The following is a 144,179-nucleotide window of genomic DNA, read 5'->3' as shown; positions in this document are numbered from 1 at the left end:
AGTAACCCTTTTTCCTTGCTCCTACTGACTCTTACCTTGTGTCCAACTCTCAGGACAGGATGAGGGGGAATGGACCCCTCTGGGCCCCTCTCTCCCTTAACAATCAGGACAAAAAACTTTTCTTTTTTGTCTCAGCTGACCTATGCAATGAATTTCTCTATTCATTTTTGATCAATAATACATATTATTATTTCTAGCTAATGACCAACAGGGCTACATGGGACAAGACTTTGAAAAATTGAGAGGGATATTTCCATATAACCCCTTGCAGCTGGAATCAGCTTCTCCCGCCCACTATTTCTGATCCTAAATTAGCTGTGGAGTCTTGCCATGATTTCAGTCCTCTTTCTCTTTCTGTACACGCATTGCCTGATGTATAAGGAATATGAGCAGCACTTATTGTATAAGGGAGTGAAAGATAAGCAAACACACTTCATACCATGTAAGAGCGGGAAATAACTAAGGTGGACAAACTGTTCTGTGAAAATCAGCCTGAACCTTTGCCCCAAACTGAAATGCAGAGTTTTGGAGATTGGCCAAAATCTGGTTAATCTTTCTCCCTCTCTGTCTTTTAGTGGTATTTATGATTTCTCAGCACTTCCTGGTTTCATCTGGGTCCAAAAACAGGAGACTGAAATATCATTGAAGAGGCTATTCACAGTGTTTCCAGCTGGCTAGGACCATGGAACGAATGATCTCTCACAATCTAGAAGGATTTTTGCCCAATTTCTATCCTGACGAGATTCCAAACTGTTATAAAATTATCGTAATTATCTTGAAACTTTGAAAATATGCCCATCGACAAAATAACTGACATTCTTCACCTGAGGAACCTGTGTACAGAGAATTCATTAAGTTTTTCTTTTGCCTCTTTGTGCAGAAGATGTAATTTTTTCTTGATCTTGGAAGGCTTTTCACAGAAGAAATAGACTGTACATAAGCTACCTGTGTTCCCTTTGGGATGTTTTTGATGCATTTCAAGTTTTCATGGACACTAAGATGCAAACCTAGACAGCTTCTGTCTTTATTCAGGCATTGAAACTCATTCTCAACCCCATGGTTAATATAAGAGTGGATCAATTGAATGTTTTATCTTTTATGATGAGGGTCTGTCACTCAAGACTACCACCTTAACCCTGGATCTTACAGGCTGTCTTAGTCAGCTAATGACATTTGAGTTACCTCAGGCAGCTCTAGGGGAGAACCCTGGAAATCACCCAGAACTACTGTATGATTTCTCAGCTTTAGTACTCACTGTAGGCCCACTGAACATCCTCTTCATTTTCTGAATATAGTGAGTCAGGGAAGGCTTCTTGTCATCTACATAAAGTTTTTGCTCTTCTACCTTTTGAGCTCTCAGCTCATGTTGTATACACAAGACTGATAACTTTGATCCAGAGGAGAGGGTATCACTATCCAGAGGTGGAAGTGCTATACCAGACCTCAACGAATTAGAGGACTGGGCAATCACCAACCATATGAAGTTCAACAAGGGAAATTGTTGGATTTTGCACCTGGGATGGGACAACCCTGGATGTACATACAGACTGGGGAATGAGATGCTGGAAAGGGACCTGGGGGTCCTGGTTGATGGCAAGTTGAATATGAGTCAGCAGTGCCCTGGCAGCCAGGAGGGCCAACCCTGTCCTGGGGGGCATCAGGCAAAGCATCACCAGCTGGTTGAGGGAGGGGATTGTCCTGCTCTGCTCTGCACTGGGGCGGCCTCACTTTGAGTGTTGTGTGCAGTTTTGGGCACCACAATACAAGAAAGATATTAAGCTGTTAGAGAGTGTCCAAAGGAGGGCAACAAAGATGGTCAAGGGCCTTGAGGGGAAGCCGTATGAGGAGCAGCTGAGGGCTCTTGGTCTCTTCACCCTGGAGGAGACTGAGGGGAGACCTCATTGCAGTCCACAGCTTCCTTGTGAGGGGAAGAGGAGGGGCAGGCACTGATCTCTTCTCTGTGGTGACCAGGGACAGCACCTGAGGGAATGGCCTAAGTTGTGTCAGGGGAGGTTTAGGTTGGATATTAGAAAAAGGTTCTTCCTCCAGAGGGTGGTTGGGCACTGGAACAGTCTCCCCAGGGAAGTGGTCACAACATCAAACCTGAGAGAGTTCAAGAAAAGTTTGGATAATGCTCTCAGGCACATGGTATGACTCTTGAGGATGGTTCTGTGCAGGGCCAGGAGTTCGACTCAATGATCCTTGTGGGTCCCTTCCAACTCGGCATATTCTCTGATCCTGTGAGTCTGTGAAAGGCTCATAAACATGTTTTAAATATTGTGCTGTAGATGCATGGAAAGTAAAAATAATTTAATTTTTGTTTGTCCATACCTGTCACTCACAAATGCTTGATCAGCAGGTTGATCTGAACGTTGGACATCTTGGTTAAACCAGACTGGCTGATACCAAAGAGCTGTCATTGTGAGGAAATACTGGGTTTTCTCAAGAAAAAAATGTCAGGATTAGGAGGCAATCACTGCCTTTCTGCAAATATTAGAAAGAATATATGGAGATCTGTTCACCATTGCACAGTTTGATTTAGACTGGACATTTTTACAGATCAATCTGAGATGCTGTGACAGACTGTGAAGAGCAAAACCTGTAGCTGGAGAGGTTAGTCTTTCTCTCTGTCTTGTCTTACCCTTTGTTGACAATGTGGCTAATTATTGTTCCTGTAGGACAGTTTTCTTATTTTGGCTAAAACGATTTTTGACAAGTTTGTGAAGAACAAACTGAAGATGTCTCTCTTCTCCTTAGGCCTTATTCAGTTCTCTGGGGGACAGGGTAATATCTGTTTGTTTGGGAGATGATCTTGAGAGTACACAGAGCTTTTCCTGCTGACTTGGACCACATGATGTGGTTGACTTGCTTCTAGGCACTGATCAATACCTTTATTCTTCTGTCTCAGAGATCACAGGAGGCTGTGCTATTCTGGCTCCTATCCAGCAAGCCCTGTCCTTGGGGACTTTCTGTCTCGTCTTGTCACCCTTTTGGTTCAGTGTGTCCAAAGAGTTGTTAGGTAAGAGAGTCAGGGTCAAGGATAACTTTACGGGTTATTTTCGGTTCTCAGTCTTGGTTTCATTAACTCTAGTCAGGGCTGATAGAAATTGCACTTTTAGGCAGCCACCAAGTTTGAGGGAGTGCCAGGCATTGGTGACAAGCATTTGACTATGTTTGTGTAGAAGTAAAACCAGGCAAAATGTATGTTGTTATGGCTGATGAAAGGTTCCAGAAAGAATCACAAATATTTTAAAGATTCACAGAGGATATATCCTTTTTTGTGATTCAGTGGAGCAGGAGGTAGGAGTCTGATCTGAGCTGCTGCCAGGCGCTCTCGAAGCGTGAGAGTGCAATGCTTTCGGATAAACTCCCCACCCAAGAAATGAAGGCTATTCCTCTTGCTTGTCAAATTATCTGCTGTTGTCATCACTGCACAATCACCATGTTTAGCTGTGGGCCCAGAGTTAAGCATGGATGTAGAACAGCTGTTCTGCCCCAAATAGCTCAGTGGTCTGAGAAAAATAAAACAACATGCCTGACAAACATAAGGGAACAACATTTGTCTATCCTGTGGTGGAGAAAAACTTGTTCTAAACTTAGATGTTTTGTTTAGGGTATCAAAAAGAGATTACAGGGTAATTTATCTTGTTTTTATAGCTCCCCACGTGATCCCTATTTCCTACCTGTTTGAATGAGGTTTCCTATTGGGTCACGTTTCAGCCACTGCACCCACATAAGACATTCAGGCAAATGCTCCTGTGGGTTTAACAGGAGCAGCCACCAGTCTGGAATTCAGGAGGAGAAACCCAAGCCACCAGTACTGTTACCCCTTGATTCCAACCCAAATGAGTCCAAACCTGCCCTGAGAAACAAAACAGAGCAAATCTTGGCCTTCCCAGTTGAGAGACGAAGTGGGAGGGAAAAAGGGATGTGAAGATGCTGACTTTCCCTATCCCTCATTGGGGAACTAGGTGAGATTTAATTGTCTTGTTGAGCTTTCCACATGTTTAGTGGGTAGCAAACTTTCCTGCAGGTGAAAGATTAGTTCAAGTTGTCTCAAAAATACCAAAGGAATGCAAACGATACCCAGCTTATAAATTTCAGTGACATTACCAGGCCCAAAAGATTATGATGGAGCAGCTAAAGGTATTGTTTCTGCCTATACCACTGGCCTGCTGCCTGCCACCAGCATTTCACTTCCCTCTGCTGTAGCTTTCCCTTGTCAAAGTAAGATCTAATACTGACCTGTTCCTAGGCAGGTCTGTTCAAGGTTCACAGAGTTTTCTGGAGAAGGGGATGCAGCTAAAGGAGCTGCTGTAAAAATTTTGACCATTAGCATTCACTTTGATGTGTCAAAAGTAACCATTTTTCTGTAAGGTGCTGGAAGTTTCATTATGTGGAGAGTTTAGACTAACATTAAATACAGGAGGTTTTAGAAATCATTCACCCTGAAGACAGGCAAAACTGACATATTCACAGCAGAACTGAAAAACATGTTTTATCTGTGTTGTCCTTTGTAATTATGCTGCTGAATAACAGGAGTATTATCACACCAGGGTTAGTGCCAGAGGATTACCCAAAGTTTTTCAAATGGGATGGTAAAGTGGTGCAAACAGGTGCACAGACAAAGAGCAAAAGGAGAGGGGAAAAGTGAGAGAAAGAAAGCTGAGGCCTTCTAGTTTCAACCACATAGCAAAATTAATGGTTTCTCTAAGTGAATAACATAGCTAGATTACTACTGAGCATGTAAAATTAGAGGAATGGGTCATATTCTTCATTTCACTCTTGTTTTAATTTAAGCAAAGGGGACCACTTTAATTGTGCTTTGCCTCAAAAAAAAAAAAAATCTTTTAATTGGAATAATTTTGAAGCAGAGAAAATTACTCATAAGAAGAATATGGTCTCTGAAATTTGCTTCCCAATAGCTCCCTTTGCAAACTGGATCCTACAAACCAGATTTCTTTTTGAATGTTCTACATTGTGTATCCAGAAAGAGATTTCTAAATGAAGTTAAAATATCTTTACAAGCAAAACAGTCAACATAAGCACATGCTTGTTGTTATTCTGGTTTTGGTGTTTCCTTTTTAATCTATCTTTGTGTGTTAATTTATTTGTGTACATCAGAGCCACATAGACATTTCCTAATCCCTTCAACTCAGAAAATAATTATATACTTTTGCACAGTTCCTTTGCAAGATTAAACTAAGAGAAGGTTGTTGGTGCTACTTTTGAGTATGAAATGCTATCAAGAGATGCATTTCAATATTTACTGTTAATTACCACAAACAGAGCTGTTAAGGGTTGAGGATTTGGTTATGGACATCTAGGATATTTTGGAGAGGGAGAGAAGGGAACATTTAGGTCTTCCTCATGGGAAACTCTCTCTCAAATGATAGCTTTGGCAATATTTTGTGGTGGAAGGAAGCGGTACTTCAGGGATTTGGGTCACTGGGGAAAGTGTCCCATCCCACAAATTTCTGTGTCACCTCCATTTGTTGGCTGTCACTGAGAACAGAGGCATAGTTTAGCTTACTGATTGCCTGGCATTTGAGGTAAGCCTCCAGGTAACTATAGGCTTGTTACAACCACTTTAGTACCCACAATGCCATGAAGTTGCAGAAGCTCTGTATGAGTGACTAGGACAGGTCTGGGATGGCATATTGGTGTTCCCCCTGACTAATGCTCCTCAGTGGGACCACTATGATTCTAAGCAAGACCTTAAAGGCATCTATGGCTTTGTTTTGTAATTAGGATGTGGCGGCCCCTGAAAAGAGATCTCCTTAGAATACGTCCTACAAAGAATTGTCATTATAAAAATATGTAACTGCTGGTCCCTGAATCACGTGGTGTGGGCAAATCACGGGCTTCACGGCTATGCAAATAAACAGCAGCCTTGCGATGCCCCATCCCCTCTTTTCCTGTCGGCTCTGTTCTTGTGCATCTCTAAAGGGCATTGAAATTGCAAGTCAGTCCTCTCTGCGGGCTCAGTGCCCCGCTGGCTCACAAGAAAAGGGACAGCAGGGAGTTTAGGGGCAACAGAGTACACATGTATGTGCTCACTCCACATGCATGCCCTGCCTGTCATCCCAGCAAGACCAATCACCCTTCTGATTGTCATTTTGATCCTACTTCTTCATCTGACATGCTTTGAGTCCTCCAGCCAGGACTGTGAAGGACTGACACTTTCCTGTCTCAAAAAGAGCCCTGAGATAACACACAGTAGACTTTGTGGTGAATCAGGTTTGATTTCTATCTGAATTTAAAGTCACGGTGTTGACTTGATGACAGTAACTAAACATTGTTATTTTATTTTGTCTGTCAAAACATAGCCAAAAGGGGACATCTGAGATCATGTCTAGTTCAGAGGAAGTCAGAAATCAGAAATTCATTCCCTTTGAGTAACTTTTTCATTTCTGTTTATACATGTGAAAATAGCACTTTTCATGTTTTGGAACAACTTTACTGAAACAAAATGCTTTGGTATTATCAAAATGATTTTTTTTTTTTTTACTATTTTTAGTAAAAAAATCAGTAAACACAGTTTTGTTTGACAGGGTTTGTACTGCCTAACGAGGAAGCATTTAATTTGAAAGTGCAGCATAAGTCTAGTTACATGGTCCTCAGGACAGTTTTCAGTAGACAAAAGTTTCGTGTTCCTGGAGGTCAAGCTCTGCATGAGAATTCGTATCTCCTGTGTGATAATGCAGTAGCCAGGATCAGCTGAGGTGTCCAAGATAAGACATTCCTCCATTAAATAAGGCTGACAGCAGAGCTCAGCAAGCAAAGTATTTCTGCCTTACTGGTTTGCCCGAAGTCTGATGCTTGGATATGGATATAGTGATGTTCTTTTGCAGTTCTCCCATTTAGCCCTGTTCCCTAGGAAGGGATACCTGATGAAGCTGACTGAATTGTTTGAACTTGTCTGCTTGGCTAGAAGAGAAGCAGCCAGATGAATGTTTCTTACTGGAATAAAGCCTGAAACCTAATCTCAGCTGTACTATTAATAGCAGAGGATCTGCATGGAGGTGAGTAGAATGCAGATGCAGGTCTCCTGCTTGGACAGCACCTCCTTCCTTTGACCTCTTGTGGGACATCATGTCTTTCAAGCATATTTCACTGAGAAGGACGACAGCAAAATGGAGTTTGTTGTGAGCCTGAGATGATAATTACTAGTGTTTTCTGCAATATCTTTAAAACCCACTATTTTATCTCATTTTGTGTAAGCCAGATTGCTAGGGGACACAAATCAGTGATTCTCCACGGATGACTCCAGTTTTCCATTAGTAATGGGTCTGGCCACAGAACTTGCTTAGATTTTGGATTAGTGTGTCCTTTGCACTGATCAAACTAAGTCAGGAGAGTAAAGACTGTAGAGATTTCCAGAGGCAACCCACTCCCAGCTGTTAAACACTGAAGTTATAATTGAGGTTCAGACACATTGGTCACAAAATTACCCATTTAGAGCATGAAGAATTTCTCCTAAATAAATAAAGATGGCTTGGACAAGTGGGCTGAGATGTGCCACTTACACAGCAAGTAAAATCTTCAGGTAGATTGTGCTTTATAAAAGCACGGTACACCAGGAATAAGTATGGAATATAGAGCACAGCACTTGTCACATTAGTAATAAGTATGGAATATAGAGCACAGCACTTGTCACATTAGTAAGCAAAACTGAGTCTGGAAGTAGTGTGAGACCCCAGGAAAATACAGCTAATGGAGAAATGGATCCTTGCAAAAGAGAAACAGTGGTTTATTTTCCAGGTGCAAGGGAGTAAAGTGGATGAGAAAAGTGCTGGCTGTCACATTGACTTACCTGTGTGGCACAAAAAGGAAGGCGTTCCAGCCACTGGGAAGTGCGATGGAGGCATTGTCATGGAGCGCTGCTTGGGCATCGTGAGGTGTGTCAGCCTTGCTGACAGAGGGATGGTTCTGGTTATCATTTCTGTGGTCTGCTTGGAACCACAGCTTGCTCTTTGATCTCTGTGTGCAGGAAATAATCTACAAACCCACAGGGGTTTGGTTTTCGAGCCTCAGAGTGAAGCAAAAATTTCACTCTTCCATAGGAGGAAGATTACAAAGGAGACAGGCTGACTTTAGCTTTGTTTTGTTGGGTTCTTTTGTTTGTTTGTTGAGTTGGGTTTTTTTAATAACTACTCCTCATTTGAAAATTTTTTTCTAGAGCCATTTTAAAGAATTCTAATATTTCTTGCCAATGTGTTTATTTTAAAAGGAATGAAATCTAGAAAAAGTGATATTCTCATGGTCATCTTTAGCTTTACAGCTGGTTGAAGCAGAGGTCTCTGCTCAAGCCTTAGGAGGATGAGCCAGAAGATTGATTTTCTCACGTGCACATGATCAGCTGTGATGGTTCCTAAAGTGGGCCAGCAAGAAAGCCAGAGAGGGACTTTTTACAAGGGCATGTCATGATAAGACAAGGGCAAATGGCTCTAAACTGAAAGAGGATAGGTTTAGATTAGATATTATGAAAAAATTCTTTACTGTGAGGGTAGTGAGACACTGGAACAGGTTGTCCAGAAAAGTTGTGGATTCCTGTAAGTATTTGAGACCGAGTTGGATTGGGCTTCAAGCAACCTCGTCTAGTGGAAGGTGTCCCTGCCCATGGCAGGGGCCTTGCAACTAGATGATCTTTAAGATCCAACACAAACCATTCCATGATTCTGTGGTGTTGGACCACGGGCACGAGGCACTAGCAATTTGGCCAGTGTCTCAGCGTGGGACTGTGATACCTGGTGCTGATTGCACAGGTAATGTGTGTGCCTGGCTCTGCCTAGGGCTGTGCCAGGCTGTGCCGCAGGGTCCTCAACAGCTGTAATTGGTGTTTACTCATCCAAGAGAGGCTAAGATCGGGGATAACACCAAGTCTGTGGGACTGTACATTTTGAGAGAGAAAAGGTGCTCCTAGGAAAAGGGTACTGTACATTCATTTTTCTGAAAATACACCCAGGAATTCAACATATCTGTGAAGGCACCCAAAAGAGAGGAATTTTGTACAAGACTATGGAGATTTCCAAAAGAGCTGGACAACCATAATTGTTCTTGGTCTGTATATTTCATTTACATAACTTCATTGAAATGTCCTAGGCTTTAAAAAAAAAACAAACAAAAAACAAAAAACTAACATATTATCTGCCACTATCATATATATTCAAATAAACAAACAAACTGCTATTGTACAGGAGGATGATAATGCCAGGAACTAACATCTTCCTTCTACTCCATTTATCTCAGTAATGCACTCTTAGTCTGGAGACTGTGATATTGAGTATTGTCAGGTTGGGTTTCCACTAATTAATGAAAAACAGGCTGCAAGCACAAAGGATTAATTTGGCCTATTCACTCTGATCACAAACATTTTGAGAATCTGTTTAGCTTTTTTTGAATGATGTGAAGTAAACCAAGGGAAAAAACATCTTGTTTCAGCTAGCTAGCCAGAAAAGAAACCCACATGGATTTACCTAATGGGGTCAAAGCTAAGAGAAACAGAGCATTGTTCCCAGGAGTTAGACAAGGCAGTTATCTTATGGAGAAGGCTTGTTCTGAGGCTCTATAAAATTTAGAGCTCCTAAATAATCCTGTGAATTTAAGAAGGGAGCTTTGCTCTGCCTTCAGAGGGAGTTTTGCACTATCATTATCAGGTGGATCTAACAACAACTCCTGTGCTTTCTGGCAGCCACAGGCCCTTTTACAAGGGTAAAACGGTTTTGCCATCAGGGTTTTGAAACATCCGAGTCAAGTTCTCAGCTGGTGAAATCACTGTACTTGGTCAGTGAAGAGCCTGGCAACCTATACTCAGGTCCTACTTGTGCAGTGTTGAGTGTCTTTGATTAAACTATAATCAGAAATTAGCAAGAACATAATTGGCACGTGTGTTACTGCAAAACACACGTAAAACAATTCTGCTAGGCGTAGGCTGTAAATATGTACCTAGGCTGGTGTGCTAGCAACGAGCTACTTGCTTGCTCCTAGGACTTAATTACATGTTACGCCGATCGATGAAAGGTTAAAACAGCTGAATCAATATTTTATTGCAGTTCTGAAAACTGTAGTTATAGCATATTAGACTACGAGTGGCTGACAAGTTTAAAAGCCTGTAACTGAATCAAAGTCTGAGTAACTGTTGTATGTGCAATTTAGAAACAGTTAATACATTCCAATTGAGAGGATTTGTTTCTAATTAATATAAAAGCTGTTTATTTAAATCCTAGGCAGGCAGTATTTAAATACACAACAAGTCACCTGGGAATTCCATCTAAACCACTTTGTGGAAAGCTGTTATGTTGTGCTGAAATAAATCCAGCATGAAGTAACTGTATTCTCTTCATTCAGAGTGTAGAGCTGTTCTCTGCATGCTGTTTTCTTTTTTTCTTCTTCTTCCTGAATATGCTAAAATATCCTTGGCCTTGTTCCTGATTAAGGAATGATGTAATTTGCAACGTTGCTGCCGTTTTCTCTGCTTTTATTGCCTGCATATCGTCGATCACCCATTAGCAGCACTTGTTTTGAAGAGGTATCATGTATGTACAAAATGAAAGTCCTGGCAAAGGGAACACACACTATCAATAAGATGGAGATGTGCATGAAGATATGTTGAGTGATAACCAACAACATTTTCAGAGTTAACAAATACTACTTTTTAGAACTCCTAGTAAACTTGAGATCGTGGCTTTGTTTTCTTGATGGGGCTTTTCAAATCGCCTTATTAAGATATTTTTAATATTTTTGTGAGGTTTGAAGGGGTTACAGGTAATGAGGATAGTAGCATCAAAAGGTCTTATAGCCCCATCAGCAGAACAGTTGCTGATTTCTTTCTTTTTAATTTTTTAAATTATTTTGTTTTTTTCTCCTTGCTTGAAAGAGTGGGGTGGAAAAGATAATGTTTTGATTAAAAAGACCAAAACAAACACTAAGTTAAGAGTATTTTTTGCATCACCAGGAGAGAAAGAGTATGAAAAAACTTCACAATTTCATGCTAGTCTGTCTCTCACCAGCAGTACATTCCCGTCACTAATTTTCACCAGACAGCTTCATTTTCTCCCCTCCACTTTTCCCCCCATTTCATCTAACTTTTCTATCCTCTATATATGTGCATTGTGCTGACAATGAGACCTGCAGCTTACTGCAGATCATATCAAAGAAAAAGGCAACAGCACCATGAAAGGTGGTGTTGGTAATTCTGCGCTTCACCTGCAGTTCCTACAGTAGGTTTGAATTTTAGCAGTTTCCTAATTGGTGGTGGAGGTGGGGAGCTGGATGGCTGGGCTAGATTTGGGCAGGTTTTGTTGAGTTGGGTCTGTGTAAGAGTCAGCAAAGATCAGTTCACTTACTGTCTCATTTTTATCCTGTCCATCATATGGTGAACAAGTTTGTCCCTTGCAAACTTGCAGAAGGCAATGACTTTATTCCATTTTCACCTGGCATAGTTGTAAAATCCACCTCAGATAACTTTCCCTGCTTCTTAGTTGTGTGTTAATGAGGTGTTTACTGAGTATTTCTTCCTCCACAGACCTCCAGTCCACTCAGCCGAGCTCAGACTCCAGCACTGCTTGCCCAGTGCCACCCACTCTTAGTCCAGGGATGCCTGCCTTGCAGGAAAGCGAGAGTGATGTAAACAGGGGTTTAGCCAGCAGGTCTTTCTATGGAATGCATCATATTCCTTTGAAAGTAATAAACAAACCAGCAGGTTAACTATGGAGCTCTATTTCTGCAGGGATTCCCTTCCACAGATGGTTTCCTTGGAGTGTTTTGTGGCACCTCTGCAAAGTACAGCTTTAAAATGTCTCAGGAGAGTAAAGTCTGGTATTTCTATCAGTAGGGAGGAATGACATCATATCAGGACTGGGGAGCAAGGAATGTTTGCCATGTAGACAGTTGTAATTTACAGGCAATAAATGAATAAATTTAGATAACAGAAGAACGAGGCCAACCCTCATCTGTCTTTTTTTTTCCCCCGCATAAGAGAAGTTGCACTGCCTCCTAACAAACTTGCTTCTGCACATCTCTGCCTTCTCCTGTCTGCTGTGCCTCTTGACTGCTGCCTCACGCTGTGTATTTTAGGATGCATGTGTCACTAAACATGTGAAAGTAACTTCCCATAAAAATGATAAATCCCACTGTAAACTGAGGGCCAATCTCTGCACGAAAAGCTTATGGATTTTGACTACTGAATGAAAGAAAAGCAAAACAAAAGTAGCTTTAAGGGTGCCTTGGCTCTAATCACAAGCTGGGTGGCTGATGGCATGAGGGTTATTGGGAAGTCAGATGCTGTCTATCTTCAGCAACAGGTCCTCTGTAAACCACAGGTGCATCATGTCGGGTTAGGCCATTTCAGGTTGGGCTGCATGCCTTCAGGTGCATCCAGAAGAAATCACTGTCAGTGATCAAATATTGATATATTGTCAAACCCACTGATGTTAATGTAATTTGAGTCATTTATGAGTCTTTACTTAGCAGAGACTTAGAACTACAGTAACTTAGAGCCTGAATTGTCTCTGTGCCTGAAGAGCAGGTGGCCAGTCAATGTTCAGGTGGGGATTATTGCTGCCGACAGTGTTAGAAAGCTTGCTTTGCACCTGCCTCCTCCTCATAACAAGCACACAGATAAAAAGAGTCCGATTCCCTGGCACTGCCAACCAAATCCTCCAATCTTTCAAAAACAAATACTCAACCGTGACTGTAAAATAAAATAGAAAATAAAAGTTACCACTACCTTCTATTGCCTGTTGATTGACCTGAGCACTCTCCAATAGCAAACATAAAAGATTAGATACCACTTTCCATACAGGTGTATGCAAACCATTTTTTGTCTTACCAGGAGACTGAATTGTTCAAAGTTCTGGAAAATGTCTGCGTGCAGTTTTACAAGTATACTTAGCAAAAGGAAGGCATTGACTTATGCTTTCAAAGGTGGTGATTTACAATGTCCTGTATAGTGTTTCCAAAATCAAGAGTTTTGTTTAAGCTTAGCATAATGTACTGAAAGGAGATTTCTGATGCAGTGTGTGTGTTTACAGTGCAAATACAGGGCCAGGATTTTTAGAAATTAATTACTCAAAATGCTCTTACAGAAGAAAGAGCCAGCCCTACAAGGGATGGGCCAGAAGGGTCTTCTCCTTCTTAGAGACTGATGTAAGCCAAGAGAAACTTCAAAAAGAGTAGGTTTCCTGTGGTGAAGTCAGTCTTGGAGGGGATGGGGGCATCTCTGAAGACACAATTTCTGCTTGGAGGAGATGGACAGCATCCTTGACTGTTATAATGGCTTTGAATCCCAAGTTCACTGATTGTCTTTACTAAAAAAAGCTATTATTTTCTTTCTTAAAGGAGAGAGATGGAGAGAGAAGGAATCTGAATTTCTGGCAAGAGAAAGAATCCCAAAACTTAGGAGCACTGCTGAAAACTGCTCATGAAAATTTTAAGATCAATTTTCAACAAGCAGTGGTAATTTCTTTCATTAAATACTGTTCTATATCCTTCATAAAAAAAGCCAAACAATGATTTCTGACTTGTTTCTTAAATATTTTTCTATTCCCCAAAATATGGGGTTCCTCAATTTCTCCTTCAGTGCTACTGAAAGCAGCCTTTTGCAAGAATTAGAGATTAAATTTTTGTCCCATAGTGGTGGGTTGCCATTGAACAGATATCACTTCTGGTGAATTGCAGGGACAGAGAAACTTTACTTGGACAAATAAGGCTTTCTAAACTGGCACTGAAGAATTAAGCAAAAATGATGGACTTACCTTCAGCCCTCAGCATCAAGGGGAAATGACATAATTTTTTAATAAGTGAGGATCCTGCAAGAAAAGGCCCGCCTTTGCAGTAGTTACCTCAGCATGGAGAAGATGTAAATTCATCCCTCTTATCTCTGCAAAAATAAGTTATTTCAGAATCCAACTGTCCTGGTCTGAAAGGATTTATTCATCCAACAGCTGAGACAAAAAAAAACCTAAGTTGACATTTCTGCCTGGCTTTTTAGCTCGTTGAGACTGTTAGTTGGCTGCTGCTGCTGGGATCTGTATCCTTGAGGCTACTTAAAATCAAAGATAAGATTTTCCTTTTCTTCGCCAGTGTGTTCACACAGTGTCCTAAGATACAGAGCAGCCACTGAGAAGATGCTGTGTTTTAGTTGCTGACATGTTTCAGGGCATGGCTTGCAATGGTCAGAGCACAGTGGGAAATGACTGAACTCGTGGTGAACACAAGGTTGTTAGGGCCACACTGCTTGATGAGGGTCTCCATGTGAACGTTCTCAAGGCCTGACAGACCATACATCTGGACAGATGTGGGGTGGGTCTGGGCCAGGTGTGAGCTCTGAAGAGCTGGAACTGGCTCTCCCATGTTTGCCTGGCTCTGTGCAGCTGCCATGCATCCATGTGGGGATAAGGTGAGTGGGCAACACACACCACCATCACAGCTAGTGTGGCAAACACTTTTACATACAATATAAACAAGAAAGTTGATCTGGTCCTATTTTTCAGATTTATTTCAGATGGCTCTACCTAAAATTGCATTTCCTCTCTTTCATGTAGTCACTTCCTATCTTACTTTGGGGAACAATATTCCTAATACTTTACTGGACATTAACCCCGAAAGGATTCACCTTTTTCCCACAATCACTTTGAAAATGTTTTTCTATGTTTATTCCTTTTGTAGAAAGTTTCTTGACTAATGATTTGGACTGGAAGATGATAATTTTTCTTTAAAGGCCTTCATACTTCTTCATCTCACTATTTTCCTTTCAGTGAGCTCTACAAATCACAACTGCCCACCCACCCTTAAAAGGAAAGGGTTAAGGTCTCTTCTGGAGTTCATTATAGGATCTGTATTCAGGAATGCCAAAACTTCAAAACTGAAATACATTTGCTATGTGATGACCAACTGTGAGCTTTAGCCCATACTGTTGTGGTGGTGTGTTTTACCTTGTACACAGCGTCTACACTGTAGGCCACTGTTAGCACCGGTCAGAAAAATGACTTTATTTTTTGTGATTATGATGCTTTAATTTCTAGTTTTCTAGGATTTTCTAGGTAGGAATAGATTGGCTCAAATCACAGAAGGCTTTTTCCACTCTTCAGGCTGTAATATTCAGGGTGTTCAGTCCCAGCCAGGGGGTTCAAACTGTAACTGAGTGCCGTACTTATCAGGCTGCATAGGATCTGTACTCATTTCTTGGACATGTCAGAGTCTGCATCACTAACCAGCTACTCACCAGAGCAGAGTGATGCTGACCTCCAAGTATGTTTGTGCATCTGCTCTTTGCCTATGGGAAGTGTGTGTTCAATTTTCCTTTCTGAGAATGCAGATCAGAGGTCTTCCTCTTCAGTTTCTTATGTTTCTGCTGAACATCCCAACCCTGTACTAGTCCAAAGTGTCTCTGCATCAGCAGGCAGAGGCTGGAGGCCTTACTGCACTGTGTCGCCCTGTGCTGCAGCAGAGGAGGAGATAAGCTGCTTAAGGGATTCGGCTACTGCAAACTTGCTTCCTCTCTGAGCAAATGCCAACTTGGGTTTTTCAAGCACATGCTGCATCCCTTGCTGCTCTGTTCCAAACTGCCTGCATTCAGCCTTTGTGGGGATGCCATGAACTAGACCCAAATGGTGGGTGACAACCACAAGTCTGAAAATAAAAATGCAATAATACATTACAGTACTGTATGCAGTATCTAGTACTATGTGTGTCATGGAGGATGATTGCAAAGCAATCCAAAAAGTTAGGATTGGTAATAAATTATAGTGTCTTTCCCTGTCTAACACCATACATCAAAAAACAACCAGAAAGCACAAAGGGGGAGGGACAGAGGAGTGTTTTCTACTCTGCATGCTTGGCTGAGTCTCAGGCAGGGTGAGAGAGATCATGGCTGCATCGTGAGGGAGTTCAGTGAAAAGACATCCTGTTGGCTCTGAACTTGCTAGTTCAAGGCTGTGCATGTGTTGACAGAATGCTGAGCCCAAGCAAATACTCCTGGCTGAGAGAAAAAGCCTGTGTGTGTGTGTCAGGCTGATAAAACTGCTGATCCTGCTGTAAGTGTGTCTCATGGCAGTGTGCTCCCCCACAGGGAGGTACAGCCCCTATGGGCACTGCACTCCTGTGGGCTCTGTCCCTATTTCCAACTGACAGGAAGGGGCAGTTCACTTCTTACAGAAGGGTGGCTGCAAAGCTTCCTTTCTCCCACCTGGTGGCCACTCAAACTGTCAGATCTGTTACAGCTGTGAAGGGGTTGTATCTGCCACATATACACCCGTATTTCTCGTGAGCATTGCTAATTCAAGAGATTCTGGAGGTGTTTATGGATGGCAGAACACCACAGAGCACTGTGAGGGGTCTCATGGTCATTGGACAAAATCTATGCTCTTCACAGTCCATTCAGAGACTCAGAACACCCTTTCTCTTAGACATATTTTAAAAGTCCCAAAGGATTGACCAGACACAGAATCTGAGAATCAGAGTTTAACTGGGTGTTTAGTCCCACATCCCTTGTCCTACAAATCTCAAGGCTTGGATGGCTGAATACTGCTGTGTAGCATCCAAAATCGGTTTCTTCTTGGTGCTATGAAAGGTGGTGTTGATATAGAAAGGAGTGTCTGTATAGTTGATCAATAAAAATATTATCAGGGTACTTGATTTTGAAGATGACAGAATAAACATTTCACCTAAACTCTGTGAACCTTGCACTACATCTAGATCAATGCAGTATTAGCACAGCCTACAGCCAGTCACTCTCTGTGTGCTGATGTCTCTCAGATCTGCCTGCCAGTCATGGAGCTAATTTCTACACATAGACTGTATATCATCCTTCTAACACATATGAATCTGCTTTTCTGACCATCACCAGAAGGCTCAGCTCACTTAATCTTGCTGCTGAAACAGCCTCTTTTTGGCCCAAGTAATGAGCACTAAGACTTGTTGAAGTCCAGCCCTTGTGTCCTGATAATGCCAAGTGCCACTATATGTTCAGCAAGAACCACAGCCACATTCAGCTGAAAGCTAGGAGTATCATCTCAGCCAGACCATCACTTCTGAAGTCTTCACTGGCTAAGGGAAAAGCTATTTTGTGGCTTCATGCTGGAGCATAAGGAGATGCACTGTTGTTATGGCTTTTATCGCGGTGCTGCACACAAGGTATTAGAAATGTACATGAGAACACATGACCATTGCAGGGAAAATACCTGTGCCTTTGCTGCCCTGAGGCGCAGTGTGGAAATAAAGTTCTTCTTGATGTGCTTAGCTGGAGGAATGGTTTCAAGGTATGTATGTTTCCTCAGCGTTTAAACCAGGTGATTCTAAAAATGTTCCCTTTGAAACCAAAGGGACTCGGCAGGGATTTTGTCTCGTGCATTTTGCTGAGAAATGGAAGCGTTTCCAGAGTGACTTTGCCTCTCAGTGCCAGAAGAATTCACATGCTTTTTAAGCACGGTTGCAAGCCCACGGATGAGAGGGCCCTGCGGAGCCAGCGGGGCGGGCCGGGCCGGGCCGGGCGCTGTCCGTGGTGCTGCCCCGGCAGCGGCGCGGGGGTGCCCGTGTGCGGGGGCGTGCGGGAGTGTGTGTCTGTGCACGCGTGTGTGGGGGCATGTAAGACTGTGAATGGGTGTATAGGTGCGTGCATGTGCGGTCGCGTGTGTGGTCATGTGCAAAGGTGCACTTTGGGCTGAAAGGGACCTTGAAGAGGATCTAGTTCCAGTCCCACTACCATGGGCAGTGACACCGGCTACTAGACCAGGTAGCTCAATGCCACGCCCAGCCTGGCCTTGAACACTGCCAGGGATGGAGCATCCACAACTTCTCCAGGCAACCAGTTTCACACCACGCTCACAGTAAAGAATTCTTTCACTGTGTGAGTGGTGAAGAGTCAGTGTGGGTGTGCACGTGTTTTTGCATATGTGCCCATATACATAGTATAAGTATCTGTGTGTGTATGTGTGCACATACATGTGTGGGTATTCATATTCATACATGTGTGGAAGTGCACATTTTTTTGAACGTGTGTGTGTGCACAGGTGTGTGTGTGTGGGGTGTGTGCTCGAATGTGAGTGAGCACAAGTGGATGCTTATGTGGGTGTGTGCAAAGGTGTGCATCTGTATGTGTGTGCATTCAGGTGTGTATATGTGCCTGCAGGTGCATGAGCACCCACAGAGGTATGTGAGGGGGGGTGCATATTCTGAGCTGTACTTGTTTATATAGACCTTAGAGCAGCCTTCCAGTACCTACAGAGGGGCCTGGAGAGAGACTTCTGATAGGACAAGGGGGAATGGCTCTAAACTGAAAGAGGATAGATTTAGATTAGATATTAAGAAGAAATTCTTTTTCTGATAAAATTTTAAAAATTTATCATGTTGATATCTTATAATTACACACAGTCAGACTGTCAGTGCAACTCTCACAAGCTCCTTACAGGCCTGCCATTTTCAAACCCCGCTTGGGATAGATAAATCAGTATGAACCAGGGGAAACTCTACGAGTTACCATTGCCTTCATATCCCTTTACTTCCTCTGTTAGAAATACCACACAGAGACTGTTTTAAAATAGATTGAAATATTTCAGAAATCTGTGAGTGATTCTGGTGATCGTATTTTCTCTGCTTGGTTCTGGTAGAGAGAAGAACATATGCCATTAGCTGTTGTAGTATTTCAGTCATATAACAGTAATGGGCTGGTTATTTAATAACTTGCTGAAAAAAACCCCACCCTTTTTGCTATATCTTGCCAAGCTTGAATAGTTCATGTGAATTTGGGCAGAGCTGGCACTTCTCTCAGCTGCAGCCCAGGTATGGGACTGAATATTTAATATTTCTGGGGTACCAGACAAACCAACAAGGTTGTTCAGCAAAAGCCGTCTTGCAGTTGATGAGATGTGTCCCATTGCTTCACCTCTGGGCAGCATTTCTTCTGCTGTCCGTCATCTAGAAAACCATTCTGCATCTATTCAAGAGGCACGGCCTGTTCACTCTGTCATGTTCTGATGATGGCAGGCACCTCTTGATGCTCATGCTCTCTTATAAATAGGTAACCTGTGAAGAATAACCTTTAGCCCAACAGGCTTTTCACTGACAGTAGAATATGCCTCCCATTGTAAGAATATACTAATGTGAGTGTGAAATTCCATCCCTCCTTGGCATGGTTGGGAGGGTTCTTCATGGAGAACTCATCATTCACAATGCTCATTTACAACTGAACCCAGGTAGCAGTGTTACCTAAATGCAATCACAGCTAAGCCACAGTGGAGAAGCCAAAAGCCTTTTTCTGCGTGTCTCTCCATGTGTTTTGATGGTGTCTTATGGGGCACCAAATCCTTTCCCAGGATCTTAGCAGAGGGAATGTGAGAGAGCCACTGGGGGCTATTTTGGCTCGCAGGATGCCCACAGCAGCTGCTCCAGCTCTGGCCAGCTCTGGAGCACCACAGAGGCAGCTGCTAGTGGGCTTTACACTCACTGAGGATCTGGGGATGTTGTTTCCATTGCCTCATGGTCTTGGTTTGAACCTTTCAGTGTCTGTACGCTGACCTTTGAGTACTTACCATCCTCTTACTGGAGTGAAAGGGACGAGTAGTTCTTGCCCCTTTGTTTCAGAGAGCAGGTCATTGTTGTCTCTGTTTTCTAACACAAAATAAATAAGGAAATCATTTCATCATTATTTGTTAGTTTGGCTGTTTTTTAATAGGGATACAGGGCAGCTGCACAGAGCTCTGAGAGTTTCCTTAGAAAACCCCAGGCCTTAAATACAGACGCAAAGTCTTGGAGAGGGCAGAGAATGACAATGTACTTTGCTCTCCGTGCTTGGCAAGACTGGCAAGTGGATATATAATGTGTTGCCTAATCACAAGGAAATCTGCCATATGATCAATTATTCTTTGATTTCATCACCTTACTAATATGTCATTTTGGATTTATGACACTGTCAAACAACATGTATGACCTATCTCAGTGAACAGCATCTGCTCAGCCCCATGCCTGTATGCAGTTTCTCAGAATTAAAGGTGCCAGAGGGAAGGTGGGAGTTTAACTTTGCTTCCTTCTTCAGCAGATTCATGTTTCTAGGCTGAAAATAAGTATAGGATGTAAGGGAAATTATACACAACTGAAAAATACGTTCTGATTTACAATTTAATTCAGTTGTGTTGTTTTTTTTTGGTTGGTTGTTGTTTTTGTTTGTTTGTTTGTTTTGGGTTTTTTTTTGGTTTTTTTGGGGGTTTTTTTGGGGGTTTTTTTGGGGGTTTTTTTTTGTTGTTGTTGTTAGGAAATAAAAAACAAAAGAACTAAAGAACTAAAAAAAAAAAAAAAAAGAAAATTCACAGCCCTTCTAGGACCCCTGAATACAGGAAAGGTATTAATTTAGTTATTTGTCTGGCCCATTGCCTGGAAACCTCACAATCTAATGTTTTCTTCTCCACCATCGCCAGAACGCAAAATCGGTGATTATCCTTACTTTACAGATGGAATCTGAAATACAAGCAGGCAAACTGAAGGGTCAAATTGTAGGCCAGGGCCCCATTTACTTGGCTTTTCCAGCTTGCCTTTCACTATAACACACCTCAGTTTATGCCGGCAGGACTCTTAGCTTCCCCCTTTTCCCCTTCCAGCTGCAACTTTTGTCAAAGGTTAGTAATCGGGGTATGAAAGGTAAATAACACTTTCTAGCAAAGGATCTCTGTCGAGATAAATGCCTCTCTATGAATCAGACTGACATCAGGAAAACAGCTGAAGACACATTCTGAAGCCTCAGCCCCACAGGATCGTTAGGAATATTACTGTCCCGACCTAATGAGCTACCACTGATCCTAAACAATGTCTAGGACAAAAGACTAGAGGGGGATTGGCTCCCCTCACCCTGCTGCCTGCAGACTTCTGACAACCCATTAAGGTTATAGCTATTCAGCCCTGTTCAGACAGCCCTTTTTTCCTTCTTTTTTTCCCCCTAACTACTCCCAGCTAATGAGCAGACAGCGTTACTTTTATTTTGTGCAGGGAATGTATGGCTAAATAGGCGTCTGTGCATGGCTCTGGAAATGGAATGAGGTGAAGAAAGCAGAGGAAGTGAGACTGCAGGTCTTTTAGAAATGTCCCCCTCACCTTCATCTGTCAGGCAGAGAGACCCTTGGCTCAGGAGGGATAGGTGAGGATTTGAGGCTGAGCCTGTTGGGCTAGCAGAGAGACAGCACCCCGACCCTGCTGCTTCCCTGATTTTGCAGAAATGGGCAGGGGAGGCAAAGCCAAGTCCCATCTTGGCATGTGCCTTTGGCTATAGACACTCCTTGGACGCTGCCTTTGCCGTGTGCCTCCATCTACTTTTACTATAAAAATTCGCGAATGCTCCAGTCTCTCTGTCTCTCTCTCCCTGTGCCTGCCCCCGCTTTCCCTCGTACTTTACTAAGTGATTGGAGTTGCCCTCTTCCTTTTGCTCCTTTCCACCTCCTTCAAGCTCCCTCTTCAGCGACAAGCAGCATCACTAATTGCTTTTTAGGGTCTCTTTTCTGCTCTCTGTTCAAAATTCATGGGGCATTCCCTGGCCTCATTATGCTCCTTTCTGAACCTTTTCAGCTTCTTTTACAAACTTAGCACTTTCTGTGCTTCTTTTAGCCTTTGCAAAAAAAAAAAAAAAAAAAAATTTGGATTTTTTTTTTTTTTCCAAGAAGGCCCCCTCTCTCTGCAACCCCCCTCCCTGCCAGAAAAGCACACGCACGGGCCCACCTCCCATTGAATGGCGGGCTTTGTGTACGGAATTTCCGGAACACAGCCCAGGGCTGGAGGCGCAGTATGAGTGGAGGGGCTTTGGGCGAGGAGCCTCCCTTAAGCCCACCCCATTACCACGGTCACTGTTTGCCCTGGGCTCTCTAAAAGGACTATTGTTGCCTGTTGCCAGGTATTCCCTAGCAACACTTAAGCCAAGCTGCCTTCTCTATTTATGGCAGAAACTTTTCAATGGTCTCCAAAACACGTGCTTGTCAACTTCACAGAATACCTTCAAACAGACTCAGAGGGGGGAAAATAATCCCAAGCGGTTGCTTTAGTTGAAATATGTGTGTTGGGGGTGTTTTTCGATTTCTTGTCATTTACCTTGGATCAGCAACCCAAACAATTGCAATTTGAAAAAAAAAAATATCCCTCCCTATCACCTTCTCCCAGCCCCAGTCCCCTGCACTGCTGAGCCTTTCCACTGGCAGGTGGGCTGGGGGGCATTTATTAGATGGATGAGCCTTTGCAACACTTGGAAACTTTTTGCACAAAAGATTGATTAATTATTTTAAGGCAGATCTTGATTTCTTTGTGTGTGCCACATTCTTCTTACAAGAACCGCCATTCTTCTTGTGTTGTCTGCCAGTAAATGACCTGTTACCGAGAGGGGTGTAGAGTTGGGAAGGGGGACAGTAACACACCTGTACTGCATAGACATAGCACCGCTAAGTTACACCAAACAGTTGAGGTAATCAAGTGTGGTGGATGGTGGGTTTCAATACACATGCACACACATATGTATTTATTCCAGGAAAGACATATTTCTATGCTTGCATTTCTGCAGTCAGTTTGTTAGCTATAGACAGTCAGCGGTCCATTAAAGTTCAAAGAGGGAATTAAGCTACAGCATCTCCAAAAAGTTGCAGACACATTTTGGTGACTGAGTGCAATGATGCAACAGAAAAACTCTTTACAGCAAGTTTCACTTGATTGAAATAATCTTTGTTCTTTGTGTGACATGTCATACAAAGGGTTCCAGCATAAACTGGTGTCTTTGCCTACTATCATCATATTACTTGCAGACTGTTACTGTTACAAAGCAGTAAAGTCATTGTCACTGTTCGGAAAATCTTACAGGGTAGCCGGAAAAAGTAAGGCCAGGATTTATAAACACAGTTGAATCAATGTGGTACTTAACTGAAAGTGAATTTCAAGGGACCATGAAAATCTCTGAACTGCCCACCCATGTATCCATGATAGCAGTGGATGCATTTCCACTGCATGGAGGACAACACACTGATGCAGTGTCAGCACCATGTCTAGAGTAATAATCTGAAGTTTTTTCCATCTGCAAATTGACACTGTTTTTCCTGAAATTTCCTTTAAAGGTTCAGTATATTAACATGATGTCCTGGCCTGGGGACTCGTTTCTTCGCTGTACTTTCCAAGCTGCTGTGGTGACCCCAAGAACTGAGCTTCACAGAACCATGCAGGGGGCCAGCCTGAGGCAGTTGCCTGTGGTGTGAGCACCATGGAACCCTTCACAGCTAAAATAAAGCCCCAGTAGTGAAATGTGACTGGTGCTTTCAGATAGCCTCAGGTCTGACCAACGAGGAAATACTTTGCTGCCCTTTGCTACTCTCTCCACAGTAGATGGCCAAGGTTAGAGTTGCCTCTCTCGTTTTGAGCAAGAAACTGAAAATATTGGATAGATGCTATTCATTCTGTATATGATTTTGGGTTGTGACTCTCTGATGAGCTCTGTCAGGGTTGTAGGAAAATCAGAGCATATGACAACATAGCAGTCCTCTTTTATGACCTGTAACTATGGAAGCTACTTGGTCGATGAGAGTGTGTTCTTACTCCAAAATGACATGCACATTCTATAATCATACATCTGTTCCTGAACATGTGTGCCAGTGTCTTCCCAGAGAATAAAATATGGCATACCCATATATCTGCCACTGGTCCTGGTGCTTCTGCATTCCTGTCTGCCATTGAATAGTTCCTGCTTTCAGCTCAGCCTTCAAAACTCAGTTTTGTTTCTCTTTCATAGAAGTACTGTAATTAGAAGATGTCAAATTTCCTCAGTTAACATATTCCCCTGCAGAGTTTGATGTTACAGTGAATGTAAATGGTTTCATGAAGTGTGAGATTAAGGCTGTTTAAATAATTGTTGTAATTGAAAATATGTGTATTATTATCTCAAGATGCTTTAGATTAAATTAATGAAGTTCACATCTGGAGGAGCAGACATTAACCCTTTATGTGATTCTAATCCCTTAACTAGGTAATCTGAAGCTCAGATTTCTGGTCCAACCTGTATAACACAACTGTTCTTAGGTTTGAAAAATATGTTGTCTTAGCCCTTGATATTTATTCTATTAATTTCTGAATTATAGTGCTTGGCTTAAAGCAAATACAGCAAAACCCAGCAGCTTGGCCTGTGGAAGGTCAGCCTCATAGTTCATATTACAACCAATAGAGTACACAAGATATAGTAGAGATTTCTGTCTTGTTCTGCCTTTAGTTAGCAACTATGTAGCAAAATATTTCAGAACGCCAAGATTATTATTCCTGGAACACAGACTGTTGTGCTTCTGCATGAGTAGAGGCAGTGCAGAAAAGAGGCATTCATATTCCTTTCTAAGTCTCTTCCAAGTTCTTAGCTATTTTAGCCCTATGACCCCATTTAACCTATCTTTAGCATATAAGGGTGCTCAAATAACTTTAAAAAAGGTATGGAGAAAAGGATTCTCTATAGAGGGACTGATCACTCAGTGCTTTCTATTTATTTAAAAGAGTTAACTTCTAGTTCCTGTCTTTGCAACTGGCTGACATGCATGCTAAATGTGATTCTGTAAGCTGGGCAAAAATTATGGTTTCCAAGTGAACAGAACGATACAACTCTGGGCAAGCTGTTCTTTTGTGTCTGGGCCTACCTAGAAGTAGATGTGATCATCCCTGCTTGCCTGTCTCAAATTACACAGTCTTGACTTTCAAAACAACCCATGAAAATGGTGTTTGCAACTGTCAGCCACTGTTTGCCAACAGCTAGCATGATTGTTTGTTACACCCATTTTGAATAAATGATCTACTAGCTGAGATATTCACTGTGTGTTAGTTTGGCAACTAGTCACTGATATGTATGTCAATGCTTGAAGTAATCCTGGGTGATTCTGGGGCTTATTTTTCACCTTCTGATGCAATTCATCTTCATCTTACTGACATGTGGAAAATTACCCACTTGTCCACATCCTTGAAGCTACAAAATTCACTTTCTCTTTCGTCAGAGGAGAGGCCTGGCTTAAGTCATTCTCAGATTCCAAAACACACTACTATATGCCTTGCAGACGCATGTAAAAGTCTCAAACTTCCCTAAATCTTGAATCCTAACACTTGAACTCTGGCCCTCCAGGAGTGCTGAGCCAGCACTGAAGACAGAGTCTTTCCTCCTGGAACACCTGGACTACAAAAAGTTGCCATGAGTGAAGCTGGAGTGGTTCATATTCCTCCTGTGTTGACATGCAAGCCATTCTTGGAACATAAGCTGTGCCTACCAGTTAAATTTACTGTGTATGCAAACTGATGGTGGCCTCAGTATGGCATGTCCATATAAACATACCTTCTGTCTCTTTCATACTGCCAAGTCACCCGGTTTCAATGAGAATGACTAATTTTCTCAGTATTTTCTTTAGTGTCCATCCTTACAGTTGTTGCACACGGAGCACAAATATAGGTAGACAAGCAGTACCTGGGAACTTTCAGTGTATGAAATGCCTTGGCATGAGAAATCAAAGGAAAGAAACCTGCTCTTTCCCTGCCAGTGAATGGTAATAATATCTGAGCCACACCTCAGTCAAACTTTTTCTGACTGTTGAAACGGTATAAGTTATTTCCCCGTCTCTCCTGTCTGTTCTCCTTTGTCTGAGTTGGAAAGAAAAATGCCAAAGTGCTTCAAAAGACCGGGTTACAGCATGTTTCTAGTCTGACTGGATCTAAGGTAGTATATTAAGAAACCTAATGGACAATTCATCTTCTCATCCATATTCCAGTTCAATTTGTAGCTGTACATGCTTCATGTCAAATGTGAAGCTGACTCACTCAGATAACTGGGATTATGACAAAATTCGTGGAAGAGCTTTTCAAAAACTGACTAGTAATTCTGAGTGTTGAGGGAGAGATACCTTGAAGGAGCTTGGTTTTTGGAAAACATTGAAAATGTCTTTCAAGAAAATTAAACTCCTGAAATGTTCCCTCTCGGATACCCAGACATCATGGTCTTCAGACTCAGCCATGCTCTCTGAAAATCTCGGTCCACTTCACCATTAGACAACAGTTCAAACTAAGATCACTAAACACAAGAGACAGAGAGATGGTGACCACTGTGAAATCAGGCTGAGCTCATCACAATTCCTAGGAGGCCGTTGGTTGTCTCACAGGAAGCACATCTGACATTTGTAGCAGCTGGTTCCAGTAGAAAAACAAAGGACATGGTTGTTGTGGAGACTCTCTGTCCCCCTCAGTGCCATTTTATACAGAGGTCGGTGGAGGTGTGATGCCCGTGGGGATCCTTGTCTTACTCCCATCCAAGTTACTATCCCTATGGATATGAAGGTGCAGAGGAAGTTCCACTTACACAGGAAGCAACTAAAGATGCTTTTGGATTAGCATTCATTTTTTGTTGACTTTTTCATCTTTTTCAGAATGACCTGTGGGCTCCCAGGTCTCTGTATAGACCTGCTCTGGTCCTGTTTTTATTGTGTGGAAAGTGCATACTTTTGCTGTTTCCTGACTTCCATGAAGTCAAAGAAGAGGAGTCACAAACAGACTTGGAGACACCATCCATCTGAGAGGACAGGAACTGATTTTCAGAGGCACAGGCAAGGCTGGGAGCTAGAGGCCATGGCATGCTGAGAGTGACAGGGCTCCTCACTGCTGCCTTTGCTTCACCCCCTGAGCCAGGAGAGTGATTGTTTCACACAGGCCAATGATGCCCCTGTAGCAGCAGGTTTTTGCCTCTCTGAGAGACAGTATCTTCCAGTTACCAAGGATCTCTGACTGTCCTGCTTAACCTCTGCTTTGGGGCTGATAACCACAGGCTAGCAGAGCACCATTGAAAAGTTGTTGACCCTGATCTAGTCCACTCCTTTGCCCTGAAGGCAGTGTCAGCTACACAACCATTCATAGATTAATAGACTTAAATGCACAGCAACACTATCATGGCTGTACAGTAGTGTGCTCACAGCTGATTTTATTTATTTATGTATGTATTTGAGGAAAAGATTAGTTTAAAACCTACAAAATAGTAGGACATCCACAGCACATAGTTGTGGGTTGGCTCTTGGCATAAGGATGAAAGCCTGTATGAAGAGAGGGGAGGATAAATGCTGCTTTGTTTGAATGTGTTTATAGCTGGATGTTTCTTATTCCTGTCTCCCATCAGTAGGAAACTGTGATGGCTCTGAGTCTTCAAGTTGCACATTATATATTTCCTATTTGTATATAGTATTAAAAATGTTTCTTTAAACAGGTGCTCTCTAACATGTTGAGCTCTGAAGCCAGAGCTGGGGGGAGGTTGCTGTCGCCTACAGTGGGATCAGAGAAAGGCTTTCTTCCCAAACAGCTTGGAGACATCTCAGGCTTCACTCTGGACATGGACTAAACTGCGACACAGCTGCTTAAGCCTGGATGCAGAGAATCACTTACACTTGTACTTAAACATGGAACCATAAAGACTTTCTACAATCGGGATCTCAGAGCATTACATACAGGACTAGAAGATATCATTCACCATGAGGACTCAGTGTTATTATGAAGGTTCAATATTATCACAGTGTTTAAAGCTTCCAAGCATTCAATAATAATAACAACAATATTATTATTATTATTAATAATAATAGTAGCAATAGCAAAAATAATAATAATACCTATATGATGTACAGGAGGGACATGCAATATGCCCTTCTAGTTCTCATCCCCTCATGTCTACAACAAAATGGAAAATGAAACTAGATGAATTATTTAACTGAATGTGATTGCAACCTGCTAATACCCAAAATCTTTTTGGTTATGACTGAATGATTTGGACTGCATCTAACAATTAATAATGGAAACAGGGACATACTTAGATTATTCTAAAATTATTTTTCATAAGATAACTTCTGAGAGACAGACTCCATCTGTAACTCTGTCCTTACTTTTCCTGTTTACACTTACTTGTATTGAAAACAAACTCATAAACAGAAACTAGATTTCCTAAGATGAGTCTCATCAGAACCAATGTTTAAAAAAAAAAATTATAAGGAGGTTTTTCTACAGACAGTTTTTAACTAGATACAGACCCAGTTGAAGTCTACTAATAAATCCTCATAACCCATTCCTGTATAGAGACTGAAATGAAGACAAAGCTTCCACTACAAAATCTGCTTAGATTTTCAGATTTCGTTTATGGCATGGGTTTCCAAAGATTAACTTTTCTCTTTCAAACAGCATTAATAGCATTAGGCCTCAATTAATCAGATTCAAAATTTGGAAACAAAGAAAGTATTTTGTCCCTATAATCACTGAGAGGCCATATACCGGGATCTTTTCTTACCGGCCTTTTTAATGATTATTTCAGTCCAGAATTTTTTTTTTTAAAGGAACCACTAAAATCTAGGCTTTGAATTTTGTAAATGAGCCTGCTGCCCAACGCACTTCTCAGCAAGATAAGGGCAGAATGGCATTTGCAGAAATGTTTAGCTATCTCTCTAACAATCCTGCTTGGTTGTGGGCCCCTTGGTAACAGCTTGGCAAATCTGCAAAAGGAATGCGACTATATAGTTTGTGTGTGGATTGTTGAGTCATTATAGCCTCCAAATTGCACAGCAGATCATTAATCATAGGCCAAGATAGGCAATCACTGCAGAAACCTGATGAAAAGGCTCCAGAATAATGCCTGCTAAATCATGTTTAACATGCAGACCTTGCCTGTGCAGATATGGAAAGGGGGAGGTAAGGAAAAAAATTATTCCCCTTTTAGGAAAGAAAACTTCTACTTATCTTTGATTTGCATTCAGCCCTCCCTCAATAGTCCTTAAGCCTGTTATTTAATTCATTTTGGTGCCAGGTCCCATCACAAAGCAAAAACCCTAACCAGGACCTATGCAGTCTATGACCTCCAAACCCCCTGTCTTTTCTTGTCAGTTCTATGTCATTTGTGCAGTTGAACTCCACCAATTTGAAATGCTGACCTCTTCCATAGACAACCTTATTCTCCTTGAGTGAAAGAAAGGGCCAAGGCCTACAAACCACTCAAGCGAGAGATGGCAAGAAAAGAGAAAAGTGGTTGACTCGTAAATCAATTTCCACAGCCCACCCAAAACCCACATGAACAATAACGATGGTATTTTTTAAAACTTGTGGTGTTGTGGTTTTCTTAATTGAGCTTATTCTCTTTAGGGAAAGTTTGCATGAAGTAAAATTGTTTGTTCAGGGTTGAAAATTAGACCAGATCCTGCTCATGACCCACTTCAAATCAGGATATATTTATATCAAACCTCCATTCCCACCTGTCATCCCTACAGAAAAGGAGCACAGCCTCACAAACAGGTCTTTGTCCATGCTGGAAGAGGTGACAATATCTAAAGAAAGGGAAACATTTGGGGCATGGATGTGAGCTCAGTCCATGCAATACCAGTATGCAGGAAAAGCGACGGTACCTGTCTTTGTACCACACAGCTTGCCCATGTGGAGGTAGGTGTGCAGCTTTGTCTTTGGGCCCTGCCAGCCCCACATGTGGGTCTGTGGCCTGTACGACATGCACAAGTATGGTCTGCATTAAGCCAAGCACAAGCATTGAGCAGTACAGACATGTAAGCGAGCATGCAGGCACACAAGCCAGCTAGAAACCTGCCACCACACAGTAAGATAAATTTTTAGAGACCTATATTCACTCCCTGGGGGTCTGATTCTGCTTGTGTTGCTCTCTTAGGAAGGTTTCCTACTCCTCAGGTGGTCTCTCTGGATTCAATAGCTGTGTCTTTGAAGAGCAGATGCAGAAATTGCCTGGAGCACATCATGCCCCAGGGCCCCATCCCCACTAGCAGCTTTATGTTTTTCAGAGGCCTCGATCTGGCTGTGCTATTCCTTACTGCAGAGTCACATCTCTTGGTTTAAGGCTGGGACATCCTTAAAGAGTATTACCCATCTTCCCAACAGGAAATAGTCCCTGTCCCCTGCCAGGCTTGTGTTTCTCAGCCCCATTCTCTCAGGACCATAATCCTAGGGCACATGGGATGACTAGTTAGTCTCTGTCAGCAGAGACAGGTCTGACTCTTAGGTTGAACATAACAAATAAATCTTTTAAGTTTTCTCATTGATTGGGTTGAATTTTAAATACACACAAAGGTTAGAGTCACAACATATTTATACAAGTCCACGGCAGAAAAAATCTCTGAGAGGAATTAAATACCATGTAACTGCCTTTGGCTCCTCACATATCTGAAGGTGGTATCAGCATGTGCTCCCCTTTTCTTATTTTTTTCCTTCAACTTCTGACATTGTTTCTTTCTGAACTACTCAAACCTTCCCTCCAGCCTCACTTTCCTGAAACAATATGATGGTACTTTGTGATCTGAAAATTCTTGGTACCTTATGAGCAAAATACAGTGTGATGTTATGAAAGTAGGCAAGTTATTCCATCAGAAAATAAGTACCCACAATGGCAGACTAACTCCTCCAAAGAGCCTGACCTATTGCATTGGATTTTCTCTAAATTGCTGTGAAAATGCTGATGGGATACAGTCAGTGAGAGGGGTTCCTCATCTGGGAGAGCAGATGCTCCAAAGGTATTTGCCTGTGGAGCCTGCTCAGCCAACGTGCCCCTGTCAGGTCTGTGCCTGCTTGCCCTGGGGCTTACTGGCTCCAAACCCTTGGGCAGAAGGAGATTTGGAGCTGTTTATCCCACTTGACCCTCCATCCAGATGACCTTCCATCATCTGGGGCCAGCTGATGCTAAGCAGTAAATTAAATTCAGAGGCATGCTGTCTCAGTTCTCAATGGTGTTTTAGTGTGAGCGCTGGAGTCCATAGAGCAGAGCTCATTACACGCTGCTACAGCAGCTGGAGCTGAGGGGAGTGTCAAGCTCATTACCTTTCATAATATGCCCACCGATGGAGCTAGGTGTGCTCTAGATGGATTTGTCAGAGGCCAGCACTTTTGTCTGGGGGTGAAGCACTGTGTTAATCTGACAGGCAAGACTCCACATTATGCAAAAGGAATAATTCAACAGGAAACAGATGCATGTGGATAAAAATTAGTCAATGTTTTTGCAACCTGCGCCTCCAAGTACAGCATCTGTAGTGGTAGAAAGAACATAGCCTCTTCTTTCTCATCTCTTTTCCTCAGTAAACCAAGGCTTATGGCAAGCAGTTTGCAAAGTTTGACTCCAGTTCAGTTAAATCCTTATGTGTTACTGAAGTTTTTGGCAGTAATTTTGTTGGTTTTCTTGTTTAGGTCTGTGTACATCGTTGTCAAGACCAACAATTCAGAGATGATTTTGCTCCTGACTGTGCAAAGTAATGCACCAAAACCTGTATTTGACTACTCATCTTAGTATTCTAGCAGACATTTCCATGCAAAGTTAACCTTCCAACACCATTTTCTTTGGAATGTATTGCAATGTGTTTCAATAATCAATGTGCACTCACCTAATTTATTGTATTGCGGAAAAAAATGTCACATGCCTGTAAGGGAAAGAAAATGGCAAAACTAGAGAAAAAAACTGGTGGTGCCCAGGCTTCCTGGCTAGATAAGGCATGTCTCAAATCCATCCATTAAAATATAGATCGTTGGGGAAAAAGAACCTCAGATGTATAATGATGAAGCCAGAACAGGGTCTGCAGAGAGTTCCTTGCTGGTTACTGTCCATACAGTATAGCGGTGGACAGCTGAACTGGCAAATTCAAGAACAGCCCATTTGTCATTGCAGACTCTCTTCCTGGGAATTTCATTTCTTAAGATCTTTAAGGATAAGAAGTGTTTCTGAAATTCTGAGCTCATTATCACTTATTATTTATGGCCATTGAGTTAGTGATAGTGTACAATGTCTCTGCTAGAGGATCAAGAACAGTTTACAGAGCTAGGAGGAGCGGGGCTCAAGGGAATGCACTGACATTGTACACCTTGTCCTTTCAGTGCCCCTTGATTCGCATTTCACACATCCCTTTTAGAAGAAGTAGGCTGCTGTATCATAGGTGAGAACCTTACACAGGCCCATCACTGAGGCACACAATTTTAATTTCCTGTTTTCTTAGAAAGGGAGATGGCAAGGATATCTGAGTGATCTCAATTATAGCAGTAGCAGCTAGCAGGCATGCATTTAACAGTGGTGTTAATAAGGCACATGCTCCTGGTTGTACTTCTCACAGAAGTAGTTGTTCAGTTCTTGTTTCTTTTCATGCTGTGGTGTCATCTGGCACAGCTAGATCCTTGTTTGGGTTATTTAATTGCTTCTTTGCCTGCCTTATGCAAACTACGTTTGTAGCTGGGTCTGACGTGGGCTTTTGGGCACTCGGACCCATGACTGCACTGCATTTAGTAAGCACTGTTCTCTCTGTAGGCAGTATTTCACATAGTCACCCAGTGACTTTATTCAGTTTGCTGGTCCCCAACGTTATTGTCACTCTGCATCATTTACCAATACAATTTTCACAAACAAAATTAGTCATTGCAATGTAGGTGTATGGAAGCTGTCCCATTCTGGAAGTATTCATTAAAATTCCCATAATAGTCTCCTTGTCAGGAGTCTTGCCTGCTGTCTGGGAAGTATTTCAACAAGTCTGTCCTACTGTTGTGTTAATTAAACATTGTTCTATTTATAAATGCTCCATTGGTCAGTAGCAGTTCACCACACAGAGAGAGAGGAGTACTGGTAACTAAAATGAAGTGCCAAGACAGGATTTGGCCATGCAGATAAGCCAAGGGACAACCCAGACTGAGGAGACTGCCCCTCGTGGACCTGTCATTGTCCTCATCACCTGCTCGTATGGCTGTAGTGATGTTCTGACATGAAACTTTGGAGCAGGGGAGGAAGGGAGATGGTTTGCTCACCACTTTCTCCAGCAGCTGTTTTATTTCTGTTTGCCTGTACATCATAATCTCTTGACAGTGATTGCCACAGGGTGTTGTAGAAAGTGAAAATGTATCTGGGTTCTGAAAGAGACCAGGTAGGTGAATGAAGGATAAAGCCATCATCCTCCTGTGCTTGTCTCACACTCCTGACAGTCTCCTCTACAAGCCGCTTGCATGAACATGTCTCTTCCAACATATGCATTAACACAAGGAGAGGGACCTGTGGGAGCCTCGTAGTGCTGCTGGCTGCTATGGGATAATCTCCTGGGTCTGACACTGCTTGGGTCTCAGGAGTATCTGCCCAGCATTGCTCTTTCTATATGCTTTCATTTTGCTCATCAGCAACCCTGCTCTGTGCTGATATTCTGCCCAGGAGTACATGGCACAGCTGTTTGGTAGGGATCTCTCTCCCTTTTGTGATTTCTGTGACTTTCTGCCACAGCATCTTGCACTGCATCCTGTGACACTGTAGGTCCATGCCATCCTCCTTTCTGCACAATATAGAGACAATTGCCAGCATTTTTACCTGTCTTCTACAGGCTTGCTGGCCTTGGAGGCAGGAGAAGTTGTCCACCATTCTCACCAGCAAGTCCCTAAGAGTCAGAAACCCAAATTTTCAGTGAAGACCACGGGGATTTAGATTCAGGTAGGTAGTATCTGCAATTAGGTGTTTCTGAAGATTTTGTCTGTGCTTTCTTCTTGGTTTGCTGGTCTCCTTCTAATCAACATTTGTTCTCCATATATTGAGGTAGTGAGAGATGTGTCTGCATGAAGATGTTTGTAAATGGGTGTTTACCCTGGAAACTGCTGCAACCCCAGATATAAGAAGCAGGAAGCCAAAGAGGTCAAGAAGAAGGAAGTAAAAAATTGAGAGCAGAAAGCAGTGCTGCCAGGCTCATCCGTAGACATACATCTGTCTAGAACCTTAACTGCTGCTAAATTACAACTTCAAATCATTCATTGAGCATGCAAAATCTGTGAGAACCACATGAAACTCTGGAGTTTATCTGAGGGACAACACAGTCAGGAAGAGATGGAAGAGATACAGTTGAGTTTTTTTTTTGATATGGCACTGTAAATGTCCTTGCTATCTCAGGGCTCATAGATGGGTAGGCCCATGTGATGTGCATTAGATCTAAATGTGGTTTTCTATAACAGTTAAAACAGGACGAAGCAAAGTGTGTCTCACTGCCTGTTTTTCAGACTTTTGGATCAACTGCTCCAAATGGAGTTTGTATGGCAGGGAAGTACATATATACAGATATTACTTAGAAACTTGAAGTAAAAATCTTGGGTCTTTAAAGAACATCCTTTATCTGAAAGTCTCAAAGGATGGTTATTAATTACCAGTCACCCTTTTCTTGTAGACCAACCGTCTGATATTATTATATTATTACATTTATTGTTTTACAGTTATTGCTGTCCCACAGTGACACAGTAGTGGATGTAGGCAGGACTGTAGGTTCTATGTCAACCCGGTTCTACCACCATTTGCTGCTGCATCCTCAGAGATGAAAAAGTGAAGATCTCTGATACAGAGAGACACTAAAGTATGGGCTTAAATGTGACTGACATTTAAGCAGGCAGACTGGTTTCCTGCCTTGCTCAGGGAAACCCTCCACCACCCTCTTGCAAGTCCTTGACAAAGCAGGGTGGGGAAACTCTCCATGCTATTGCCCAGGCTGTGTTTGTCCTGTATGTGATGCAGGACTTTGCTCTCTTGTGCTGTCAGTCGGGTGCCTTTCAGGAGCACCATGTTCACTTCTACAAGTGCACACATGAATTATTGTTTACTCAATAACAAATCAAACAAATTCCCTCTCCTACTCAAAACAAACCGCAATGATAAAAGAGGGCTGACTTCCACTGTTATCAGCACCGATTAATGTCTTCCCTTCACTTGATTGTCTTTATTTCACATACAGATAGCTTTTTTTCTTTTTTTCTTTTTTCTTTTTCATTTGGAAATGTCATCACCACTTCATTAGCAATGCGTTGTTACCTGAAAGTAAGAGCAAGCCTATCTTAGGCCATATGGCAGGGTTTTAATCTGCACTGTCACGGTATAATCCTGTCAAAATGGCTTCCCTTTTCAGTCAAAACTGCATTTCACACTTTACTAATATGGGGCTTTTCCTTTCCTGTTCCAGAGTAATATAGCCCTGCCAGTGCAGCAAGTGTAAATTAAAATAGCCCCAAGCTGTGACCAGCAGGAGGAGGGGAAAGTGAGCAAGAGAATGGTGTGACCAGTGGGGAGGGAGGAGGACCCCATCCCAAAACTGGAACCTGTGCTCTTTCTGTGATCTGCTTCTGTGAAATTGGACCAAATGAGTTTGGGCTCCATTTCAGAAGACAATCCCCACCCGTATCGCAGAGGTTGGGATTATGCCACTGGATCTGGTTATAGGGGTCTTTGTGAAGTTTACCTTCCCTTCCCCAGTGCTATTGGGAGTTTATAAAAGCAGAAAGCAAAAAAGCTACATGTTGCTGCAAAGTAGGAGTGATCAACAGAAAACTTTGCAGCTTGACTGCTGTAGTTGTTTACAGGGTCTAAGAGAAGATGTAAGCACATGACCTGGTGGGTGACATTTTCAAAGGAATTTTATGCCCAAGCAACTTCCAGGTAACATACAGATGTATACTCTGATGTCTTAGGATACATAACTGTCCCTTTCTGGGTAGCAGGTGAAGAACAAAAACTGGATTGAATCTTGTTTGAAGTGGGATAAAAGGAAACATGGATTGTATGTCCCCCAGAAAAACAAGGCAGACTATTAATATGCACTGGCTCTTCCCAGAGCACCTTGCACAAGAGAAGAGTCTGGATCAGAGACTCCCTCTGTTTTGCCAGTGTTCTCATGTTTTCCCAACACTGCATATCTCCAGGCATCTGAGAGGAACTACTTATGGTCTCAGTTTAGCAATTGTGGATCTCAGGCTAAAGTGGATTGAGTCAGGACCAAATCACAGCCAGCAATGAATCTAGATGGTTTCAGTCTATGATCAATGCCCTTAGTCTCCCTTCTCTGCACTTTTACCCATCTTTTCCCTCTGTAATTAGAATTAGGCAGCCAGATAGAGGGAGAAAAGGGATCTCTTGAAACTTCTCTCCTACTGGTTGCTTGTGTTTCCCCAGGACAGAAGTGTCAGAGCCAATGAAAGTCCCAGTGCCCAGTGGGGCTTTTCTTTTGCTTACATCCTTCTGAGGACACACTTGGCTCCAAAGCCACCAGAAACACATACGTTCTCTGAAGGAGGGCAGCAAGTATCTGGATGTTACCTGGATGTACTGTGCTGCTCCGGGTGTGCATGGCATGGAGGATTGGGGATCCCATCCCCAAGGTTAGAGTTTCTTCCCCATGGAATATGTAGGGATCACACAGCTCTAACCATAGGCAAAGTCTGAACCGTGTTGCAGTATCCCTTTAAAGATTTAATCCCCTAAACACCCCAGATGAGGTTTGGAGCTACTCCTTTTCTTCAGTCACTTCGTATTTTGCTGGAATTTTATTTTTTTCAACACACACATGAATACTACAATACACAACAGTATACTGTTGTATACTCTCCCCCACTGTTTACCACCCAGCAAAAGCCAGGCTATAGAAGCTGCACAGTGCTGATGCGGTCCTTATCAGATATTAACATATATATGTATTTGCAATTAGACAACAAAGGCAACAAGAGTAAAAGAAAAGAACTATTTAAGTGATGGTCTGAGGTTTTGCTTACAGTAAGAGAAGGACCAGAGCTCTGTTATTTAAATAACTGGTAAAAATCTGTGCTTCAGCTGGGAAAGTCAGTCTGAATGTTCACTCACAGAAATGAACATCAGTGCAGGAGAAGCTTTAAATATTTCAGTGTCTTTGTCCCATAGGTATTTAATAAGGGAAAAGGACTCAAGCATGTGGGGAGTTGGTCTGGCTAGTTAAAGGCGTACATTTGAAACACATTTTCCTAAAAAAATCCAAAGAGTAAGATAGCTCTGGTGCTATACAGGAGCACAGCTTCTCTGACATGAGGTGCTTTAGCACAGCTGCAGGTCAGCCACACTGGACATCTGCATGGCCACAGACATGGAAACTTTAAAAGTGAGACTTTGGAGGGAGAAGAAAGTGAAAAGAGGTAACAGCTCTGCTGTGCTGCTGTTTCACCAGGTAGCTCGTGTGCTTTGCAGGACTGATGCAGGAAAGGGTTGAGGATGCAGAGAAACAGTGTGAGTTTATGTATGTGATGGTCCTGAGAGAAAATATAATTCTGGAGCATGAAACAGAAGGATGAATATCAAGTGAGAACATCAAGCTGCAAGTCCTTTCCCCTTCTTTTTCCAGCTTTTGGATGAACTGCAAAGCCGAGGGGGACTGTTAACTGCCTGGGCCTGTCCATTTGTCTCTCTCTCTTTACTCCTCTGTCCCCAAACCCCCCTCCCTCTCCCTCCTGCAGCTCCGGAGGGTGGAGGTGCGATTCGCTATGCCCGTTTTTTATTTCCAGCACGCTTGACAGGCTGGGCGAGGAAGGCGTTAATGTTTTCTGACAGGCCCCCTCTAATTGTTGGAGCTTTTCTTCTCTGCCTTTTCTGTGAAATTCTGACTTAGGCGAGCAGCATAACAAAATGCTCTGGCATTGAAATGTGCGCTTGCACTACACTGGGCTCGGGGAAACAGCATTATTCATGAAGATTTTCAGCTGTTTTTGTCTTTTAACTAACCTTTGAGTTTGATCAGAGGCTAGCCGGGCTCCCTTTCTCAAAAGGCGGTCTTGGCAACCCGACAATGGAGCCAAACTGTTTTCCCTGTTAAAGAGATAACTATGCCGTTGAGTTGGTACATGGGGGAAATTAATCTTCAGGCGCGTACAAATGATAGCTTTACCTCGGTCTGCAATCGCCTGCATGGGATTATTAATAGGACGGGGTAAGGAGCAGAAGAAATTCAGACAGGGGCAGGGAACTAAAAAAAAAAAAAATAAAAAATCCCAATCCCAAACCCATCATCCCTTTTGATTGTATAAAGCCTGCGATTGATTCTTCACCACTTGCCTTTTGCAGCAGGAATTAGCCCCGCATTGTGCGGGCTGCCACGCTACGAGCGAGTCCGCTCGGGAGCAAGAAGTTGCTGCGCGCTGGGACGAACCGGGGTGGCGGCCGGGGGGGACGCTTCTCCCCGCTCCTCGCCTCTTGGAAAGGGGAGCGGGGAGACACAGAATCCCCCCCACACTTCAAGCCGGGCTAATCCCTGAATGCACTGAGTAACAGGCGCTGCATTATGGAGCAGCGCGCAGCGGCGAGCCAGGGCGTCCCATGTGTTTGTATGTCATCCCGCCCTGCCGCGCCCGCCTCGCCTTGGGCAGGTGCCCGCTGTCCTCGCGTGCGGGCCGGGCAGCGCGGAGCGGAGCGGGGCGGGCGCGGCGCGGAGCGGAGCGGGGCGGGCGGCAGCTGTGGAGGGCGCACGCCGCCCCTGAGCCCGGCGGGGCCCCCGCCGCGCCGCCGCCGCCGGGATAAAGGCTGAGGCATGACACGCGCGGGGACAGCGCTGCCCGCTGCCTGCCCGGCCCCGGCGGCCCCCCCTTGTGCCCCTGCGAGCCCGCACACAAAAGGCAGGACCTGCGCCGAGGGGAGGGGAGGGATGGGGGGAAAGAAAAAAGGAGGAAGGAATGGAGGGGGAGTGGGGGGGAATGAACAAACAAATAAACAAATTTAAAACAAAAAAAAAAGCAAAAGAGAGTTAAAAAAAGATTTTTAGAAGAGGGATAGAGCCACGGGCTCCCCAAAGGCTGCTGCTGGCGCCTCTCTCCCAGGGGACGGTGAGAAAGACGGGCTGAGGCACCGGGAGGCTCTCCGGGGTGAGCACATCCCTTTCCGGGGGCAGGGCCGGGGGCTCTTCCCTCTCCACTCTTACCTGCGCGGGAGGAGGGGGGAGAGGGCGCGAAAGCTCTGCGGGGCCGGCGCTGCTCCCGCGTGCGGAAAAAAAGTTTGGGCAGAGGAGGGGCCTGTGGGGAGTGGGCAGCGGCGCAGCAGGCATAGGGAGTGAGGGGATACCCCACGCCGGCTGCCCCCCGGCTCCGAGGGCGCGGATCTCGCACCAGAGGCGGGGGCAGCGCTGCCCATCGCCTGGCCCAGTGCGACCGCCGTGGGTGCCTCGCCGTGCTACCCCATCTCTGCCCGAGGGTCTTGATTTGGGAGAGCAGTGGCGGGTGCACACACTCATAAGAGAAGCATTTGTTAACGGGGCACCTTTCCAGCACTACGATAAATAAGTACATAGGTAGTACATGAAATAATAAATCCGTGGCCCAGCAACCTTCATCTGCACACACACCCCTCTCCGCTTCTCTTTCCCCACCCCCACCAAATCCTGAGTAGTTCTAAAACTTATACTGCACCCAAAGAAGTCCCTGATTTATGGAGTTTACTAATGCTAACTGAATACTGTCTGTCAGGCAGCGCTGAAAGGCTCTCCGCGCTAATACAAGAAAAGGCTTTGTGTTGCTAAGCGATTAGAGCAGATGTAATGAGATTTACCCCAATCCTGCTTTGCCCTTTCCCTATCTTCAGTAAAATTGTGTGTGTGTGTTTTCTTTCTTTCTTTCTTTCTTTCTTTCTGGAGGAGGCTGAGGGGAAAAGGGAGGGAGGAGGTGGTGAATTTCTGAGCCTGTCTTATACATTGTAGCGAACAACAGCGTAACTTTGCCTTTAGTTTAATGAGTCTGGATATTTACTATTCAGAAGTGAGCAAAAAAGAACACCTGTCTACACAAGGAAGAGAAATTTCGCCTTTGTAACAGAATGAAACATTATCCTAATGTTATATTCATAGCTATAAATTACTCGCTACACTTTCTTTGCATACCTTATCTGTACACTTGCAAAAGTGGGTAAATAAAAAGGGAGATGCTGTAAAGGGAGAGCGGATGGCGGCATATAACGGTTATTATTTTCATAACTAAACATTAGTTCCACGAGCGGTTAAAACAAAGAGTGTTTGTGCTAAAGTAATGAAGGATTTCGTGACCCCAGCGTGTCCCGTCCCCCCCCCCCGTCCCGTCCTTCCCGCCCCCCGCCCCCCGCGATTAAATCACGTATTGATCATTTCAGGGCATGAGGGGAGGAGGCGAAGGGGCAAATCTGGGTATACTTTTAAAGCAATGCAGGAAGGACTATGCATTGATATACACATGTATCAATGTCCATGTGTGCATATGCATCTGTGCATATACATATATAGTGACACATACACACACACACAGGGAAAATTCCGGGGTCCTCCACCAAAGTTTTTCCCTCTTCTTTTTTAAAAATAGCGCATCCCTCGCAACTCGATGGCGCATTTGTAGCGGAGCTGGCTAGATTATTTTTTTTTTAGCTCTATACACCACACTGGCTCTCCTCGCTCTTTGTTGCTTTTTTTTTTTTTTTTTTTTTTTTTTTTTTTTTTTTTTTTGTTAAGATGCATTTTGCGCTTTGCTTTCCGCTTGGGTTGGTGCACGCAAACTGAATTGGCAAGTGATGCAGGAGCCAGGCGAAAAGAAGGCGAATTCTGGTCACGTCCTTGCTAACTGACAACAAGCAGGCTAGCCAAAAAAAAAAAAAAAAAACCAAAAAAAAAAGCGGGGAATGGGGGGAAGAGTCCAATTCCTATTTGAGTCTTGGTAATTGGGTACTTTTACAGGCAGATCACGCTATTTGGGTAGAATAACAAGCTTAGAAAGACCAATGTCTCTAAGCTGCCACCCATTTCTACTACTTTATTTATTTATTTATTTTTATCTCCCTTCGCCTCTCGCTTCCCGTCTTCCCCGCGACGGTTTTATTTACTCAGCCACTATCTTTGCAGCGGCAACACAGCAGCCCATGTTTTGGGTGGCGGCGACTGTGCTATCCCCCGTGTTTTTCAGCCCCGTTGGGTCAGAGCCGTGGAGGAGGACAGGGTCACACCGCCGAAACGCGAGATGGAGCGCCCTCTTTTTTTAATACTTGGGTTTTCGGGGGAATTCTTTAATGTGCAGTGATTTCAGGAAGCACAATGCAATCATTAATCATTCCCTCGCCTTTTGAATTGGATTCACATTTGCAACACAGAAGGGCAAGAAAACAATGGTGATACCGCTAGATCTTTGCATATTTATATAGAGATAGATAAAGATATATATGTTACATCCATCAGATACAAACACTTCATATGCAACTTAGCTCCGGTATAACATCAATTAACATTCTGTCCTTACATTCATGGTTGTCAATGGCAGAAAGAAAAAAAATTGCATGCGGTAGGCAGCTGATAATTTTAATTAAAAAAAAGTTTTATTACGAAATTAGTTTATATAAAACAGAGTTATACAGGACCTTTGTAAGTCTGTAATAAAACAGTAAGAAAAGGCAGTGATGTAGGGGTTTTGTTTGTTTGTGTGTTTTTGCTTTTTTTTTTTTTTTTTGCTTTTTTTTTTTTTTTCAAAAGGCAGCATATAAAAACAAATGGCTACCGTTTTGCGTTTGGACAATAGCTGCATAAACTTTGTTCACTTTGAACATTGTTTAATAACATTATTAATACATTAACAAAGTTTCTATAAAGTAAGACACGTTGGTGCTAAAGTACATCTGGAGGAAATCCAAGTCCTTTACAAAACCACATACAAAAATGGCAGTTGTAAGGTAACGTCGACTACAAGTCTAAACATGAAGAGGTAATAAGCATTACATATTAAAAAAAGTATCAAGATATACACATTTTAAACCATTTGTACAAAACCTCTATAAATCTCTCTCTCTCTTATGTACAAAAATAGCTTAATATATCCCCAACCGGGTTAGGATAGATACAAATAGATTTTCTTATCATAAAAAATTCACAAAAAAAAAAAAAAATTGGAAGCATTCTATGATGGAAACGAGAGGAAAAGCTTGGAGCGAGGGGAGGGAGAGGCGCAGGGAGGTGGGGGGTAGACGGAGCTCCAGGGACTTCTTTGAGTACAGCATAGCTTAACTTCAGCATCTCCACAAACATCGGGAAACTAACTTTGTCCACAGGTGATGAACGCCAGTCTCTGAAGGGCCGCAGCGGCGGCGAGGTGCGGGGGGGCCGCCTTTCTGGTGGGGAGGAGGAGGAAGAAGAGCTCCTCCGCCGGCCGAGGAGCGCAGCGCCCTTCCCGCGGCCCGGGGCTCTCCTGCCGGACACCCTCTCCGCCGGGGCGCTGTCCGTGGCAGTGCGACGGAGTGCAAAGGCCGGCCGGGCTCCGGGGGCGGCCGCCCCGACCGCCCCCGCGGCGCGCAGCGCTGTGCCCGCCCGCCGAGAGACGTGCCCGCACCGCCCTCCGACGGCGGGGGAGCTGGAAAAGCAACAGGTTCTTTTTCTGGGTGGATTTCTGTCTCTCTGTGTGCGATCTGTTTTTGTGTTGGGTTTGTTTGTCTGCTTTTTGTTTGTTTGTTTGTTTGTTTTTTTCCCTTTTGTAACTGTCCTGTAACAATAAAAGAGAGAGGAGATCAGAGATCAGAGCCGCGCCGGGACCAGCGCAGCACCGGGCCGCGGAGCCGCCCGTAAGTAGCGCGGGACACGCGGAGCCCGCCCGCGGGGGCACCCTGGTTGCGTCCCCTCCCCTGGTGGCTGCGCCCCCGCCGCCCCGCGTCCGTCCCCCGCTTTCCCCCCGGCCCTCCGCGGGCGCGTACCCACCTGCCGCCGGGGCAGCCGGAGCTCAGAACCAGCTTGTGAAGTCGAGCAGCTCCTGCTCCTCGGGGCTGAGCGGGTCGTAGGAGCCCTCGTCGGAGGAGTAGGAGGAGACGGGAGAGCCCGCCATGGAGTTCATGTCGTGGGAGTAGCTGGGCGAGATGGTGGGCGAGAGGACGCCTGCCTGGAAGGCAGCGCTGACGGCGTCATGCTCGTCGAGCAGCTGCTGCAGGGCGCGGATGTACTCGACGGCGGAGCGGAGCGTCTCCACCTTGCTCATCTTCTTGTTGGCGGCGCCGTTCGGGACGTGCTCCCGCAGCGTGGCGAAGCCCAGGTTCACCAGCTTCACGCGGTTGCGCTCCCGCTCGTTGCGCCGCGCCACGGCCGCGGGCTGCTGCTGCGGCAGGCTGTACCCGAACCCGCTGAAGTTGAGCCGCCTCTTGCAGCGCATCAGCTCCGGCGAGGCCGAGCGCTGCCGCTTGGCCGCCCGCGGCGCCGAGGGCTTGCCGCCCGGGGAGGGCTGTCCGCCCGCCGGGCTCAGCTGCGGCGGCGGCGCCCCCGGCGGCGGCCCCGGAGGGGCGGCAGCGGCGGCGGCGGCCACGGCGGCGGCGAAGAAGCACGCCGGTTGCAGGAAGGGCGGCTGCCCGGCGGCGCTGGACATCCTGGCGGGGCTGCCGCTGGCCATGGGCGCGGAGGCGTCCTCTGCTAGGCGGGGGCGCCCGAGCGGCGGCCGGTCCCGGTGCCCCCACCACCAAAACAGAAAAAAAAAAAAAAAAAAAAAAAAACGAAAAAACGAAAAGGAAAAAAATTTGCGACGTTCACTTAAAGGAAAAAAACAAAAAAAGGAGCAAGGCGACGGACGAAAGGGCAGGGGAAGGGGACGGCGGCGACCGAGGGGAGCGGGCGGCGGAGCCGGGCGGGCGGCGGGTACGGCGGGCGGCTCTGCCCGCCCCCCTCCCTCTCGCCCTCCGTGCGGCGGCCGCGGGGAGGCTCGTGGCGCTCGCGTGTGCGCAGGCTGCTTTGCAAAGCCCCTTTTGCAAAAAAGTGGCTGAGGATTGTGTCTCTTATAAGGGGCGGACGGGGCTCGCCCCCCCTCCTCTCCTACACACACACACACACACACACACACATATACACACACGCACGCATGCAGTCTCCCCCCGCCGCCCCCCCGCGCTCACACACACGCACACCCTGCACCTTGCGCCTTCCACGCTCCCCGGTTTTGCCGGCCGCGAGCCGCGGAGCGCCGCCGCCTTTCCAGCGCGGGGGGAGCTCGTGGGGCGGGGGGGGGGGGACGCGCACGGACACACACATACACGCACACATATACACACACACATACACGCACACATATACACACACACATACACGCCCCGCGCACACACCGCACAGCCCCCCCCTCCCCGCTGCCCCCGCCACACACGCGCTCGCCGCGGCGCGGCCCCGCCTCCCCCCGCCGCCCCCCGGGGCCGCTCCCCCGCCCCCGCCCCGCCGCCCCCGCCGCTCGCGGGTTTGTTGTTGCAAGTGCGTGCGCCCGGCGCGTGCCGCGCTCCCGGCCCTGAGCAAACACCCGCCGGGGCGCCGCGCGGGGCGGGAGGCGGCGCGCGCGGGCCGCCAGCGGGGGGGGGAATGTGTGCGGGAGAACGGGAGAGGGGGGAGCCGTGCTCGGGGACGGGGACGGGGGACGGGGGGGGCCCGAGCGCCGTTCGCTGCCGTGTCTCGCCGCTCCCCGCGGAGGTGGGGGGCGAGCCGGGGCGCTGCTGCGGCGGGATGAGGGTGAGGGAAAGGGTGGCTCCCGGGGCAGCCGGGGGTGCGAGCAGTACTGGGATGTGCGGGGCATCTTCTGCGCCGGCTGTCGTCGGGGCGCTGTCGGGCTGGGGCCACCTTAGAGGCACCTGCCGGAGTTTGGAGAGGAGGGAAAGCAGCGGTGCGGGAGGAGTGGGCGCGGAGGCGGCCCGTGGCGTGGGCAGGCAGGCCGGTGCGCGCCCACGGGAGAAGCGCCCTTGCCATTGCCGGGACGGCTGGGAAGAGAAACTCTGCGTGCGGGACCACTGAAGGGCGGTTTTCCCTTTTCCCTGGGTAGCACCGGGATTTCTGCTATCGCTCCCTTGGCTCACAAGCCCTGCCAGCCTGCTGCGACCCTCAGCCCGGGGGCTGTCGTCCCCCCCGCTTCCAGCGGCCGAAGCCGCGTGTGCCCGGCACCGCACACGCCTCGCGGACGGGCTGATGGCTCTATTAGCCAGCAACAACGGCGGGTGAGCCGGTGTGGGTGTTAGGAGGAGGACGGCTGAGAGCAGAGCAGGACAGATCAGGCTTCTCGGGACAAGTCACCTCGAATTACCCCTCTGGAATGCTGAGCGCCACGGGGCGAGCTTGTCTGGAGAGAAAGAACAAACCCCTCTTGGGCGCGTCCCAAGTGGATGGTCCTTGCCAAGGTCCGGCACGAGAGGGAGGAGGTTTGTCTCATAGGGCAGCATAAAGTATGGATATGTTGGGCAGAGCAAGCAGGTGTGAAGTCAGCTCACCCTTCACTACCAGATCCTATTCCTAAGATCTTGCTGACCCCGGGGAACTCACGGAGCCCCTGCCCCTCCCCTGGCACCCTGCAAAGTGGAAGCAGGTCCAAGCGGAAAATGGCATTTGCTGGGGAGTCAGAATGGACCTGGCCTATGCAGGGTCCTCGCTGCTGCTTGTGCCAAAAGCAGGGCCACCAGCATGCCTCAATGCTCAGCCTCACTGTGTCTCCCAGGCTGCCTATATTCCTACAGCCCCCAGGGTCGCTGTGACCCCCAAGTCCTGCCAGCCTCAAGCTCTCAGCACCTCAGCCCTGCTTTTCCACATTTGTCCCTTTTCCACATTGGAGCCACAACTGAGACTTCACCTGGAAGCCGGGCTAATGCCCTCCTGCCTTTCACATATCCAAGTATTTCTGGAAGCTTTAACATGTTTTCTGCCTTCAGCTTTGTCTCATCTCCACTTCTCTCTGTACTTTTCCATTCTGTAAACTCAGATGTGTATGCTCTCTAACCAAATAACAAGAGCATGATATGACAGTGTCACCATGGCTCTAGGAAGTCCCTGATAGGGGGAGTTAATCCCTGGTGCTCACACCAGCTCTAAAGTGTGGAAGGAGGGGACCTGCACAGTCCTGTTCAGGTTTCAACAGAAATGAGTGCAAAAGTAAGCCCTGCTCTTCTGCTGACCTCAATTACAGCAGCCTAGAGCTGTAGAAATCACTTCTCATCTGCCACTGGACCCCTGACCCTGGTTTTGCCCATGAGTTAAACAGTGATGCACATGAGTTTAAGCAGCAACATTATACAGGAGAACCTTAATGTGCACCTGTTAGCTAGTATTTTAGTAATTTTTTAACATGGCAACTTCTAATGCACGTGTGATGAGAAAGGTGAAGTAGTTCCATATGGTCTAACCTCTGACACGCTCATATTAGAGCCCTCTTCACTGGCCACTGAGTTTGACTTTTAGCCTATTGTCTAACTGCATGTGAAATGTTTCAAATTATTTTATTCTCTCTTAGGCAGGACAGCCAAATCTAAGCAGGATAAAATGTTTGCTTTTATTTTCTGTTTAGGAAGATCTCCCTCTTCAGTTCCGAGTCTTCTGAATGTTTGTTCAACATCCCTTGTCTGACGTCAGAATTGTCTTCGCTGGAAATAGTTGTTGCATTGCCAGCTCCAAGTTGTGACTTTGGGAAGTGGTAACAGAAAAATAATTGCAGCCCTGTAAACTATATGTATATTTAAGCCGTGTAATTATTCTGGAGCAGCCCACTTCCAGACCGTGTGGAAACACCACGTAGGGACATTCCTGCCCTTTTTCCCTGAAATGGCAGAATGAGAGTGGAGTTTCTGGGTCCCACCTTCTCTAGTCTCAGAGGGCTCTAAAAAAGACAAAACCCACGAGTTCCAGAGGTCATAAAGTGTAACTCCCATGTAGTTTTACCTCTGTGGTCCTGTACCTGCTTGTTTACCCCGGCTCCAGGTATATTTGTGTGTAGGGAAGGATGGGGGGCAGAACCTTTTCCTCCCTTGGCTAAGTAGGGTCCTTTTGCATCCATTGCCACCGGGGAACAAACTCGCTCCTCTGAGTTGTCTGAGGTAATACCAATCTTGCCAGCTCCCCTGTGCAGAGTAAGGGGTCTGGAGCTGCCAGATTTAGAGATAAATATTGTTTCAAGGTCCCCCGCCTCCATCCACTCGTATGCACAGTCTTGCACCTGCACTTTGAAATTCTTAATTCTAACATAATGATAAATAGCCCTTCCCCTTTTCATTGGGCTTTTTTGGTCTCTTTTTTATTATTATTTTTTTCTAATCTTGAACTGTTGTTATTTTATAGTGACTTTTGTGTGTGCCTAAATCGTAGCCACACTCATGAGGTCTTTTGAAGTCCTTGCTTTTTTTTTTAAAAAAAAAAAAAAACAACAACTTTGGTATGCCTTTTTTTTCCCCCCCTCCACTTCTTTTCTTTTTTAAAGGCCATTTACGTTATGATTAAATGCTGTCTTGGAAAAGCAGAACGAAAGTCGTTAATCTATATAGATCTTCAAAGAATCGATACATTCGGGACTTCTGTAGGATTTGTTACACTCCATTTTGTTACAGTAGGCAGCTCGTCTGGATTTGGGCACATGTGTTTCTCTCCCTCCCCTCGCCCTCCCCCCCCTTTTCCAGCTTCCCCCCCAAGAGTGAAAATAAAGTAAAAGGTCTTTCATGGTAAACAAAACCAGCTTATTCTCCACATAGAACACATGAATAGCTGGAAAAAAAACTTACAATAAATGGTGCATTTTTTTCTCTGCTGGGTATAGCATTCAAGATCAGTCCAGTATTCAAGAAGCAGTCCATTTTTTGCTCAGCAAGAGAGTTTAGAAAAGAAGCGTGGGGTCTATTCAAGGATCTTTTCCCCCTTCACAATTGCTGGGCTTTATGAAACCTATCTTCCATGCCTTGTCAGAGTATTTCTGGGGACCAATTAGTGCTTTGTTGCAAGGCTTCTTTGCTGAATCTTTGAGCAGCAAGAAAAAGCTCTCTTGAGTCTCCCCTTATTTTGACTATTTCAGTCATTACTCAGTGTAATAATTAATATGACAACTGGACGCTGAAGTTTGTATAGAAACACCTCGGCTGCAGGAGAGAGCGTGCAGTGGGTGGTAACAAGCTACAGATCAGACCCAGAAGCCACACACACAAGGAAAGGGGAAAAAAAAGGAGGGAGAGAGAATAATGAATGAAAAGAAAGAGAGAAAGAATAAAGATAAATAAATAGTTGGTGCAGCCCGAAGAAACATAATACAGACTTGTAAGGAAAAAAAAAAAAGGCACTTAGAAGGGGGGGAGCGGGGGAGGAGGAGGGGCGACCCCAGGGAGGTAAACTTATTTTGAAACAGTTTTTATGTGAATATAATTTTCAAAACTTTGTTAGTTTCAGAAGTCAGGAAAATTATTTTCTCCTGACGGTTGTTCCTTCGAGTAAGTAATTTTCAAGGAGCATCTGTTTACACTTTTGCATACTTGATAAACTTTAACGCCTCTTCCTAAGCGTCCCCTTACGGAAAGAAGAACTTAGAGCATTAAACCGTATTCGTGAGTAATTGTTGCCCATCCTGCCCAGGGTGGACGGAGGCTGGTTCTCGGGATAGCAAGTTGTTCGAGTTTTCTTGGCGTTGTATCATCTACAAGAGGAATAAAGTCTGTGTTCCAAAGAAGAATTAAAAATGACGTTTGACCAGGGACACTGCTGAATTCTCCTCGAAAGGCGTCTTGGGATGAACACTCATCACTTTGCAGACATTTCTTGGGCTGCCAATTAGGGCATAATAAATAATTAGAGGTTTTAAGCATATTAGATACAGCTCATGCTAATGAGCTACATCAGGTCTTGTGCTAACCTGAAGTGACAGTTTGCATATAGGGCTGGGAAAAAAAAAAAAAAAAAAAAAAAAAAAAAGGAAAAAAAAAAAGCTATCCGCCGAGGCAGCTTTTCCCCCCGCGGCCCGGGCCCGCTCGCCTCTCCGCAGCTTCCGCGGGTTTCCCCGGGTGCTGCCGCCCGGCCCCCACCGCCTTCCGCGCCCGCGGAGCGGAGCCCTTCGCCCGCCGGCCCCGCCGGGTGGTCCCATTGTGCGGCCACGAGTCCCGCGTCCGTCACAGCCCCGGGGGATAAATCACACCGGGCTGTCCCCCGCCTCCCCCCAGCGCCACTTCTTGGAGAGCTATATTTTGGGACCTGGGGGTGGGGGGGTGTTTGTTTCCGGCGCCTCCGAGGCGGCTGTCCCCCGTCGGGGGTGAGAGAGGGTTTGGGTGATGCCTGCCGCAGCCTGGGAGGCGGATCCTCCTCATTCCCCGGGGAGCGCAGGAGCGGGAACAGCCGAGGTCCCCCCGCTCCCGCCAGCGGTCTCTGCCGTGAGGACACAGTGCCACCTCCCGGCCACTGTCGCCCCGGAGAGAAGGAGCCAGGGGAAATTCTCCGGGGAGGGCATAGATGGGGTACATCCAAAAAGCATTAAGGTTTTGGGCAGCCCGGGTCTGTAATGAGAGGGGACATGGCCGGGCGGTTTTGTAGCCGCGATGCAGACTGGGGTGTGAGGACATTCAGGCTGTCTGGGGAGTAAAAGGAGAGCTACAGCACCCCGAGACCTCTGGTAAACGCATACACGATATCGAAAAGGGGGGCTGCCCCCTGCCATGCTCACACACAAATCGCCTGAGATACCCACGGATTCCTAATCTGGGAATGTTTCGTGAGCTTCTGTTTTCACTAGAAAATCTCCCCTCTCCCCCTTCCCCATTGCTCCCTCACATCGATTGGGACATTCTGAACCAGCAGGGAAAAGACAGATTGCGTCCTTGCACAGGAAGGGACATCCCTGCCCAGATAAGACTCACAGGTCTAGGGAAGCCACCACTCTGCAAATACTGGCTAATGGCAAAGGCAGGAAAGAGCAGTTTGAAAAGCAGCCAAAGTCCGTGGCCCTTTGAACTTGCATTGTGCCGGCCAGGGGAGCCTGCCTGCCAACTTTCAGTGCAAAGAGCCCTGTTAGGCTGAGCAGCATATCCAGGAATGGATGCATGTGGTGTGTTTGTGTGTGTGTGTGTGCAACCAAAGTGTGTGTTTCTGAGGGAAAATGTGTGTTTTTAGGTGAAAGCAATGTGGGACATCAGTGCATAGCTGCATATGGTTGAAAGGAGCGGGGTTGAATGATGCTGCAGCAAGAGCCCAGAGCAGGACTGGTGGACTCAAAGCTCAAGTGCTCACACAGGGGCCACCACAACTTGAAACCCAAGTGGGAATTCAGTTAGCAATGTCATTGCAGGGAGATGAACCTGTGCTTGGTGTGCTGAACTGGTATTTCAAAGAGGACAGGGAAGCTCTAGCAATTTGGACTCTGAAATGGTCCAAGGTAACCAGTTCTGATGCAATTACCTGTTCCTACTGGAACGGCACTGGGCACACACTCCCACACCCCTACACACACCTCTTTGCTCCAGAAGAAGAGAATTTGGGAATTCCTGTTGACAAACAGGAGCTTTGCTTCCCCTAGCCAGTGCCTTTTGCTACCAGGCAGCCTCTGATAGTCCAGACAGATTAAACAGTGAACTGGTGGCTATACACTGGTGATACTATTATGACTATGTACCAAAAGGGGATAAGATTGCAACATAAGTAGAAAAAGCAGGGGGTAGAAGGAGGCAAAATAAATAGTTACAATAAGTTGAGAGGATCACTACCTTGCATACCTGATGTTTCACTTTTACTTGCCATTACCATCAGGTAGAGTGAACATACATAAGAAAAGGAATGGAAAAAAAAGGGGGAAAAAAGGCCAAAAGTATGTGGAAGCTACAGAGAAATAAAAGAGATAGATCGAAAATTAGTGAGAAGAGAAGGAATAAAGAAAGAGGAAGGCACAAAAAATGACAGAAAGAAGGGTTTATGATTTTGGATGCCACAGTTACTTTGGCCAGCCAAAGGACATGCATTTGATTTTTTTTTTGAAATCTCACTGAAAAATATGCCAAGTAGGAAGCTTTCTCAGGGTGCCCTTCAATGTCCCTATAATGGATAAGACTGTGTCTCAAGCTGCTCAAACACAGGACACAAAATATGGGCTACTGTAGTGAATTTACTGGCTGAGTAGTTAAAAACCAGTATTTTTTATACTGCTGGCAATTACTGAGGATAACCTCCCTTTCCCCTCCTGCTCCATCTTTCCTTGTCCCCTCCTGCTCCCACAATGCCAACAGGGCCCAGTGTGTTATATGTGCTTCACATTTGGCTGTCTACCCTGACCTGCCAGCCCATACCATAGGCTTGCTGATCATTTCAGAAATTAACTTTCTACCCCTAAATGCAACTTCAGGATGTAAAAAGAAGCAGCTTTTCTGAAAAATGTAGATATTTGCATCCAAAGAACTGAGTTACTTCAGATGCATGTTATACAGTGATAGTTTCAGTAAAATGGATTCTGACCCCACAGTCATGGGGTTCAACATGAGTTTGGACTAAGATCCCTGCAAATGGCTCTGCTCAGTTTCCCTACTGCAACACTGATTGGATTTAGCAGCTATTGGATTTTGTAAGTACCAACAATTCACAGTAAGTCTTTTTTAGTGTTCACCAATCCGAGTTTACGCTGGTGCATGCAGTAGAACTTCCCTCAAGGCTAAAATAACTCTGAAGAGAATTTATCTTCATTACAAAAATATAGCAAGATTACCTGCCTTGACATAGTTTGTTAGACTTGATCTTCCCAAATGACAAAATAGATACTTGCCCAGCTACTTTATTTTTCCACCTGCTCTCTCATACTGGGGTACCACTTTCCAGTATTCCCTTTACACCTTTGGTGACTCTTTCTTAACCAAATCTGGGCTCTTTTGTATCAGTACTTTACTAACATTTTCTGAAATAATTTATGTCCCACACCCTGTCTCCCTTGTTGCTTTCCATGGCTTACGCTTTCCATGGCTTACAAGAGTACATACATCTGCTACATCCTGCTGCCCTAGAGCTCTGACCTAGTCTTTCCTTTTCCTTTTCTTCCTTTACCTTCTTCCCTTTCTTCATGTTCAGGGTCATATCCCAGTGTGAGGTTCATGCGTCTAAATCCTATCTCATGCTTCCCTTACACTGGGTATCTCTTTCCAGTGTCTAATGAGTGATGTCTTCTGCTCTCTGACATCCTGGAAGCACCCCAAAAAGCCCTATTAAAGGACAAATCCCTCAGCTGCTGTGCTGTGGCAGAGCCTAACGTGCCTGGCATTTGACATCCAATGAGCAGATCCTGGAGAACATCTGATGTCTGTTCAAGTAGAGAGACATCCAATGGGAAACCCACCTGAGGCTGAACACACACGCTGCAGTGGGAATGGATGGGCAGGAGGCTGAACTGAAAACGATGTGTTGAAGTGAAGAAATTAAAACAGCTGATGTTGATCAGCAGAAGGAAGACTGTTAATTCAGAGCATGCTGCTCGTCCACGTTGGGTGCAGATAGAAACAATATGCTGGAAAGCCGCTGTGCGCAGGCGTGGGACTCACAAGGGGTGGCCGGCGTGGAGCAGCTTGTTTGTGTGCCAGGGGTGGGTGGGGTGGGTGTGCAGGGAGAACGCCCCCTTGGCGTGTTGTCCAGGGGAGGGAGCTGGGGAAGGGGAGGGATGGCTTTGCCTTGCTTGCTCCACTTTAAATACCTTTGCACAGAGTTCTGTCCACTGCAGTTAGGTCAGAAAGCTTCACCTGCTGTAGTGAAGGGGCCTCCCTGTGTGGGCATCGCTGCCTCTGCAACATGGACTCACAGCACAGCAAAATGAATGGTGACCCTTTCCAGGTAGGTGATGGTGTCCGTGTGCCTGCTTTTTGCAGAGGGGTGCCTGTCTGCCTCAATCCTGTTTGCAAATCTTGTCCCCCACTCTCTGAGAGCCAGTTTGACCCAAGATGGGAGGAATCGACATGGATTGTTTTGATGCTTTGTGGTGTCTGGTTGCCACTGTGCTCTCTTTGGGCAGCCCCCATCCTTGTCTGTTGTTAATTGTGCTCACAAAAGTGCAGTAAGAATGCAAATAAACATTGCAGCAGTATCCTTGCATACATGGCAAAGAGAAGAAGAAACAGAAAAGACCAGCAGTTATTAAAAGTCTTAAACCTGTGTGATGAAAGAAAGCTGTCTTCTTCTGTTAAAGAAAACCAGATGAAGTTATGTGCCTTCTAGTGAAGCTATTTGTTAAATTTTGGGACTCTGATGTTCCCCTTTTTAATGTTTACTGACTGACTTTGAACCTTTTGCTTTGAGAAATACAGGAAAGTCCTGAAGCCCATGCCCTTCGATTACAGGACCTAATGTTACTACAGGGACAAGTGACATAACCTGAGGCCAGCATGGTTAATTATTAGGACCAAATTCGGCACGTATGTGTCCTATGCAATGCTCCTGAAGCCAGAGGAAAGCTGCACGAGATGTGGAAAAAAGGGCTTCAATTTATACAAACCTTTTTAAGAGCTGCCAAGGAAGCCTGTTTTTCTACTGCTTTGTGTGCTGAGGCTGAACTCCCACAACAATTCTGTAGGGTCTCACCTTGCTACTTATCCAAGTTGTGTAATTGCATGGTCCCAAAAACATCTGTGGGAGATCAGCATTTAAATGCGTTAAGAAACCTCACTTGGAAAATAGTTCCATTTTCACAAGTAACTTAGGAATATCATTTCATTTGAAATTATTTTTCACTTTTTTCCCCTAGAATTTTGTATATCTAGTAAGTCTGGACTTTACAACACAGAGGTTAAAAATTTTGTGTCCCTGAAATCGCAAGAAAAACTTTCTCTGGCTTTAGCAGTGTTGGAATTCACTCTGAAGGGCTTTATCTAAACATCTCATAAATGGATTAGAAGGCTGACAAGATTATGTTGTTGAGCTCCAATACTGTCACAGGTGTCAGAACAGCAATATCAATCTATGTGCAGAGTGGTTAACTAAAAATGAAGATTTGCACGGTGCTCAGGTAAGCCTGTCCTTACATCTACACATCACTTATCTTTGCGATTGTACTGGGTCCAGGAATGGTTGTTCATGCTCATCAAATGATTCTTATTTTACTGGAATAAAAAAGGATCTAGAAGAAAATTAGAGCTTAATTTATTCCATTCTACATTTGTATATGTGTTGTTTGATATTGTCCTCAGTGTATATTGATGGACATTGCCTCTATATGTATTGATAAGAACTGGGTACAGGAAAACAATCATTTCAGTTTTCTTTCCCTTTGAAATTAAAGCAAAGAAAGTCTGTCTGTGGGCAGACTCAGGCATGAACTGATGCTTGTAAAAAGACCTTCCAGTGAACTGAGTGCATATGCAGATGGGCGAGAAGTTAAGGAAGTACGATGTTGTTTACAGTGTTGGTGCCCACTCTCACTGCAGTGTGTCTTTCTTTTAAGCACAATATAAATCAATTTACAAGAGTGGGAAAATGACTGAGGATGGATTGAAAGCAGCTGATCTCAACACATCAAGACTAGTGGCCAATGAGTTTTTTAAGGCATTTTTGTGTAATCTTATCGTATAAAGAGATCAATTATCATCAGAATTACCTTGCAGGACTTAAACCTTGCATTATATCCCCTGCAAGTATCCAAACCACAAAGTCTTCGTTTGTCATGCAGAGTCAAGTCAATCTGTCGTATGAGTTGGTCCTCACAGCATGCCTTGGCAAGAGTACTTTAAATATATGACCGCATGTGTTTTAAAACGGTTTCATTTCAGACCATGAAAACTAAATTCTCGATCCATCGGGCAGACACTAGTGAAGCACAGTTTTGGCTTTGCTGCGTGAAAACAGAAGGACAAAGCAACGCACAGACAGTATTTAAAATGACGGTTTTGGTTACACTATCATAAAATTTCTGTACTAAAGACATTTGGTTTGACTTTTGCCAGACTGCTGTCATTGTTTTCCCTTGTGGTTGCTTGAGGTGTAAATGGGTTTCATTAGCCAGCTGACACACCACTTCCAGCTGCTTTTCCTCTTGGTCTTCATCATGTAAGAGCTGGGCTGACTCCCTGGCTGGGTGAGGACCCAGGAGACACAGAGATGCTGTGGTGTCACAGCTGAACAGATGGAAATCTTCCTTCCGGTGCGTAAAACCAGTACTTCTACTATAGTTCCCAATAGAAGTTCCCTATAAAGGTAAAAAACATTTGGAAAACCTTTGCAGCCTCTGGAAATACAGCCAGATAGAAAAATGTGTTGCCAGTCTCTGGAAATAAAATCTCAGGTTAGCAGCAGCCTTGGAGGCGGCCTTGGAGACAGCCTGAAGAATCAGCAATTATGTACTTTACAAAAGAAGGCAGTTCTTCATAGCTCTGGAAATGTAGTCCCACCAAGAACTTGATGTCTTCAGGGCAACTGGATTTGCTTATTAATTTGTCTTCTACAAAGGCTATTTTTTCTGAGGACAATATTTGGGAATTGAGACTCTTTACACTCTGATTTATATGTTCAATTAAGCAATAGCTATAACGAGGACAGGCTCTGACTGAAAATACGGATCTTCATAAAGTAAAATTGACTGGGTACCTTGAATCAAGTTTTGGCCCAGGCCTTGTTACACCAGGACCCACCTGTGTTGCAGATGTCTGGTGTGATCTTTGAAATACCCATCAGGGGCAATTTGCCCAAGGCCAGTAGAAGTTAAAAAGAAATTAAACAAACCAGCAGATAAGACATTAATGTGACTCCCAAAAGTTTGTGATGGTTGTGCATCAAATTTACTCTGACATCAGAAAAATTAATTGATTCTTGAAATCTCAGCAGGCCATGTCAAGTACCCAGATAGTTTTGAAAATCTGGCTCCACTCTAGGATTCAGTTTTCTATTTCTTAAGTGATGAAATAACTCTTCCCTACTTAACAGGGCTTTTGTGAAAAGAAACACATGTACTGAGGCATGCAAAGACATTCTAGTAATGAGAACCATGAAAATAGTTAAAATAAACATTCTTCTTTCTTGAGAACACTGGAAATTGCCTTTTGGAATTTGCAGAGCTGAAAATCAATAAGAGAAAGAGAACAAACATAAATGAAAACACATCTTAACTGAGTCCTTACTGACTGTGGGATTTAGGGAAGATTTAAATGTTTGCTCCAATATTTATTCCTTTTTTGTTTCTTTTACTTTCTTTCTTTGATGTCATTATCTTGTTTTTAAATCACCTTCTATATACCTCTTGTGCATATGTCCTCTCCCCTGGGGATACCTGGAAGGTACAAAGAGAAATGAAATGAATCATAGATCATGGTCTGCACCTCTGCACAGAGCTTGTCTACATTGCTCCACTTAATCCTGAGTGTTAATGAAAAGAAAGCCTGAGGGAAGGACTTTGCACTGTAGCTGAAACCAAAGTGCAGTAATGTTTTCTGTCATCCCTGAGCTTGATATACCTGACAGATGAAGCCAGGCAGAGATGATATAGGTTATTTTCATGTCCTTTTAAACTGCCTTGCTCCCACAAGGACCCAAGTTTGAGAGAAGGGATTTGTGTCTCTACCATCATGAATCGGAGCAGACCCAGAGCTGCTCTACTTCTGGCCTCAAAGTTGCCTTGATTCCCACTGAAAGCTATTGTATATCCTCTTTACATTGCTGATGAAGTGCAAAAAGGAAATGGAGAAAAGTAAAACTGACTCCCAGTGTAAATCTTTTCTGTTTGTGTGTTTTCTTTTCTGTCCTTTCAGGAATCTATGTACATTGAAGAGTCCCAAAATAAAAATGGTGTGATTTCTTTGATTTTCTCTCTGAAAGAAGAAGTTGGGGCATTGGCTAAAGTCCTGCGCACATTTGAGGTAAATATTTTCCTTCAGGAAACCTGACTAGGTCTTTACAATTTTGTATTACAGTAACATTTTTTCAGAGTATTTGAGATCACGTTTGTTATTCTATTTCATTGCCATCATGGGGAAAAGCAGCATGCATTTCTTTTCTGGGCTTACAATCCCTTAAAGTCTTGGAGCAGAAGTAGCCTTTTTAAGTTAAAATTTGATTTCAAACTTCTAAATTAAAACCTCTACCTTTGACGTGAGAGTGGAAAAAAATGAATTTTTTTCACTTAAGAAGGAAATATTCCACTGTAACTGCTTGAGTAAGAGGTAGGAGTGAATTGGCCATGACCTAAGATTGACTTATAATCAAATAATTTGCCTTATAACTTATAAGGCAAATATAGCATGCATGTGAGTCATGTGACTCACACTACATGTTGCATGAAGCATTTCTACTGGGGGCAGCTACTGTCCCCCTGGCTCTTGTCCACCTCAGTAAATATCTGATATAAATAAACCCACCATCTCCCACCTGTGAGAAGCACCTGTACTTCTACAAAGTCAGTAGAGGGTACCTGCAAAATAGCATCAAAATTACAGTACTTTGTTTACACCAAAGAGATTTAACTTGTACTGACTGATTTGGGAAGCTTTTGGGGAAACAAGGAGTCATTTACCTTTCAGGACATTGTGTGCCTATTTATTCTTGTAGAAATATTTCCCAGATGTCACAAATGCTGTTTAAAAAGCACAAAATCCCTGCAATTCACGATGGTTGTGTTGCAACACACACAGCTGTGTACTCTGTGCTCCCAAACAAATACACTGTTATATTGGTTCTGTGGCTTTTTTTTTTTTTTTTAGATCCTCATATAGTATTTGTACCTGAAAAAAGCAATTTCTCTAGAACACTGTAAGAAGGTGTGGGTTGCTTATTTTCCATTCATAAATTGAATTTACTAGGAAATGAAAGATTTGTGTGTTACTGGTACAAAGGAAAAATAATTATAAGTTATAGGACGTATTTGATTCATTAGGATGAAAGGAAATTCATGCCACTGACAGCAGAGCTAGTCTAAATCTGTGAATTGACCACTGTAATACAGTCCTGTAAAATGTCTGTATGTCAATGATGTGCATGTCTGTAAGTGAATTAAGAGACTGTTGATATTTGCTTATTAAATGCATTACTGTCTAATAACAAAATTACTGTCAGCTCTAAAGAAAAATCTGTAGGAGAGCTAGTATAAAAAAGAGAGAAGTAGACAGTTCTTGGATGTGACTTTTCTTGCCCCAAAGCAGATACCTAAACTAGACTCTCTGAGTCATGTTTTTTCTCGGTGACCCTGATGGCAACTGAGGAGTTGGGACTCGGCTAAAGGTGTCTGCACTGTTGGCTGGGTGGTTTTCCATCCCAATGAAGCTAACTCTTTCTGTGCTAACTTTTAGTCTCCTTTAGCACCAGGGGTTGACAAGAGACCTGTACATATGTGCTCATATCAGTTTTACATGCTGTTGACAATGTAGTGGAGAAGTGGATGCGAGGCTGGAACAAAGGGATTTAATGGTGCAAGAGCCTGACCTGCCACTTCAGCTCCTCAGGGCTATTGTTAGTGAATTCCTGTTGTGTAAACCAGAGCGGCCCTTGGGCTGTTCTAACTCAGTTCGAAGAACCTCACCCTCTGCACAGTGGTGTAAGACATACACATGCACAGGGTAACCTCCACCCTTTTCCACCTGGGCCATAACTACGGTGCCTCAGACTTTGTGCTCAGTGACATCCACAGCAGAGACAGGGAAAGTTGTAACATGCAGATGAAGAGTGGGAACAAGAAGGAAGAGCTTGAGAGAATTTTTTTGTCTTGTACTCCTTCACTGCTTAATAACATCAATTGTGAGATGCTATGGGAGTTCAGACTCTCTGTTGGTGGGCTCCTCTGAGCAGGGAGATATCTAGCCTTGTCCCCAGGTTTCTGTCACCAGCTTATTTGCTGGCCTGAGGAAATGCAGTGGGTTTGTCCCAGAGGGACATCACAAGGAGAAGATGTGAGGATGGCTGCTGTCTGTCATTGCTTCATGCAACCACATGAAGTAGGAAACAAGGAAAACAAAAAAGCCACAAAACATGATCAGGCTGTTCCCTGGAGCAGATGTGGCTCTGCAACTGTTGACTCCCATGGAGGGTGTCCACACCTTGTGCAGATGCTGGTGCCGATGACCATGTGTGGTCAGAGACCATCTGTTCCTTGCTGGGACTGGGATCTGCCCAGACTGCTGAGGTCTCTCTGGGCACTCATTCATGGGAAGGCAGGCAGAGAGCACAGCTACACTCTTTCCTTCTCCCAGCTCAAATCTGAGAGTGATTGAGACAGTGCCTCCAGCACTGGCTTTGAGGATTTTGCCTCTTCTTGAACCAATTTATAAAACTACCCTGGGACATGAAGGGGGGAGAAGGTGGGTTGAGTGAGCTGTAAATATGAAAGACTTGAAAATAAACCCTCTCTCATGCAGAAGGAAGCATGGAAGAAAGATCCAGACTGAGATACAGGGAATTGAGGGGATACCTAAAGAAAGGAGAGATCTTGAGGTGCCATCAGCACATGGACTGCCTTTCTGAAAAGGTGGTGTCTATGTGGACCTAGGGAGGTTCATCTTCTCCTTGATTTAAGAGCTGGAGAAAAGAATTCTATTATTTTTGGTGGACTGTCCAGTCACTCTTGAATCCCTTCTTGAGATGCAGAAGCAGCTTTTCACTCCCAGGTTCACATCCTGCCCATGTTCTACTTCTGTGTTGGGGTGAAACTTGGCCAGATTTTAGCCCCTGTCACAGCTTGTTCTACACAGGCAGCAAGAGCCCAAAGGAGCTGTGGTGTGTTCTAGCCTCAGTCTGCCCCTAGATATCATGAGGTCCAGGACTGCTGGCTTATCAAGCATCATGACCATTTCCCAGTCCAGATGTAAACTGGATTTATCCAAGAGTCACATCACTCAGGGAAGGATGTAGTGTCCAAACACAGCCCAGCTGAACTGGATAAGTCCCCATTGTGGAGGCAAGGAGGAACTGAAGGTAGGGGAGCCTCATTCAGATAGGGCAAGGCCAATGGCTACAGAGTGCTCATGGTACAGAATTGTGTCCTTTAACTGAGACACCAAGTTTAAGAGAATATCAATATGTTTTGTGGAAACAGTAATGTTTGTCCTACTGAAATGTCCCTCAGGTTTTCTCATGCAGTTGACAGAGCTCACTCTCAAATATGATTTTTTGCTCAAAGACCCGAACTCTAGTTTTCTGTTCGAGTCCCAGTTGCACACAAGTATAGCTACAGTAACAACTGTTGTTTTTCCTATGTAGATTGAAGGCTTTTTTTCCTGAGGAATCTCCTCTGTATACTCAGCTCCTTATGTCTGTTGTCTGAATGTCCAAAATGTACTTGATTGTTTCTACTTTTTTCTCATGTTTGTTCTCAATTCATATTCTCTTTTATGCATTTCAGAGTTAGGTCAATGCACAATGTCCAAAAAGGGCAAACAGTCTGCATAGAAGAAGGACAGTCACATATTTAAAGAAAGACTATATGCTGAAAGCATTTCTGTCTCTAAAAGCAAACACAGACTATGTCTATGGAAGAGTTTAACAACCATTTTGAGCTGGTGAGGAGTCCTTTTCCAGTCTCACACTCTAACAAAAACCAGCACTCGGGAAGACCCCTCCAAACACAAGACCTCAGCAGGCACCTAAGCTTTTTCTGACCCCTAGTTCTTGCCCACTCTCTGGTTTGCAAATCCTTGCCTGACTGCATGAATCTGTTCCTCCCGGACTGCTCTGTGGCACTGCTGACAGTACAGTCTCTGCAGTCTCTTCACCTTTCCCGTGGAAAGACGTGTCTGCAGGACCAGACTCTCACTCTGACGTGCTGTAACATAATATCAGCTTAATCGTGCCCTGCAATAAGCAGATTTTGAAAACTGAATCCACTTTGCTTCCATGCTAGATGCTCTGTTTCTATACTGGGATGTGGCAAACATTCACTTTTTGCTTAACAAACCCAATTATTTTGCACTTGAAAAGCCTATTTGTCCATAACATTTATCTGTTCCAGCATGCATGCAGCTTCCTTATGGGCTCTGCTGGGGCAACACCTGAGTCCTCATTACAGCCTTGAGCGTGGCTGTCGAGACAGCATTAACCCACCAGCAGGGTGTTTACAACAACATATTTTAATAGGACCTGCTATACACCTGTTTGGTGCAGCCATGTGCTTCTTATTTGTGTCATGCTGTTACAGAAGATGATAGCTAGGAAGCCTTGAATAAATACCTTAGCCTGAAACAGAACATCACACATACATAATATATCATGCTTAAAATAAGGAGGACAGAATGGCCGTTGTGAATTTATGTTTCTTTTTTGATTCACATCAAAAACTTACGGAGTAAAAGTGAAGGTCAAGAAAAGACAGAAATCTTCCATGTTTCTTGTTGAAACTGAAAAAGCAAACCTGATCATTTTGGGTTAACCCTTGGTAGAAATGCTTTTTTCTCTGTAGTGATAAAAGCCTATTGAAATCAAGATCCCTTTTTCCATTCCGAAAGAAAAAAAAGTGAAGAAAAAAAAGTTGTTCTTCCTAAAATATTGGCCTTTCCATTGTTAAATTCATCATTAAAAATATCAGAAATAGACATTTCCATATGTAAAAAGGATTGCTTTCAGTCTTATTTGCAGATTTTCCACATGAATTTGTGAATACATTAATCTTCTCTTACGTTCTTTTTCTGATAGAAAAAGTAGCGGGAGATCATCAGCTGTATTAAGTGGCAAACATTGGACTACAAGTTTGCTCAACTCATTCTCAGAGAGGAGCCTTCTATCTTTTCTTCACTGATGGGACCTTCACAAGTACAGAGCAGGACTCCAGTAGAAGGTCCAGCCATCCGTGGTTAGGGCTGTAGCTCAAAAGCAGCCCCATTGATTTGCAGGAAGTACTCCTGCTCCCAGAGTAAGTTACTGTTTCACGGGAGTAAGAGTGCTCCATGGGAGGACAGGATGGGAATAACAGGCTGTACTAAATGAGACTGCACTTCAAGAGCCAGCAGAGATGACTCTGCTCTTTTTCTGTTTAGGAACTTCACTAAACAGAAAGTCCAACGTGACTGTTATCTCTTTGTCTCTTGGGAAGGTATTGCCTCTGCAGTGGTTTGGGTTGTTTCCAAATCAGGGGAAGAGAGCAGTCACTTTGGCCAGAGGGTGTGTTGCAAGTGTCTACAATGATAGGTGAACAGGCCAGGCATGCCCCTACCACGAGACCTGTTTTTTCATTATGTTGTACATATGCACAGCTACGATCATTTTATTACACTGCTCCAAAGGCTGGTCCTCAGTCTTATCTCTCCTCTTCCTAGGGGCAGGAGAGCAGGACTTCTTAATCTAGCAAACCAATGTGAGTTTAAAGAGAGGAGTGCCCTCTTAGTAGGTGCATGTGCAGTGCCACATGTTTTTGGTTTGTCCTGCTCTATGTGTTTTGTAGGTAGATTGTGCTGAAAGCCTCATGCCAAACTTCAGGGTTGGAACAGAAGTGCTAAGTGATGGACACCAGGGGCTGCTCCAGGGCCAGATGCCTTCTGGAGCTGTTTGCTGGCAGGGACCTGCTCTGGGTCACTGCCTCCACAAGCTTGGAAGGAAGACCCTAGCAGATGTGAAGAATATGGAGAAGTGCTGTCTTCATCTGAGAAGTAGCCCCTTGGGCAGTAAAGCTGAACCAGATGGTTGCCTTTGGCTTCACTTTGGGAATCCACAGCTGAAGGCATCACTGTATTTTCCTAAGTTCCCTGATCTCCTGTGAAAATTAGGCACTGAGCTTCTACTTGTGCTTCTGAAAGTGTCCTCCTCCAGAAAACCCTGAACTACCCCATGGCAAGGGTTAAAAGAATGTCACCTTTTTCTTGGTACCAGAAAGTACCAGCAAGTCTTTGTTTTGGGAAATTTCACCCAAATTCTCACTGAATGTTGATTAGTGGCACCACAGTGTTGTCAACAGTTCTTCATCTGGTAACAACATGGGGTTTCCTGATGAAACCAGACTTAATTAATGGCAACAGTCATGAAAACAAGCTACAGCTGGACTTAACAGCTGTATTTAGTTTTACAACCATGTACAGGAGCATTTAGTAATGGATAAACAGAAGGACATATAAATGGCATGGAAATTAGTAGCCCATAACTTTCCCAAAGAGAATCCATTCCTACTGAAAGCTTTCCCAAGTAGCTATGAAAACACAATTTTCCTTTTCCAATACCTGGTCATTAAACTTTCTGAGGGTGTGACTAAATTCTCTCATGAAGTGACCTCTGCAAGACTGCCTATGTAGTGTAACACCAGGCTGGTTTTATCCTACTGGTGTGGGGCAGCTGCAGTGTAGAAGATGCTCAGTTAGGATGGCATTACTGGAATAACCCGGGGAAGGGGCTGGAGCTGCTTCACAGCCTCTGAGAGGGAACCAAGGCTGAGATGCAGCACTGTGAGGTAAGGCAGGCATGGGCAATCTCCCCCCTGCATCCACCATTGTCCATGTTGTAATTTGATTTCTGTATCACTGTCCCCTTCTAACTTGCTTAGAACTAAGTTCTAACTTGATTTTTGAGCTCTGAGAACGTGTCTTGAGACTTCTTTCTATAATCTCAATCCATAGGCTCATGTGATTCCTACCAGCTCTAAAATAGGAAAGGCAGAAGAGACCAGTGTTACTAGTTCAGATGTGAATCCAGCCTCAAACATATGACATCCCAGATCTTCCAAAACCAGTTAGGTTAGGAATTAGGTTCCAGCAGGAAAAAATAGCTCAGAAAACTGGAAGAACTTTTGTTAGCTGACTTTCTCAGTTAGCCATTTATCTCCAGAAGCTGGAGCTTTAAATAAAACATCAACTACTGCGAGAAACCTGATGCAATTGCAAGATTTGCCAATATCAAGGATACAAAAAAGTTCTGAGCAATGTGAAATTATGAAGATTAAACACTAGATGGAGTAGTTGGACTAGAATGAAACTGAGAGTTGTAAAACAACTCTAGTAACAGTCACTGTAAATATTTTGAAATCAAGGGCTTAGTAGCAAGGCACAGCATATGAGAACACATTTCTCCAGGAGTGCCAGTTCAGGGAGTTGGACGTACGCTGCCAAATTCTTGCTCTGAAAACAGTCACCAGAAGGGTTCTCCCTTCAGCTTCTTCTGTTGTGAGGTCCTGAAGCCTTGGCAAAAAGAGGTAACAGGTTGGCTCTGCACATTGTTGAGTGGTAGATATCTCTCAAATAAATAGCAAAGCAGCTTGACACTCTGCATGAAGACATCCTGCTTATCTCAGGTGTAAGAAAGGAAGTCACTCTCTCCCTGAGCTACTTCCTACCTGTCTTCCTTTTCCCCCCTTTTTCCCACTGTCTTAGGTTGCGGTCATAGTTTGAGAGACATTAGTGGTTCTGCTGCCGCAAGCATACCTTGTGCCTGCCCTGCAGCTTATCTCTTCACTCCCAATCTCTGCATCATTCCCTTAATTTTGTGGTCATTGCTGCCTGTGCAACTGCTCACTGAGCCAGGTTAGAGAGCTGGTACAGAGGAAAAGTCATCTGGTCAAAAACAAAAAAGGGATACAGGTGTCTTCAGTCTGGAGAACAGAAGGTGCTGGGGTGAATTTATTGTGGCCTTTCAGTACTTAAAGGGGGCCTATAAGAAAGATGGGGACAGACCGTTTAGCAAGGCCTTTGGCGATGGGATATGGAATAAAGTTTTAAACTAAAAGAGGGTAGATTCAGATTCAGACTAGACATAAGGAAGACACTTTTTACCATGAGGAGGGTGAGACGCCAGCATGGTTTGCCCAGAGAGGTGGTGGATGCCTCATCCCTGGAAAGATTCAAGGCTAGCTTGAATAGGGCTCTGAGCAATCTGATGTAGCTGAAGATGTCCTTGCTCATTGCAGAGGGGTTGGACTAGATGGCCTTTAAATGTCCCTTCCAACCCAAACTATTCTATGGGTCTGTGATTCTATGATCTCTCGAACAGCTCTGCTGTCTCTGGGGGAGGGATGTTGAGGCAGGGATGAACAATTGTGGGTGGAGGAGGGAAGCAGGGAATAACACTCACTGAAGAGAGGTCCATGTTATCACAGCTCTGCCAGATGTAGAAAGCCTAGTCAGAGCTTAGGACCCCATTTCACTGTGAATCTACACAGAGACAGAATACAACACCCCTACACGTCAGTGCAAAGTGAAAGTAAAGCAACACCTCAGTGTGCCTGTGACGAGCCTTTGGCAGGCAGAGGTTTTGCAACCACTCTCCACCTCTCTGAGTGTCTGTGCAGAGCAGCTAAATGCCCCAAGCTCCAGGTGCCAGACCATGCCGACACAGTGCTCCACACAGCACGGCCATGGCGGAGGGGCCGGCAGCCCCCTGCGCCTGCTCTCTGTCAGAAACTCCCAGCGCCTCACCAAGCAGAGGGTACAATGTGCAGTCTGTTTGTGAAATGGGGCTTTGGAGGCCTAAAACAAATTGTCCTCGGGGCCAAGGACAGTGGTGGCCATTTTCCCTCCCAGGCGGCCCCTTGAGGAGGGATTCACCCCCGTCATCTCTCTGGGGCAGCGGTTGGTGAATGCGCTTTTGACCTTTTCAACTTATTGTATTGGTATCTAGCCAAACAATTTAAGTTCATCTGTAGCGTGCAATGCTCAGGAAACAGAGGAATTACATGCATGTTTCCTACCAAGGAATAAACTGCCTTTTGTGGTGGAATAAATGAGGCATTTGCTGCTGATGGCCAGATGCCCTCCTGCGCTGTGCAAGCACTGAGAGGAGCGAAGAAAACCTTAAAGGATTTGAGAGGCTCAAAAAGAGGGACATAGAGATAAAAAAGGTTCCCTCTTTCTTCCTTGTAGGTCACAAGTAGATCCTCACAGTGTTACTTCACAGATGAAATCCTGACCTCTCTGCAGCAGGGGGTTGACATTGACACCACCAGGGCCATCGCTTCACCCCATGTAGTTTGGGGTGTTCCTTAGCTTGAAAGAAGCAAAACAAAAGCTTCTCCAGGGCTGCTGAGCACCATGTGTCACTTCTTCTGACTCTTCTGTGGTAATGATTTTATGATTCTGTGATCTTCAGGCCCAGATTTCCTCCAGGGATATGTATATTCCTCTTGGGGGACAGAAGCCCAGGCCTGACCCTGTCATTCCGTGTCTTCAGCTTCAGTGTGAGACTGACAGGATGGTTGGTTGGCAAAGTGAATGCCCACTGAAACCTGTTTAAAAGGTTTTTCTCAAAAAAAAAAAAAGAAAGTGCAATATTTTCATATTCAAATTACAGTGCTCAGGAAAACATTTGAGTTCAGCTAAACTGAGGTAGATTGTCCCAAACTTTTGCTTAAGTGACTGGAAAAATAGGATTTTTAGCTACTTATTGCTCACACAGCAGCATGGTGGCATGTCTGAGTTTAGGTTCCCATTGTCTATAGTCATCAAGACTATACTTGCCAATGAACTCTTTCTTCAGAGCTAGAGGACACTGCTGATGGTCAGACAGAATTCCAATTTCCAAGCTAAAGAAAATATTTTCTGTGATTAGATCCTGGAGCAGTACCAGAGATACTGAGGAGTCTCAAACCTTGACTGGACACAGCCCTGAGCAATCTGCTCTAGCAGAACCTCCCTGAGCAATCTGTAGGACTAGCTGATCTCCAGAGGTCCCATCCAACCTCAGCAACTCTGTGATTCTGTGACTTAAAACACCTATGTTTTTATTTGCACAAACGTCGGCTGCCTTTTTTTTTGGTGCAGATCCATGTTTCCTGTTGGATCCCTGCCCAACAGCTGCTCACAGCCCTGGAAATTGTGCAGGTGGCTTTGCAGGTGACTGTGCAGTGGTTTGGCAGAAGCTTATCTCACAGGGTGCACAGCTGCTTGCTTTTCCAGTCTTCTTTCAAGATGCTCCTAAATACAGCATTTAGTTTCTCACGAGAGGGTACTCTACAGGTGGAATGCTTACTTCCTGTGTTGATCCTTGGGAAATGTCCTTGTCGACACAGACAGGCTCTCATTATGTACTTGAGGTACTGGAGTCACCATTTACAATACAAAGCCTGTTTACAACTTGTATCCTGCTTCCACCTTCTTCTAACCTTTATGAGGGTGAATCCCACATTTCATTCTTCCTTTTTGTCTCTCTCTCTGTTGTGAAAATCTTCAGTTCAGTAGCCCCAAGAGGTAAGTGTCTACTTTTGAATTATTTGGATTGTATAGTATGGTTTGTTGACTGACACGTGTTTATCTAGCCTTTATGTCATATTCCTCCTCCCAAATCATGTGGCAATAAAATTTCTTTTTCTCATAGGAAAAAGGTATAAACTTGACCCATATTGAGTCCCGACCTTCCCGTCTCAACAAAGATGAGTATGAGTTCTTCATTAACTTGGAAGGAAAGAATATCCCAGCACTGGATAAGATCATCAAGTCCTTGAGAAGTGATATTGGAGCAACAGTCCATGAGCTTTCACGAACAAAGAAGAAGGACACTGGTAAGGATACACTGACAAGGAATATTTGTGTCACATACTGAAATTACTTATTTTTCCCATAGTAAAGGAGATCCTCTTGGATCTTTGTGGCTACATTTCCCTGTCTCTGCCTATTTTGCCTGTGCTGTAAGCTTTTTCATCTGGAGATTTTCTGTCAGTGTAAACTGCCATGCTTCATCTTTTGCCGTGCTTCTGACTAGGTCTCCTGGGAAACTAGGAAGACTCTGCCACCCACTTTAGTGTGAGCAGGACTAACTCTCTATTACTGTAAGAAATCCCAGGGTGGTCAGTTGCAATTCTGCTCTTGGAGAGAAATAAGGAAAATTTTGTGAGTTGTTCATGCTCCTAATTCTCAGAGATTTGCTAGAGTTGAGGCTGCCTGGTAAGGTGGTGGCTGCCCAGCAGCTAGTCCGAGACACACTTAAATGCCTCTTCAGATAACAGATGTGATTTTAATAGGATTTCAGACTTTAAATACTTTAGGTCTGGATCTTCCTCTTCCTTCCTAGGAACAACATGAAAGGACTTTAATACCTTCTTGAGATCAGTGCTGGTAATCCTTTTACCACTTCCTTTGTGTCTTAGCCATGACATTACATTTGAAGATGAAAAAGAAGAAGTCAGATACTCTTTGGAGTCAATTCTCTCCATTCATGAGATGAAGGGACAAAAGGTTGATTAGGTGATTTATGATCACGTCAAATCAAAGAGGTTCACTTTTGGGAGCTTTTTAATTTCCAGAAGGAAGCTACAGGACCTAGCAGGGCTTGACATTACTTTTATTTTTCTAGTTATTATGAAGAAGTAAATAATAAACCTTATTAAATAATGAAGTTGTGTATAAGCATAGGCCAGAGTCGGATGGAGATACAGCTCTAAGTATCATCCAAGAAAGTCTTGTGTGTGGAAATTCTGACCTCACAGAAATCAAAACTCCTGTGGTCAGCTGTAGGATTAGGATTTCGCTGCATATTACTGTGTTGATCAAAGGGTTTTTTGAGCTAGATTATCCTGTCAGTGCTTCAGAAAGGGACTTTATCCCCTTCTGTCTGAGAGGATAACTTGTGTTTGTTTGTTAATTTCAGTAATTCAGAAATAATATAAAGTGGGAGCAATTTATTGCTGAGGAGACAGAAGAAGACTGATATTTCTTTTTGCCCTTTCCCTTTTTTTTCAGTTTCAACTCCTCTCATGAGTAGTAAGGGTCCAGTCAAACTGAAATCCCCAAAGAACCATATTTTGAAAGGTCAAACAAGCCCTGCTTAGGGGATGAACTGTGGGTGGCAAATTCTGGGCTGAGGCGGCTACGAGGGCAGACTGAGATCGGAACAGCCCAAGCTGTAGGAAGTGTGGTAAGATGCTGTCCTTTATCAGTGATGACATTAACAAATAACAGGCCTTGTGGTGCCTTTTAGGCCAGCTTGCCTTTTAAAAGTGTCCTCCTGGCAAATCTGGTCGTAGTCCATGGATATGCTTATGTGAAATCATATTCCCAAAACACAGAACGGGAACAGTATGCTCCCAGGGAGCAAAATCTCAGAAATATGGTTTATGGGGATATTGCCACACTCCTCTCAGTGGGCAGGTAAAGGCTGGGAATATTTTCTTCTGGAGGCAGTCTGGGATCCCATGGGACTGGTTCTTCTACTGCTGCCTAAAAACGTTCTCATTCTTTCCCTGCTAAGTATTCATTTTTCTCATGCTCATGATTTGAGAAAGAAAAACCCTATTTTGCTGTTTCCTGTAGGAAGCACACAGTACCATTCTTGGGGCACTGCTTTGTGGACACTCAGAGGAAATTTCTGTATTCTGCCCCTTCTGTGTAGTTCAGTGTTAAACACGTTTGTGTGCTTTATTGGGCAAGAGATAAATGAATGGCTTTTTCCTTTTTCTTTTTTTTTCTATTTTTTTTTTGGTCACTTTAACTGCTTTTAGGTTTATTTTTCTTTCAACTAAATGCAAAATATAATCAACATATTCAAATAGTCACAAATACCAGATTTGGATCAACAGTGTAATTTTAGCTGAGAGCAGGCCAGCAAAATGCTCTAAATCCAAATGTAGCTTTAGAGCTTCAGACGAGAAGGGTTGGCAGTTCCTGGGCCAAAAGCCCTTTCTACAGATGGAAAGATTTGTTGCGCAAACACAGTGCATCTCTTCATGGCTCTTTTTGGAAACAAGCTGGCTATCTGCAGTCCACTTGGAGCCCATGAATAAAAATAATTAAATATTATTCTGTTGCAGCATTAAGGAAATGCAGACAATTTATTGCATTTCTAAGACAAGCTGGGAGCTGAAGTTCTGTAGGGGCCTTGTTTGCTAAACCCCGAGGCTGGCTAAAGCATTTGATACTGTTTAAAAATGGGCTAAACCTGGGCCTTGAACTGCTATAAATTGCATAGACCTGTCTTTGACCCTCCTCACAATGGTCCAAATGGAGGAGTTCTGCAGAAGTCCTCTCTGCCCCTGCTTTGCTGCCTCTCATATAAATGGCTTATTAGCATTCTGCTAAGCATTTGACCCCACAGTAATTTGGTCACCACTTGGGTGTCCAGCATGGCCCCATAAATGCTGCTGTTTCACTTACAGACAAATCAATATTTATTACTGATCAGCCCATGTTTGCTCCTCAGACCTTCACAGAGACCCAGTGTTGCAACAGCTTGCCCTGGCAATTCATTAATCGCTGTGCAGACAGACAGTGAGTCTGGCAAATGGGCTGGAGGAGGATGTTGCAAACAAAATATGGGATAGAATCAGCCAGGGGGTAATTTGATTTGATCTTTTAAATAGTTTCTGGGAGGGCTGGGGACAGTCTCCTGGCACTCCACAGCTAGGCAGAAGACCCAGTAGCCCTTTTGCACCCTGGTCCCTGATGCAAGGGCTGTATGGACTTTATGCTGTGTTTGCCCAGAGTCTGTGCTCAGAATCTTTGATTTCCATAAGAGCTGAGAAGGCTCAGGGCTTTCCAGGACCTAACATAACATCAGTTATGCTGGTGCACGTAGCACTAAACATCCTTGGGATTTCCCTTTCACAATCTGCCACTTTCAGCCAGGTCTGCAAGCTCAAAGCTGTTTTCTTTTAGCTACTGCTGGTGTTTGGGTAGACAGGATCAATAGATTTCTGCCCTGCAGGAGCTGCATGACAGGAAGATAAGGTGTTGCTCCTGTGTAGGTGAAAAACAAGTCACCCATCTCCATACCCGGAACTGATACCACATCAGCCTGGAGTCAGTTTTTTGTAGTTTATTGTAAGCTCCACACAAAGTACTTTGGCAATCTTGAGAAAAAAGTGTATTTAATGAAGGTGAGCCACTATTTTACATTCATTTTTTCATTTGAAGTTTTAATGATTCAAACCCTGCCCCTGAGACCTTTCTGATTCAGGCCAGCAAAATCCTGCAGACATCACTGCCAAAATCCACCGCAGATTTCAGCCCCCCCCAATTTGTCTACACAGCCTGGACCCTTCAGTTCGTGGTGTGTCCCTGAGAAGAGTGGTTATTCGCTCTAACACTGACAAATCCTTTGCTGTGGGAGTGCCAGGCAGCTTTTTTCCCAGTGCCTAATCTAAAAACATTTACCAGTGTACCTCAGCCCAAGCTGATAGTGGGGAGTCTGAAGCACAGTGGAGCGAGTCCTCCACCGTCACACAAAGCTCAGGGATAGAGCCAGGAGATAAACCTACATAAAAACCAGGCTCAGGATGGCTACCTGTGCTCACCCTACACATGGTGTAAGTAGGGACCCCTCTCTAGGGATTGACCCCTCTCTAGGGATCAAACACACTTTTTTCTACTCCCCCGTCTGACTAGTTTAACTCAAGGGGTTGGAGGTGCAGGAAAGTTTCTAACGACAAGGCGAGAGAGTATTTCTTGAGCAACTAAGAGAACTAGCCGTGCATCCAGCAGCAAAGAAACGTATGTGGGGAAGATCTTCCTGAGTCTGCTGCTGCCATCTAGTGACTTGTTCAGGTCTGGTTTTTAGGGTAAAGCAGAAGGGTGCATCTTGGAGAGAGTGGACCAAATCCCACTTCTGCTGAGCGGGAGAAGGGAAAGCAGAGCTGGAGCACCGCTGAGCACCGTGACGGGTCTCCGCAGCCCGGGGAGCTCAGGCAGCTCAGGATCTTCCTGGCCAGCAGCCACCAGCTGCCTGTTTTTCGTGGCCTGCCTGAAACAAATATGAAGGCTCCCAAGTGGGAGTGCTCACGGAGCCGGGCTGGCCCTGGGACAGTAGGTCAGGGGCAGTGGGCACTCTGCATGGGGCTGAGCCAAAGTGTGACCTGTAAATGCTGTTGCTGCTCCGGCGCCCCTGCGCAGGTGACTTGTAGAAACCCAGTGCCACAAGTGCCCTCCACACTTTTGGGCTCAGCAGAAATCATGACTGAGTAGTCCTGGAGACAGAGAGATCCTCTTATCCCATAGGTGGTCCATCAGATCTTGGATGAGCCCCATCAGCAAGTCACTGCAGGGAACTGATTCAGCAGCAGCTGGCTGGGGATCAGGTTCACTTGGCACAACATACCAAACAAGATGGGGAGGTATCCTGAGTGACAGTGCTCCCAGCTAAGCAAAGAGCCACAGAAGGGAATGAGCTGTTTTCCAAGCTCTGGCTGAGCAAGCAAGGCCTATTTGTGCAAGAAAGTCACTAAATTAATTGCAAAAATTTTATTTATAGAATCTGCCCCTCGTCTTGGATCAGAGGATCTTTGGGTCATGTTAGACTTTAAATATGTGTTGCTGACTTGTACTCAGTGTGGGGAGCATGTGGGACATGATTCCATGGCCTGAGCATGGTGTACATCCTCAGATGGAGGTCTTGTGCCCTTTCCACATAAAAAATTGAACTGGAAATGGTGCAGAGGGAAGTGATGAGAGTGCATGAGATAGCCCACGGTTTCTGGGCCTAAAATACATAGGAAAAACCAGGAAAATGGAGAGTAGATGGAGGATCTGACAGAGAGATATAAATTCCTAGGGGCCTGGAAAAGGTGAATGACAATTAATAATGCTTATATGCAGGATCTAATTAACAACACTTGAAATAATCAAGTTTAAAAAAAAAGGGTAGTAATTTTTCATGTCACACGTAAAGAAATGATAGACCTAAGTGCTGCAGAGTTTCCTGGAGACAGATGTGTATTTGGGCTCAAAGGACTACTAATTGTATTTGTGAGAAGTTCGCCACAGTCTATTAAATTCAGGCTTGACAACTGACTCTGACTTGGACAGAAGGAAAGGGCAAAGATGCAGGCAGCTCGGATCAGAGGGCCAAAAATGTAAGAATGAGGTAACAGAAGGGAGACCCAAGCAAGCTGAACACAGCAGAGCTGGCAGCTCCCAAGATATGCCCAGTCGCCAGCACTACCTAGTAGTGATACTACTGATGCACTTCCCAAAGCAATGACTGGGCAAGGGCCCACAGTTACTGTGCTCCCTCCACTGAGCTCTCCTGGCTCAGCGTTGCAGAGGGATGGGGTGGCCAGGCCCAGTGGTGGCCTGGCTTGATATGCAACTGGATCATCTTGGAGGAGAAGGAAGAGAGGGCTGCAGCCTGGTAGAGCCACTGCACATGCGATGGGCTTCTTTCTCTTAAGGGGATATGTGTCAGGAGTCTGCCTAGACCACTGGGTAAATGCACTCCTGGCTCTGGGAAGGAGGTTGGACCTGGGATAACTGCTTTATGTACCTAAGAGGTGCAAAGAGCCTTTCGGTGTTGCAATTGCCATGAAAACACTTGACTTCCTCTTTTCTCTGTCTCAACACGCCACATCTGGAAATCCCTGTGATTCTTCTTTGTCCTTCACCTTATGTTCTTATTTAAGGGGAGGGTCCCATGGACATTACATGCTGTGTAGTCAATGTGGTCCCTTTTCACGTGCTGGCTGTGCCACAGGCAGCATGTATAGTGTATGAGTTACAAGGCAGTAGAAGACAGACCAACGATGTTAATCAAGTGAATGCATTATTGTATAATGACTGTAGTAATACAGTGTTGATTTGGAGTATTACAGTGCCATTTATCATTTTATTTCAGAATCCTTGTTCAAGAGAGGTCACCATGTGGGTCTTAGAAAGAGATTTTTAGAGCGTCAAATAATTCTGTACCCCTGTTGTGGGGTTTCTTGTTGTTCCTTTGAAAGGGGGAAAAATTCTAGCTATTGTGAAAAATTCCTGCATTTTGGTAAGCCAAGAGACCAGAAGTAATAAACAGAAAATCATAAACATTACAAGCCAGCTCTGCACCAAGGGTTAGATACTCTTGATGTTCTGTATTCTTCCAACAGTGCAAAACAACCACAAGTTCAAGACAACTTGCACAGTTTGTTCTTGCTTTCTACTAAAGGAAAAAGGATTGCTGCCCAAAGAATTTAGCCCCTTACATATATTTCTTTATGTTTATGGTGAATAAATGGAAAGATCAGAAGATGGTCCCAAACCAAATTACAAAGAAGCATACCAGTCTCTATTTCATTTTTGTTTTTCAGTGCCATGGTTCCCAAGAAGCATCCAGGAGCTGGACAGGTTTGCCAATCAGATCCTAAGCTACGGAGCAGAACTGGATGCTGATCATCCTGTAAGAGCTTTATTTTTTTAATTTTTTTTCCTAGTTATTGGGACAGATATTTCTCTCATTTACATTTGCTCTGCTTTAGTACAGATCTAGTAGACTAAGTCTCACATGGTACAGGACAAGGGTGGTACCACATTTCTAGGGTTAGAATCAGCCTAATCCCTGATTATGAAGTAAATCAAACAGAAGGTTGCTTTAATTGAGCAAATACCAGGAGACCCTAAAAGTCATCAGTGGTCATCAGAGCACAGGGCCACCGGAAGGGTACATCTAGTTTTCCCAGATGAGTCTGGTGTGGTCACTTCAGACTCGTTTCGTGTATCACAAACAAGAAAAATTTAAGAAGCAACGTATCATAGCCCAGAGATGGGAAGACTGGTTTTTCATCCTTGATTACATACACGTGATTTAGCTTAGTGTCTTGTTATGCGGTTGTTAAATCTGCTGTGGTACTTCTTTAGTGAGACACAACAAAAGAAAAGGTTCTTGGTTCAAAAAGTTTGTGGTTTAAATGGTAGCATCGGAAAGTTTTGTTCATTGACTTAGCTGATAAAAAAATTTGTTTTGTGGTTTTTCAATTTTTTCAGATACAAGAATATTTTCTGCCTCTATTCCCTCTCCAAGCAAACAACAACTTGTTTTCATTGTCAAAACACACTGACTTCCATGCAGTGCACCAGAAATTGCTGCTATTAGTTTAATTGAGACAGGGTGATTATAAATAAATTACATGCAGCGCAACAAAAATTGCTGCTATTAGTTTTATTGAGATGGAGTGATTAGTCATTCACTACCTATTGCTTAATTCAAGATGTGTTATGTACCATGTACAATGATTCATGATGTTCAGTGTGGTCATATGGAAGGCAGAATGAAAGGAGGTACACTGAGCCAATGGCCCCCTTGTGTGTCATGTGGGAATAGACCAAGACTGTATTTGAAAAAAGAAAAATATATTAAAAGGAATGAAGCATCTTTCCTCCAGTTCCTAGAATTCGTTGGTGAGCACTTGTGCCTTAAAAAAGAAAGCCAGCTGCTGGGGTAAATAGGTGTGACAGTCCACAGAGTGCAGGAGAGAAATTAAAGAAGCCTGTGTTTTTAGTAGTTAAAGTGATATATGGTATTTAATCACAGTGATCTCTATGAAAGGTTAATCTTGGCCATTGGCTGCCTCTTTTTGATTCACACTCTGAGATTTACACTCTGCTTCAGCCGTCTTCTGTACTTGGTTGTGTTTCATGGCCTCTCGGTCCAGTTGTGCTGTTCCCCACTAAGAGACGCATTTATGAACGACCACGGTGCCCAGTGAGCTCTTCCCATTTGCCCTGTGGAAGTGCATCCTAGTGTGGGAGGATGTTTCCATACTCCAAGTGCTGAAGGCATTCCTAGCACTGAGGAACTTTTAGTCTAAAAAGCAGGCACACTGGGGGAGGAGAATGGTTATCCTAGATGAAGATTTAGAGGTTTTATTTCTTATCCTTGGTTTTATTGGTAATTAGTTGCAAAGGTCAAGCTCCCAACCACAAGGTCTATTAGACATTCTTTGTAGTCATCAATTCCCTTCGAATGATTGAATTTGAAGTACAAATAGGGCTTTTTGGCCTGCTAAGTGCTTACTGTTCCTCTAGCAGTTTGAAAATGAACACTTTTAAGTGTGGTTCATGCTGAAAATCTGCCTAAAAATCTGATTGAGTTGATGAATGTGTTTCTAGTGTGTTTTGATTCTGCTCCTCTGGAACAGCCCAGCTGTGCCAGGAACAGCAACAAGCTTCAAGAGAAACCAGAGGGGCATGGTTATCCGAGTGCTGTTAATTCTGTGTATTGCTCTTGCTAGGAGCGCCTTGTTGTTGCTGTAAAGGAGCATGTTTCCCTATTTTGTAGCAGGCAGAAATGGGAAAATGAAAGGACCTGTGGGGCGAGAGGTGCTGTGAGGCTGTGACTGAATGGCTGCTCTGGTGGCTCTGCAGACTGGGAAGGAGCGGTGCCCTTTGTGAGCAGAGCCTGGCAGAACAGAGGCAGCTTTCCCACTGCGCTTCCTGCACTTCTCAGACTACACCAGCCATGCCTGAGGGTGCTCAGTGGGAGGAAGGCTGTTCACCATTTGCACTTACACATGGATTGACCGTCCCTGTTTCTCTTCAGGGGTTCAAAGATCCCGTGTACCGGGCCCGGAGGAAGGAGTTTGCAGATATCGCCTACAACTACAGACAGTGAGTACCCAGTGCATGGGCAAAAAGCAAACCCACATCTCTTGCCCTCTCCTAGGGTGCTCACCCTGCTGGCAATCCCTGTTTTTCCGTAAGAATCCTCCTGGTGTTGGCTTTTCTCTGCCATGTGTTTAAATCTTACTGTTCATGCATTTATCCCCAAATCATGACAAAACAAAAGTAAATTGTTCCAGGCACATGTTCAGAAGATAACATCACCTCCCTTCTTTCCCTCAACACCCCTCTTCCCTGGCTTTGTTGTCTAATTGAGCAGCAGACTCTGTTGCTACTACAAAGACCTGAGCATTGAATAAAGATGCTTCTGGTATTCTCCCCATTAAACCAGGGCTGGGAGAGGAGTGCCTATCATTAACATTAAAGCAGGAGCTGCATACACTATTAAAATAATGAATAACTTATGGTTCTGATGCTAATCCAGTGTCTGATACCCTACTTTTATCATGTCTGATCCAGCTGCAGTCAGCAATTTGGGCTCTCATTTCCCAAGAAAAATGAATGGACAGGTTAAATTCAGTTAAAACAGGCTTGGCTGATTGCTTTCAGTGATCAGATCTGGAGGAGAAAAAGTTCTATTCCCAGAGCCACTCGCACATATAAATTAGTATTACTAGGCCTGATTCTTGCTGGGACTGGTAAAAATTGTGGTTGCAAAGAAAAAATAACTTATATTTTACATTTAGGGCTCCACTTTGCACAGGATGAAAAGATAGCCCCAAAGCAAAAGAGCTAAAAATCCAATCACAAAATGAGAGACAAAACTGAAGTGATTCACGGAAAGTACAAGATATCAGGTAAAAAAAGTCAGGACCTCAGTTCCCAGCTAGGAAATTTGAATAAGACATTGTGTCCAGATATAAATGGTTCTAATGTGTGCTGATAGATATCTCACAAAAGATGTACCTTTCTTGCACAGTAGACAGCAAATTCTATTCTCCAGTTTGTAGGCTTTCACCAAATTGTACACTGAAATAAAGCAAAAAAGTTAACCACCCCTCCCTCCAAGATTTGAACTAAACCAGTATGTTCCAAGATGTAACTTATTAATATTTAGTCTGTTATCCAGATCTTCAGTTACTTTGGAAACAGAACCTGTATAGACCTAGACTTAAGTCCCAAATGAACCTTTTATGTGAAGTTCTCAGACTTTCCAATTAGGTCTTTCAGTAAATAGGGTGTCAAAGCCCATGTCTGGGCTTCTGGGGCTCATGGAAAGAAGGTATGTGGTTTTTGTGACTTTGTGTGTTAATTCAGGAAGGCACAGATGGATCTGTGATGTCTTTGTCTTGGGTGCTACACCACAACATACCTTTCAGGCTCTGCAGTGGGGAGGAGAGATCAGAGGTTGTCTCCAGCATAGGGGGACAGAGATACAGAGAAGCAGGCAGGAGGAGAGGCACAACCAAAGTTTTTAGGCTTCATGGGAAGTATATGAAAAGGCAAATGTGCTTAGCTTGCGAAGGTGCTACCCGGTTGCAAAGGTGAGATGGGTCAGCGGTTGCTTGTCTTGTACTCTTCTTCCTGTCTTCAATCCCATTCTTTTCTGTATCCCTTTTTTGCACCTATTTTATCCTCTTTCTTTATTATGTTTGCCTCTACTTTTCCTTTGCTCTCTGCCTCCTCTCCTGATAGATTTACCCATTGTTTTTGTTGAATGCCTAATCTTCCTGGCTTCTCTTTCCTTTGCTTTTAGCTTGCCTCTTCTTTCTGCCTTCCTTTGCCTCCAGCCCCACCGATCCTAAAATTTTTTAATTGAAATTGAAATAACCCTTGAAGGTGTTTGAGGATTACTTGGAAGTGCTATAGGAACAACAATCCCCCAGAAATCCTCATAATTCAACAGGATGTTTAAAGCTCCACAGATCAAGGAGGGCTGATACAGAGAGTCAGAAAATGATGGTACTCCAGAGGAGCTGCCCTGAGGCTCAAGAAAAAAAAATGAGGGAGTAGGAGATTGTAGGGTGTCATCAAGAGTTTAACAATGGGTCTCTGGGGCTTGGAAAACTCCAGCATTATTCCAGCAGTGATGTTAACCCTATTAAGTTACTTAAAACCCTTTGATTTTTCAAAGCTACTGGATTCACCTATGGCCCTAACATTATTGCTGAGGAATTGGCTATTCACAGGAGGCCAGACTGCATTACTTGTGATTGTATGATTCCTGTTAGCTTCAGCATGAGCTAAGCACATGGAGGCCTGAGGGAGGGATTTGACTCAAAATTGCTCATTACAATTATAAAAAGTCAAATTGGCTGGACTCTGCATCTGTTACAGCATAAAGTACAGATCAGAATTTCTCTGCCACTCCAACAGAGTTTTATTAAGCTGATGGTTTCCATGTTGTTACAAAAACAATTAATATAATGCACATTAGAGCAAGAAATAAAGCAGCTACTTCATATCTAGAAATGCAAAAGAGAAGAACATCTTGATAAAACAAATAAGCACTGATTTATTTTTAACACAATAATACAGGGAGCTGTCTAATGGCCAATATCTCAGCCAAGGTCAGTATAGCCCTTTCCAGCCAGTGCCTAGGGACAAGTGAGGCTCCTTTTGCATCTACATGTCAGACCAAAGGCATCTTCCCTCCTGCACCAGGAGCTCCTGGTCAGCCCAAGTAAACCTGCAATATGAAGCAGAATAAGAAAACTGTTTTGAAAATAGTGAGTGTAAAAGGAGAAAGAGTGTGGTGCTGGTGGCATATGACATCTTCTGTGTCGCTGCTACGGAGGGTACCATTTTCTTTCTAGTGGCCAACCTATTCCTCGTGTCATCTATACGGAAGAAGAAAAGAAAACGTGGGGCACTGTCTTCAGGGAGCTGAAGAGTCTCTATCCAACTCATGCTTGTTATGAACACAACCATGTGTTTCCACTGCTGGAGAAGTACTGTGGCTACCAAGAGGACAATATTCCCCAGCTTGAAGATGTTTCAAACTTCTTGCAGAGTAAGTTTGAAGCACCTAAAAGAACCAGATGAAATTAAAGGCCTCAGCTATCAGTGGGGGTGATGCTTCCAGAGATGTAAAAACAGTCCCTGCTTTACCATAGGCTCCCTATGGTATGACTTGACCTGTGTCCCAGATCCCTCTCTAATGCTTCCAGGGGTACAGTTGGACAGATGTTCAGATGCTGTGCTGGTGGGATATATGAGTAACAAATTCCCTGCTCTTTCACAATTAAACTCTGTTTAACATAGAGAGAGAAAAAAAAAAAAAAACCAAACCAACCCCAAAACAATTAACAAACTTCCACTGCAAGAAGTCTGGATATGGATAAATTGAACACATTAGCTGTTTTTAAGATTCCATGTTTTTTCCCTTCAGGCTGCACTGGATTTCGCCTGCGTCCTGTTGCAGGTTTACTGTCCTCTCGGGATTTCTTGGCTGGGCTGGCATTTCGAGTATTCCACTCTACGCAGTATATTCGCCATGCATCCAAACCCATGTACACACCAGAGCCGTAAGTACTTTGGCACAAAAAGTGTGTAAAGTTGCAGCAGACTAACAGCAGGGTCAGTCCAACCGATAATAACCATGTGGGAATCGGGAGCACTCCTGGGAACAGAGCTAATGGAGAGCAGCCAAGTGACTACTCTTTTCTGAAAACTTTTTCAGAACATTTCTAGTCTTTTTAACAATTTTCATCCTCTTCTGCAAGTTCTTCTGGGGCAAATGAGATGGTTTTGCTACTGAAGGCATGCTTCTCTGGTGGCTGGGATGCAAGAGAACAGTGTACTAACACAGCTTAGCTATTAACACCCAAATAGTGGTGTGAAATCTAGTGCAGGAATGACTCAACATGTTGCAAGCAAGGTTCTGGCAGCAAGACAGGGGAAGCCCAGACCACTGAACCCATCACTTTTTCAGTTTTACGTTGGAATGTTTCTCTCTGTCCCTGTCCATTGTCCTTTTCCATTTGCCATTTTCAAAACAGTTTTCTCATTCTGCTTCATATTGTTGCAATTCTTCCTCACCTCACTTACTGTTTCTTTTCTCCTTACTTCCCACAACCTCTTCTGCCTTCCTTTATTCTAGTTTCATTCTTCTGATTTTACTTCCTGCTTTTGCTCACCCTATTCTCATCCTGCACAAAGCCAGGCTGAAATGTTTTCCACAGTCCTGGCCTTCTTGAGAGCATCTTATGCCTCTCCCTTTTCCATCTCACCAAATCACTTCTCTGTATTTGAAAAATCTAACAGTCCTTAGGTGAGAGATTTGCCTGTCCAGCTGCCAACTTCAACTAGTGATGAAATAATCCTACCTATTTCATCATATGTAGCTTTCACCTCTCAGTGGGAGGCTATGGGCCTGAACAGGGACTGGAGTTGAGCTCTTGAGGTACATGTTGACATTATGGTGAGTTGTCTCAGTTGCCTGAGCTCCATCTAAAAATGTTTTTTGTCCTTGAGACTGAAACATCTATGTTCTCTTTGGTGGGGTGATATCGTTCTGGGCTTTCTTGAGCTGGGTGGGCAGTTAAATGGATGGTTTTCTTCCATAAGGAAAAACAAATAGTGTATCATCCTTCTGCTGAGTGATGTATGATGATAAAAGCACTGAAAATCCTGGAGTTTGCGAGTACTTCCATCATGAGAATAATCTTAGAGCAAAATGTTTTCCTGGGAGCGATATTTTCTTGCAGGAGCAAATGCACTACGCTCTTGCCTATGTGCTGACTCTAGGGTGTTCATCCAGCATTGCTGGACTTTTCCTGTATCACAGTAATTCAGATGTCATCTTTTCCTGCAGTGATATTTGTCACGAGCTGCTAGGACATGTGCCTCTTTTCGCTGACCCCAGTTTTGCTCAGTTTTCCCAGGTAAGGAAAGAAAGAAAGAAAGAAAGAGAGAAAGAAAGAAAGAAAGAAAGAAAGAAAGAAAAAGAGAAAGAAAGAAAGAAAGAAAAAGAAAGAAAGAAAGAAAGAGAAAAAGAGAAAGAAAGAAAGAAAGAAAAAGAAAGAAAGAAAGAAAGAGAAAAAGAGAAAGAAAGAAAGAAAGAGAAAGAAAGAAAGAGAAAGAAAGAAAGAAAGAAAGAGAAAAACAGAAAGAAAGAAAGAAAGAAGGATGGAGTATAGAGAAAGGAAGGATGGGAGGGAGGGAGGAGGGAAGGGGGAGGGAAGGGGGAAGGAGGGGGGAGGGAGGGAGGGAGGCAGGAAGGAAGGAAGGTAAGCAGGAAGGAAGACAGGAAGGAATGCAGGAAGGCAGAAAGGTGGAAGGAAGGCAGGAATGAGGAAGGAAGGCAGAAAGGAAGGCAGGAAGGCAGGCAGGAAGGCAGGAAGGAAGAGAAAATGGACTTCATGTAACATCTGAGAAGAGGAAGTTGCTTTGGTCTAGTTAGTAAGTTCTCAGTATTGCCTACAGGTTCTTCCCTTTTCCAGAATTGGGGTTTCCTTCAAGACAAGTCATCTTATATCTTGGCTTACTAGGATTTGACATGGTGACAGTTGCTCCAATGTCTTTGGAGTGTGTGTGGGAGGCCCTCTGATTTTGCGCTATGCAGTCCTCACTAGATAAAATAGAGAAAGGAACCTGGTCATATATAGTCTTGTGTGTTTGCCTTCTGAATCTGACTATTACATGCCTCCTGGAAAAGTCTCCATTATTTCCCAAGGTATGAATAAGCTCTTTCAAATCATGCCCTGTCATTCAGACAAAATAGCTCATTCAAGGCTCCAGGAAAAGTCCTTTAATCAGGGCCCATCAAAACAGAGAGGAATATATAAGGTGTGTGGGTGTGATTGATTTACCTCCTTTTGTCCCTATCATTCTCTCAGATGTGCATTTTAGATTTGATCAAAAGCCTGTCAAAGCAAGAATAAAATGTTATTTGACCTCAATGGGCTTTGTACCAGGCACAAAGGATCATGCCTTGTAAATGACATTTGGACAAGACCCTTTGTTCGTTTTTGGAGAGATTTCTGGTTTAAAATTGATCTTGCATGATAGGAACATGTCCTGTAAACATTTGTGTGTGGTAGTAAGCAATGGTAACATTTAAAATGTGAGCAATTACATAATATGGGACAGGAAGAATGTTTGCAATAAACAGCTTGAAGAATAATGGTTTATTGTTACAGGAAATTGGACTGGCATCTCTGGGAGCTCCAGATGATTTCATCGAGAAACTTGCTACGGTAATTTAATAAATGAGGGCTCAATTTTCCAAAGCGCCCTGTGTTGTCTTAATTCTGCTGCCACTGAAGTCACTGATAGAACTCCCATAGAGTTGAATGAGAACAGAGTGAAGACCATGATTGGAAAACCCCACCCTGAAACAGTTGCATTAAAGGAAAATAGCTTTGGCACCCCTTATTCAAAGTGACAGTTGTGATTAAACACAGAAGCCCAGACAAGATTTCCTCCAGCACAAACATATTGGGCAAGAAAAGATGGTATGTTACTACATCCCCACAGGAAATTTCAGGAGGCAGCTTCAGTAGCTGTTCTAACTGCAAGCATCTCTTCCCTTCCACTCTGCCAGGCAGATAATGTCCTCTGCAGTCAATGTCACTCACCTGAATGCTACTCTGAGACTACTGAGACCCAGAGTTGCAAAGTTCAAATAAAAGCGAGGGTATTCCTGTGAGATTAGTGTCACCAGTGCAAACCCACCTGGGCAAAGCATTGCACAGCTTTGATGCTTCTGATAGATGAGGTAGTTCTTTTGAGCCAGGGCAGGTATCCCTTCAAAATGACAGACCAAGGAGTCAGACTAGACCACACACCATCTTCCTTCACTATTGCACTAACAACCTGCTCATCCTCTTGTTGCTGCAGTTAGATGTCTTCTGTGTGAAGCAGGACACAAACTTTTATTAACTAAGGCTGAAACTTTTACTGGGTTGACCAGCCAAAGTAAAGCTTTATTGCTCTAATTTCATTGCCTCTGCTGACAAAGACGAACACAGTAAAACACAACTGTGTTTGTCAGGGAACTGAACTGCTTCTCAGGCACATGGAGTCTAGCTCTGTGCTAGAGAAGAATTTCAGTCTGAGGGGACATTTGTTGCATTTATACATTTGAATTTGACACATGACAACATTTTAAATAGAAATTCAAACTACAAATGTATTCATTTAGACATACTGGTTTTGATCAAGGAATCATAATTTCTGTCTAATTTTCTTGCTAGGTTTATTGGTTTACGGTGGAGTTTGGACTGTGTAAGGAAGGTGATTCACTGAAGGCATATGGTGCAGGGCTGCTGTCTTCATTTGGGGAGCTTCAGGTGTGTTCTAGAAAACATTCCGAATATGTTTATAATCGCTAAAATTTCTCTTCTAAATATCTTCAGATCTTTATTTTTGCTTCATACTTTGTGCATAGAAATAGCATGAAACGTCATACTTCATTGAAGAGCTCTGATAAGCGTGTAGGTGTATGCAAACACAAGAACTCATACCTGTTTCTTTCCTAGTGGGTGGCATTATCATTGTATACCACAGAAGCAACTCTTTCCTGTCTGAGGTGGGATGGCGTTCAGTGGGTCTATATTTCTTTCACAGCACATTTAAACACTTTTAAACAGAAATAAATTTCTTATCTTTTTGTTCATAGTATTGTTTATCAAGTGAACCTGAGATTCAGCCCCTAGTCCTGGAGAAGACTTCTGTGCAGAAGTACCCTGTTACTGAGTTCCAGCCTACCTACTATGTTGCTGAAAGTTTTAAAGATGCAAAAGAAAAGCTAAGGTAAGACAGTCAATCCAGAGAAGACCCCATTTCTTGTCCACTGCAAATACAGTGCATCCCATTGCCATAATGGATCTTGGGTTGACAATAATGTTTCAAGAGGCATTAGAAAAAGATGGTGCAAAGCTTAAAGAGGCTTATCAGTTGGTATCTTCGGAATCTTGGGCAAATATGAGCGGTAATGGGAACATACCTTATACATGAAGCCAAGAATTTGTGTTTAGTGTAATAAGAGTCTCATCTAACCAAAATGCAACAAAAAAAAAATACCAGTCCAATTGCAATGATACTAATACTTAGGGTCAAAACTGGATAATTAATGCAAAACAGGCTCTTTTAACATTACTAGAGTTAACAGTTCTTGTAAAAGAAGAAATCTCCTAGCATCTACTCCTTTACCTCTGAGGTTATGCTCACCCTTAAACTTTGTGTTGTGTCTTAAGTCAACAGTTTCAATCTTGTGGTTGTCAAGTAACAAGCACCTTGAGGTCTTCAGAGCAGGACTGTGATGTTAATGAATGGAGTTTCCCCTCTCTTTTGTGAGGAGATGGGCAGTATCAGTGCTTCTTTTCTTCTTCTTCAACCCTGAGGACCATTTTTATGTTTTCTAACATGCTTTATCTCTTGCTTTTCCTACACTGGCCTCCAAATCTGTGTTACTTCTGAATTTACTATTTATGCTAAATATTTTTGTCTTTATCCCCTTGGTTTCCTCTAAACTGCTTTTTCTCCACTCCTAAGTTTGCTTTACTGTGAATAATCGACAAGTGGGAGTTGTTGATAGCCCAGGGACCAGCAGCATCATGCTTGAGCCTTTAGTGCCTCTGTTATCAGCCCATGCTGATTCTCCTTTATGTTGCATCATTACTTGAGGGTCAGACTTAGTTCACTATATACAGTATAACTATTTGTTATTTCTGCCTATATAAAAATTATTAACAGTAGGCATTATAGCTCACAATTATTCTGAATTAAGCAAAACTAAAACAAATTAGGTAATAGCTCCATGGTCATTAGGCAATTGTTATTACAGATAAACAAAACTTCAAGCAAGCCTAATATCCCCAATCCTGAGGCCTGTGTGGTTAGCTCAATACAAAGCCTCCAGCTTGTTAGCAGCAGTGTGTTTACAAGACTACAAGGCTACGCAGTAAATCTTTCAGTCATCTGTGACTCAAATACAGATCCAGTTCAATAAGATTTTGAAATAGTGGTCCAGGTTCAGTTCTGGTTCTTGAAACAAGAATGGCTCAGACTGTGTTTGGAGTTCAGCTTGGATTTCACCTCACAACAGTATTTCTATTCCTGTTAAAAAAACCACCACCATATTTCTGGATGTTAGTCAAGTCACTGGGGGGTTAGCCTTGGTTCACACTCAACAAATTTTTCATTTGGAGATGGCACACAAGGACTTGTCCCAGACCTGCAGTTTCTTATCTTTCTCTCTACCATTCATAGATAAAAACCCTTCTGCTACTCCAGACTTCTCAGCTCCAAGGTCTTCCTAGCTACCTCCCCTGCTGCTTCTTTAGTCATCATAGGCCTGCAGCTTCTCCTTTTGCCCTTTTCTCTGGGATAACATCTAAGAAAGATGTCCTTCTCTTCTGATCTATGTTATTAGCATCCTGCTAATAACATAGATAACATAGATAACATATCTTCTCTATATCTATCTTCTCTGTTTCTATCTACTTCTATCTACTCTAACTGAGTAGGAAGTTCCTTGAGGAAGATGCTGCCTTACTTAATAAAAAATATCTTGGAGCTTCCTTTATTTGTTTCAAGGACCAAATTGAAAAAGTGGTTAAATTGAAATAGGGGCCTGGGTGCTGGTTGAGTGTCTGTGTTAGGGACTTGCACCTGGACATGTTGTTTATGTGTAACAGAAAACATTCCTGAAAAATTATCCTGAGATTGACCTAAAACTTTTCAGTTTAAGGCATTCATCTTCTGATTAGGATCTTAGCTGAAATTTAGGAAGACCGTCTTCTAATGTGATCTCCCCTCTTATTAAAACTAGACTGATGGCACTGAATTTGTCATAGTCAACATAGGATTTTTTCACTGTCTTGCCTTGTGGTCTGCTTGCACTGAATTCTGTTTGAGACAGTGGCCTTATCTGATAATAATTAGGTCTAAACTGAAGCAACATTGTGGGGGCATGCAGCATATTCCACTGTTCTGGGCATTTGAGATTTACCATGCTGAGTCACAGTCTGTATAGTGCAGCTTCATAATCAACTCCTGCGTGCTTTCCTTCCTCTTTCAGCAATAACTTCAGTAATCCAAAGCAGATATATAAGCCAGTATCCTGCTGGGGTCTAAAAGGAGCCTGGAACAATAGCTCTGACTGTCTCATTCCATTCAGAGTCTTTCTTTCCACAGTTCTGTGGTTATGTAAATTAGTATTTTCTCAAGATACCAAGATCTTAATGCTTCTGCCATGGATTAACTATTTTGCAAAAGAGAACACTGCAAATAAGGGGTGAAAAGAATGCTGCTTCACTCCATTGACTATCTCCTATCTTTGAAATTACCTGGAAACTCCTGCCAACCATGCCAGAAGTTAGCTCTCTGCTTGCTCCTTGGTATGCCAGGATGGCATAGGCACTTGACCTTATTTTCCCAGAAACTGCAGACTTGGATCAGAATCTCTGTATTTTGCATCACTGGAAGGAAAGTGAGATTTTAAAGTTTGGCAGATCCCAGTGCTACATAGTTGGCCTGTACCAGGAGCAGTGTTACCATGCCAATAACTTAATTAGTCCTGTTCAGTAAAAACTAAAGGTGGTAGGGACAAATGCAGATTCAAGAGTGTTGCAGGATGCTGTAGGTCTCAGATCACTCAGCAGGAATTTCAGTTATTTCCTCTGATGGATTTTCTTATCCCCCCGATCAACAAATTCACACATCAAGAAAAGAGCGAGTTAGTGAAAAAAATAGATTTTCAACTTTATATTTATTAACGTATTTTTTCTCAGGAAATTTACTCAAACGATCCCTCGTCCTTTCTCTGTTCGGTATAATCCCTACACCCAGAGGATTGAAGTCTTGGACAACGCAAAGCAGCTGAAGAACTTAGCTGACACTATCAATAGTAAGCAATTACAGATTTGTTACCTTGAATTCTTCCAAACTTGGGTCAGAAATAGGAACCGCAAAGCAGATTCTGTCTGGTTTTATTTAATGTTCTGAGCCTGACCAAGATAAAGCAGCACACATCTCCTTTCTCAGGCAAAAAATAATTATAGACAAACTTGACAAGCATTTCCACTTGATTGTAGCTTCTTTAATCTGAAATACCCAGTTTTAGTGGAGGTGTTAGGAAAGGTCAGATGGCCTTGAGATGAATTCTGATGTGTGGCTCCAGCTGTTTTCAGTAAAGAAGAGAAGGAGAAGCTGGGCTTTAATCGCATTTCCTTTTGCCATTCTAACCTTTTTCCTGATACATTTTCCCCCTCACGTTGGCTAGCCTGCCAAGAGCCAGTACCTCTGATATCGTGAGCCATCCTTTTATGGCTGATGAAGGCAAAGGGCGGACTCTGCAGACCTTACTGCAGCAATAAATGTGTCCAATCCAGCACTTCTTTACTCACCTTATTGTTTCAGGGAATGGATATAAGGGGTAAAAAATATACAGGAGTGTTAGAAATGTGCTAGCTCTAGAATTAACTACTCTGATTATCTGTGTTGCAGGTGAGATTGGACTCCTTTGCAATGCCCTCCAGAAGATAAAATGAAGATTTGTTGTAACTTGTTAATTACTGGCTACTGGCTAGAAGCTGCCATGTGCAAATGTCAGTCTTCATCTAGCCTCAGTCTGTTATATTCCAGTGTACTGCATGAATGCTTATGTTATATATCTTAATTATTATAGATTAGCAGAGATATAGGCATTTGCAGGTGACCCTTGACTTTTCTGACCTTCAGACACTAATCCATTTTTTCTCACTAATGCATAAAAATTACCTTATTTCTGGGAATCTGGGGAAAGCCTCCATATGTCTTGTTCCGAAGATTAGCCGAAGGAGATCTTCACCATGCAGATCTATAGTCCACTGCACCTGTGAGATTACATTACTACTCTGGGACCAGGGACAGGATGTCAGTGATGAACAAACTAATCCTCTTCGCTTTCTCTCACAATCACTCTCCCCTCAGTTCCTCACATTTGTCCAAGGTTCCCATGGAGTCTCAAACTCTATACCTTTCAGGGCATATACATGTTCTGCTTGACCCTCTGTACTTTTACTTCTATGCACAAACACGTCTATCCTGAATTGTTTTTTTTCTAAAAATATGATATTGCCATTGATCCAAAGCACAGATGCTAGCAGAAAAGATAATAAATATGGTGCAGCCTCATTAACAAAGATTTATCAGCTAGTATAAATATACTGTATTTACACAAGCACCAATCTCAAAAGATCTGTGCAAGTCAAGAATACTGCATGCTATGATGTGTCATTGGTCTGCAGAGTGGAATCCATATGCAAGCCACTGAGCCTGCTTATCCAGAACAGTCTGTGCCTCCATACAGTATCCACAAAAAAAAGCCCCTTTGGAGGGGAGTTACCTAAAGGCAACTCTGTGTGGCTTTTTGCAGTTGGATGTGAGGTCAGTTCTGTGCAAGGAAGAAACCGTGCAGGTGTTTTAACAGGGCTTCATTACTAGTCCAGTCTCAGAGCTGTGCTGTCTGTAATGTTGTGCAATATCATGAATTCAGAACTGATTCAGGAACAGTTATTTTATGGAAAGGAGAGATCTCTCTTAACAGACGTACTCAACTACTCACTGTGGAAGGCTGACTGTGAAGGTTACCTTTTGCTGTGTCTGTCCTTCTCTGAGACTGCCTTATTCAGTATGAGGTGCCTCCTAACTTTCTGGACCCACAATCTAGAAGATAGATTACCAGCACGCTGATACCAGCACACTGGAAATGGAGAAGTGGTTCTTTCACTAGGGTCCCCACCAAAGCCATGGAAAACCTGGGTTACTTGTTTCCTAGTCTGACTGCATTCAAACCCAAATGTCATTTTTCAAGACAGGTCCTAAGTCATGATACCTTTTTGAATCTTAATCTCCCATTTGAGCTTTAATCTCCCTTTTGTTGGTGAAAACAGTTTTATTTTTCCTGGAGTACATCTCAGCTGAGTCAGCAAACGGAACCAGAGGTGATTTCAGCTTAACCCAATGGCTGAGCATGGAGAGAGAAGATCTCTGCTGTTCAGGAAGCCATTTCTGCATTTATCCAATAACTTTCGCTCCAATCAGCTAAAAGACTTCTTGAACTGGTCTACATTGTGTAATGCATCCTTGTAGCTCCCTAGTTGAAGGAGGGAGATCAGCACTTGTAAGTTGGAACAGAATGGAGCAAAGCAAAACTGAACAGTATTTTTTGCTTGAAACACTTCTGCATCATGATACTAACGCAAATCAAGGGTCAAATTTCTGTTAGAAGATTCAAAGATGGAGAGGGATTTGAAAGTCCATGAGTCTCATACCTTCCATTGTACTTGTTTTGTATTTGTAGTTTGAAAATCAATAGAGCTTCAATGTGAGCATCATCCTTTAGGAAGATAGAAAGTACAGCTGTTTTCATTATATTTATGGTGTGTAATAATATCAGTCTAAGTATACCAGCTGGAACCCTTTTCAATTGACATATACTTATGCAAAATAGTATAATTTTGATGCTTTGAAGTAACCTTTTTTATCTCTGTATCTTTTTTATTCCTTTTTTTCCTTATGACAATGTCTGTATAGATTTTTCAATCCTGCTTGACATGTATTTTCAGTGTGAAAGTAGCCCACATTTTTCTCTTTTAATATAAGAGGACCCATAAGGTAATTGTATGCCACAAAGAGACAATTTCATCCCACAGGTAAAGACTTTCAAACTAACCTCAGACAGCTTTCCAAGCTTCTCTGTTTCTGGCTGTTGTTATGAGTGATAGCAGCAGTAGATCTGTAGTGATATTGAAAACCCAAGATTCATGATCGTCTTTTATGTGCAAGCAGAATAGTTAAAGAATATTGATGCCATGTCTGATTCTGTGTCTCTTAATGCAGGTTTAAATGATCAATAGCTCCAGCCAAAGCAGCATAACATGGCTGTTCAGCAAGACTGAGAGATGAGAAAAAGTTAAATGTTCGGTATTTAAAAAGCAGAGGACATGTACAGAAAGCAGATTTTCTCACAGAACAAATTAACTTGTGCATACGTGCTTTAAATAGTATTCCTTAATGGGCGACTTCTTGTTTCCATGCTTAAAGAAAATTAAAGCTGTGTAGGAAAATGCCTTTTGCATTATCTGACCAGTGTAATTCCACCTTGTAAAGTAACCACACAAGTCAGTCAGAATTAAATACCCAGGTAGGAGGGAATGCCCATCTGAGGTGTGCTCCAACACAAAAAAAGGCTCTCTTGCGCTATTTGACTATCACTCATTCGGAAAGATCATGAAAATTATGTAAACAAAAAACCCCTCTCTTAATGTGTGCAATTACCTAGAAACGCACAACAAAGCCTAGCTTGCTCTATATTTGTACTCCATAAATCTTTGAATGTTACTCTAACTAACCTATCCAAAGCTAATCTTTTAAGTAACACTTCCTCTGTTCTGTTCCACTATGATCACATTTCTTGATGTCCCCATCTCCAGCTGTTTCAGGTGATCAAAGAAGCCCTTTCATGAGGCCCTTGTCCTTTACAGTGACTTTGACCAATGTCAATGATTGTGATGAAGGGGGGTCTTGTTGGTACAGGTTACACAGGGAGGTGGACTCCTCTGGGTGTCTTAAGATGCCTAAATCTGACAGCAGCTTGGAGAAGGGACACTTTATTCCCCAAAGGATGCAGAAATTGTTGAAAGAGGGATTAAGCACGGGAGCACTCTGTAGTAGTGTGTTGTTTTTAAACCTGTCACTTTGCTGCTTCAAACCGTGCTGACAGTTGTCAGAGATGATGTTCAAATGTAACCATGTAAATTTATCTAAATAAACAGAAATATTAATGCTGCATCTGTCTCAAATGAGTGGCAGTCTGCTCATACAGGGTGGATATATCTGCAATGGTAACAGATGAAAAACATACAGGTAATCTGTGCTGATCAGACATGGCCTTTTAAAGAACCCACTCAGGGGTTCATGAAAGAGGGTGAGCCTACTCTTGGGGTGAGAGAGTTTCACCTTCTGCAAAGAGAAGCTGCCTGTCCCCACGGGAAAGGATGACACACTGTACTCCAGTCCATCTGTAGCCCTCTAAACTGCAGTATCCAGCCTGAGTCCTCTCCTCCTGCACTCCTAGAGGTCCCCGAGAGTGCTGACAAATGAGCTCTGGTAAGCTGAGTTACATCGCTGGTGAGGTCTTCCAAGACCTGTTCAAGGCACAGATTTGAGGTGTTATTGGGATGTCCACTGGTTGGGCAAGGACTTTTCACCTTTCTACAGAGGGATACAAAGCTGTGTCATAAGCTGTGCTGCTCCAGCTGCCACTCTGGCTGATGAGTCCAGTCTGCCTCTATAGAGAAACCTCAATTTGTAAGCAAAACCTGATTAGTGCTGTGCAAACATACAGGCATGGGACTCTGACACTAGAGCATAAAGACAGCCACAGGAGCCTGATGTCCCTGCTCTGACAGTATTTGTGGCCAGTGCCTTAAACACACATCTTGAACCCTAGGGCTTTTGCCTACATGTCCACATGGAGCTGGAATAGAAGACTTTGTGCCATTTGCTGTTTGTGCCATGCCTGTGATCTGTATGTAGGATGCATGTACCCACTCTTTACGAGGAAGGCCCAGTTTTAACTCAGATAATCAGGCTCAGCTCAGTTTCTTCTCCTGTGCCCAGCCTTGCCACCACTGCTGGGGGGAACATGGGAGTGAGAAGAACCTTTTTCCCCCTCAAAGCCCAGTTCTTCTCTGTCCAACTCATTCAGTTTGCAGCTGCTTTTCAACCCCCTCCCAGGTTGGCACTCACCACACCCTGCAAAAGCCACAGTGCCCAAGGGTGTTCCTCAGGATGATGAGATGTGCCTCCTGGGCACAGTGCTGCGAATTTCACTTTGGGTTTGCCTGTCATCTGGGCAACAGAGAGGGAAATCAAGACCTTCCCAGTGCTCTGTCTTGGGTCAAGGGGAAACATGGTGCTGTCATGGTCCCTGGAGAACAAAATTTTGTTATACTCTTTTATCTTCCTTGGCCAGGGAGGAGGCAAGAGCACTATAGCACTTGGGAGGTTGACCAAGCCAGGATAAACTAGGGAGCACATAAAACATTACTCCATCTCAAAGGGAGGACAGAGGTGTGGTCTTATCTCTGGACCTGCAAGATGATTTTCACAGGAGGTCTAGCACACTGTAACTTGGAGTGTGAAGATATGGGTACTCATATCCAGAAGCAGGTTTGTTGATGTCAAGTGTTAGGGAAGGGAAGACGTGCCCTGTTGGGAGCAGAGCTGAATCCCCCTAGTGTTTGCCCTACCACCTGTGAGAAAGATGTGACCCTGGTCTTTTTGAGAGTCTATTTCTCTGGAGGTAAAGTCATGACAGAAACAAGTTCCAACAGGGGTACTCAGCCTGGAGGCAGCGCTTATCTCTTGTAGGGCTAAGGTAGAAAAAGTTCACATCCTGAGGGCAAGAAAAGCTCATAAGTAGGCAATGAACTCTGACCCTGGCTGAGGTCTCTCTATCACTTCCACAATTGTGTCAGTGCAGAGGTGACAACACTTCAATTGGGCTAGGGTTTGGGGGAATAGCACATTTTTTCACTGGAGATATAGACCATGCAGACAGGGTTCCAGTGAGGTAAGAGAGAGTGGGGTGGAAGGACAATCTCAGATACATTGTGCAGGGCACAATGGGACTGGGAGATGTAAATGGAGCTCAGGCTAATTGCCTCTGCACAAAGAAGCCCATCTCCAAGGTTGAACAGCTTGCAGACACCTTCAATCAGAGCAGGAGGACCACTCTTTGAAGCTACCCGGGGGAGGAGGGTTATCCTGTGCTCTTGCGCACATCCTACACAGGCGGTTTCCCTTGATGTGTCTGGCATGGCCAACATAAATGTCCCTACACCTAACACAGTAGCAATCAGCGTGCCTCACTGCTGTCTGGCAGCTCTGATCTCACCACCCACATAGACACTGCATCTCCAGTCCCACCAATTCCCCAGGCTATTTCTCTGGGAGAAGCATTCACACCCTCAGGCAGTTTCCACTTAACATCTGGCAATTAGAACCCACTCACCTATCTCCCAATGAAGACTGACTTGGTGGGCATTTCAGGCCTGAAAGAAGAGGCCATCAAGGAGAAGGAGATGTGTGGCATAGAGTCATTGAACAGCCAAGGCAGCCTGGACTCAAACAGGGAGGATGACAGAGCCACTCTCATCCTGACCCTCACTCTCTGCAATGTGAGGAAGATTGAGCTCTCTAAGGCAGCCAAAGTCTTTGAGGTACTGACATCATCATTCCCTTCCTTCACTGAGCCCTCTCTTCTGCTTCTATTGCTTTCAGGTCTCCCACTCTGCATCTCTCTCTCTCTCACCCTTCTGCTTCCTGCCTGACTTATGCCTTGTCCTGCCTTCCCCCTTTTCTCATTGTCCTGGTTTTGCTACAGCTGCTAAGAGAAGTTTTCTGGTCTCATGGGTGAAGAGGGAGAGTGCTCTGGAGGGAGGGAGTATCTGGGCACAGTCCTTTAGAAGAATCAACATTTTATGTAAGGGTGGTTTAGAGAACATACCAATCTATTATTTCTTTCTAGCAGTTGTGGTGGCCGGCAGAGGGGTGCGCTATGGGGATGTTAGAAGCCAGTGAATTTTCTCTGCATATTTGGCAGGACATACAAAGAATACAAAAGCTGTAAACCACATAGGCATTATGTAGTCTGGGCAGCTGAAGTACCCCTACCAGGTGCTCACTCTCATTTGGGAAACTGAATAACTCAGAAGAAAAGTATTGTATTTGTTACTTATTTTTAATAGTTCACCATTATTTAATGATTGTGGTGTTATTATACATCAATAGATCTGCTTTCATGCTGTGAAGGTTTTAAGAGTTACCCAGCCACTCCTTTGTTATTTCAGCACAGATAAAATTCTACAGCCAACAGTATCTGATCTTTCATCTCCATCTGTCTCTACCCAACTCTACAGTGTCTAATTTTTAGCCCTGCCTGTATTTTAGCTCTTTCTAAACCAGATATTATTGGACTTCTTTGCTTAACGTGCACTTCTTGTTAATACCTCTTTTAGTCACCTTTTAAAGACATCATAGAAACGTATGTAGACTTACCTGGATTTGGAGAAGCTTCATCATATGAACATTTGTCTCTTGCAGATGTTTGAAACTCAGATCTATCATTTTGAAACCCGGCGAGCCAAAAAGCCCAAGAAGTCTGCTGATGATCTTGACATTTTCATTGAATGTGAAGTTCACAGTGCTGATGTTAGTATCCTTATCACCTCCTTAAAGAGAGTAGCAGAGGATGTGAAAACTAGCAGAGAAGACAAAGGTAAGAAATGTATGCATCTGTTAGTGTCATTCTTTTGGATGAAGTTGTTTAGATTTAGCTTCCTCTTCATAATAGTAATTTAATTTGTCTGGTAAGCAGGTGAGTGCACATTCATTTTTTGTCACTGCATGACTATTTTCCATTCCCATTGGTGCAGAATTAGAGGTACTTCATCCTAGCCAGTGGAACCGAGGTGAGAAAAGTGTTCCAGTGAAAAGGGAGATGAGAAGGAGAGAGCAGCCAATCAAAAAGCTGAAGAGAAATGAGAAACTCCTCAATGACAGGAAGATTGTGTGCTGAGAACTGAGAGATATTGTGCAGAGAGATTGCAGAGATCGTGTGAGAGAGATTGTGTGCAGAGAACTGATTGCTTCAAGACAGACACATACACTTGATGGGGATGCAATGACATAGCAAAGGGTCTGAATGTTTCATTTGCTTGTAGTGTATTGCATTGGTTTTGATAAAATAGTTTATGCCTGTTTATGGTGTCCTGGCTACTGCTGTCTGTGTCCAGTAGGACTGTCTGGAGGCACATTGTTTCTTCACTGGAAAGACCTAAATGCAACAAACTGTGAGAGGCTTGTAGAATGCAAAAGGGAAAGGGCCAACAGAAATTCTGGCCAGGTACCAGAAGGTACCAGTCAGGTTGGGAGAATCAAGGAATGAGTTTCTTGAAGAGAACAGCCCTGCTGCCATATCTGCAGTAACAGAGCATCAGGCATTTTCCCAGGCACATGAAAAGCTTGGAGGTTTGGAGGTTGTGCAGCTTCGCAGGTTACACTTCAGGAACAGTATTTCATCTGGCAGAGTGCTGGTGTAACAAGTGGTTACTCCACTGCCTGTGGTCTATTGAGCCACTATCCCTACCAGTCATCAGGGTGTTAAGTGAGTTTGCCAGAGGCAGACGGGCATTTTTCCTGTTTACAGGCAGGCAGAGGATGGGTAAGTACAACAAGCTGATAAGAGACCTTTAATACAATTCTGAGGATGACAGAGGTGTCCCTGGCAGATGAGAAGGCTGAGGGTTCAGCTCACAAGTTGAGTTTTCTGAATACAGAATTAGTATGGTTTTTCCCGTCCTTGACAAGGCCAGACAGATATTCCCAGAGTGCTTTTGACTAATACAGTCTTGTTTGGGCATCTTTGGGTGTTTGAAATTCAACTTCAGGCTAGTGGTAAGATGTAGCCCATGGCAAGCTATACTCATGGGACTGGAGGCTATCAAAAGGACATCATTATAATCAGGGAAACTAGAGAGCCAAAGAGGGTTGTGGAGATGGAGAAGCATTTCTTTAGGATTTCCTTGTGATTTGAAAGGTTTAAGGTATACCAGGACTAGGAACTACAGTCAAAAGAATGAAATGTTACAAAAGGGTGTGTTTATGTTTAGTTCCATAGGGAATAGGCAAGATGTGTATGGGACATGGGATGGAGGAGATATGATCAGGTGCCAGTTTTGAGGAGATATGACTATAGATGACAGGATTATAATCTTGCTTGCAGAGCCATTGATACAGCCAGAGACAAAAGCTCAGAAAAAAAATTCTGGGTAGACATAAGACATCTGTCAGACTAATATTTCTGACTTCTTATCACAAAATTGGCCATAATGCATGGAAGAGCTGTAATTTCCCAAACCTCAGTGTGTATTTGTAGCCTTGTACCTTTCCGAATTGGTTGTGCCTGGGTATAATATAATATGGCAAAAGTTAAATTTACTATTAAGTGTAGAGATGTCTGGTCTTTTGTGAAGTATGAGGTTAAGATAACCCCAAATAGACCTTTCTCAGCTGTAACAGAGGAAGTTTGATTACAGTTTCAGTCTGACCTCAGAAAGTGATATTAACCTTGTCTTTTTTCAATACTTTTCTCAGTTTGTTGGTTGTAAATGCTGGCACTTATGTTAAAATTATCAAACTTTATTTTTATTTTAGTCACTGGAAAAGGTCCCTTCTTCTAAAGCTAGAATAATGTTGCTAAAAAAAAAAAAAACGGCCAAAAGGAAAAAACTTGAAGTCAGGATACTTTTTGGTCTGTTTTATTTCTAGGAATTTTAGAAATTTCATGTTTTCCGTTAAAAGGTATGAAAATGTAAGACTACTTTTTAGACAAGATCAAAATATAGAAATAAATTTGCTGTCCTCTGTCAAACAGAACATAACATTTGCTCTAAAAAAAATGTTTTTGTCTTTAAAAATTGCATTTACTAAGTAAAAATGAGAGAATATCTGCAACTTAATTTCAGATAATTTTTCATCCAGTCTGCTGCTTTGGTCTGCAAACAAAGTCAACTAGTGACATGTATGACGACTATGGTGACATGTAAATATGAATATTCTTAGATATATTCTTAGATATTGCTGAAAAGAAAATTTGTAATCTTCAGCACAACTTTTATTTTCTGTGTCTTTTAAAAATTATTTGATCCTATCTCATTTAACTCTCCCTGCTTTTTCTCCAGTACCCTGGTTCCCCAGAAAAATCCAAGATCTGGACAAGTGTCACCATCTGATCACTAAGTATGATCCCAGTTTGGACCATGGTCATCCTGTAAGTTTAACATTACTGTAATTTCATTTTTAAAAGAGAAGTTCTCTGTAGGGAGATTTTTGTAAGGAAAATTTCAGGAGTAAAGAAATACCCATGAAAGAACAGAAAAAATAAAGGGCCAGATGAAGGCTGATCTTCAGCGAATTTAGAGACTGTATGAGACCCTACACGAATGGACCATAAAAAAGGTTTTACTGACAAGCTTTATGTGTGTACTCTTAGCCTCATCATAAGCACAGACTCTAAGAGAAGGAAGAGGAAAAATGCACTGTAGAGTCCTGCTCTAGTGATAATAATAGTAAGGCAAAATACTGGGAACAAACTAACAAACAAACAAACATTTGTTTCTCATCAAAGTTTTCAAGCTTTAGTACAGATGAGATATGAGTTAGATGCAGACACAAAACAGGCTCCAAAAGGCCATTTGCAGATTGACAAGGTAGGTAGGTCCAGAAGTGTTGTGTTCTGTCAAGCATCACATAGAAGTGATGCATGACAAAGAAAAAGAGCACATATTTTGCACTGAAAAATGTGGGAAAAATTTAAATGGGTGTCAACAGAATCTACAAGGCAGATTTTGTCATTCCCTTCTCTATATGTCTGAATTCTATTTAGGTCCTATTGTTAACATACACAATGTTATGTTGTGAATTATGTACAGTAATGTGTATCATGAAAAAAACCCCTTTTCAAGTCTATAAGTGTCTCTTCTATTTTTGAGAATCACTTATTACACTATAAGTCTCTGGGAGAGCTTCATAACCTCCTTAACCAGGACATCTTTCATTCTTCCTCATATCTTTCTGAAACAGTCTAAGTATTTGTAATTTTCCTGAGCTAGCTCTGAGGCTGTTTCTCATTAGATAAATGAACACATATTGAGAATTCTTTGAACTGGACTAAGTTCCCCTCCTACTTTGCCAAAGAGAAGGTATGAGCACTGAAGAAGATGAGAGAAAGCAGCAGTGGTGCAGAGTTAACAAAATATTGACTGGGGATAAATCTGAACTGCAGAACGCAGTGCAATTTAGAAATCCTTAAGTTGAAACAAGTTACCTCAGGCACTGAACACCACTTGTCTGTGGAAGGAGAGAACGCAATGTGGGCTGATTTACTGTGCTTCTGAGCAAGGCTCAAAAATGGACAGGTTGGAGGAAAGTATCAAATAAGCTGAGGTAAAGGCAGCTCAGTAAAGATTTTCCATATACATTTACTATCAAATACACATTTTGGGCTGTCTATATCCAATGGGTTCATAATTTCTTTTCTTACTTTCTCTTTAATGGCCAAAAAATCAAACTGATGTCACCTTGACACCAGTTCCTGGGGCACCCTGATAGTGGCTGCAGTGGTCTCCCAGAGAGGCTCCTGTTGCTCAGAGGGCGGGTACAGAGCCCTTGGAACAGCAGGGGCAAAGCTGATATGTCACAGCATCTACGTGAGTCTGTCCCAATGGCTTTTCATGTGTTTGGAACGGACTTGTTACGGTGGCATCTGAATGAACACATTATCCCTAACACATGACAAAATAAACGTACTCTCAGGATCCAGCTCTTTCCTCAGATTCACGCACACAATACTCATTAACTGCAGTGTTACTGGTATTATTGCTGCACTGAAAATTATGTGAATAAACCTAAGGGACACATTTGGCTTGTAGTATGAAAAGTGATTCCAGTAAATTCTGAATATTTTAGGATAATAAATATTTGCACAGTGATGCTGAACAACACTGTTTTATGAGTTATATTAGTATACAGTTCCAGATTTCAGATTTAATTCCTATTATGAATGATGTAAAGTTAAAAGGAACATGATTCTACAGCTCTATTCATATTCAATAGCTGGCAAAGACTGCTTGAAATTTAACTTCTAGTAAACATGGAAGGGGCAGAAAAAAACTCTGGTATTTGATGGGTAAACTTCCCCTTTAAACAGATACCACTGAATCCCTCTTTATCATAACATAGTAATAAATGGGCAAGGGGGAATTGAGTGCTCAGCCTGTACTTCCTACAGACCCAGTGGTGGTTTAAATGATTTCTAGCCAGTGAGGGCCTGTTCTTTGCCCAAAGCACAGGGTATCGTGCAGGGGCAGTGTACCTTCTCTGGCAAGTTGGATAGGCTTGGTGCCATTGTGTCCATCACAGACAGATATTGCAACCTTCGTGCTTAGCGAAGGAAAGAAGTGATTCAGATTCAGCTCTTCCCCAGTGTAAGCAATAGCCCTCTTTCTATCCCATTTTTAATGTGATTGGCATCTAAATTTGATGGTAAGTGTGTGATGGTAAGTGTGTGATTCTGCAATGAAGTGTTTATATACTCCAAAATCTTCCCACCCACCCATGTTACTTTCCTTTCTAGTCACAGCCCGCAAATTTTCAAAATGTCACAGGTATAACTGATTGCAGACTTTGGCTTACCCTGTTCATAAGGCTCAAGATTCATTGCCTCAGAAAACAACCTATTTGAGGCCCAGTTTTTCTGAGTGCCTCTGTTAGCACATTTATTTATGACCACAAATCTCTCTTAATGTAAAACTTTTTTCAAATTATTTTCTAACTCAGGGGTATGCTGACCTGGAGTATAAGAAACGGAGGGCATTCTTTGCTGATCTTGCCTTAAACTACAGAGTGTAAGTACAAGGCTGCTGAAGAGAGAGTTCAGTGCATGCATTTCTTCATGTGGAAGAAATATCAGAGATATAATCTTTTGTCAGTGTATCAATGGGGCCACTTTTTAGAGAACAGAATTCAGCCACAAAAGCTTTCACTCCATGTGAAATAGACTTTTGTCACAACACAGCAAATGTATCTTAAATAAAAATCTTAAGATTGCATTCATATCTCCTTCAGTGCTGCATTTTGTCTTAGCAGAGGTGATTTCAATACGACTCTTTAATTTCAATTTTGCAGGTCCTTTCAGGACTAGGTTCTGAGCTGAGGCTAATCTTTTTCAAGGAAATACAAGGAAAATTTTTAGGAACATATTTTTGACAATGAAAAGCAATTTACTATTTTTGTTATTTGCTTTACTAAATGCCTCTGTCTATGCACATTAGCTACTGAAAACCCTAAAAACCTCTCAGTTCTCAAGTAGGTGATTGAAAATGTTTCTGCCTTTATGTCTAAACAAATCTTCACCAGAATTACACTGCTGTCTGACAGAGTAAATCAAATGTACATGTAGAACTGGTTGTGGATTATCAGCCTCATGGTGTCCAAGAACTGCTGAAATCTCCCAAGTCTTGTGTACATTTGAGTACACTTTTCTCTCCTCTATCAAATATCACACCTAACACATCTCAGAACAGCACAAAAACAGACACTGAACAGACTCAGAGCTACTGAAGAAGCAACAGTGAGGAAGAGGAGGGAAGACCACCTCTCAGAGAAGTCAGTGATAACCACACAGTGTGTGCCTGGGCAGCTCTCCACTGATGAGTTTATGAATGATTCTCTGTGATGGTACTGGCTGATGACATCCTCCAGGGATGGACCCTCCAGGCACACACTGCATTTTGGCATGTAGATTACCTTCAGCAGAGGTAAGAGAAAGCCTCTTATTCCTTCTGTAAAGCAGAACACAGCTCCCTTTCTTACCATATCCTCCTGTTTCTTCCCCACATTGTAACAGAGGAGAGAATGCACACATTAGAGCTTACCAAGACAAATAAGTCATTAATTATTTACTATTTTGCTGTTTCTGTCTTCATTACGACAAATATCCGTATATCAATTATACCTGGAAACTGACCTTTGTTAGACACGTCTTATTTCTTCTCTTCATTACAGGGGAGACCCTTTGCCTCTCCTCGAGTACACAGCGCAGGAGACGGCAACTTGGTGAGTTTGGTACTTATGGTCCAACTCCCGGACCATTCCACTGCAGTCCCAGGAAAGACATACAATGTGAGACAGTTATAACATCTTAAGACTGTATTTATCCATCTCAAATTTTACTCCTTTGTCAAAAATCATCTTGTGGTCATTTGTTTTGCAGAAAGCCCTTCTCGGGGTTGGTCTTAATTGTTCACTTTCTAGAGTAAAATGCATTTTCCTCACCTTCTCCCAGCCTGCTGATCCCATCAAGATATCAGAACCCAGAAAACACCTGGAGCCTATAGCATAACTTCTAAATGACCTCGAATCTACCACAGCTGTGATGCTTACAGAAATATCACCTTTCTAAGCCTGTTACCAGGAAAAAATGCCCACTAGCAGTATGGAAGTTTACTCACAGGATGTGGCTAATTCAATATTCACAGGACGGAAGAGCTTTGCTTATTATCCTTCAAGTATTCATTCCTGTTAACCTGAATATACATAATTCTCTCAAAATGAAGGTAAATTCTGAAGTACCCTTCCAGGATACTTCATTTACACTGTAAAAGGGCCTTTGATACCATATGAAATGATGGCAGGTTTTTTACAAGGGTGCAGCATTTCTTTACTGGGGCTTTGTTTCTCCCGAAGATTCGCCACTCAAAAAAAAAAAAAAAAAAAAAAAAAAAAAAAGACCCCAAATATCTGCCAGAGAACTAAACAAAATTAAGCCAATTCAAAGTATATTTGTAAATATTATGTGAAGTATGTGGCAGATTTGAAAGAAAACAGAGTCCTTATTTCACATCCCTCTGTTTCCTCTTTCTCCCACTAACTAACAAATCTCAGTAAGCAGTAATAATTACACATTTGTATGATACTACAAAGCATAAATATGTCCAAAATCTCAATTAAAAGCAGAGTCCTGGGATTGTGCAAGGTGCCACATGTGCACATAATAGAGAGTCTTTGTTCAGAAAAGTTTACAATTTAAATGGAAAGACAGCCTAAAGATGGGGAAAAGAAAGAACGAAGACCCCATTTTATAAATGTGCAACTGAAAACACTAGACCTTAAGTGATTTGCCCAAAATTATGTACAAAGTTTATTTCAATGCCAGAAATTAAATCCATAGACTAGATGTCTCTTGCCAGAACCTCAACTACGCTTTCATTCCATCTTTTTCAATGCTTACTTTATTTTAAATAGAATCTACTGTGCCATAGAAATCCACAACCGCATATAAACCTTGCATCCAATTCATCCAGGAGGTCACATTTTTATTAAGCTCAAATAGCTTTTTATAGCATCTTTCAATAGTCAAAGATTGATGGTCGGTGTCATATTCATGATTGCTACCACCAGCCAACAACCTTGGCATGAAATGGTGTGTGTGAATGTCATTTTTAAGAAAATTTAATTTTGTGTTCTTTCCTGTTTTGGTCTTTTTTTGCCAACCTTCGTCATTCCAGCTCTTCTCCACCTAGAATTAGACCCATTGTGGTAACTAAACAGACCTTCAAAGGAGTATCTGCCCATTTCCCCATACAGCCAGCCTCAGCAACCCAGGTTGTCTTGTTATGTAAAACTGTTTCCAAAATTAGAGTTCCCAGTTGTTCTCATGGCCCCCTGAGGCTGTGCCCTGAGGTCAGGCTGCATTACAGCACAACTTAATTGAGCACTATGCAATTGAACAGGAAATTTATACCACAGACTAAATTCCCTTGGTGTCACTCTTCAGAGTTGTTGGATGCCTTCAGTTTGTAGCAACATGGTTATAAAAATGAAAACTAATCCAGTGAAGAAATACGACTTTCAGAAAACAGAGGGTACAGATGATCTGAGTTTTTGTTTTCAAAGCAACTTCTTGGAAGGTCCTGAAACTAAGTAGTCACAGAAGACATCTTATGGGTAACAGCTGTATAAGAAAAATGGAGAATTCAGGACAAAACTATGGGGATGCACCTGTCACATCTTCATAACAAAGCTGAACAGTGCCACTTTTTTCCTAAAAGAGCAATGAAATTTATGTTAAATAGGTTATTGCCATCAAAGTCATTCCAGTGGCTGGCTTCATGCTTCATTATGAGGCTCCTTTCTAGAGTACTTCATAGACTGTGCTTTCAGCAGTTCTTCTTTCCATCTCTGAACTGAAGTACCATCAAGTAGCAGCTTAATGGTCCTTTGAGTGAGAGCACCTCCTTACAGTAGGCATTACAACTATTTGAGACACTACATTAGGGCAAGCTAAGTAATCATCTGGAAATATCTGCTACTCTCTTGACTTTGGAACGTACTTAGAGGATTGCCTTAGAGGTACTTAGAGAGGAGGAACACTTAGCTGTGGATAATTCATCACTAATCTCTGAGACTGCCTACATTTCTGTGGAAGTCAATGTTTGGACACACAGTAGAATGACACTTTGATAAAGGGGACCATATGTGCAGAAGCGTAAACAAGGCTGCTCTCTCTAGACTCTAATCTGGTTATGAACTGTGTACTGGTTCAAATCCCATGCAATCCCACTGAAGCCAGTAGTATTCTGTGAGGAAATAAGCCAGGGCAACACTTGAACTTTAGTCTTCATTTTTTCCTAATTCTTCCATGGAAATGACCCGGTCTCCTGTGGTTTTTGCAATAGTGACAGCAGCCACTGTTCTCCTCTGTTCTTTTAAATTAAGGGGGTTTTCCTCCCCCCCTTACTTCTGGTTCATTACTCCCACACCATGTAAGACATTCATACAAATTAAGAGAACCATTACCAGGGACTGGCTATCACCTCCATAGCAACAATAGCATCACAAAAAAACCCCCAACAATACAAAAACAACAAAAGGTCATTTCCCGTAGCCAGCATTTCCAAGAATGATCTCAGTTTTCATAAAACAATGTTTATAAAGTTGCTAACACCCTAGGGCCATGTGTGAACAAAAATAACTATTTCTATAAGGTTCTTTGCCATCCTATTACTACTTGTTTATTTTGCAAGATCTAAATATATTCCAAACCACAGCTCTAAATCCAAGCACCATCAAGTTTGGGAGAAACTTAAAGCCCATGCCCAAATCTAGTTACATATATTTTTCTTCGGCTGGTCTTTTTTTGTGTAATGGGCTAAATGCTTCAAGAAACTTGCATGTCTTTGAAATACATAGCCTGTACCAGGTATTTTGAACTGCAAAAGTATGAATCTCTTTGCCTGTCCAGATACTACTCTTCAGTATCAGAAGATGTGTTTTTTAAGGAGGAGGTTTGCAAGCGACAAATATAGGCTAGGCCTACGCATGGAGAAAGAGGGACCAGCATTTCAAGTTGTACCCCAAGGCAGAGAGGGAGGGAATATGTGATTCATTCCATTCCTGAACTGAACAACAAAGTATCACAGGCTCAGCTCTCTCCCTGGGATTTCCCTGGTGCCTCTAACGCCCTGAGCAAGAAGCAAGAAACACTTCTGTCTTGGAATTAGAGTTCTGTTACATTAAAGGAGGGTGTAGGAAGACATAAAAAGGATTTTCTGAACAGAATCCACCTTCTGAAGGAAAAGTGAAACAACAACTCCTTCTGGTTTGCTACATCCGTCCACTCATCAACTTCCAAGCACCAGGTGTCCCAAGTGCAGTTTTTAGACCATGAAGTGTACTGAGGTTTTGCACCTCTCTAGATCTGTAGACAGGACAGAAAATACTGCTTTATTAAGGTGGGTCATGCTATACAGTTTTTGCTTTTCAGGAGAGAAGTCTACAGGAAGCTGAGAAACCTTTACCCTACTCATGCCTGTACACAGTACCTGGATGCTTTCCAGCAGCTGGAGAGGTACTGTGGCTACCAGGAAGATAACATACCTCAACTCCAGGATGTCTCCAGATTTTTAAAAGGTTAGTTATTATAAACCATGGTTTATTCTAGGATTTCCTGCATATATCTGTGCACCACATACAGACACAAACCATCTCCTAGGACACAAGCTGGTGTGCAGAGCTGATTAGTTATAACATTCCCTCATGCGAGCTGAGCTGTAGCACAGGACATTCATACCAGGTGTATCTGGGGACCAGGTGGTAAGTAAGTTTGTGCGTGGCTGCAGTTGGTGTGGCACTAATCAGTTGATCCCAGTGCTAGCAGCGGTACAGTCACAGCTGCACTCTGCTCAGCATGACTTCCACACACAGGGGTTTTTTATGCATTTGGCTGTGTTTTATGCCTCTAAAAGCCATGCTGCTAGTAAGAGCCAAACACAAGTACAGGTACATACCTCTCGAGTATATTTTTTTCCAATGTATGAGACGGGATGGCAATGTATGCTAGAGAAAATTATTTCCAGGTGGTCCTGCTGGCCAATCAGCAGCTGCCTTGAAACAGCTCTGCTTCTTTCTGTCTCCACAGCACCGTTTGCCACACTGACCTCTGTGGAACCTACCAGGTGGCTGACAGAAGAGCACAAACGCTGTGGTGGTGGTCTGTAAAGGCATAAAGAAGTGACTTTAGATCAAAGGACACACAAGATTGCTAGGCTGACCTGTCTGCTGTTAGCTGGGGTCTGACTAGCAAAGAGCAGAAGAGGAAGGGAGCCTGCATTACTTTTGTGAGGCTACAGGCTGCATAGATTCCCAAGGCTGGCTGCTCTGTGTGAATCACTTGATTACCAAGAATGACTAAAGAAAGGTCACCTTTAAAACCTCCTTATTCCTTCTTAGTGAAAAGAAGATGTGCTAGAGATGAGAGCTAATCACTATGATGAAATAAATAATAAAAAATATAGCTTAACTTTAAATAAATTATGTTTAAACATACTATTCAGGAGATCAAGTGACCTGCTACATGTAACAGTAGGGGATGCTAGTAAACTTGAATAAGCTTTCTGTTGCTGAAGAGTTTTCTAAAATGTTGCCATTTTTAGAGAAGATTAAGCTGCTCAATGACAAGGTTTTAATTGTACCTCTAGTGGAAGGGAGGGGAGGGTTGCCATATGAAAAGCATCTCCCATGAGCACCATCACACCCAGCTGTAGGAATTTTTCTGTGTATACATTATGTATTTTCTCATACGTCTTCCCTTCTATTCAGATATCCATCTTACTCCTCTCCTATAGTAACTGGGCTGATTAATATTTTTTCTCATGAAGTAGTTGATCTCGTCTCTTTTCATTTACGCAGTAGGTGACAGCAGGGAGCTCCAGAAATCATGTGATCCTAACTTGATTACCACAAATATTCATATTCTTTAAGTGAAATAGATGATTTCAAAATGGGAGAATTTAGGGTAATGTAAGACTACCCTGTCATAATACTATTTGTATTGTTCATGTTGGCTGACAGGATTTGATTACCTGGAGTCTGCTCACTTCTTTCATAGGTTCTGGTTCTAAATTTTCTCTGAGTCAAACAAGTTGTCAAAAAAAAAAAAAAAAAAAAAAAAAAAAAGGCAGCAATTCTCAAAAATCTGCCAATAATGGTTGGGAAGATGTTCACAGGTGACTAGTGTAAGCTAATCATCTGAACTATTCTGATTGGGAACAAGAATTAGGCTTTTCAGAGACATTTTATTCCATGCTGGAATGGATGTCTAAGGAAAAAGGAAAGAATGGCTCTTGGGGCCACTGGTCCTACCCTCCTTAAACTGTAGATAAAACTTGGATTAGTTTAGCCTACAGGTTATGCATGAATAGAACAAAATTTTTTCAAAAGAGTTGTGTTAACAGCTAGACACAATTAAGAGTGAGGAAACTATTTTAGTCCCATTATGGGGGCTTTGAACTGATATCTTACCTAGCTTTCTTCTAATAAGATCATATCACTATGTAGAATAGTTTCTAGATTAGTATGAATACTGACATTATTGCAAGGCCCCTTTGTAACAAACAGGCTGGATCAGAAGCATTTGCAAGGTCTAAAAATCTATGTTAAAGACAACCTCATGCCAAGTAGCCACTGGGTGAGGCATATGATTTATAAGGAGTTATAAGTAGTGATTTATTACTAATTGGTTGGCTTTTACTACCAGTGTTAGCAAGACCAGAATTTTTGCTCCTTCACAAGTCATAAATCAACTGTGTGCTTAGGCTCTTTCCTGTGTTACAGTTGTGCAGTGCTCAACCAACCATAGCTTAACCAAACTATAGGCTGTGATGTGTCTCCTTGGCATACAGTGCACATATTTCAATTATAACCTATGTGGAGATGCGTAGTGCAGTTCCTCCTGTGAGCTCTGAGCTCACAGAGCTCCTGGTGAGCTCTGAACTGTCCCATTCTCCCATTTAGGACATAAATCCCAGCATGAATCTCTGCTAAATACTGCCTTAAAGAACTGGAATATTCTTTAGCATATGTGATGATAAGATGTGAATAGAATAGAATAGAATGGAATAGAATAGAATGGAATGGAATAGAATAGAATAGAATAGAATAGAATAGAATAGAATAGAATAGAATAGAATAGAATAGAATAGAATAGAACAGAATATTTCAGTGGGAAGGGATCTACAGTGATCATTTGGCCCAACTGCCAGGCCAATTCAGGGCTGACCAAAAATTAAAGCACATCATTAAGGTCGTTGACCTTAATAAAACACTGACAGGCTTGGGCCATTAACCACTTTTCTAGGAAGCCTATTCCAGTGTTTCACCACTCTGCAAGTGAAGAAACATTTCCATTCTGAACCTCCTCTGGAACAGCTTTGAAAATAATAAACTACAGGAATAGAGAGAAAGAGAGAGAGAGTGAGGGACTTTTTTGTTTTATGGCCAGCAGAGAGAAAGTGATCATGTTACAACCAGCCCACAAAGCCAGATAAACTTTCATCTTCTCTTTTACTCGGCAATATCTGTGAACCTAAGAAAGCAATTGCTTTTGTCTTCAATACAAGATCTCTCTAGTGTTACCCGGCTGTTAGTGACATTGGTTTGAACAGAAATGAACTATACATCATAAATATTTCATAATTAGTTAAAGGGGATATAAATGGTTAACCATGTCAAGTGGTTTGCCATTTAACATGGCAAGTGTTTTTCTAAAGGGTTAAGTAGATGAACCTAGGCACATCTTTCTTTCTAGGAAAGATGTTTGGATTTAGGCAGTCATTGTCCTCCACAGCTGGAAGACATTACAGTCAGTGAATTCAAGCAAGCTCATACTACAATGCACAGGCTGCGTGTATACACTAGTTTTTAGGCCAAGAATTAAGCCTTGCAGATCACTTTAGGTCAACTACTCAAGACCTTCTTTTCAAGTCATTTTGATTTCACAGATCTTTTGGCAGCAGGTTCCACCAACCACACCCCTAATTTTCTACTAATTGCTTATTTTATTGTGCAGTAATGAAATAGAAGTTCAAATTTTGCAGATATTACCTTCAGCAAATAACTTTTTCCTATGGTTTTCAAGGCAACTGGCCAAGTCTGTTCCATCAGCAGACTGTCTGATACACTGACCTATGTTTAAAAGGGCATCTCAAGGAACACAGGCTGTAATTTTCATTTTCCCTCCTGCTCCTCCAACATGGATGCTACAACAATATTAATTTCCCTAGATTCTTTCATAGTCCTCCCAAAACTGAGTTACTTAGGTCTTGGTTTTCAGCTAGTGCAATTTTCAGTTCACTCAGACTCAGAATTCAGCTGAAAGATTACCACATTCTGAGATTTTCACATTCTTCTGGATTGGCTTAGTATGGCATCAAAAGCAAGGGATTACTTACCCTTCTTGTGTCAGTTCCTGGCCAATACTTAAGGAGACACAGTTGCCAGTCTATTTCCCCAACCCCCTGCTTTCTTAATTGAGGAGGGGGGAGAATACAACCATTTCTGATTCAGCTTTGTGGCAGTTCTGTACCCATTACCTTTGAATTCAGTGGAGCAACAGAAGGTAACTGTGGCAAATGCCCACCATCTAGTCCATCACAATGTCAGGTAGAAGCACTCTTTGCTGTCCCCTCATTTGTGTATTGCTTCATATGTTTGTCACTTCTAATTCTTTGAAGCATCCTTTTTCCTTTTTTTTTCTTTCTCTCTCTACTTTTTTTTCTTTTTTAATGAGAAATAGCCTCATAGAGTAAAACAAGAAATTCTGAAAGAAACATTAAAAAACAAATCAAAACAAATCTTGTAAATGGCTTGGTTTCTGGGTGGGATTTTTTTGTTTGTTTACATAAAAAAAATTAGGTTCCTGGCTTCATGACACAATAGAATATGGGTAGAGAAGGGAGAATAAAGCCATTTCTGTTTTTTTTTTAAATGTAGTTTTATGCTTTAAAGAAGTTGAAATGTCATTTATGGGAGCTGAGAATGCAACACAGATTTTGAATATAAGACTTCAAAAAGATTATCATTGGCTCACTTTGAAAGCAGTGATTTTCAATTTTCTTAGCTTTGCAGACCACCAACATGTTTCCCATGGAAATGTAGATTGTGTGTTCTGTTGACTATCAGACTGGTTATTTTGTTAGTCATCTCTCACAGACCTTTCATAGTAATGCAGGGTGTCCTGGGGTAACACTGGTAGCACAAGCTGAAATTGAAGTGCAGGAGTATGGTATTGTTCTGTCCTGTTCTATGGACATATGCAAAGCAAAATGTGTGTGATCGCATCAATGGCAGGCTGTGTAGTTCTAGACAAACATAATGGTAAAACAAACAAACAAACAAAAATCCAACAAAACAAACAAATAAAAAAACCCTGGGAAAAATAAGTGAAAGCACTCTTGGAGACTCTGATATTAAATGGTTAAGGGCTAAATTCCAGGACCCTTATCTCTGATGATGACCCACTGCTCTTTCTCCTGCATGTTCCCATTCTAATGAAGTTCAGGCAGAAAGACAAAATTGATAGCAAGTTTTGACAGTGCCCCGCTAGTTATGTGGAGCATGCACTGACAAAGGGAAATTAAATGGAGTAGTATACTCCAATTCTGCCTCTGGGTTATGTTGAACTATGCCAACTGAGGAATAGAAAAATTACCCTAACTAGAGCAGACCCATGATCCACCTATTTCTATCTTCAACAGTGCAAAGTACCAGGAGTTTCAGTGCAGGGAAGAAGAAAGTTTTCAGGAGAGGGCTAAACAGTAACCTAGATTCAGGGAAGAGCCAGGTGCTCTCAGACAAGGGTAGGGGTAGGTTGTGTCACTTGTCTAACTCCTGTTTTTCTTTTACATATGCTAGATGGGAAGTGAGAGAGATAATCCAAGAATTAATAGTCAAGTCAGAACTGAAATTGCAGGTTCTGTTCCCTGCTTGATCATAAGGATCACGTGTGACCTCAGACACACCACTGCCGTGTGGGACATAGTACATAAATGTGTGTAAATGTGCTAAAAATGTGAACTGGGATAGGCAGTACTCCCATACCTCGTATCATGGCTGTGTGTATGCATGTAGGATGGATGGCTAAGCGATTTGATGCTGCAGTAACTGGTCCCATAGCAGTACAGGGGCAAACCAACAACGATAAGCTATGCTTGGTGAAGGGACATATTAGGTCCCTATTTCTAGGGCAGTTAACCCTAGAAATGCCTAAGTTTGGTCTCCCTTCCCTTTGCAGAGAGAACAGGTTTCCAGCTGAGACCAGCTGCAGGACTTCTGTCTGCTCGTGACTTCCTTGCCAGCCTGGCATTCCGTGTCTTCCCGTGCACGCAGTATATAAGGCATTTCTCTTCTCCTATGCATTCCCCAGAACCGTAAGTTTGATGCCCTGTAGTAATCCCGTCCTTCTGAATGTGTTGGGGATCATTCTCTTGGGAATGGCCCTGGAGCTCTATCCAGTAGTCCACAGAATGAAACAATTTAGGAAACTGGTAGCTGGAGAGTTAGAAGGGGAAGTCATGCATGAGAGGGTGTGGTTCTCTGTCTCTCTTGCAAAGTTGTCTGGGGAAGGAAAAGACTGGAGAATATCTGGTTTAATCTTTTCATACTGCCTTCAGTTACCATCTGCTGGGGTTTGATTTCCTGCTGTGAAACTCTCCCAGTAAGTGCTGGCCAGACAACAGCAATAACATTTCATGAGAAATTACAAGTTCACACAGACGCTTTTGTTGTATCCTGGGACAAAATAGGGGCCTTTCAAAGATGTTGTGACATAGAAGGTTGGTGTCCATGCCATCTCAAGTGAGACAATAGACAAGGTAGCAGGGGGCAGCTGGCTTCCCATGGCAGAAGGGAATGTTCTGTCACACTTCTTGTAGAGCCAGGACAGGTATGGAGGCATCCACTGCGAAGCAGCTCTTGTACTAGCTCCCTTTGGGGTCTGTTGGCTAAAGTTCTTCATGGGAAGTTAATGAAAGGCAGAAAAAGAAGCCTTTAACAGACATGAAGGTCACTTATTTTTCAGAGACTGTTGCCATGAGTTGCTGGGTCATGTTCCCATGCTAGCTGACAAGGAGTTTGCCCAGTTCTCACAGGTAAGAAGCTTGTTCTGCTGGCTGTTTAAGCAACTGCTCTGGATAGCAGGCCAAATGTGCCTTAAATACATGCAGCTTACCATAAAATGCAATTTTAAGACTGGATTGTGCCTGAGTCACAACCTCCAGGGGTGGTGGGCTAGCAGCACTCTGGGAGACATTTACTCCAAGGGAGTGGTAGCACTGCTCCCTACAGACATGGTGTAAAAGGAAAGGCAGGGAGTGCTTGTGGGACTTCTCTGTGTGGGAGGGCTATGTCAGTCCGGAGAAGGATGTCTCTGTGGTGCTGGTGGTGGAGCTTTACTGACAATGTTGCTCTCCTGGCTTCCTGTCCTGCACCACATGAACCTAAACAGCAACAGCCGCTGAGCCCCCAAGCTGGTTCTGTCTCTGGATATACATTTTTATCTCACATGAGACTTTAATTGTGTCCATCACCACGTCATTCATCAGAGCTCTTTTTCCTTTTAAAACTCACCAAATTCTCACAGCATTGCTCACACTGGAGAGGAGGCTTCAAAAAGCAAACCAAGCTTATTTGTACAATAAGGGAGTATTTAGTGTGAGGAGTCAGTGTCAGACCCAAGTGAACTCAACAACCTTGCATAATTAAAGACTTCAGAACTATGAATGTTGCTCAAAACCACAACAGAGGGAAGAAGGTAACTCATTGTCCAGGCTTATCAATCAGTGGCTAATGTGGAAACTGGCAATAGGATCAGAGGGGTAACGTGATGAAGGTTCCTGTCAGAATATTTTGAAAAGAAAATCAGTTCAACTCATCTAATGTGGTTTCCAGTTGTATCAACTTGAATACATGGCAGTTACCCTTTTGCTCATAGATATTGGTTATTATCAGAATCAGAGGAGTAGTGCTTTAAATATCCTAGACCTCTATAATTTATTCTGGAAGAAACCTCTTCAGTTTAGTTCAATACCAGAACTCAAGACACATTAGAAATAGAAGTTTATAGCAATTTCACAGCTTTCAGTTTTCTCCTTTTCCCATCAATAACACAGACTATACAACATGGGATCACATTAAGTGAATTTTCACATTTCACTTTATTTTTCCCACAAAGTGTTTTCACAGTTGAAATTCACCCCATGAAAATTCTTTTTGATTCCATTCAACATGAGACGATGAATGGTAAAAGTGCCCTAATTTTGTTTGTTTGCTGCATGATATGGCTTCTGAAACAGCAGAAAAGAGACATCTACAGATTTCTATTGTGAGAATAGCATTTAACAGGAAGCACAGATGAAAGTAAACAGAACCCTCCCTACACAGATCTGACCCACTCATAAGGGCTCTCAGAAGGAGTGAGAGACAGAAAGGTAATGGCAAAGATAAAACCCACCTTGCTGTCCTTCCTTCTCTTGGCTCCGTATAAATCTCTGTCTGGGATAGACAGTCCAGAATTAAGCCAAGAGACGGTTAATTTTACACAGAGAACACTGAGGATTAAACACTCATCTAATGTGGCTCCCAGTGGTATGTAGCTGGGGGCCAGGGAGAGGTAGGCATCCTGGAAGCCATAGAAGGTCATTTTGGGTGACAAAAACAATGAATAGTTCATGCTATTCATGCTAGAAATTATGTGGTCCTCCCCCTTCCCCTCTTTCTCTCCCTTGGGCTGAATAATCACACTAGTGTAACACTGCCTGCTTGCTTACTTGCTTTAGGATATTGGACTGGCTTCTCTTGGATCATCTGAAGTGGAGATTGAGAAACTGGCCACAGTAAGTACAGATGGCAGTTTAATATTGGAGACAAACCCCAAACGATTCACTGCATATCCCTTACTATGCAGGGAAGGCTCTTCTTGTGTCTCAGGTTAACTACACGATGGGAGCATCCTAACCTCCTCCACAGGTTAGGAAGGTTCTGGAGCAGAGACTGGAGTCCCTCTGGGGGAGCCCAGAAGCGTGTAATTCCACCTGAGAATACACTTACGCTTCTCAATTTTATAAGAACATATTTCTTAAGCTGAGTTTTTACAATTTCAGCCACAGGATGGTCCCAACTCACTTTCCAGATTTACCCAATAGACTAGATATCAAATGTGATACCTGAATTTTCTCCTACACAAGGTGCAGAGAACCATCAGAATTTGATTCACCTGATATTTATTAACCTCACAAAATAGGGGAGCACTTAACAGCAATTTGAGAGTAGGTACTGTCATTCCGTTCTGAGTCACTATACGTCTGTCAAAACAACTCATGAAGTCCTTTACTGACATTTTAACTTGTTCTGAAAGTCCTCTGGGGGTCGGTGATTTTTTTCAAATAATGACATCCATTTACCAGTCTTGATGACTTTTTCAGAGGAGGAATGGAGCCTTCCTGTCACCTGCCTGGGTGAGATTCATTTAGAAAAGGTAGTGGATGGGAGGAAACTGTAACTCCTGAAATTCCTCCCCCAGCCCACAGCCCCACTCAGGAAGGAGGTTGTGGCTCACCTAAAACCCATCTGCACAAAACCATCCTTAGGTCAGGACTAGGTAAGACTAGCCTTATTTTTAGAGTTTGATGAGCAAAAGGTACCAGTGCTGAATTTTTCATAACATCATACAGGTCCTGGGATGGTGATGTGAGGACACTATGACAGTGACAGTTCACATTTCCACTGCAATTTCCACTCTCTAGGTCTAGAAAGGCTAGAGTGAGATTAAGGTCCATACCTTCGCTAGGGTGAAAAGAATTATGAGTCCCAGAGAGCTATTTTGCATTGTTACCCAGGTCTTGGTGAGATTGAGTTAAGGCTGGTGGCTTATAAAGCATTTCCCTGCAAGCACCCCTCCCTGATCCTGGACTGAATAGGACTAGATTAGAGATAGGATTCAGATTAGAAGAATAATGGGTCTCATATCTGAAATTGTCATAGTATCTTCTAGGGTTTGAGGAGGTAGAATAAGGGCATCTTTTTGAAAGGGCTACCTGCAGTTCAGAGTCTGTGAGAATATAACTTTGTGTCATTTAAGTATTCTGAACAGTAAATGTATTCTGGACTAACATCTCAATCCTCAAATGTTTAAAATTTATACATCTGATCTAGGCTCACTGTTTGAGTTTCCTTTTCTAAAAAGTGGAGATAGAGAAGAATCTAGTGTATTCATTACCCTGACATAAAAATCTAATGTGAATTCTCTGATTATCTCTGGAAGTCCCTGTCATTCTCTGTTCATTACAAAGAGAATGTAGGCAACTAGGTTGGATGCTATGACAACATTTAAGATAAAAGTTCCTTTAAAGAATCTCAACTTTGCTTGTTGCTATGGTCTATACCATTTGTAACACAAACTTTGAAATGCCATTATTTCATTCAGCCCCGTGACTTCACTGTGCAGGTGGATCCACGCACCAGAGATGAGAAACTGCCAGTGTTCATGTCATCCACAGAGTGCCGCTAGCACCTTTTCTTGTAGCCTGTTAAAACAGTGAGAGCTGAAAGAATCTCACTAACTGGAATTCAAATACAGGATATCTAAAGAAACAGTAAAAAAAAAATTCCTCCTCCTCCCATGTCTCATTTGGCAGTCAAAAAGGCCTCCTGCGAAATGAGCAGGTACTCAAAAGACTTTTTGCTGTGAAATAATAAGAATCAACATTATTAACACAATAAAAATGCATAATTATTAGCTGAACTGTAGAAAAAACAGCTCGGGATTATGCAAAAAGAAAGATCCTAGCATGTTGTTTCTTTAATGATAAATTTTCAGGCTAAAAGCAAGTCATCAAAATTAAAAGGTATATGAAAAAGGGTAGGAGAAAGAAAGAGTACATAAGATGAAGAATAGACAGAATAATATGGAGTTTCACATTATTTTTCAAATTCTCTGCAGTTCTTTAAACAGGGTCCTGAGATTGCAGTACTTATGGCTAATCCGAAGCCAAGGTCTATCCCTGTGTATGAGGCAGCAAAATGCTGTGTGTCTCTAAAGGAACCTTGAAGAGTTGTGATACAAAGCTATATTCTTGAAATGCCTCATTTACCAAGTGTCCAGAACTATCTGTTTCCTTGAATTTTGTAATAAGGGAAGGAATAAAAGTTTGGTAGAGCCAAGAGTTGCTTTTATTCCACTACTGTCCAGCAGGTAAAGAAGTATGGTCCTAAGCATGCTTTATCACAAGAAAGGCCCAGAGAAATGTATCTTGATTTTCTACTGGAGCATGACAAAGATATAATTGGTGTAATCTTGAAGGGTACTTTGCCACTAATGGATAAGCCATCCTTTTCTTTTTTTTTTGGAAGTGCAACAAGTTCTGAAAACATATATGTAACATTTAGTGTGTTTTATATGTTAAGAGAAAAATAATTTTCCTAAAATATACAACTATAAAATTCAAAGATACAAATATACTAAAGAATAAGGATAAAAGACAATTAAAGGAAAAATGAGAAGCTTTAAAATCCCTCCTTTTTCAAACTGTTTTTCACAAGCTGTTCTTATTCCCAGCTCTATTGGTTCACTGTGGAGTTTGGTCTCTGCAAGCAAAATGGATTGATCAAAGCTTACGGGGCAGGACTGCTTTCATCTTATGGGGAGCTTATGGTATGTGTCAAAAGCAAAGTGTTGAAAGATTTATATAATCCAGTTTTCTGAACTCTCTGGTAAAAGCAAATTATGTTTTTCTGCATAAACTGGTACAATTTATAATTCAGATTTTTCTTTTGCAAAGAAATTAATTCTCCCTTCCCAGGAGTTACTCAGTAGAGGAAAAACTACTGTGGTAATGTACCTGTCTTCCATCTAGAAATGAAATGCAATGAAAGCAACCATCCTATAAAATATTAGATCTGTAGTAATGCAGTTGACTTTAACGTAAAACTCACGTACCTTTCTGAATTACTCACTAGAGGGCAATATTATGCCTACTATGGACTCAGCTGTTTCATCCATGCCATTGACATTCACACAGATATGAACCAGAAAGGCACCGACTGACTGGACCAAATAAAGTGCAAAGAAACTGTAAATATCATGGACACTTACAAAAAGAAAATGCTTTAATATTTTACATTCCTAAATAAATTTCAAAACTAATTTTAGCTCTAGTTTTACATAGATGAAAATCTGTGTACACAGGTTTGATAATGCCCTGCTTGGACAGATTAGCTGTGGAAAGAGGAACCGTACACCTTTACAGAAAGTTTACAGATTTCCCTTCCTTTGGAGAAACAGCTGATAGGAGAGATATTAACTTCTTAGTTTTGCATAGCAGTGAAGCAGGTAATGATTTTTTAATTGCAAAAGCTCTAAACTGGTATCAGTAGGTCTCAACTGCTTCTGGTTGTGCAGGTACTGGATGATTTTTTTAAATTTGGTAAGAGCCAAAGGCAAATAAATAAGACTCTTTTGAAGCATTTTTATAAACCAGAAACCTTTCTTTCTTTTTTTTTCATGGGAGATATATCTTAAGCTTAACACATAAACCAGCAGCCTAACAGGGCTACATTCACATGTAACAGTTGCTGAATTAGCATAGCTTGGACTCCCATAACTGGAGATCTTTGGATTGTTATGACAATAAACATATTGCAAAACTGTCCTAATGGTGTACAGTCAGCCCACTTCCCGTGTCAATTCAAGACATTTAAAGTAGGAGACCCAACAGAGGGGCAGCTGAAATGAACACAGAGAAAGGGGAACCCTCCCAGACATCAGCCGTCATTTTACCACTTGCTGAGTTTAGCATTGGTTTTCTCCCAACACTTGCAATTTGGAGATTTTTGTGAGCAAAATCTGTAGAGAGCTTTCTCTCTTGAAAAGCTGAGAGATCTGCATGCTTGTTAGCCCTCTAGAGAAATAAACATGACTTCCTTTCTACACAGCAACCTACTCTTGGCCTGACTGCTCATGAATTTCAGTGTGCTAGCACTACTGTAGCAGGCGTCTGTGGAACAATGCAGTGTATTGCTTTGAAACAGCAGATCAATAAGCTCCCCTACCAATTAGGCTCCAGTGCAATGCATTTTGTTTACATGTCTATCTGTTCTAGGATAAGGCTGAAGCTGCTCTTTATTTGAAAATCCTTCAGTACTTGCTATTTTCACTGCCAACAAACAGGAAAAATAAACTTGCATTTATTTACCTGGTAGAACCATAAAGATCCAGTGTCAAAGCACAATTCAATGCAACATTTATTATAATCTGCTTATCTTAATATTTTATAGTTTTAAGTCAAATTTATTTACATGTTAAACAGGGTACTAAAGGGCGCAGGTAATCATATTGCTGATACTTATGTAGCTTTCATAGCAATATGCACCCCAGAAACTATCTGTATGATGCCTCTTTTTTTCTGTGTAATTTTGACACAGATGAAGGTAAAAAAGTGTCATCATAAAATGCTCGCTTTTGGAGAGTCTCGATTTCAGTGCACCAGATTTGTGCTCTCTCCCCTCTTTTTCTGTCCTTTTCTTCCCCAGACACCAACAAGCTCTTCTGCTTTTGATTAAAGCAGTAGGCAAGAACTGCTTGTGCACAAAACTGTGCTATATAACACAAAACTACAACTGCATCTCGAACTCCCTACCTCCGAGGCTGACAATGGAAGTCATAACCATCCTCGAGTTGAAAAATGGCAGTTTCTTTTCATTACTTGTATCATCAGTAGTTGTTGGGTAAAGCTATTGGATAAACTTTTGATAAAGCTGGGTCCACCTGGGTCTTCATCCATCATATTACTGAAAATACATGCAGATGTGATGGCATTGATATTCAATATGTAATGAAGAAGAATTATCCCCCTTCCAACAATGTGTTGATCTTGTACATAACACCTAATTCTGAAGATGGGCAAGTAGTTAACCAGCAATGCTGTTATGCACCCTGTGTACAATTCCTGTGTGAGCTCTGCAAGCTCATCACTGTGTAGCTTCTGGGACAATGTCTTAGTGGTTCTGTGCACTTCACCTTGAGCATCTGAAACTTTTTATGTACAAGTTAATTATATCCATGGCTTTAGGTGCTGAAGTTTCCTTCCGTGGCTGACTGATTCATCTTTTTATTTAGAACCAAACTGAAATATAAAAATATTTCCATTTCATCCCTGTATTCTGCATAAGCATCTGATTCTAACTTCATTAGAAATAAAGCAGAGGCTAGACAAATCTGTTTGAGAAGATGAAGACTGGACGATAGTGAGGCTCATGATAGACTTCAGTTTCTTGCAAAACACAGTTTGCAGTTTTAGACTGGCACATGGGAAAGCTCTAGATAAGTTTTGTTGCTGCTTGGGAGAAAGCCATTTTCCATGCTAAAAATTATCTACCACTCTTCTCAGTATGGGCCCAGAGGTGGGCTTCTGCATGGAGTTCCCAGACTTGATTCCCTGTCATTCAGCTGATCGACATATTTGGCACAGGTAGTGAAGTTTTTGGCACTTTGTTGGCAGTGAATATAACAAGTACTGTAGGATTATCACTGTGGGTCATGTGCTGGAGGAGACACACTGCAGCAGTCTGTGCAAAGGAGGGTTTTCCTCATCACTGAAGGCCTCTAGACCAGGAATAGCAGGATGATTTGGTCATTGAGGAGGCAATAAGGGCAGGAGTTACTAAGGTTAAATGGTTAGCTACAAGAAGAGAACACCTAAGCAGCTGGGGAGGGTGAGCGCCAGTACATCCAGCTAATGTGGTGTGAGAACTTAGCATCACCAAGAAGCCTGGGAACATCCCTGAACTGCAGCCTGGACTGACTCTCTGTGGGTGTGGGACTGCAACCCAGGGAACCACATCCTGACTATGAAATCTTCAAAACATTTCCCTTTGCTCCACAGCACACACTCTCAGCAGTTTAAACTCAGCTTCAGGTAGATATTTGCTTTGGATGAACTGATCCTGCCCAAACTCAGGGCAAAACCTGGGGGAAAGGCAGAGGATGAGAGGTAGAGCTAGAAAATATCTGCGTGAGTCTTGCACTTGAATCCCTGTTATCTAACAAACGATTTGGTAACAGCAGCTATATATCAGAGGGATAACCATACCCGAGTCTAAACTGAACAGTTGTAATGGGTCTGACTGCTGGCCAAACTTGCCTCCTCTGAACTGTAAGAATTCCTCCCCGACAGCTCTCAGTATTGCACTGTTTATTTCACTATATTCTGTCAGCTGTTCTACATTATCCAAAATGCTTCTTCTGTTAACACTCAGCTGGACTCTGTCCTACATACTGTAAAATCTTATGGCTCATACCGCACTTCTGGCAACACTCAGTGCTACATATGCTTTTCTTGCAGCACAACTAGTACTTAACTTTTAGAGGCCTTTAAGGCCATCCAGTTTCAAGCTGAACTTCCACTGAAATCAATGGGATTTCAGTTCTGCTTCAACACTGACAGCACAGTGGGACCCCTGTCAGGTTTTGAGTTTCTGAAATCTTTTCCCATTAGTCCCCAGAGCTTCTAAGATTCTAAGAGCAGCCTCGTGTTTGTGTATACACCGACCATCTTAGATTGTATGAGTGCTCTCCAAAGTTTATTCTTCAATTACACACTGAAATGAAGAGCAAGAAAAACACCATCTTTTAGAATTTTATGTTATTGTTCTTTTTTTTTTTTTCCTTTAAAGCCATGTATGTATTTCTGCACCAGTTCTGCAGCACATTGGTCTCCTGGTTAAGGCAGGCCTCCAGTGATGGAGGGTTCAGGTCTGGTTCAGTGAAATATCAAAAAACGGGCTTAAGGATACTGTCTGAATTTTTCCAGTTAGCAGACTGAACTGAAAGTCTTCTGCTGTGTCACCCACTCTTACCAGTTATTTACAAGTACCGTAAGAGTTGGCATTTGGATTATAAAATAGCAAAGGGAGCCTTCTGAAGGTTGAGGAAGGAGAGAGAAAGGCAAAGAGGCAGATATCAAAGAAGGGGTGGGTACTAAAAGACTGTGCCTAGGTGGATGAGACAGTCTGAAGGTGGATAAAATGGTTTTAACATTGACTGAGATGGGTTGCCTTTTTCCTTTTTGTTTGCACCCAGGACACTTCACCACAGTGTCTGTGGGACACCAACCTGGCCAACTAGAGGCACAACCAGCTTTCAGGCACATCTATGATGCAGTTCAAATGTCACTAGAGCTGAGCTAGCTTTAAAGGACCTCATTTGGGCTTCAGGGTCAGACAAACTGTCTAGGAACTCACTTTAAACCTGACCTGTGTTGCCTTCCTAGGACTGTGTGATGATATTAAGCTGGTGTCTGGTTTAAACATATCTCCAGTATATGTAAACAAATGATAAAGATGTGCCTATGGACCGCAGTGTGGTCAGAAGTGGCTTCTGTAATCCTCCTGTTTACCTGAGGGACAATGTAAAAGAACTTGAGAAGAACATAAAAGAACCTCTGTGGGTCCAAAGACACAAACACGCACACTCAAAGGATACTGCTTATTTATATTTTGGGCTTCAAGGAAGATTTTAGGCTGCTATACTGACCTAGGAGCTGTGCATAAATCACAGAAGCATTCTATCTGTTCTTCAGTACAGGAAATGTGAGATTTGTGACATGGGCAAGGGGGCTTTGAAGTACTGCTGCACAGGACTGGGAATCTTCTATGATACTAGTTGAAGAAAAGTAGCATGATATTATTTTCTTCCAGATACTTATATTTTGGGAAGTGCCATAGACTTTCCCTTCCGTGTCTGGGAACATGGCTCTGGTATCCAGTAGTCCATCAATATAATATAGGAAATAGATATTTATTTTTTTAATTTATTTTTAAAATATTTATTATTTGGTTTATTAACTGCTAATTATGAAAATCAGCTTTGACCTGTGAAAGAACAGGACTTGATATTACCCCTAACTATTCCACAAAGAGAATTTCACAGTCCAGCAGGGACTAATTCTTTCTCTGTTCATTCACCTGCTCTAACCTGTGTTGTTCCTGCTACAAAGCATGCCTTGTCAAACAAGCCAGAGTACAAGCCTTTTGATCCAGAAGTGACTGCAGTTCACCCCTATCAGGATCAAGCCTTCCAGCCTGTCTATTTCATAGCAGAAAATTTTGAAGATGCCAAGGTCAAGCTTCAGTAAGTAAAGTGATTGTGGGTATTTTCATTGAGGGGGTCACACTGGCTTGAGTCTTAATTTCAAATACATGTACCGCTATTGCAATAACCATGCCAGGCTAACTCATTGCATCTGCTTAATGGCTTTTTTACAACAAAATTAAACATGAGCTTGTTTATCTCAGAAAAGCTTCATAAAAATTCAGAATTATATTTTGTTATGCCCTGTCCCATGCTTAATCTTAACAATGCTTCATTTTAGCAACTTCTTAAGTAAAGTCTGTAACTAATAGTGAGAGTGCAGTCCCACCCTATGTGCTAGTCCATACAAAGAGGAGGCCATGAAGAACTGATTTACCCAAGGTCACACAGAAATTTTATAGCAGTCTCAGGAATTAACATGGATCAGCAGGGGGCTTAAAAACAAGATTGCTTTTCTCCTCCGATTATGTCTGCACAAGAATGCAGAATCAGCATTCACAGGCAATATAATTTCTACACAGTAGCTGACTGCAATCCAAATGACAATATTTCAAATTAGCTCGAGGTGTTTCTAAACATATTTCTTCAACTGTATTATGTTATGCAGTAAGGATTTTTTTTTCTTTTTCTTTTTTTTTCTTTTTTTTTCTTTTTTTTTTTTTTTTTTTTTTTTTAAAGTAAGCAGAGTTTAAATTCTGGCCTTCGTCTCCAACAGTTAGAACAACATGACCAATTCTGGCTGGAGGCTGATTGTAGAGCTACTGGGGAGCATGTAGGAGCTGAAATGAGGAATTTATTAGAAGAAAAGAACCTGAGCCAGACTTCTTCCCTACTCTCCCCACCTCTTCCCCAGAAGCACTGTCTGCTGGGGCTATAGCAATGGCTAATTAGGCTCCTCATCTTAAATCTGAATGTTCACGTTAAATTTTTAATATGTGTAAAAACGTAGGTGAGAACTTACTGGCAGAAGAGAGAGGACTTGCAGAGCATTTGACTCAGGCAAACCTGGAAAGAACATACGAGGACAAGGAATACACCATTCTCAGACTTGAAGCTTTTTAATACGTTTTTTCAAGACAGTTGCACAGCCAAAGCTGCTCAAAATAACCAAAGGCACAAGAATCTGTCAGCACACAAAACATATGGCAACATCAGTACAGGGGGTTCCTACCAGCGTGTACTTAATGGAAATATTGTCAAAAATGGCAAGCAATCATGTTTTTTTCTTTTAATAGAGACAGAAAAATAGAGGATGCCTAGTATCAACAGGTTTTTAGAATTTTACGCAGAAAGAGCTACTCCAGGTTATTTCTTGGAAGTGAAGGCGGCAGACATGCTGTGCTCCTGCATTCCTCAGCTTGTGGTTGTAATAACTCTGAATTGTGTTAGTGTAGAACTGTGAGAGCACAGACGGGTCTAAGCCAGCGACACTGAAAAAAGGCACTGCAGATCTTCAGGGCTGCAAGTTGTTCTGCCATGGGGAGAATGCACTGCACCAGACAGCATTAAAGAGTATCAGTGAGGACGTGTCAGAGCAGCCTCTGCTCCCTGATAAGTCCATGACCACATAGTGAGAAATTAGGTCCTGCAGGTTTTACATTTAAGGAAGTGCCTTTTGAACTACCTCTGTCTTCTTCCCCCACAGAAACTACACAATGAAGATCAAGAAGCCTTTTGCTCTGTACTATGACCCCTTCACCAACAGCGTTGAAATTATGAACACACCACAGAAAGTCAAGAAGGCACTCTGTCAGATGAAAGAGGAACTAAAAAACCTCTGCTTGGCCCTTGAAAACATCTCTTAAAACTACAGCAGTTCATCTCACCTGTCACTGAGATACTTGAAGGTGGTTTCAGCACTTGAAGAGTTAGTGATGAAGCTGTAGTTGTATGCAAAAATCTTTAATATGCAAACCAGCTCAGTTTATCTAATCTTTTCACTGTGATTTAGGCTGCTGACTTAAACACATTAGTAAGTTCCTATTTAGTATGTTTCAATGACACGAAAGACCAAGTTATTCCAATTTTTGGTAGGTGATATGAGCTACATCTGTTTGCAGTGTATTTATTTGTTATTGGACTTTATTGGTTTTTTTATTCCCCTGTCACCTTTTCAAGTTATCTATCACAAAATAGCATAGTAACTTTCATCCACACAGTCTTTTATTTGCTGCCTTCATGACATGATCACAACCTCTTAGGTTGGCTAGCTGCCTACAGTTAGCAATCCTTGCAGCTAGCTCATTGCTGCTAGCAATTATTATCATCTACTGTGCTCACAAACTATGAATGGTTCCCTTACAATGTGCAAATACAAGACTTTGTAAGAAGAACACTTTACTTCTGCTCACTATTTACTTTTTAAAATACTCGCCTCATTCAGTAGCCTTCAAATATGACAAAAAGATTTCCTGTTGCATTTCAGATCACAGAATATTTGTACTTTGGCTAAAAGAAAAAGCAGAAAATAAAAGGCCCAAGATGCTCTGGCTCTGTCACATACAAGGGTGCTTAATTTGAATTCTGAGGAGAAGATTTTTTTTGTGTAAGGAAAGATTTGCCTTTAAGAGATAGGCTTCTGCTCATTTTTCATGGGATTCAGATTCTCCAGGATACCTTTAAAAATCTTTGCTTCTTATTGATGTCATGATGATTGCAGTAATAACCAAAAGGTCAAATATATGGACTGTAGCAAACGTGAATAGAGCCTTCCCCTGTAGCAAACGTGGATAGAGCCTTCCCAAATCTTCGTTTGCGAAGCCTAGCCATGAAATATATGGAACATCTAGTGGAAAACCTAAGATCAACCACTAACAGCTGTATAGCCTTGCTATGGAACAAATATCTGATATATGCTCCAATTCATCTTGTTTGCCTCTCCAGCCCCTCTCTGAGATGTTCCTGAAATTTATCTACAATCTGCAGGTCATGTTTCCTAGTATCAATCTAATAAGTGCCTATTCCAGAGTTTCATGTTCTTCATGTCCCCTTCCTTCCTCTACTATTCACAAATAGAAAGTTTAGGAAAAGAAGACGATGCTCAAGACAGGAAGGATTCCATCTCCTCTTAGCAGCAGTACAAAGAGATGGGGTTGATGCAGGCTACAGGTATGGCATAAGCAGGCAAAATGTGGATCTCATGGCTCAAGCTGGGTGATAGTGATCCACAAATGTGATTCATCCTGTGCAGCTTAGAAGCCCTACTCATTTATTCAAAAGTGTGTTTAGCATGTGGCAGACAGCTACCCTGTGCACTGCTACCCACCAGCTGCCAGTGTACAGGGTCTGAACTCTGAGGTAAATGTGAGGTGGTTTGGCTCTTGATGGAAAAGGAGTTATCATCCCTTCCTGAACTGGTCACTGTGGGATAGGAGCATGTACACAGACAGTCACAACAGAGCAATCCACATGCTGTTACTTCATGCAGAGCTTATCTCACTGTAATTTGTCCACGTGCCAGACTCTAAAGAAACTGTCTTATTGAAAGTTAACAGAATGCTGTCTCTTAAACCTTCATGTCTACAAGCACTTCAGCAAATTTTCCCATGGGTAGTAATACTCAAGATCTGGGGAGCTGTTGCAAATGCTTGATTTTATTAAAGTGTGGTGATGCCTGAAAAATTTGGAAGTATCTTGACAAAAATGGTTATGAGACCCCCTTTCTCTCAACAGCAGGAGCATCCCAAGCTTTTTTTTTTTTTTTTTTTCAAGTCCAGGATTCTTCTATTCTATTCCAGAAGAACACTTGCATATCATAAACCCTGTTTTGCTAGAATTTCAGCCAAGGACAGAGCTGAAGTGAGTTCCTTTCCTTCCAGTATATTTCTACTGTGATGGAGGATGATCTCTCAGCATGCTTTTATGGATTTAATTCTACTTATCCTGCTCATAAACACACACACACAAATACCCTTTCTCCTCAGAGCAATTTGTTTCCTTACATATTGTAATAATTTATCTGTCTGCTTCCTGCCAATTGGTGCATAGACAAAAATGTTTGATAGCTCACAACAGATTGTTTTCAGAAGTATTATTTTCATCAATCAGTCCTTTTACAGTGAAAATTGAATCATGTGCTCCAGTTCTGTGTATTTTCTTTTTCTTTCTTTTTAAGTGGAAGATAATGCCAGAGCGGAAGAGCTATCAAAATATTTTCTATAGACGGATTCTGTAGGCCATAGGGTCTTTTTCATGTATTCCCTCTGAAATGGTTGAATGTGGAATTTAGACTTGAGTTTGGCAATTACTCAGAACAGACCTATATTTGGAAGAAATGAGAGACCTGATGGATTTGTTTTGCCCAAGGCCTCACACTTTCCTTGGAGGGACTCCAGGCCCGCCCACACACCCTTGTCTTTTCCAGTTCCTGTAGCAAGGAGAGAAAAAGAAGCCATTTGGAGCCAGATTCTCCCACCCTTACACACGCTGAGTAGTACCCAATCTCCCAAGCAATCCCAGTGACAGTACTGAGCCTGTCTAAGGTGCTGTACACAGACCACAAGAGCGGGATTATCAAAACCACTGTAGGTGTACTTGCATTTTTTTATTGTCTTAGTGATAGTCAGCTGGCATACTCGACTAGGGGAGGCTCCTCCGGTGAAACTTAGTGGAGCTGCAAAAGTAATGGATTTGGCTACTTGAACTTTTAAGATGTGTAAATGTTTTTCCAAAGGAGGTAAATCTTTCCCTCCTTCCTCAGGCAGAACCTAGCCCAGGATAGCCATGTTTGACACTCCCCTCCAAGAAGGTCCAAATTCTTTTCTTTTTATTCAATGTAGTGACAAAACAAAAGTCTTCAGGGTTACATCCTTATGAGTTACACTAGTCATTCTGCTCTTCCAATAGTCATTCTTTCACTTCCTCACAGAAGCCAAGAAGTACCTCATACTCCTGTCAGTCTAAGGCAGCAGTGATGGGAAAGGCAGCAATGGGGCCTCCTGATGAAAATAATGGCACAGAGGAAAAAGCACCAACCAGTAAAAATATGTCTTTTTGTCAGTTTGCATTTCAGCAGTTTTGTATTAATCTTACACAAGAAGGTTCCAAAGCCAAGTAAAACACATCTTGTGACTTGAAACTGAACTGATGAACTCCCCATGGGTCCTTTGCTTATCCTGATAAACTTATTTTTCCTAGATGGAGTGCATTTAGAACAAAATAGTGTATGTTATTAAATCTGTACTGTGTTGTTCTGTTATACATGGGAGAGTTAGTAAATTCAGTTTGTGGGTTTGGGTTTGTTTTGTTTTTTGGTTAACCAAGTCTGTCCTCTACTAATTTTGGTCCACCTTCAAGTCTCCAGCTGCTTCACTGCTTCCCTGCAGATTTGCTAGGGATGCCAAGGGTACCACTGTGTAAGGAGAATACACAGTTATGCAATTTGGGGAATTTGGCAGGACAGGAAGAGGAAATTTAGGCTGGCCTCCCACCCACTCCCATGAGAAACAGTGTTGTATTACAATGCAGAGCTGTCATCCTCAGAAAGACCTTCTCAATCATTTCCCTTTTGTTCCCTTAACATTTTGATCTTTGTACTACCTGGTGAATGTAAACCTTATTTAACCACTTCAAGAAAGGCTAGCAGGGGGAGAAAAAAAAAAGAAAAAAGAGAAAGACCTTCCAAGAAGAAAAACTTCATTACCCTAAGTCTTCCTTATCTCTGATGATCTGTGAAGGAAGAAGAAAACAAATCAAAGCAAGCTTCCATGGAAATGATAGCATATTCCTGAAGAAACTTAAAACATTTAATTCTTCCATGTACAACCACACGCATGAAGATCTCCTTACACCCATCACTGAAATGTCATCATTTACCCAGTAAATCATGACCATCAATTAACCATGCACAGAAGTGTTCCATGACTTCTTGAGTCAGGAAGTGAAGCTACCAGGAAAAACCCTCCAGTAGCTTTGCCTTAAACACATACTGCAAAAACATAAGGCTCTCTGGAGCCTGCTTCCATAGATATCCTACAGCATGGAGAAATTCCAGTTGGCATAGAAACAGAGGGATATATACATACATTCCTGGTAATCTCACCCACCACTAATCAGGAGTTTATATATGGGCTTTGAGATTCAGTTAGAAGACATTACTTTGCAGCATTCTTCAGCTGGCGCATGATCAGAGGTTGGCAGAAAGGGTTACTGGCTGTATCATATTAAATATACATTAAGTTTGGGTAATGCTGGTGGCTGAGGCCCAAAGTGAAAGCAAATCTCTGGCACCTTCTCCCACCACAAAAATTCCTCAGGGGAAAGAAAGACAGACTAGAAAAAGAGTCTGACTGACGACTGGCAGAGCAAAGGGATGAGGAACCTAAAGCACCGGTGGATAGGCCTGAAACATGTTTGCTTTGCATATGCTGTTTCATTATACTTGAGAAACGTTTCTGTCTGAAAGGGAGCTTTTTAGTGTAAAGGAGGAAATTTGGTACCTGTGAGAGTGTGAAGGAGTTTAGGTTAGTTAAGACTTTTTAATCATGCCTGAGGAGTGTTAGCCTTATCTAAGGCATTTACTTTCAACATGGGGTGCAAAGCTTGGAAAGTAGAAAAGGCATCTTTGGAAAAGAGTTTTTTACATGGTGAGTGGAAAAGAACACACCAGAGAAGAGCAACAAGACTTGTGAAGGGTCTGGAACACATTTCTTGTGAGGAACCACCAGGGGAGCTGGGTTTATTTAGTCTGGAGAAGAGGTGGCTCGAGGGCACCTCATTGCTCTACAACTACCTGAAAGGAGGTTATAGCAAGATGGGGCCAGTCTCTTCTGCCGTGCCTGCAGTGAGAGGAAAAGAGGAAATGGCCTTAAGCTGAGACAGGGGAGATTCAGATTAGATATTAGAAAAAAAATTTTTCACTGCTAGGGTAGTCAGATATCAGAACAGATTGCCCAAAGAGGTGGTGTTCAAGCAGCACCTGGATCTGGTGCTGGGTGATATGGTTTAGGAGTTACAGTGGTAATGCTGGGTGGGCCATTGGATTGAATGATCTTGAAGGTCTCTTCTAAACTTTACGATTTTACGATTCTATGAAAGCTGAAGCTGACCAGGCCTTGCTGCCTTGTGAGACGTCAGAGTCCTAAATTTTGAGAAGGTTGTCTTAGGAAGGAAAAGTGAACAGCTGGCCAATCACTGCCCCTCAAAATGAAGACTGTAAAATTTTTATTCCTTGAACTGTGTGCTAGGTGCTGTCTTTTACCCCAACTACTTTGTCAAGAGTTTTGTTTTTAACTTTAATTTAAAATTTTATCTATTGATCCTTTCGATTTGTGTTTGCAAATGATGAAAATTAAGCCACTGAACAGGAGAAAGATTATTTTCCCAGGGATTTGGGTGAAACTTGAGCAACACATGGACACTCTTAATTTTAAACCTGGCCCTTGCTGAAGGCAATTAAGACCTGGCAAAATGGTTACACTTGAGTAAAAGAGGTAACAGCTACCATCTGATGTATCGAAACCAAACCTCTACTCCCATCCACAACCAGTGGTATTAATCTTCAAGGTACATCTTTCACAACATTAACTGTGATAGATTTAAACATAAACTACTGAATATAAAACGTAGCACCTAACACCTGCCTGGTACAGTAACTAGAAGAATTCTCCAGTTTGGAAGTTGAGTGGCTGCTTTATAAAAAATTTTAGATACCATTTACACGTCTCCAGGATGAAGGACCACCGCCTCCCTAAGATCCTGCTCTATGGTGAACTTGCCACTGGCTGCCGCAAGAGAGGAGCCCCGAAGAAAAGATACAAGGACTCCCTGAAACAACATCTCAGCCTCGGCCATATTGATCACCATAACTGGTCTACTCTGGCCTCCAATCGGGAGGCCTGGAGACACACCATCTATAACGCAGCTGTCTCCTTTGAGAACGCACGCAGCATCACTCTCGAGGAGAAAAGGCAACGCAGAAAGAACCGTGTCTTGCAGAATACACCATCTAAGGAGTCTTTCTGCTGTGCCTTTTGCAATCGGATTTGTCTGTCACGTATTGGCCTCATAAGCCACCAGTGTGCCTGTAGCAAATGTGGATAGAGCCTTCCCAAATCTTCGTTCGCGAAGCCTAGCCATGAGATACCATTTACAATGATGTGGCTTATTTCATCTGTCACTGAAGATGTGGAGTTTGAGCATGGTGTGCAATAAAATAGAATACACTGCTGACTTCAGTGAAGCCAGTTTGACTTGATCCCACGGAATCAACAGCTAAATTTCTGTTAGCAGGCTAATAGATAAAATTTGGAAGTAACAAATAAAGGATGTATTTATAATTATACCACTGTGCAGCATTTAGTACTTTCCTCTTATATTTACTGACAGAGAAAAAATCACCACCTGTCAGTATGACGAAATATTCCTTGAAGTCGTAGACTGGCACACTTTAAATACTCTGATATAAACAGACAATTACAATGAATTTGCAGAAGGAAAATATTTATTAATTTTTTAATTATCAAATGTTGTCTTTCAATAACATCTCACAAGATGACACAGATGATCATCATTATGTTTTGTACAAGACTGTTAGAAACAGTCTCAGTAGAACCCATAAAAAAAGCCTGTTTTTAAGTATTTCCTGAATGAATCCCAAAACTGATGGGTTAGAAATGGAATGTGTGTTGGATGACGATATGAATTTTGTACAGTGTTTAAGTCTTGTACTTCAGACATTTCATTTGGTTCTGACTCTTGCATTAGTTCATATTTCTTGGTTTAAATCTGAGTAAACAAAATTATTTAACTTGATTCCTGCATCTCTAGTATCCTACAAAGGCAGGCTTTGCAACTGAATCTGAAGTTTTGCCCCTTTATGAAACGCTGTGTTAGCTGCAGAGGTTGAGGAGGAAGGAGCTTTTGCAAATGAAAGTTGCTAGCCAGTGTTACTTGTTATAATTTTCTTTCAATTACCAGTCTTTATCCCTGGGCAGAAAGCAAGTCAGAATTTACCAGAATGGACTTTCCATTACAAATCTATCATCCAATATTGCTATCATGTACATACACAGTTTGGGAATAATTCCACCCCACCACTATTTTGGTACTGGCTTTCTGATGATATTACCTGTTTGAGTTGTGGGCAAGCCATTCAAGCACAATTTCTCTGTGTTTTGTAAGTACATCATTTGTTTCTGTATTGTTATATTACTTGATTAAATGGAGTTAAAGAAAAATAGATCGATAGATCGATAGGTAGATAGATAGATAGATAGATAGATAGATAGATAGATAGATAGATAGATAGATAGATAGATAGATAGGTAGACAGATAAAAAAATATTTTCATGGAGAAAATTGACTTTCTATTACCTTGACATCTCTATTTGTCCAGGAACCGGACTGAAAACACGAAGCAAAGGAGCAATGATGTCATTATACTTAGAACTAGAGAACACATCACTCTTTACTATTTAAATGGAAAAGATGGTCTGTACAAAGTCTTTCCTGATTAATTTCTAAAAATTGCTCCTCACATTCAAGCAGTTTACCAAAACCTTTAAGTGCTGACTAACAGCTGAAAACACTAAATTTATTACAGTGGACTGCAGGGCCCATATGCTTCCTACTGATGGCTTAGTTCTGTATTCTAAGCTGCTAAAAAAGAGTTTCAGAAGAGCTATCTTAGGCTGTGTTTCATGGTGTACTATGTCGCCTGAGAATTCAGGAAAGGAAGTTCAGGTTTTTTGCTTTCTAATATATCAGTTTTGAGATTGTGGAATCCTGTTTATATTCGTGGGCAAGACAGAGCAAGATAAATTATTTTGTTTAGGAAACATGGAGCAATAGGAAATATTTTTTTACTTAAGGACCCTCTCTCAAAGAAGTGAGGAAGAATGTAATCCTGTAGTTGAGGGCACCACCAAAAAACACCAAGAACTGTTTTACTCAGAATTCCTCCTACAAAACCATCACAAACTCTTCTGCTAGCAATTTCTCTCCAGAGAAACAGGTTCAGAATTTGTCACATTTCCAGACTTCCACCCTCAGTAAAGAAGTTATTTTCAGTATTACATGAAAAACATTCACTAGGAAGATCTTGTTAGATGAAATTAAGACTAAGTTCCATAGTACACAACATGTTACTCCACAGCAGCTCTGTTATTTCACACTATTGGTCAGTGGAAGAGAAAAGCAAAAGGATAGTAGGTGAGAAAATATGGGAGAGTCCTGGATTCACATCAGTCCTGTGTAGCAATTTTGCTGTGCTTGAGACAGAATAAGACGTGAGTGATCTAATCCTGAATTAAAGGATCGCTCTTACACAGAGCTGGAGTGGAAGAGCACCTGCAGTGCACTTACTGTTCCTCATGCCCTTGGTATATCCTGTGCTTATGCCACACAAAAAGATATATATATATATAGACTTTGGTCTTTTCCATGTCCTTGTAAGACAGAAGCTGGGGCTTGAGGGGAGCTGTGATGTTTCAATAAGTTTCTTTGGAAAACAGGAGAAGCAGGGCAGGGAAAAGTGCTGAAGAGAGCATGAGGACTCACGTCCCACAAAAACTGTGGTCTGAATGTTATCATGAAAGTGGAATCAAGAGATAGAAATGTTTTTCCTCTCTCTGCCAAAAAGGGAACAAGAAGTTGTATGTAGGAGCATTGGTCCTGTTAGAACTGTGTCTGGAATAATGAATATGTTACTGTACAGAATCAGAGAGTTTGGAAGGGACCTCTGGAGATGGCGTAGTCCAACACCCTACTCAGAGCAGGGTTAACTAGAGCATGTTGCTCAGTATTGTGTCCAATCAGGCTTTGAATATCTCCAAGGACAGAGACTACACAACCTCTCAGGGCAGCCTGGTTTAGTGTTTGACCATTCACAGTATTAAAAAAAAAACAACAACCTTTTCACATTTAAACAGAATTTCATATATTTGTTTTTGTACCTATTTCCTCTGTCCCAGGATATTGATGAGAAGAGTCTCTACCTTCTTTATTCTCCCCATCAGGTACTTATACACATTACTGAGATCCCACTGTCTTCACTGTCCCAGGCTGAATAGTTCCAGCTCTCTCAGTATCTTCCTGTATGTCACATACTCCAATCTATAAATAATCTTCACATTCCTTCATTAGACTTGCCCCAGTATGTCTGTCCTTGTCCTTGTGGCTGCAGCACTTCAGATGTGGGTTCACCAGTGATGAGAAGAAAGGAAGGATCACCTATCTCCATCTGCCTGCAACAGCCTTCCTAAGGCAGCCCAGGGTGCTGTTGGCCATCTTTGCTTCAAGGGCAGATTCCTGGCTTATAGTCAATATTTTGTCCACCAGTTCTCCCTAGCCATCCGGCCTTTTCTGCCAAGCTGCTTCTCAGCTGGTGCATCACCCTACTCTGCATTGGTGCATGGGGCTAATCAACCTCAGGTGAAGGATTTTGCATTTCACTAAGATTCCAGTTGTTCCACTTCTCCAGCCAAAAAGTCAGTGAGTTCCTCAGTCTTTTTCATGATCCCATTCAGCAGCATGCCTACATTTCCCCCATTTTTTTGCTCTAGATACACTTGTAGAAGCCCTTCCTGTTTTCCTTTACATCCCTCACCAGATTCAACTCCAGCTGGACTTTGGTTTTCCTAACCTCATCCTGTAGGATATAATATGTCTATATTCCTTATGGGAGATCTAAAACTAAACTCATCTCTCGCATGTTTCTTTTTTTATGTTTCAGGTTTGTCTGGAGCTCCTGTTTCATCTATGCAGGCCTCCTGCCATCTTTCCTTGGCTTCCTGTCTGTCAGGATGGATCATTCTTGAGCTTGGAAGAGACAATCCTGGTAAAAAGGCTCAAACTGTCTTATGAAAATGTAGAGGATGGGGGAGGTGAGACAGAAGGAAAGCAGAAAGAATGCTGCTGCCACTAAGGCAATCTGTAGTCATGTTAGAGACCCAAGTTCATGCGCTTACTCCAGCAGACATGTAACTTACCACATGAAGAGAACTACTCTAATAGAAGAGCAACTGAGAAAGGTTTGTTCTGTAATGCCAAATTAATTGGGCTTTTTGGACGTGTTCTCTGGATGTAAAAACCTTGAGTAAGATTTTGCATCACATCAGACCACAGAGAGAATTTGGTATTAGTGCAAATCTGGATCTCTAGCCTGTTGACTAGCAGGAAACTCAGTCCCCCAGAAGCTTTTACCTTCAGCCAATCATAGTCATAGAATCATTAAGGTTGGAAAAGACATCCAAGATCATTAAGTCCAACCTTTGACCAAAGGCCACCATATCAACTGAAGAGTAGGACTAAGTGTCAGGTCCAGTCGTTTCTTGAACAACTCCAGGGAAGTCTTTGGCTTGTAACAGAGATGTCAGAGCAACACTTGTTTTCCAAATCCTTCTGTATTCCTGTGTGAGGAGACACATCAGACAGTACTTGTAATTGTGCAGTTTCAGACATGCAGGGGGATTCCTTCAGTTTTAGGGAAAAGGAAGACAATGTTTTGAATTCAGCTTTTTCTCTTGAAATCTGTTAAGTGCGGTGGGGCACTGAATCCTGATGGGATGAAGAGGTTGCCAATAATATTCTTAATAATAATATACTCAATAACTGAAGTTTTAGATGGTTCTCTCATTTCTATTCTTCCCTGAAGCACAGCACTGAAATGCAAGAGAGCTGCTGTAATCCTGGCGTGTGGAGAGAAGACCAGAGAGGTGTTGGGACTCCAAGGTAATATACTGCCACAGGACTTGTCTGATGAGTTAGCAGGTGGAAGACACTCAAGGAACTTGTAAGTAGCTCTGAGGTTTGTGGTTAGGAGCAGGCAGATCAGAAGAGTTTCTTATATAAAGGCATTGGTACTCTAGTATGATAGGAACATGATTTCATCCTACTTGCTTCTTTTTATATCCTAGAGGAGAACCAAACTGTCACATCCCTTTGAAGGGTACCCTTCACCTGCTATCATGCTTCAGAGCTCCAGCAGATTTTCACAATCTGTTTGACTTCTGCTGGATGCCCAGATCCCCAACTGTCTCAGTCTGGAGGATTCAGACTCTACTGTCCTTATCAAGTGGACTGCCCAGTCACCTTCTCAGCCAGTGCCGTGTTTATTCCACGCGGACCCTGCCCCTGAGTGTCGAAGAGCTCAGCGCTATTTACCTTTTGCCCACAAGGTGGTAGCGCAGCATCAGCATTAATGTAAACATGGTGCTTGGCCGAGATCCTGCCCTGTAACCTGATAGACTCTTGCTGCTGGACAAATACTGACAATTTTCTTCCTTTTCATTAACTTTCTAATTAAAGAACAACATGATATATTAGGCCAAAGGCATATACACCGGGAGAGTAAATATTTGTGAAAAGAAAGAAGAGATACAGATTCCATGCCCCAAAAGGACTATGTGGAAAGAATGAGCGATAGGGATAAAATCATGTTATGCCACTTTGAGATTTTTAAACCTGTTTCCAGAACTGGGGAGACCAGATATTATCAAATACTGCTCAAGAGAGATGAACCACTCTGGGCTGCAGTGGTCCCTATCATCACACTCAAGCGACCCTCTGGCTGCAGAGTGTAGCATGGTAGAACTTGTCCTTTCAAAGCCCACCAGAACTCATATTTAGCGGCTTGTAGGACAATATGTTAGTCATCTCTTTAGTGAAATATGGGAGCTCTTTTCTGAAGCTGGTTTAGGTGACACTTTTGCCCTTGGCACTACTACTACTGCTTGTGTCAGACAGTCCTATCTAAAATCTTCTCCCACTTTCCACCACTCATTGCTACTCACCATACCTGGCAGCATGACTATGACAGATTGGGAAACTACTTTCCATTATTGTTCTCTCCCTTACATACTGCTTTTCCTCAAACGGATTTCAGAGGTCTAGTTCGAAACACAGACTCATGAACAGTTGTGCTGTCATCATCAAGAAGGCATTGTGCTTGTAGCAGAGGGTTAGGAGTGAGAAGGAACACATTAAATGAGAGTTAAGCCCATGGATCCATTTTATCATGGACCTGTGCTTAGTTTCCCATGGAGAATGAGCTCTCCTGCCAGGATTAGTGTCTTATCTTTCAGTCTGTTGTACCAAATGAGGTAAAATTTCCTTTAAAAAATGTAATTCACCTTAATGTTATGGAGATAACTACTTAGAAAGTTACTTAATAACAAAATATCTCTTAATTTTCATACCATTATTAAAACACAGACAAGCTTATGAACACCTCATGCGGATTCACACATGCTCAAATCCTTTTCATAGTATTAGGCCACAAAATAAAAGTCAGTACTAAGAGTTATTTTTGGTAGTCAGTCTTTTGTTCAATAGAAAATCAGAGCATACATATAAACCCTTTCAGCTGGCATCCTACCCCTAGTGAATTGTGCTCAGTCCTGGGATATGTAACCTAATCAGGTAGTGACTTTTGCTGGAGAGGAAGAGGTAGGAAAAGAGCTTTATCTCCTAATTAGTGTAGTCTCAATCCTCATATCACATAATAGTTAGGGCTGATTAATTGGGGTACTTTCTAGATGGCCTAAATTGATCTCTCTTTCAGCAGGTTACCAAACTAAATGGCTCTAGTCTCAAAGCCAGGCTGTTAGGCTTCTTACACAGGGCTGGAAGGACATAGTGTGTTAGTGTAAAAGAGATTAAAAGAAGGTTTTCAACCTAGTTGGTACCAGAACCTAGTACTGGAACAAAATTCCCTTGTTTGAGTTTATTTACCAGTAATTCTAGGTGGTCTCCCATCAAAGTGCTGGAAAGTCCTCCTTAGAGTCATAGTGACAGCCCACAATCCTTACAACCAAGACAAAATGTTGCACAAACTACGCAGGCTCCTAGTTCCCAAGAGCATTACTACATACCATGGGTCTGACTACAATTCTTCATCTGTTACTGTAACTGTAGTAGGAGGCCTTTATTTATGTCAGAGTACCCTTATAGTGTGCTGATAAAGTATTATGAAGTATTCCAGGGAATGGACATAGCTGTCTCCAAGAAATGGAACTGCTGTTCCAGTCTAGTGAAACTATCCAGTTGAGTGAAAATACTTGTACTGATAAAAACAGTTTTGTCAGTATGCTCATGCCACTGTTGGAGATGTCACACTCTTGACAGATAGAGCCTGGCAGGAATTTGGAGCGTAGATGGGGCCTAGATCAAATGAACAATTTGGAGTTAGAATCATATAGCAATGATCATTTCAAAATGCTTTTATTTACAGAAATCCTCAACTGAAATAAAGTCTCTTAACAGGAGGTCTTGATTACTTTTCCATTTCCAAACCACACATCATAATGGGGATGGAATGTGGTTACCATAAATTGTTGGTTTACAAATCATCACTGACTTGTTAGCAACGGCTAGGATGTTAGAGTTAGAGCAACAGTTTGGATGTGATAAAATAGCAAGAGCCCATTTTTCATGGCGTCGTTGGAATGAATATAAATGAATTCTTCCCAGAGATTCATTGTGGTGGTTGTGGTAAATAACAAACTGCATATTTCCTGCTGATGTTGAAATCAATGGGAGTTTTATTATTGGCATCAGGAGAGGCAGGATTTGACCTTAATAGAAAAGAGAAGAGGAAAAGAGAGAAAGATGAGGAAAAGAGAATAATGAGATTGAGAGTTCTAAAATGACTAGAGATATAGTTGCCTGGGTGGAGGTACTTCAAAAGGAGTCTGAAAAGCAGAAAACTGGGGCCCCTTTTCATTTGGATTGTCTTCCAAATTTTCCTTTGAATTCTCGGTTTGTGAACATTGAAACTGAGAAATAACCAATACTAGTCACTGCTGAAAATGCAGATTTTCAAATGTTCCTTTTTCTTGGAAATGCTTCTTTCTCTCTAATGGCACTGAAGGGTTCTCTTTTTGGGTTTTGGATGAAGCTTATAAAAATCAGCAAAGGCATTCTTTCAGAGAAGCCAGCACAAATTTTCTTCCATACTTATATTTGTGTCATGACATAGATCACTATCAGACATTTAACCTCGCTCAAGCAAAATCCACATCTGTTAATAGACAGAATTAGCAACCTTGCCTCTGTCATACATGTTAATCTTTACAAGAGAAGTTCTGCATTAAAAACAGGGAAACTAAGATCTAGCCCAAAAGAACTTACTACTCCTGCTTAACTGAAAGATTAAACTACTCAATTTATGTATTTCTCCTCAAGTACTTTAATAAAATAGACTAAACCAAACAAAATAACAATCTTTGCATTCTTACCACATGGAACAACACATCACAAGCTTAGTTCCTTTATCATACGTATTTAAAGCACTCACCAAGGTCACAATTCCTAAATATAATTGTTTAAATATTTTAAAGATCAAAACCTGGTCCTCCAAAATTAACAGTAAAATTTTCAATGACTTCACAGAGACTAGAATAGATAATTAGCTGAGTAAATCAGTGGTGCTAGGCTGATCTGCATCAGCTAAACATTTAGTATTTGCCCACTTAGATTTGAACAAAACAAACATATAAGCATCATTCCCAAAGTTCAGATGCCCTTAAAAATAACTAGTGGGAGTTGTCACTAAATATACAAAGAGCAAATCCAAACAATAACTTTTCTGCCCAAAAGAAGTATTTGTCCATTTGATTGATGTTCAGTACCCCCAAACCACATCCTGGAATACAAGTCTATATCCAAGGACTCTGATCCTTCAAGTTCACAAAACTACCTGTCATGCAACAATGCAAAGCAGGATCAATTTAACCTTTGCTAACAAAGGACTAAAATCGCTGTATACATTAAATGGACTGTAAAACATGGAGAGAGAGAAACCAAGCCCAAAATCAACACAATTTTTTAAGATAAAGCATTAATGGAGTTCATTATTTCCTATCTGACAGTATTTTTTTGTTATCTATGCAAAAGTCTCACTAGTTGCAAGACAGTCCTTTAAGCAGCATATGCTGTGCCATTCATATGAGGAAGGTTCGTAAAAGAAAGTTGTGTCTAATAAATGTCATTTTTCCTTAACAGACTCAGACATCGTTGAACTCTAACATGTAAGAGCAGATGATCCAACTGAGATTATCACAGGAAATCCAAAAGGAATTTAATCCAATTCTTTGAACTTTCAATAAGATTACTTAACTGTGAAGTACACAAGGAACTATGTTGACTATTGTCATATTTGGCTAGAGACCCCTCATTTTACCAGAGCATTCTCTAGAAAATGATCCTTTATCCCCAAAGTGTTTCTGATGTTGCTTGAAACAGACAGCAAACACAGTTGAGACTGATTTTGAAGGAAGTGCTCTTTTTAAAGGAAATGTTATGGTCTAGAAAATCCTAACCTGTCAAAAAATTTCCCCTCCCCAGATAAAAGCTTGTTAGGGCTTTTCAAAAGATGCACTGAAATTTATTAGCTCCATTTTTCTTTTGCCTGGACAACTTGTCCCAAATTTAATCACTGGAGTACACAAGGTCCCTATTGAAGAGGTAGCCATTGCCCATTTCACTCATGTGATAAATTTGTTTTTCAGTCCCCCAGAGTGGAACAGAGGTCTTGGGATAAAAATAGCCAAATACATGCATTTCACAACAAAACAACTTTACTTCATCAGTGCACTGCTCTACAGAGGATTTCAGAAAGAAGCACTTCAGTTTCACTACTTTCCCCTGACAACTGGGATGTTCAAAAGAGAAGCATTCGAAGTGGTATCTTGGAGGTGTGTGGTCTCCCTTTTTTGGAAATGGATTCGATTGCACTAGTTTGAATTAATTACTGTGACTATTTAAACTCTGAATAAGTCTGGTTTTACTAGGTGGTACAACCTCCCAGACTCATAATGAATAAAGGTACTGCTATTAGAAGAATTTCAAAATGTTTCAACATTTCTCTACGTGGCAGACAGAATGGTTTTGCAATATAAACTTATCTAACCTAAGCTGCCATGCTTGCACACCGGTAGCTGACTCACAGCGCCAGCAAGGAGCTTAGTAAGGGCTAATTTGCCCATCTTGGGAGAGTTTTGCAGCCTCTGCTGAATTTCCTACTCCCATGACCAGACTTGCCCTGCTGGCAATCATCTGCAGCTAGAGGCCAAGTCTGCCACCTCCACGTTTCAGTGGAATCACAGCTCACTCAAAACTCACTCTTATGATGTCCTAGTACATGCCATAGTAATACCCTAATAAAGTACTTGCCTGACCTACATCAGTTTTGATTAAGAGCAGAACAACCCAAAAACCAGACTTGAGACTCCAGAAATCATGAACCAGAATATTTAGAGGTTGTGCAGACCTTCCATGGCAGACCAAGTTGTCTTTAAGTGTACTAAAATTCAGGCATAACAAAGTAATTTTCTCTATCATGGTGTTTACACCCAGTCTGTCCTAATTCTCTACTTTTCATATGTTTATTTACCAGTAACAGAGCAGTTCAAGTAATGCCATTATTTCAGAATTACCCTTTTATCCATACGCACTTTCAAATCCCCTTTTTCCTTGGACTCAATTCTAGGTTAGAGAACTTTCATATTTCAGCATTCTGGGGCTTAAGAGAAATGTCTATGTGCTTCCCTAAAAGCCACAGTTAATGCAGAGAGCTACTCACAATCAAGCAGTAGACTGGGAGGAGGGTTCATTGAGACCTCACGTTTGGGATATGCCCAGAGAAGCACTGAGGGGTCTTCTTAGCCAGCACAATCCTAAGGATGCCCAAGAAGCTGACAGACTCTGTAGAAACTCCTGTGGAGATCAGAAGATGCTTCAAACTGAGTGCTTCTTACATCCTGCTTGACGGATATAATAGCAAATGTTCAGGCATCTGGTAGCCTTTGGCTATGTGCTTCCAAAAGAGTGTGTAGTACTGCATACTGGTTAAAGAGCACAAAGGCTGCTGGGTCTGTGGTTTATAAACAATGCACAAGCCAGAATGTGGTATTTAGTAAACTGATGTGTTTCTAATGTATGTAGACGTTGTTACTGATATTTAAATTATAAACCCATCACAAGCACAGCCTTCCAAGCTGAGTCCAAAACACCTATCCTTGCCAGGGACAACAAAGTAACCCAAATTTGGAGTTTCTCGGTCAAGATAGTTTTGAGTCATGACATTTCTTTAAAATAAATATCAGGAAATTGTCCAAAAAGTGAGATCATCCCAGTTTTTAAAATGTCTTTCTATCTCCCAAATATTTTGCCTAGTATCAGTCACATTTTCCTGGAATATTGTAGTCTGACATAGAAGTTTGCCTGTGCAATTTCAGGTGGATTAATTTCAGCTTGAAAAAGTCAGGGTGGGGTTCAAAATCAGCCTGATAATGGAAGCTCTTGCATCAAACTGAATTATGGGAGAAAAACCATCTCCATTTTGTGTTTTCTCTCAGCCAGCTCACAATAACTGTGCCTCTGTGACTGAACATCTGAGCCAAAAAAACAGAAAGACAAAAGCTAAAGACAAACCAAAAGACAAGAAGCAGAGACAGCAAAGAAGACAGAGAAAGAAAAAAAACTACCTCACATACAAACCTTGCTTGAAAGCTCAAAGATAAGAACAACAGCCTCTGTAAAAGTCAGTGTCAACATTAGGAGACGACAGAAGCAGCAGAGATGGCAAAGCACCTAACCTGACCTACGGTCAAGAAAAGCTAATGAAAAAAAGATGCAAAATATATGGGAAGCTTGTCATTTAAAAGGAAAAAGTAATTTTTAACACTGAGAGTATGCAAACCAATAAAATACTCAGATGTTGGACCAGGTCCATATCAAAGTAACTCAGCCTATAATTACATGAGAATGAAAAAATGTCAAAACAATAATAAAGATACTGTGGAGTGCTTTGTCTTTTGTGAAGTAAGCCCATTCATACCACCAAATAAGGGAAAAAAAAGTTAAATAGGAGTTCGGCATGATGATTACAAAAAGGGAACCATAATGGATGGGAATGGGTAGAAGCAGGAAGGAGATAAGAAAAAAGGCCGAAATTAACAGCAGCAATAAGTGAAAAAAGTGAGGGAGCTCTGTACTAGACACACATCTGAGAAAAAAACTGTAACAGATAGTCACATTTTGAAGAAATCCCCATATCTATGTTTGCAGAGAAAGATAGTATCTCCCAGCAGTCCCACTAATACCATCAGAAAAAAAAAAAAGCCTTCAGAAAAATGGACCAACCTTCAGATATGACATGGGAAAAAGGATTTTAGATGCCCCAAAGTTTGTTTGAATTTCCAACGATATCAATTGGAGTAACAAACATTCCACCACTTCCAACAAAATTGATTTTGCCTGTATACTTAGTCCATCATAGCCATATCAATACTGCCATCTAGGAATTCCCATAAAAAAGGGTCAGATATAAATTGATCCAGCTACACTAAGTAAATGCACATCTATTTTAATCAGTTGATAATTCACTTCAGGATCTAGCCAGCAGCATGCTTAGCAGCATGCTTGGTGGGGAATGTTCCAGAATATGCTCATCATGCATCTTCTATCGCTCCTATTAAAGAGAATAGAAGCTTTAAGCTGTCACTTTGGCGGAAGCAGGATGAGGCCAGCAACAAGTGCATTGAAAAATCTTACCTATTTAAAAGAAAAAAACTTGAAGATATATCCCATAATTTAGAAATCAGACAATAAAGTGCATGAATTAACTACTTTTTTGTGTACATATCATAGAATATTTCTCACCTTTCTTCATTATGCTTTGAATTGTATATCAAATGCAAAGAAATGAAGAACAGGAAAGCAAAGTTATCACTAACTATTCTACCCAATGGCAAATGGAAGGATCAAAACTCCAACCAGGTAAAACCTCCTATGTTTTCAGATTACACATTTATACTAAAGGTGCAGCAACCTTCTGTCCCCCAGAAGCCAGTTCTTTTTCTTCTTGCAAACACCTCATTTAATCTTGGAACATAAATAATAATCCTGACCTTCCTGCATTTTATCCTAGATCTACTAATGCCATCAATGGGAGTTTTGAAAGTGCAAGGAATAGGCACTGGGTTAGAGCTTTAGGCTATAAGACCCAAGTCTATGCCTTTTTCTATGTCTGAAAAGTGCCCACAGTTTTATGGGTAAGATATAAAAACAATTGAAGTAATTGTGGTGGTCTTACATTGTTTAGATTGTTTTCCTTCCGCTCCCCAACCTCGTAATATGAGCAGAGCTATTACAATGATCTATTATAGCTGGGGCCAGACTCGCTATAGAAAGCTTCATACAAACTGAGAACCAAAATGTAGTCACAGCTCCAAACAGCTTAGGGATGAGATGCATTCTTTGTCTATCCTGTATCCTATGTATGCATCCAAATTTTTCTAGTATCCGTGTATCTACATGGACCACTTAACTCCCTCTTGAACTCTCCTTAGTGCTTTAAATTGCTTGTCAGCCACATATGAAAATATCTACCTCATCTAAAATTTACATTCCAGAGTTTTCTATCACTGATTTCTCTCAGCAGTAAGGTTTCTTCTGCTCTCAGTGCCACTGGAATGGTGAGACTTAGCTGCTCCTGTCTTTTGCACAGAGTTGTGTTTGGAGCAGAAATGTAATGAGCCCTGGGTTAGAATTTCAGCAGTCCCTTATTTAGGGCATCAGCACGGGGGAGGGTTAACTAAGATAACAAGGTAATATGCTTGCTGCTGGCAAGAGGACAGATGTCAACATTGCCTCCCCTTTTCACGGAAACATACCTGGCTTTATGAAGAATAGGTTAGCAAATATTTTAATACAAATAGCAACCTCAGCAGAGCTGCCAAAGCAGGCTCCAAAGAGACTGACTTGTTTACAGTCTGGACCAGTGCCTTAAAACCTGACGTGCTTATTCAACAGAAAATTAACCCCAAAACGTGTATCATCATTACTGCAGGGAGAAGCTCCAGAAAGATAATATCCTAACTCTCTCCAGCTGAACACAGGACATTGTCCACATTTTATCACATCAAGTGCCCTTCAGAATAAACAAGCAAATAAAGAAGTGAGGTATATCACATGTGATAGCTTGGGTCACTGGGACTGCATAGATGTTTGGATCTGGCCCAACCTCCTGCCTTCACTTGAATTACTACTGGAATCTAACTTCTTGCATTGTTTTAAGAGACTAAATTGTTCTCTCTATGTACTTTGGTCATCCCAACTCAGATGTTATCTTTTTCTTTCCCACTCTAGTTTTTGGCTACAAAAAATATACATGGAGAAGAGTTCTGAGAAGAGCCTTTTTTCCCAGCTGCAGAGTGTGTGTGTCTGTGTCTATGGTACCGCTCTCCCCCAAATGCCTTTGACAAAAATTGCCATTTATGAGGTCATTTGTTTAAAGAGGTTACTAGTGATCCTCATTAAAATGAATACTGCTATAGATTTGACCTTGGAAGCAACACTGGTAATATCAAACTGATGTAGGTAAAAGGGGATAGAAGAAATTGTTTCCAAAGGTACTGTAAACATGTAGTGACAAATGAAACCTTCACAGGGAATGGTCACTGATCCGGAAAAGTCACTCTGCAAAGGTGTCATAATCTTTAGCTATCAAATTTCTTGGAAGATGGAAAGAAAGTCTGGTCCTGGAAATATTATGCAAAGGCCTGTAATACTGGATTTACCAATAACGATCTCAGCCAACATTCATTGCATAAGTCAGCTGATTCTAAGCAATCCCATGGGGGAACAAGAGAGACAGCTGAGGTGGGACAGGTATGAGCCAGGGCTTTCCTAAGTGACCTGGTGCCAGAGCTCTGCGTGAGACCATGCATTGCCCAGCATCCTCTGTGGAGGCAGTGGCAGGCACTAGTGTGGCAGCTTCTAGGTTGAAAAACGTGCCATTTCATGGCATGTCAAACTCTGCTTCAGACTTCTATATAACCTGGCAACTAAAGTAACTGGATTTGGATTTCATGCAAATTTTCACGGGTCATGAAACTTTTACCGAAACTAGAAAAAAAAGGATTTTTTCTATCCCAGACTATTGCCATTGGGATCCAAGCTGAAATAATTAATGAGATGTTAATATTAAGAGACTGCACTTGTGATCTAGAAGAAAGGGTGAACAGAGAGAGTTATTGCTTGGGGTGGCCAAAGGTGATATTCATTTATGATGGCCACTCTTGATGACCAGCATGGAGGTACAGGACTTACTTCTTCAACTAGTCTATCAGTAAACTTGTAGTTGAACACACAGGCTTCCTGAGACTGCAGCAATATGTCATTTCTTGTATGGATGGAATAACAATCCCTGTCAAAGTGGTGGACTGTTGTTAAGAATGAGAAACTGAAGCAGCCTGCAGTATAAGGTCTGAGGAAGTTTTGGGAATTAAGCACATAATCCAGCTGGGGTCTGGTGAAAACTGAAGGCACATACTCACTTCCACTGAAAATACCTGACAGCATCTCCTTTATACTGAAAGTGTAGTAGAATGCAATGAAAATTAAAAGGTTTCTCACAGTATCCTATAAAACTGTTGGAAAAATTGTATCCCTCTTGTAGAATTCTATAACTGTTTAAAAACAAAACCAGAAAAAAACAACACTGCTTCCTCTTATGTCTGTATTTTAGAGTACTATCCACAGAAACTTATTAGAGCCAACCCTACTAAATTCCTTACAACTGTCCCACAAGGGTGGTTCTCAAAGTGAAAAGGAGAA

The 144,179-nt window shown here is 42.5% G+C and overlaps 3 protein-coding genes and 1 long non-coding RNA gene across 5 annotated transcripts in view; 3 read left to right on the top strand and 1 right to left on the bottom strand.

Moving 5' to 3' along the window:
- The window catches only part of LOC113984764, a 25,965-nt gene extending 12,450 nt beyond the window's left edge, over positions 1 to 13,515 (top strand). Inside the window, exon 4 of the long non-coding RNA XR_003539622.2 lies at positions 13,342 to 13,515. This is a non-coding gene — a long non-coding RNA (uncharacterized LOC113984764). The remainder of the gene's footprint in view (positions 1 to 13,341) is intronic.
- Positions 13,516 to 41,079: 27,564 nt separating this feature from the next.
- Positions 41,080 to 43,220, bottom strand: ASCL1 (achaete-scute family bHLH transcription factor 1). The gene is made up of 2 exons (XM_027715179.2): positions 42,465 to 43,220; positions 41,080 to 42,252 (listed from the first exon to the last, which is right to left on the bottom strand). Exon 1 carries the CDS (start codon positions 43,141 to 43,143, stop codon positions 42,487 to 42,489), a length of 657 nt encoding a protein of 218 aa, XP_027570980.1. The 5' UTR covers positions 43,144 to 43,220; the 3' UTR covers positions 41,080 to 42,252; positions 42,465 to 42,486.
- An 8,994-nt stretch (positions 43,221 to 52,214) lies between these two features.
- On the top strand, positions 52,215 to 90,356 carry PAH (phenylalanine hydroxylase). Its single transcript, XM_027715165.2, has 13 exons — positions 52,215 to 52,307; positions 56,207 to 56,314; positions 66,663 to 66,846; positions 73,336 to 73,424; positions 75,564 to 75,631; positions 78,400 to 78,596; positions 78,975 to 79,110; positions 80,400 to 80,469; positions 81,727 to 81,783; positions 82,783 to 82,878; positions 83,208 to 83,341; positions 86,323 to 86,438; positions 87,038 to 90,356. Exons 1-13 carry the CDS (start codon positions 52,266 to 52,268, stop codon positions 87,079 to 87,081), a joined length of 1,341 nt encoding a protein of 446 aa, XP_027570966.1. The 5' UTR covers positions 52,215 to 52,265; the 3' UTR covers positions 87,082 to 90,356.
- Positions 90,357 to 92,470: 2,114 nt separating this feature from the next.
- On the top strand, positions 92,471 to 123,502 carry LOC113984885 (tyrosine 3-monooxygenase-like). Of its 2 annotated transcripts, XM_027715295.2 has the most exons (12): positions 92,471 to 92,799; positions 93,683 to 93,857; positions 96,322 to 96,410; positions 98,978 to 99,045; positions 100,205 to 100,255; positions 103,965 to 104,110; positions 109,770 to 109,905; positions 110,556 to 110,625; positions 112,312 to 112,368; positions 115,089 to 115,184; positions 120,526 to 120,659; positions 122,266 to 123,502. In XM_027715295.2, the coding sequence occupies exons 1-12, from the start codon at positions 92,602 to 92,604 to the stop codon at positions 122,423 to 122,425; spliced, it is 1,380 nt and encodes a 459-aa protein (XP_027571096.2). In that variant the 5' UTR covers positions 92,471 to 92,601; the 3' UTR covers positions 122,426 to 123,502. The 2 variants fall into 2 exon arrangements, with proteins under 2 accessions (XP_027571096.2, XP_039239196.1); XM_039383262.1 differs by lacking the exons at positions 120,526 to 120,659; positions 122,266 to 123,502 and adding an exon at positions 119,610 to 119,667.
- The last annotated feature ends 20,677 nt before the right edge of the window (positions 123,503 to 144,179 follow it).

The sequence above is a fragment of the Pipra filicauda genome, unplaced genomic scaffold (assembly GCF_003945595.2).
Source record: "Pipra filicauda isolate LSUMZ 115617 unplaced genomic scaffold, ASM394559v2 scaffold2_size9829703_pilon, whole genome shotgun sequence".
NCBI classification, from domain to species: domain Eukaryota; kingdom Metazoa; phylum Chordata; class Aves; order Passeriformes; family Pipridae; genus Pipra; species Pipra filicauda.
This window is presented reverse-complemented; position numbering and strand designations above follow the sequence as displayed.

What these genes read in the sequence shown, in the direction of transcription:
- PAH (XM_027715165.2), top strand. Translation starts at nt 52,266, where the DNA reads ATGGACTCACAGCACAGCAAAATGAATGGTGACCCTTTCCAG. An exon ending in ATCGCCTACAACTACAGACA is followed by an intron (nt 75,632 to 78,399) that starts GTGAGTACCCAG and finishes TTTTCTTTCTAG; the next exon opens with TGGCCAACCTATTCCTCGTG. An exon ending in CTTCATTTGGGGAGCTTCAG is followed by an intron (nt 82,879 to 83,207) that starts GTGTGTTCTAGA and finishes TTTTGTTCATAG; the next exon opens with TATTGTTTATCAAGTGAACC.
- LOC113984885 (XM_027715295.2), top strand. Translation starts at nt 92,602, where the DNA reads ATGAAGACTGACTTGGTGGGCATTTCAGGCCTGAAAGAAGAGGCCATC. An exon ending in GCGCAGGAGACGGCAACTTG is followed by an intron (nt 100,256 to 103,964) that starts GTGAGTTTGGTA and finishes TTTGCTTTTCAG; the next exon opens with GAGAGAAGTCTACAGGAAGC. An exon ending in AGATTGAGAAACTGGCCACA is followed by an intron (nt 112,369 to 115,088) that starts GTAAGTACAGAT and finishes TCTTATTCCCAG; the next exon opens with CTCTATTGGTTCACTGTGGA.
- ASCL1 (XM_027715179.2), bottom strand. Translation starts at nt 43,143, where the DNA reads ATGGCCAGCGGCAGCCCCGCCAGGATGTCCAGCGCCGCCGGGCAGCCG.